Raw genomic sequence first — 121941 nt, 5'->3', positions numbered from 1 at the left:
AAATACCTGGTTCCATCGAATAATCACCCAGAGAGATGTTGTAATACCAGTTCCAGGTATTTTGTTTCATTGCCTAGGGTGGAGTCTTGAAGTTTTGTTTTTTTTTAATTCCATGGGTCCAGTGGCAGTCAAGGTTGAGACACTAATATACATAGAATACTCCTTGTTAAAAATAAGCACTTAACTAAGACAGGTCTATTTTGTTGGTACCAGGGGTCTAGATGGGACAGATAGATGGAATGCATGCTGTTGGGGGTTGACTCAAGTGTCACTTCTTAACCTGGTGCTCTTGCAGGGAGCTCACTCAGTGGGTCTGATGTGGTGGATGCTGGCCAGGGAAGTTCTGCGCATGCGTGGCACCATTTCCCGTGAACACCCATGGGAGGTCATGCCTGATCTCTACTTCTACAGAGATCCTGAAGAGGTAAGCTTCCTCCACAACGAAGCAAATTAGACATCTTGGTCTGCTTCTTTGAAATAAAATTTGTTTCTATAATTTTTTTTTCTTTAATCAGATTGAAAAGGAAGAGCAGGCCGCTGCTGAAAAGGCTGTGACCAAGGAGGAATTTCAGGGTGAATGGACAGCTCCAGCTCCTGAGTTCACTGCTACTCAGCCTGAAGTCGCAGACTGGTCTGAAGGCGTGCAGGTGCCCTCTGTGCCGATTCAGCAGTTCCCGACTGGTATGTGTCGTGATACATCAGTTTGGATTTTTGGTATTCTTAATCTTTTAAAGGATCGCTGTAGCTGTGCTAATGTTTTGATGATTGAATTCAGTGATTTTGAAGTGTCTGGCCTTGGGTGTTTGTCCTTTGAAATGTGTATTTGGTAGAAATCAAGGCATAGTGTTGGTGGGAGTGGGGCTGACTGTTTTTTTGGTGTTTCCTTAACAGAAGACTGGAGCGCCCAGCCGGCCACTGAAGACTGGTCTGCAGCTCCTACTGCTCAGGCCACTGAATGGGTAGGAACAACCACTGAGTGGTCTTAAGCTGCTCTTCCACAAAGGCAAACAAAATGGGAATAAGGTTGATGGAAAATAAACAGTTTGTAAAAGTCGTGTCCATTTCTGTTTATTTTGCATTCCAGATCAAGAAATGCCTGGGATTATTTCATGACCTGACTTCAGTTTTACTTCTAAAGCCCCCTTTAGATAAAAGTGCTTCTGACTTGAGAGTTTCCCTTCACTTCCCTTTTGTGTAAGGAACAGCTATTCTGAAAATAGATTTAGGGACACTTGGGTGGCTCAGTCTGTTGTGTCCCACTCTTGATTTCAGCTCGGGTCATGATGTCAGGGTTATGGCATGAGAGCCCCATGAGTGTGGAGCCTACTTAAGATTCTCCCTCCCCACCCCCCACCCCTACTCGTGTACTCTCTCAAAAAAATAGATTTAAATAATTGTAAATAGGTGGTAACCCTGGGAATAGTTTTTCCGAGGTCAGACCTGTTACTCTCTTATTGCCATCTGCCCTGATAAATTATATAGAGCCAGTTGGAGTAAATTGCTTTTCAGTGACAGCCTTGCTGTATGCCAGTCATGTGACCAATCCTTAAGTAACCTCTGGTATTTGAAAAGCTGCCTAGGGCAAAGGTGGGATGCGGTCTTTTCTACTCTGGAACCACTGGAGGGGACCCAGCTTGTCACCAGCTCAGCTTGCCTGCCGGTTCTGGGAGGGTTGTACAGGTGTATAAAAAGGTCATTATGTTGTGCTCTCCATATCTGCCATTTTCTGTGTATATTCCATTCCATTTAAAATGCAGCACACTCCTTGTCATTTCACAACATTTGACCCATTAAAAATTGGAGAAATAAGGTGGACCCAGGTTTTGAGGAACCTGAATGAGTTACATTGATTCACCCCCCCTCTTGGAAGACCTATAAATATCTGTGTGACCTGATTACTAGGGCCCCTTCCAATAGTGCAAGGGCAGTGAAGGGACCCCATAGCTCAAGCATCATTGGTTTCTTGGGGATTCTGTACTCTGCCAAACAAATTTGGGTGCCTCTACCATAAAACGGCAAAGCTCCAATGTGCTTAGGCCTCGAACTCATAGCACTTTGTAGTGCTGCAAATGGCAACACCAGTTAATTCCTGGAATCAGGATGGCTGGAGGGAGGGCAGGTGCAGAAGGCCCAGAAAGAAAATTGGGAGTAGGGGAGAGGTGTAGAACTATTAGCCTGTTTTGGGGTAGAGGGGGCTGTTCAGGGAACAAGGAATAGGAAAACTGGCGTTTTCGTGGCAACTTAAAATCTATATTCTGGAAAATAATGGTATCAAAGGCTGACTCCCATGTGGCAACTGCTGGCCCAACCCCCACCCCTGCTCCCAATCTGTGTGCTAGTGGCCAGGTCTTCCAACCTAGAGCCCTTGCTGTATTTTGCCCCTTGCTCGGGCACTTGTCTCGTGGTATTCCCACAGTAGTTCCCACAAACAGGCTTTTCCCCCCCTAGACCTAAGTTCCTAAACTTAAGTCCAGAGTTAAAGGACCATGAGCCTGGCCTAACCTGGCACAGTTGGTTTATACCCAGCATGATGCAGCCAAGGGATCTAGGTGGAGTTTCTCAGAGATCTTACCCACCTGGGTTTAGCTTGCCCAGGGCCTCACTCCCTCTGCATCCAGGAGAATTCAGTCCTGTTCTCGTGTCAACAGCTGCTGAGATTTCTGCTCCAACCCAGGACCACAAAGTGGCCCAGACCTAAGTCACCCCACTCTAGGACAACGTAGCTATCCCATGGCTGCAGAGCCAGTGCCTTTAAGCCAGCACAAACTGGAATAGACATTTTAAACCAGTCCAAACTTTTTTTTTTTTTCAGCTCGATGGTGCCTACCTAATGGTTAGTCCTTAAGCGCTGCTGAATCTAAGTGACATTAATCTCTGCCTCCAGGTGTTCACCCTGCAACCTGCCACTGGCAGCTTTACCCCATGGGTGTCAGCGGCCTTGAGTCTTCCTGGGGACTGCTGGAGTGAGGAGGAGCTTCCCTCCCTCCCCTGCCCTGCGTTTGATTTGGCCAAATGGACCTCTTTTTTTGGCACTTCTCCATCTCTTCACACTAGCACAGTCTTCCCGGACATAGTAACTCATTCACTTCTCTTACCCCGCCTGATCTTGGAAACTGCTGTGAATAATACATGGCTTATGACTTTTTCTTTATTGTGGAAACAATACTTAGCGTGAGAAGAAACCTCCAGCTTAAGATTTTTCTTTTTCTTATCGCAGCTTCTAGCTCTTGATGCGCTTGGGTTTTGTCTTACAAACTTACAGAAACTGAATTCCATCCATAGGTTTTGTAGGGTTCCCCCTTTTCTCCTTTGCTTTCCTAAATACTTTGGGGGCTTCCATAGAACACGTTTCTTACTACATCCCAGTACAAAGGCAAATCAGCATCCCCACTGAATTCAGCCTAACACGGAACTTGACACTTGGTAGATACTAGTGAGTGAGTACTCTGAACAGAGAAAGTGGTTAAGAATAAATCCTAGGGGCGCCTGAGTGGCTCAGTCAGTTAAGCACCCAACTCTTGCTTTCGGCTCAGTTCACGATCTCAGGGTTGTGAGATTGAGCCCTGCATTGGGCTGCATGCTGGGCACGGACCAGCTTGAGATTCTNGACCGGCTTGAGATTCTCTCTCCCCCCGCCCCTCCCCCCGCTTGTATGCTCTCTCTCTTTCCCTCTCTCTCTGACAAAATCTTTATTAAAAAGTAGGTTGTATAGGGCACCTGGGTGGCGCAGTCGTTAAGCGTCTGCCTTCGGCTCAGGGCGTGATCCCGGCATTCTGGGATCGANACCAGCTTGAGATTCTCTCTCCCCCCGCCCCTCCCCCCGCTTGTATGCTCTCTTTCCCTCTCTCTCTGACAAAATCTTTATTAAATAATAAAGTAGGTTGTATAGGGCACCTGGGTGGCGCAGTCGTTAAGCGTCTGCCTTTGGCTCAGGGCGTGATCCCGGCGTTTTGGGATCGAGCCGCACATCAGGCTCCTCTGCTATGAGCCTGCTTCTTCCTCTCCCACTCCCTCTGCTTGTGTTCCCTCTCCTGCTGTCTCTGTCAAATAAATACATAAAATCTTTAAAAAATAAAATTAAAAAAAGTAAGTTGTAGAGATTTACAGAGCATTTAAGAAAGCTGGAGGGTTATATTCCATCTGGCAAGCCTCAGGCTCCCAACAAGGCTTGAGGTGCCCACTTTTACACGTTATTTGGCAGCACAGAGCTCATTTCACAGGCAGCTGCATCACCTGCTCTAAAANGTATCTCTGTCAAAAAAATAAATAAAATCTTAAAAAAAAAAAAGTAAGTTGTAGAGATTTACAGAGCATTTAAGAAAGAGCTGGAGGGTTATATTCCATCTGGCAAGCCTCAGGCTCCCAACAAGGCTTGAGGTGCCCACTTTTACACGTTATTTGGCAGCACAGAGCTCATTTCACAGGCAGCTGCATCACCTGCTCTAAAACTTCCCTAGGGTGTTACAGTCTGCTCCCGGACATCAAAGTGGCAGTCTCACAAGGTGTTTCAGGGACATGCTGCACTCTCCGGGGTTGGCTTGGGTTGAGGTCTTCTGGTGAGTGGGTGGGTGAGACTAGGTCTGGTCTGGGCCATGGCCTCGCACCAAGGTGATCTGTGAAGGGCCTCTGGCTGTTGCATTACCCTGGACATCATGTGCTATGAGTGACACAGATAAGCATAGCTGATTCCAAAGCCCGCTCTGCTGAGGTAATGCAAGAAAGCCCTGCCTAGCTCCTTCCTTACGTGTGGCTCTGGGCAAGAGATGTCTCCCAGTGGCCCAAGTGGCCCCAGCATGTGGATAATCATGGGGCTGTGATTCAGAGATTGTTGTGCACAGCAATTAGCCTGGATCCCAACATGTAGCAAACACTCATTCTATGTATCACACTGTCTTTTGTTAGTGCATAATTTAAAAAGAATTTTTAATTGTAAAATGCATCATGCATGCAGATGACTACAAAAGATATATTTGCATATTCTAGAAAAATAAGAATCAAATGAAAGCCTCTGTAATCATTACATGGGTTTTGACATAGAAAGCTGCCAGAATCTGAGAAGGTTGCCATGTGAGCTTCCTGTTCCTTACTTGTCCCCTGAAGTCACAGAGCTCCTCTTCTGCAATCTCTTGGTTCACTTGATTGTTAGATACCTAAGTGTGCCCTTTCAGTCAAGAACTTAGTTTCCCTGATTTGAGTTTCCTATAAATGAAATCAGCATATTTTTTGGTGTCATTTGCTTTTTTTAATTTTAAGTTTTTTGGGGGGAGGGCAGAGGGGGAGGGAGAGAGAGAATCTTTTTTTTTTTTTAAAGATTTTATTTATTTTGAGAGACAGCGAGAGAGGGAACACAAGCAGGGGGAGTGGGAGAGGGAGAAGCAGGCTTCCCGCTGAGCAGGGAGCCTGACGCAGGGCTCGGTCCCAGGACCCTGGGATCATGACCCGAGCCAAAGGCACACACTTAATGACTGAGCCACCCAGGCGCCCTGGGAGAAAGAGAATCTTAAGCAGGCTCCACGACCAGTGTGGAGCCCAGCTTGGTGCTTGATCTCACAACCCTGAGATCATGACCTTAGCCAAAATCAAGAGTCGGATGCTTAACTGACTGAGCCACCCAGGAACCCCTTGTGTGATTTACTTCTTGCCTTCCATGTTGTGCGTTGTGCTTTTCATCCCAGTTGCTATGTTCCTGCAGAATCATCCATGACATCAGTATCCTGCAATGGCCATTTGGGTTGTTTCCATGTTCTGACCATTATCAACAGAACTACTTTGAACATTTTTGATAGATCCTGGTGCACCCAAATTTCCCCACAGTGGCCTTCAATTCTAACTTCACCAGGTAACATCAGATGGGTTCACAATAGTATACAAAATCCTATGAAAACACAACCACAACCCTCAGTACCTTGTAGTGTTCACACCATCCTTTCTTCACTGCTCAGAACAGCTGCGTCTCAAAATCCAGGGACCGTCCATGCAAAATCTGATCCTGGTTTCTCTATTCTACCCCTGCTCTAGGTGTCAGTCCCTGGCCCAATGCCACACTGTTCTTCCTCTTTACTGGAATTTTATAATCTATCATGGCAATAGGTATGGCAATCCTCTTCCCTTCCTCTTCTCTTCAAGAGAGTCCTGGCTATTATTGACCATTTTGCATTGTTAACACACATTTTTTAATCAATTAGTACAGTTCCACTATAAATCCAGTTGGGATTGTTATTGATTCTATAATTTAGAGCAGTTTTGACTGACATTGAGTTTTTCAATCCATGAGCAACCTATATATCTTGCCAGTTTCTCATTTTATGCCCTTCCCTCAATGAAATTTTATAGTTTTTCCTGAAGAGGTTTTGCATGTCTTTTGGTAAATTTATTCCTAGACACTTAAGATATTTTAAATCATACTCCTTAAGAAGCCACTATTAGGAATCCTATTGTAACATCTTAATCCATATTCTAAATAACATAGATACCCAGTGGTAAATGGTAAATGTCACTATTGCCATGGGGCTTCTGACTCTGCCTGAGCAATTCAGACCCTTTGTGCAAGGCAAGAATGACTACTAAATTCCATCCATGAAAAACCTGCTGCAAACCTACATGCCACACATTGTACTCATTCAGTAGAGCAGACCCTGTCATACTTCTGGTGCTAAGTGCAGCAGGTTTCACTTAGTAATAACCCAAGGAGTATCCAGTTTTATCTCTGCAGAGAATCTCAAGTAAAATAAGAATTCAACATTCAACAAATATTTATTAAGGACATACTCTAGGCTAAACATTATTCTAAGCACTGGGGATAGAGCAGTGAATGAAAACAAAGCTTGTAACTTGTGACCCATATTTTGATTAATTAGTTAAGTAAACCATTTTCGATGGGAACATGGAGAAGATATGTCCAAAACAAGAATCGTAGGCATTAACCTATAGAAAGGAAGCAAATGGAAAGAATCATTGGGGAGAATCAAAAGACAGTTAAGAAACCCCTCTGGAAGGAAGAGTCACAGCCCAGTCTCACCAAGTGGAGCAGAGAGAGGTCTACACTCAGGGGGAGCTGGGGGCCTTTACCATAAGCCCTGGAGTCTCTTGGAACCCATGCTGTGTGAAAGGTGTAGACCTCTACTGTCTGTCCCACAGAAAAGTCACCTACATTGTTTTTCTTCCTTTTCCTTTAGATATTTCTGGAAATGAGTTGGGGACCAGGAAAAAATCTCTAACTGCAGAGACATCTACCCCAGTTCTGCCCCTGCTGTACCCTCACTGAAAGACAATGTCCCAAGGAGCACTCTCCCCTTTCCATGGGTGGTTGGCTCAGTTCACACTGGTACAAAGAGCACTCCACATTGCCAGAAGTGCTCATCACCATGTTCCTACCAAAAGGCCCTCCACTACCTCCTCGGCCACTGACCGACCTCTGCATTTCCTTCTGTCCAATACCCTATCCCAACCCAAAGGTGTCTTCCATTTATGATTTGCAAGAGAAAGTTACAGCTTTAAGCATGAGAAAGTAGTCCTCCAGACCATCATGGCCGTCCATACACAGAACTCTGCTCAGGGCCTCAGAGGCTTTCAAGCCTGAAGGAATGAATGGGCTGGTTTGACATTTGTTTCAAAATCCCTTGTAGAGGACTATTTATTTATTTTTTGTATTAGTGTGTATCATTTCATATAGATAGAATTCTGTTAAGTACATTGGTTTTTCAAAAAATGTCTACTAATACTCCGCATTTGCAATTTAGAAATGAAGAAATATGATCATCACAATTTAAAATACGATGGACAGATTTAACAACAAGACACTGTTGGGGAGAAGTTTGGTGAGCTAGAAAAATATATGAAAAATTACAAGGAGAACAGAGAAGAGGGACAGAAAATCAGAAAGAGAAGTTAAGGTACACAAAGGGTAAAATGAGAAAGTCAAACATCTGGTTGGGAATTGTAGCAGGAGAGGAGAGAGAGAATGACAGTCAGTGTCAAAGAGAAAAGGCTGAGAACTTTCTGAAATTCTCATGAATCCACAAATTCAGGAATCCCACTGTGTCCCAAGTAGGATCAATTCTTTTTTAAACATTTATTTATTTGATGGAGAGAGAGAGAGCGCACAAGCAGGAGCAGTGGGAGAGGGAGCGGGGCTCGATCTCAGGACCCTGGGATTGTGACCTGAGCTGAAGGCAGGTGCTTAGCTGTCTGAGCCACCCAGGTGCCCCAGTTAGAATCAATTTTAAAAAACCTATCCTTCACATTCCTGAGGAATCATGGAAACACCAAAAACAAAAGTGTTCTTGAAAGCAGCTGAGGAGAAAAAGAACACCTGAGTATTCCCCATCAAGAGTGACTGAAGACAGTTGAATGAGAAAAATGAATGGTCAACCCAGCTCTCTTACCTAAGAATGAGGACAATATAATGACTTCTCCAGAAAACAAAAATAAAGTTAATAAGGCGGGGGGAGTAACGCCGGTGGAAGCTGTGGCCGAGTGCTGGTGGTCCACCAATGTCCATCCTCCCTTCTTCCATGGTAATAGCTCTCCTGACTTTAATAGCTAGGTATAGGCTGAGAAGCTGGTACCTCAAATTACATGGTGGTAGAATGTTTGGTCAGGTTTTGAGGCCTGCATTACTTTGGACAGTAGAGTACAATTTGACCAAATCTGTAGCATTAGGGAACTGGTAGGAAAGATCCAGAATGATGGCTTATGTTGACAATTTTTTGACTGCTTTGAGCCAAGTCATTGAGCTAAATCTGCCCAGCCTATAAAGCAGCAATGGAAGGACCCAGATTTTTGCTAATACAGTCACATTCTATATCTGGTATCCATACACTCAGCCAAATATTTCTGTACAACCAAGTCAAACAGTTATGAGCTATGCAACAGAAGGGGCAAATTTTGAAGGGGAAAACATTCTTAACTCTTTGTAAAGATGGCATGTAGGAAGGTGAGATTAAGGTAGGATTAAGGTGTGGTTTTTCCATTACAGAGCTACCATAAACAAGAAAAAAATCTGGCAAAATCAGATTATGGTAACAGGGCTTTGGAACAGGAACTCTCCTACTGACTGGTGGGAGTATAAATTGGTAGAGTTTGGCATTATTTAGTAACATAGCATCTGTAATATCCCTGTTAGGAATATACACCAAAGAAACTCATGCGCATTTGCCCTAGGATATGTGGACAGGAATGTCACTCAACAAACCTGGAAACGGTCGATGGTCCACCTACAGCACAGTTGATCAGCGGTCATATATTTACATCACAGAGTGCCAGGCAACAATGAACATGAACAAAGCACAGCTACACACAATGATATGCATCAACTTCGCAAACATAACTTTGGGCAAAGAAAGTGGTAACAGAAATTATTCTTAATATGTGATTCCATTTGTAAGAAGCTCAAATAACAGACAAAGGGAAACTATACTCTTTAGAGATGTATTCCTTGGTGGCATACATTATAGACATCAATAAAGTATCCAATTTAAGCAGTAAAAACCAAAAAAAGAGAAAGGGGCATCTGCGTGGCTCAGTTGGTTGAACATCTGACTTGATTTCAGCTCAGGTTGTGATCTCAGGGTCAAGGGACCGGACCGAGCCAAGCACTGGGCTCCGTACTCAGTAGGGACTGGGCTTCAGATTGTCTCACCCTCTCCTTCCCTCCCTCTCTCTCTCAAATAAATAAAATCTTTTTAGAGAAAAAGAAAAAAGCATTCAATAAAATATATATAAAGAGCAGAGGGGACATGTTGAAGATAAAGTGTTTCAATGTCTCTGTTAATGAGAGAGGTTAAAATATCAACTCTAGAATATAAGAATATCTCTCATCCCGCATGCTCATTGTATAACAGAACCTTGCCACTACCTCATGGATGGAATCTTTGTCCTCCTCCTCTTAACCTGAGTGAAACTTTGGAATTGCCCCAACTCAGGAATAGTGGAAACGACACTGTGCAATTTCCAGGGATACAGCATGAAAATGCCACTGCCATTGGTCTGGATCTCTTGGGACATTTGTTCTGGGAACTCTGCCATCGTCCAGTGAAGAAGCCCAAGAAACTGAGAAGCCCACTTGGAGAAGAAGCAAGGCCCCTTGCTCCCAGACCCCAGACCAGCTGAACTGCCAATGACAGACAGCATTAACTTGCCAGCCACATGTGTGATCCGTACTGACAGTGGATTGTCCAGTCTCAGTTTGAGAGACTGTCCAGTCTCTGTGGACGCCATGTGGAGCAGATGTAAGTCATCCCTGTCAAGCTCTGTTGGGCTTGAGTATCTGTGAGCAAAAGAAATGATTGTTGTTTCAAGCAGCTTCTCTTTAGGAAAGTTTGTTATTCAACAATAGACAGCTGATACAATGGAAAAATTCTAGAGGCATTTCACTACAGAGAGAAGACAACGACGCCCACTATCACCAATCCTTTGTATCATAGCAGTGAACTTATCAGGCAATGCGATTAGGCAAGAGTAACTAATTATAGACACAATAATAGCCAATTGACTTTTCCCTGTAGAATTTACAATAAGCATTCTTCCAGATAGTATAGCTTTTGTACCTATTGTACATGTTAGCTATATAATATAAGCTGTTAAGTGATTACCAAATAGTTTATATGTTTATTTTCCTATTTTTAATATTTTACAAAATTTCTACTTTATAAACATAGCTGTCATGAACATCCTTGTTTGGAGCAAAAGACAGGGACGATTTAAGGATTTAAAAGAAAATCATTCCATTTTCTTAAATCGCATTTTTAGTAGCGTCAAAAGAGAAGGCAGAGTTCAATTTATCATCAGCCACAATAATTGCTGATCTTTGTTATCTGATTAATGAAAAATTTCAGCTCGGTGAAGTTTCTTTGCATTTCAACTAGGTAAAGAGCAGTTGCTGACCTGCTTTGATTTGAAGACCCAGGAAGAGGCTGCAAGGCTTGCCGCTCTAAAAGTGTTCCTCCATGCACGGGGAAGTGGGTTTAGGTGGCATTAGGTCCCCTCTGCCAACAGTAATCTAAGCATAAGATAATCAAATGAAAAAGCCACTGCCTGCCAGATTTGCTGTAAACATAAAGAGAAAAATAACGTAAACTCTTACACCTTGCAATTTTATTATTCAACAATATTTGCTGAAAACCATGTGTTCTTCATTAAGCCAAGAACATGGGATCTGACAAAGAACTAGGAACATTCCCTACCCTCGAGGAATTTAACCTGTAATGTGGAAAGAAGACAAATAAAAAGACACTATGTGAGGGTGNTATTGTGGACAATGCAGCTATGAACATTGGGTGTTTACCCCAAAGATACAGACGTAGTAAAGAGAAGGGCCATATGCACCCCAATGTTCATTCCATTTTCTTAAATCGCATTTTTAGTAGCGTCAAAAGAGAAGGCAGAGTTCAATTTATCATCAGCCACAATAATTGCTGATCTTTGTTATCTGATTAATGAAAAATTTCAGCTCGGTNAACAATAATTGCTGATCTTTGTTATCTGATTAATGAAAAATTTCAGCTCGGTGAAGTTTCTTTGCATTTCAACTAGGTAAAGAGCAGTTGCTGACCTGCTTTGATTTGAAGACCCAGGAAGAGGCTGCAAGGCTTGCCGCTCTAAAAGTGTTCCTCCATGCACGGGGAAGTGGGTTTAGGTGGCATTAGGTCCCCTCTGCCAACAGTAATCTAAGCATAAGATAATCAAATGAAAAAGCCACTGCCTGCCAGATTTGCTGTAAACATAAAGAGAAAAATAACGTAAACTCTTACACCTTGCAATTTTATTATTCAACAATATTTGCTGAAAACCATGTGTTCTTCATTAAGCCAAGAACATGGGATCTGACAAAGAACTAGGAACATTCCCTACCCTCGAGGAATTTAACCTGTAATGTGGAAAGAAGACAAATAAAAAGACACTATGTGAGGGTGCAAAAAGCAGAGATATCTGTACCACTTTTTTTTCCCTGTAAAACAGTAGGTTTATGAATTAAAGATACAGTACTTGAAAAAACCTTCCATTTTATATTTCAAAGAATTTATACCTTTCACCTTACCCATGCCTATAATAGAGACTACCATCTAAATTAAAATGGGAAAACAGAGGAATGTATGGCTTTCATTCATCTAAATCCACAAACGGAAGAAGCGCTCCTGAGCATTACGGTCAGTCATTCTGTTAACCACGGGAGGGCAGCGGCACTCTGCCTGTGAAATGCTTCCTGGCTGGTGCTTTTCCAAACCCTGGTGAAGATCTGTGCCTGTTCCACCATCTGAGAACTGGTGCTCAGGACCAGAACATGACCCAGGTGCTTAAAACACAGCTTCTCTCCTGTCGGTAGGGTTCTCAGCCTCACAAGGGTTCCACCAGGAGACAGCTCGAAGGTCCCCTTTTGTGACAGATTCACAAAGAATTGCTTTGAACCCCCTGCATCTTGCCAGTGATGGGCAGTCCCAGGGGCCCAATATCGCAGAGGACTTCCCCCAACTCAGCTGGGCACTCTCGATGAGAACGCGCGGTGGGAAATGGGCGTCTTTCCCACGGGGCCTTCCTGAGCCCGGGAGGGACATACTGTCATCACCAGCACAGTTCAGGTTGTCTGAGCAGGCCTGGAATGATCCTGTTGCTTTTTCTTGTCTTCGCTCTTAGATGATTTCATTTTATTAGAACCTTCTAGAGCCCAACCTAGTACATTATTTACCATAGCACTTGCTACTGTAGAAAATGCCATCTACCATTGTTCAGGAAACCAGAACCTTAAATATAAGACTGAAAAAATTCAGGACGTAAAGAATATCCAATTTATTTCTGTACAAAGAACCTGGTACATATTGTTCTACCCCAGATAGAAGCCTGCTTTGGTGAAGCAACCCAGATAAATCTAATTGAGTTCTTGTTCTTGCCTTCTAAAGAATCCCCTTGGGCAGTGCTTGGCCACCTCACTTGGGAGGTCCCAGCTTATTACCATTCTGGAACTCCTCTTGGGTGCTCCCCCTCCCCAAAGTCCTTAGCTCGAGGGACTTTGAAATATTTTCCAAGGTGGGAAATCCTTATAAGAGAGTAAACTGAATTTCTGATACAGACTGAAAGAAGTTTGGAATCAGTAAGGCGAATAAAAGGGCATTCAAACTGCATATTACCACTCGGGATGGAAAATGGAAATTGACTCCATAGGAATGAGACCAGGTTCTATGACTTCTAAGCCGGCTCCAAAGGATATTTCCAGCAACAGGTCCTAAACATGTTTTGAACACCTATAGGGCATTTTTTCCTGTGCAAGTCCAGTCTCTAGGTTAAGGGTCAGTCATGAAACTTCACTCATATTTCTTAGAACTTAGCTAGCAGATTGGACCCACTCTCGTAATGGCTAAGCAGCTCCTATCAGACAATCTCCCGTGGATGAACACTAAAAATCAGGAGGAAATATCAAAAACTGTTGCTGGAAGATACAAAAAACGAAACAAAACAAACCCCAAAAGTAGGTATGTTCCAGAAGGGAGTTGACCCCCATAAGAATAAAGTCACTAGATCAGTTTCCCATTTTTTGTAGCTGTTATCTTTTGTCAACCCCAATCTACATAGAGCAGGACAGCTAAAGCTGGAATAGAAGCCAGCATTCTTCTATGATGCATAACCAGAACTAGCTTGAGGCAAGTTAATTAAAATGACCTGTAGCCCCCCCTGGCACTTATTGGCTATCATCTCACACAAAGAAAGAAATTAATTTCCTATCTCAGTTCTCACACATGCAAGGATGGAAAGTGTACCTGAGATTGTTCAAGGACAAAGGGCGTCTTTATGAAAGGACCAACAACAGGGGGTACAGCGCATGGCAGGCATAAAATGAATGTTTCTTTCCTTTCTCCTCTTCGTTCTCAAGAAATAGTTAACACTCTTGAAGTTCAGATTTCACATCCCCAAATTCCTCTTTTGACCCCTTCTCTGAGCTTGGTATTGTTTAATAAAACTTAAAAGAAGGGTGTCTGTCCATGGATGATGGTCTCAAATATTATGGAGCAAAGAAAGAGCCTTCAAACATGGAAGAAATCCCAAGTCCAGGTTCCTGCTGGAAAAAAGAACAGCATGAAGGAGTTTAGCAGGAAAAGTAGCTTTTGGAGGGGATACTTAATATTTGGAGGATAAGAACCTAGTAACCACTTGAAGAAACGGACAGCTAAGTCTTCTCCCTTCATCCAGAAACAGGCACTGGTAGGATACCAGCACTGAGCCTTGGGTCACCTATGGAGGATTTAAGGGTGGTCCCTGTCTCCGCTATCATCACAACCAGGGCTTCATAATTCTATCATCCTTGCTTACCTGTATGCATTTGTCTGTTTCAGTGGTGTGGGTGTAGGAAGGGGACTTGTCCTACCTCCACGGTGCCTAAATCTAGTGGCGAAGCCCACAGCCCAACCGTGTCTGTCAAGCCTTTGTCGACAAGCTCTTGGTAAAAGCAGGCAAATCTGATCTAAGCCTGACACGAAGGAATCTTCGCTCGGGAGTTGTGTCTTGCGGGTCAGGACAGCTCAGGGCTGACACAGGTTCGCATGGTGTAAGTCATCGAGGTCAGCCCCTGGTGCTCAGTGCTCCAGCCACAAGCACACAGCCGGTGAGTGAGCACTTGGGGAGACCTCCCGCGCACTCACCCTTAGCCAGAACTGGCAAGAGCCCTTGGTAGGTAAAGTCCGGTCAGCAGGCCGGGGCTAAGCTCTCTCCTCCACAAGCCTCTAAAATTGGAGCCTGTGCTCAAACAGGTCGGGAAAAAGGCACAGGAAGACGGGAAGTTGAACGCAGTCCCACATCCCTTGCGGCTCCCGCGGGTGCAGCGGGCGGGCGCCGGGCGCCTCCGGGCTCCGGGCACCCGCGGCCCCGGACTTGCGGGAGATTTGAGGCCCGCGCGGACCTGACTCCCCAGACGACCGGCCAGGGGGCTTGGCCTCCCCGCCCCACCAGACCGGCTCCACGCCGCGGGGACGCCCTCCCCCCGCCGCCCGCAGAGGGCCCGACCCAGCAGGCTGCTCCAGGACGCCGCAGCGCTCCCTCATCCGCCCCGGGCCTCGGCGGCTGGAGGCTCCCGACGGATTCCTCCTCACTCCAAGCCCAGAGCGCCGGGGGGGGGGGGGGGGGGGGGCGGAGGTTCCCACGGCGTCTACCCCTCGGTCCCCACCTTACGGCCCTGCTCGTCTCTGGCGACCCACCCTGGGAGCAGAACTGGCCTCCCTCCCTCAACGCTCTCTCAGCAACTGCCCGCGACCCAAGATCCCTCGACAATCCCCAAAGGCCCCCAGTCAGCACCCCAACAGCACCCAGTCGGCCCCCAAGGGAATCCAGCCAATCCCAACACAGTCCCAACACAATCCCTACCGGTTCCCAGCCAGCTCCCAAAAGCCTCTAGCCAGCCTCCAAAGGCTTTCAGCCAATCCCCAACGGCCCTCAGCCAGTCCCAAAGTCCTCCTGCCAATCCCCAACGGGACCCAGTCAGCCCCTAAGAGAATTCAGCCAATTCCCAACGGTCCCCAGCCAGTGCCCAACGGCTCCCAGCCAACCCCCAGTGAACCCTGGTCAGCCTCCAACAGACCTCAACTACCCTACGTTTGGATCTTAACCTACTCTCCAGCCAGGGTGGGGCTGGGAAGGCTCCCTAGAGGACACTGTGTTGGAGGGGCAGGAAGGATGAGGAGAGCTGACAAAGAGGGTCTGCAGGGTATTGTAGGCTGAGAGGAGGAGGGTGCCTGGAGAATTCATAACTTGGGGGGCCTCTCTGGTTATCTAGTGTGCAGCTGGTGCTTAGAACCTGGGGAGAGAGGAGAGGACAATGCTGGGTAGGAGAGTGGAAGCAAGGCCTCCAGCTGGAATGGAGAGGGCTGAACGGTGCAGTCAGATGTGTGGTGTGGGAGGAAGCTCTGGGGGCAGGCAAGTCTGGGGCAGGAAGCTGGCTAGGAGATTGTGTGGGTGACCTAGGTAGGATGGAAGGTGGGTCTGGCTAGAAGATGGCCCTTTGCGTGGAGAACTGTAGACTTGTTTTTAAAGCTACAAGCAAGAACCTAAGTCACACAAAGCAGGAAAGAACATCCAATGGAAAAAAGACAGTCTCTTCAGCAATGGTNCATAACTTGGGGGGCCTCTCTGGTTATCTAGTGTGCAGCTGGTGCTTAGAACCTGGGGAGAGAGGAGAGGACAATGCTGGGTAGGAGAGTGGAAGCAAGGCCTCCAGCTGGAATGGAGAGGGCTGAACGGTGNCTGGAATGGAGAGGGCTGAGCGGTACAGTCAGATGTGTGGTGTGGGAGGAAGCTCTGGGGGCAGGCAAGTCTGGGGCAGGAAGCTGGCTAGGAGATTGTGTGGGTGACCTAGGTAGGATGGAAGGTGGGTCTGGCTAGAAGATGGCCCTTTGCGTGGAGAACTGTAGACTTGTTTTTAAAGCTACAAGCAAGAACCTAAGTCACACAAAGCAGGAAAGAACATCCAATGGAAAAAAGACAGTCTCTTCAGCAATGGTGCTGGGAAAATTGGACAGTCACATGCAGAAGAATGAAACTGGACCATTTCCTTACACCATACACAAAAATAGACTCAAAATGGATGCAAGACTTATATGTGAGACAGGAATCCATCAAAATCCTAGAGGAGAACACAGGCAGCAACCTCTGTGACCTCAGCCACAGCAACTTCTTGCTAGACAGGTCTCCAAAGGCAAGGGAAACAAAGGCAAAAATAACTACTGGGACTTCATCAAGATAAAAAGCTTTTGCACAGCGAAGTAAACAGTTGATAAAACCAAAAGACAACTGACAGAATGGGAGAAGATATTTGCAAATGACATATCAGAAAAAGGCCTAGTATCCAAAATCTATGAAGAACTTATCAAACTCAACACCCAAAGAAGAAATAATCCAATCAAGAAATGGGCAGAAGACATGAACAGACATTTCTCCAAAGAAGACATACAGATGACAAACAGACACATGNGACATACAAATGACAAACAGACACATGAAAAAATGCTCAATATCACTTGGTATCAGGGAAATACAAATCAAAACCACAATGAGATACCACCTCACACCAGTCAGAACGGCTAAAATTAACAAGTCAGGAAACGACAGATGTTGGCGAGGATGTGGAGAAAGGGGAAACCTCCTACACTGTTGGTGGGAATGCAAGCTGGTGCAGCCACTCTGGAAAACAGTATGGAGGTTCCTCAAAAAGCTGAAAATAGAGCTACCCTATGACCCAGCAATTGCACTACTTGGTATTTACTTCAAAGATACAAATGTAGTGATCCAAAGGGGCACCTGCACCCCAATGTTTATAGCAGCAATGTCCACAATAGTCGAACTATGGAAAGAGCCTGATGTCCATGGACTGATGAATGGAAAAAGAAGTTGTGGTATATATATACAATGGAATACTACTCAGCCATCGAAAAAAATGAAATCTTGCCATTTGCAACAACTTGGATGGAACTAGAGGGTGTTATGCTAAATGAAATAAGTCAATCAGATAGACAATTACATCTCATAAATTGAATTTAAGAGACAAAACAGGATTGTGGAGGAAGGGAGGAAGAATAAAAGAAGACAAGTCAGAGAGGGAGACAAAACATAAGAGACGCTTTTTTTTTTTTTTTGAGATTTTATTTATTTGAAAGAGAGTGAGAGAGAGGGAGAAGCAAGTTGCCCGCTAAGTGGGGAGCCTGACACAGGGCTCAGTCTCATGACCCTGGGATCATGACCTGAGCCAAAGGCAGATACTTAAACAACTGAGCCTCCCAGGTGTCCCCTAATCATGAGAAGCACACTCAGGGTTGCTGGAGGGGTTGAGGGTGGAGGGATTGGATAACGGGGTGATGGACAGGAGGGCACATGATGTAATGAGCACTGGGTATTACATAAGACTGATGAATCACTGAACTCTATATGTTAATTANATGGACAGGAGGGCACATGATGTAATGAGCACTGGGTATTACATAAGACTGATGAATCACTGAACTCTATATATTNATATGTTAATTAAATTTAAAATAAAATATAGCTAGGAAGCCATAAAAATTAGAAAAATAAACAATCCTGTCATCTGGAAAAAAAGAAAAAGAAGAATAAAGAACCTAAGTCACGGACCAGGCAGGATGGTGGGGACAGGGCTGTGAAGACAGTGGGCCCAGGGTGAAGACGGCTGAGTTGACCCTGCCCCTACCTGAGGCGGGGAAGCAGCAGTAAAGGGAGGTAGGGCTGTGGTGGGGAAAAGGGGATAACCAGGTTTAATTTGGGAATGTTTTGTTTGTAAGCAGAGATACCCTGGGCCCGTCCAGGATTCACAGGGAGGGGTCCGGGTGTAGTCATGGGGGTCAGATATGGGCTGGATTCACCAACGTACACTGGAGCCACTGGATGATATCAGAGAGAGGGGCTCAGAAATGTATGGACAGTCCCCTCCCAGGGCCAGTTAGAGGGAGAGAAAGTTGGCAGGAGGCTGAGGCGGCCAGGTGGGAGAAAATCAAATGTAAAGGTGCTTTAAAGTCTGATGGAAAAAATCAGCTTCAGGATGGATTTTGGAATAAACATTGGGCAGTGCTCACAAAAATTGAAACATAATTCCACTTTTCAGCATCTACCAGGAAGACAGAGGTGGAAAGAGGGAGCAGTCTGTCCTTGAAGGCAGGAAGGGGTGCATTGGGTGGAATTCAGAAGCAGTTACTGACTAAAAGCATGTCTTCTGTTAATTAGCACCGTCCAAACAGAGGCTTGGATGGACTCCTCCCCACCGTAGCGCCCGCTGCCACATGCCCCTCCACCTGGGCACGGCACTAGGGACTAGCATTATTGCTGCGTTGCTTATAACAGAGGAACGTCAGGCACGTCCTAAATGTCCATCCACAGGGGAAAGGCAAAATCAAAGGTGATTTGTTTAGGTGATGAAAAACGGGACATAAAACAGTTACACGGGATTCACATACTTATATATCTGAATAGATTCTAAAAACACCAGTGAACAAGCAAACATGCCAAACAGGTTCATATTGACACTTCTTATGAAAAAATACCTCTTATAAAGGGATTTATATAGAGAGATGGCTGAAGAGGCCTAAGGCGCCGAGCCGGGTGCTTGCAGCCTGCCAGACCATGGTGACCCGAGCATGCTGTTGGCTTGTCTCGGCCCTGTGGGGTCCACGTGTGCTGCGGTTTGCGGGCGCCCAGACGTGCCTTCACCCGTTGGGGTCACGGCGGGCCACCGACAGGAGCGAGAGGACCGGGGAACCCGCCCTGCACCTTCCACTGGCGCTGCTTGAGTTCCTGGTGTGCCCGCTCTCCCAAGAAGCCTCTCAGATATGTGAAGCACCGGCAAATAAATTGATTAATGAAGAATTGGGAATAGCCTATCCAATTATTCATGGGGTCCCTAACATGACACCGCAGGCAGCTAGGATGACACATCAAAATAAGAAGCAAGAAGAAATGGAGCAGCACCAGATCATAATTAAAAACAACACAACTAAATTTTTTACAAAAGGTTTTATCTATTTGAGAGAGAGAGAGCAAGAGTGGGGTGAGGGGCAGAAGGAGAAGCAGGCTCTCTGCTGAGCAGGGAACCCCACAGGGGACTCGTTCCCAGGACCCTAGGATCATGACCTGAGAGGAAAGCAGACACCCAACCAACTGAGCCACCCAGCTGCCCCACACAACTAACTTTTCTTAATACCACTTACCTTTTTCAAAGTCAGAGTGGCAGGTAATAGGTGGGGGAGAAGAATGTTTCTGTCTCTCCCTACGTTGACTGCCCTTATTCCGTTGGTCTGTCTCGCAGCACTGTTGTGCTCAGCCTCCGTGGGAGGAAACTTCCTGCGGGGCTGCAGTAGCACAACCAGCGTGTGCTTTCACCATCTGCTCCCGCCCCTTACCGTACCAGTTTCTGTGCTCTCCTACCGTTGGGCTTGGACAGGTATTAAAGTCTTCAGACATAATTAATACAACCAGAGCCAAGCTGATATATATATTAATGATGTGTCGTGAGTGTCTATCTCTGAAAGCTCAACTACATGGAAGTACTGGAAACCCACTTAAGCTGCAGGAAAGGTGCTTTGCTTTGCTTCTGTCAGAGGGTTGGGACTACTGGAGGCTTAAGCTTGCAGAAGTTTCTTTTATTGTACTTTCATTCTGCCCTTGTTTTTTGAAAATTCTAATTTATAACTACAGTATCAAAAGAAACATTTCAACACACTTTCTTGTTGGAAATTAACAGTCCCAACCATCACCTGATGACTTTCTTACACCATTCATCTAAAAGTTGATAATTACAATTTTATATGTTTATTTTAGATTCAAAGTATTTGGCAGAGTCAGTTGTTAAGGATGACTGAAATAATTAGAAAGGAGTTATGTTGGAGTAGTTGTAGAGAAATGCATTTGAGCTAGTGTGCTAGCAAACGACAGTAAAATGGAAATTTCATGTACTTGCAAACATTGAGTTTGTAAAATTACCTTCATTTCTTTGGCATCAAATGCTTACATTAGTAATAATAAAATAAGATGACACTTTTCCATTTAAAAAAAAAGGAATTTATATATATAAAGTGTAAGGACAGACCTGGAGAGACACACCCCAGAAGGAGTTACACTGAGTAGGACTTGGGGCACAGGGGTTGGTAGTGATACCAACCAAGAGGATTTGAACTTTGATTTCTAGCAAAGAAAAGAGACAAACGCAAAGTTAGGGTATAATTAAAAGTGGCACAACTGAAAGTAAAGAAGCATTTTTTTTTTTAAGTACCTATGATGAGGGGCGCCTGGGTGGCTCAGTTTGTCGAACATCCGTCTCTTGATTTTGGCTCAGGTCATGATCTCAGGGTTGTGAGATCAGGCCCCCAGTGAGGCTCTGCACTGAGTGTGAAGCCTGCTTAAGATTCTCTCTCTCCCTCTACCCCTACCCCACGCTTCTCTATCTCTAAAAAAATTAAAAAAAAAAAAGTGTTAAAAGTACCTACGATGAAAAAAAGGCATCAGCCTCTTTACTCCATTGTTTAGAAAGGACACTACTATAGCCCTCACCTGCTTTCTCTCTGCCTTGGCCTCGCTTTGGGGACATGAGTGGACATTGGAACATCATGGCCATACCTCACTGACTTATGGTCCCACCTGTACACGGAGCGTCTCCGGTGCCTTTCAGGCCTTTCCACAGCCCTGCTGTTTCTGGGGACCCTAAGCAGGGAGAGTCCCAAGAGTCATCTGGAAACCGTTGCTTGGGGCTGGGCTCTGCTTCAGGCTGCTGTCTCCTGGGAGGGTGGAGGGAAGTCTAACTTGTCAGATGGACCTAGTACGTGGGTCAAAAACTGAGGTAAGACTCAAGGAGTGGCCCAGCCTTCGGGTCGTGTGGCCCACTTTTCCTCCTTTGTCCTGGGTTCTGTAAGAAGGCACTACTTCCTCCAAACACCCCTCCCCAAGTTGCCACCTCTCCAGGCCACCTGTGCAGCCCCCAGACCCAGATTGTTAGGCTGTCAAGCAGGGCTCACAGGGAGGTGGGGAGTTTCAGGGCCTTTCTGATCTCCTTTGATTTGCTTGGCTTGCATAAATTTCGTGCTTTTAAAATTTACTGAAGTTTTCTTTCTGACAATGATTTCCTAGCAATATAGGTCAGCTTCCTTAAGGTCCATTTTTACTTCCTGGAATTTAAACTGAGTCCAAAAGTAGGCACCCATACCATCCTCTGCAGTCCAGTCCCTGCAGTGGGATTTGGGTCTCCTTCAGGACCATTCCTCTGTCTACACTGGAACCCCCACTGAGCATTGCAAAAGGTTGGGAATTTTGTACATTCTGCCCCCAAGAAGAAAAAGAAAATGTCGGGTGGGGGGTGATCTTCTTGATTATGAACTGATCTGTCCTTCCCCAGCCTGGCCTGCATCCCCTGCTCATTCTGTCCTTGGCACAATTCTCCAGTTGCACTCCAGATCAAGGAAGCTGGAAGCCCAGCCTCGAGAGAGGATGCCTCCACTCTGGAAGAGGTGTCTTTTGTCCTCTGGTGGCCATCTGTTCATCTACAGGTCTTGGAGGGAGAGTGAGTGTGTGCATGCATGCGTGCGTGTGTTTTAAGTGTGTGTATGTGTGTGTGTGTTGGTGTGGCTGCCCTGGTGAAGCCAGTATGTTTAGCAGAAGAAAGGGGAGAGGGCCTCAATTTAGCTGAAGGGAGTGAGTATCCCAGAAGTGGGCTTGGCAGGACCCCAGGTGGAGACCTCTGGTGGGAGTGGAGGAGAAAGAGATATCGTTGCCTTCCCCAAGACCAAGCTCGAAGTGCTGTCCAGAGGGCTTCTGGAGAGGGCACATGGGCTGACAGGCCCCAGGATGCTCACTCGGGCCTCAGAAAGGTTTTCCCAGGGAAAAGAGCCCCTTCCTACCACCCACTGCCCTGTGCCCAGGGCAGCTGAGACTTCCTCTTCTCCTCCTTTACTGGGTCCATTGCACAGTGCTGCTCTGAGAGGTCTGGTGGGTGGGGAAGATAGAAAGGAGGTGTTTAGCCCTATGGGGTAGGGGACAGGAGTTCTTACAAAGCCAGCGCCCCACATCCGAGACAGGAAGGGTGGAGTCAGGAGGAGATAGGTGGGCACTGACTTCCTCTCCTGCCCTTTGTCCTGGTGCTCAAGGCCATGGGAAGGGCTCTGACCTTAAGCAAGGGCACCACTAGGCTAAGAGGGGAGCTGGAGCCCTCAGTTTTGGTAGGGAGAGGGCAAATCAAAGCCTTTCTAACCCAACTGTGCCCCACGGGTTGCTCTTGGGGTAAGCACAGCAAGCGAGGTGCTTGTGATGTCCCCCCACCTCCTGTATTTGCCATTCGCTCCCTCGTGAACACTCCCCCGTCACTTCTTTAAACCCCACCCTCCTCCCTAAAACCCCCTGTTTCCTCTGTGACATCCTAGCTTGTTCCCATTCCACCCAAGGACACCTCCTTCTGGCCCTGGCTGGGAAATAAACATATGTGCTTTTGCCCTCAATATCAGAATGTTTGTTGCAGAAGAGTACAATATCAGGGCAGCATGTGAAGTAAAGGAATTCTGAAAAATGTGAAATGTCTAATCATCTTGACAAAATATATTGTTTTGAGAACCTTGAATCATGCAGAAAGCCCAGTGTGCCGCCGTGAGAGGCAGGCGGGAAACCCAAGGGTCTGAGGGGAGAGGCAGGTGCCTGCTCAGGGGTCCCAAAGGACACTGTTATTCTCAGGAAGGTGTTTTTAAACATGGTGGGGAAAACCTCGGTGTAGAGACTGGAGGCTGAGGAGCTGGCCCAATGGCACTGAGGAGTGGTGGTAGGGATTCTGGAAATAGGGTGCTCAGCTCCAGGTCTGGCCAGGCCCTCCATCAGTGCGGAAGGAAGGGAGCAGTGTGCAAGGTGTAGATGTGCGTTCAGCGTGCGGATGCCCTGGGATGAGGAGAGGCTGCCCCTCACTCGACACTGCGCCCCGGGCCTGCTCTGTGATTCTCAGCAGAAGGAAGCTGGAAGGGTGGCAGGTGGCTCTGTCTTCCCGGAAGGCCTGGAGTTATTTCTTTATCTTATTTGCTCTCATCTCACTACATATATAGAGACATTTTCTTTTTTTTTTTTTTAAGTAGGCTCCACACCCAGTGCAGAGCCCAACATGGGGCTCAGACTCCTGACGGTGAGATCAAGACCTGGGCCAAGATCAAGAGTTGGACGCTCAGCCAGCTGAGCCACCCAGGCGCCCCAATAGACGCTTTCCTAAAAGAATACCATGTGAATTGTTCTTTGATATTTCCTTCCTCTTGTGGTCACAGAGCTCCTACTCTTGTGACATCTTGGTTAACTTTATCATTTTACTGTGAAATATGCCCCTTTGATTCATACATTGTTCAGTTTCCATGTTTGTTTTTTTAAAAACAACTTTATTAAGATCTAATTCATATACCGTAACATTTAGCCATTTAGAGTGTACAATTTCCATGGTTTTTAATATGCTCAAGGAGTTGTGCAGCTATCTTCATAATCAATTCTAGAATATTTTCCTTATCCTGAAAAAAAGCCCATCAGCTGTTATTCCCTATTCCACCCCCATCTCTTTTTCCAACTGTAGGCAAGTGTTTATGTGCTTATGGTCTCCATAGATATTTCTGTTCTAGACATTTCATATAAATGGAATCTGACAACATATGGTCCTTTGTGACTGGTTTCTTCCTCACAGCGTAAGGTTTCCAAGGTTTGTCCATGCGGTAGCAAGTATTCATACTTTCTTTTTATTGTTGAATAACATACCACCTTATGGCTATACCACATTTTAAAAATCTGTTGATCAGTGATGGACATTTGGCTTGTTTCCACTTTGGGGCCATTATAAATAGGGCTATTATGACCATTTGTGTACAAGTGTTTATATGGGGATAGGTTTTCCTTTCTCTTGCATATACCCCTAGGTGTGGAATTGCTGGGTCACACCTTAAGGAAATACCTACTGTTTTCCAAAGTGGCTGCACCATCGTATCTTCCCACCAGCAGTGTATGACAGTTCCAATCCCTTTACATCCACACCAAGACTGCTATTGTCTGCCTTTTAAATTGTGGTGTTGATGTGCATTTCCCTGCATGCCTACTGGCCATTTGTATGCCTTCTTTAAGAGAACTGTCTCTTCAATCCTTTACCCATTTTTGAATTGGGCCCATTTGTTTTTGAGCTTCTTGTAGATGGAATCCTAGCATATTTACTATGCCTCGTATGATCTGCTTCATTTCCTAGGTGTTATTTTTGTGCTTCTTGTCAGCAGTTGCCATGCTCCTGTAGTCATTCATCACATGTCCTGCTATAATGAAACACCACAGCCTGGGTCGTTTATGAACAACAGAAATATATTGCTCATAGCTCTGGAGGCTGGATGTTAAGAGATCAGGATGGCAGCATGGCCGGGCGGGGGTCCTTTTCTGGGTCAGGGTAGAAGGGCTAGGGAGCTCTGTGATGTCTATTTTATAAGGGCATTAATTCCATTCATGAGTGCTCCATCCTTACGGCCTAATCACCTCCCATAGGCCCCACCTCCTAATACCATCACGTTTGGGGGGTAGGATTTCAACATCTGAATTCTGGAGGGACACAAAGTGCAGACCACAGCAACTGACCATTTGAGTTGTTTCCATGTTCTGGCCATTACCCATAAGGGTGCTTTGAACATTTTTGATAGATCCTGGTGTGCCATAATTTCTCCACTATGGATTTTAAACTCTAACCTCACCAGATAATGTGAAATGGTTTCATAATCATATAGAAAATCCTATGAATAGAACCACAACCCTCGGCAGTTTTCTGTTGAAAACACCATCCTTTCTTCACTGCTCAGAACTGCTGCCTCTCCAAAACCCAGGGTCCTGTCAATGCAAGGTCTGATCCTGGTTTCTCTATTCTTTCCCAAGCTCTATAAGTCTGTCCCTGAGCCAATGCTATAGTCTCCTAATTACTAAAAGCTTTATAGTTTATCATGACATCTGGTAGGATGGATTTTTCACCTGTAGGTTTTGGTTACAGAAAGATATTTTGCATGTTGTGTGTTGGGATACACCAAAGGCATTGTTTAGAACAAGGGAAGGGTGGTTTGGGGGGACTTCTATGAGCAGAAGCCTTGCAGAATCCATTGTCACCAGGTAAAGTGATAGCTGTGAGTCGAAGGAACACTTAATACAATATTGGTCAGAGGGCTGGTGATACAAAACAAAAGGAGTATGGTCTTGGGGTGGAAACAGGACTGTCCATGATCCTTTGTTCTTCCTTCTCGTGGTCTTTCCCTCTATAGCCTTCCAGAAGTCACAGGATTGTTCCAAATACGTTCCACCGCTCCTTAATCAGTCCCTTCTTCTCATTCCTAGCATCAGAGAGCTGAAAGACTACATTTTGGGAAATAATCATTAAAATAAAAGGAAAGGGCTTTCAGATTTCACCAAGGAGTTTTGGAAAATAATCATTAAAATAAAAGGAAAGGGCTTTCAGATTTCACCAAGGAGGATTATCATTTTGTACTTCATAAAGGAATGGAGTTTAAAAACTCACAGCAAAATTCCCTGATTTTCATTATAGAAACAACAATGGATTTCTCCACTTTCCTATCAATATATATGAGAAAGTGGTGTTCACACCACAAGGAGTACACTCTTAATCCTTCTTTAAATTAAATAGCCCTTCTTTATAAAGAAATAGAAAAGCATTGTGAGCAATATAATAAAATAGAAACCAGAAAAGCATTCCTAATATGATTGAGCAGGGTTTGGTGAAATTGCATTTCAGTTATTTATAGCATGAATGAAAAAATTCAAGATGCCAAATGCATTTTTTTTAAGATTTTATTTTTTTAACAGAGAGAGAGAAAGCACAAACGGGGGGAGTGACAGAGGGAGAAGGAGAAGCAGGCTCCCCACTGAGCAGAGAGCCAGATGCTGCAGGATCCCAGGACCCCAGGATCATGACCTGAGTCGAAGGCAGACGCTTAACTGACTGAGCCACCCAGACCCCCCCCCCCAACCAAATGCATTTTTAAATGTAGGTCTTGTCAAACATAGACTGTTAAATACAGAATTCTCACCATAGATCTAGGTGTCAACTCGAGCTGGAGAAACTTCTGAAGTGTCTGTGTAGGAATCTGTCCCCTGGAGGCCCTTGGCAGGATGCTTTGTCCCTTGGAGCCCTCTCTTGAGTGAGATTTACCTTGGTTTCCTGTCTCTTCTCTCCATTAGATAATGTCTAGAAGTGGACCAGAAAGAGGCATCCATCTATATTTACCTGGGTAAATGAATTTAACAGAATTTTCCTACTCTTCTTCTGTGGTATAATAAAAAATATATTTGGTCTTTAGCCCTAGTTCCTGGCACAGAGCTCCTAAAACCCTTGGAATTTCCTAAGTGAGAAGAAGAGGGCCTTGTGTGCAAACAAGATGACTCAAGGTGGGGACCCCTACATAGCCTCAGGGTGGCAGCTGTTCACCAGAAAACCAACCAGATGATTAGAGGGCCAGAACTTTCAGCCCAACCCCAGCCTCCAGCCCTGTGACCTCCAGGGAGGCGAGAGGCACCAGAGATTGTGTTCAATGACCAATGATGGGCGATTTAATCAATCATGCCTAAGTAATGAAACCTGTATTTGAAAAAAGAAAACAGCCTTTAAAAAGCTTCTGGGTTGGGGCACCTGGCTGGCTCAGTTGGTAGAGCATACGACTCTTGATCTCAGGTTGCAAATTCAAGCCCCACGTTGGGTATAGAGATGACTTAAAAAATAAACAAAGCACTTCTGGGTTGGTGAACACATCGTTGTTCTGGGAGTGTGGCTGTCCCAGAGAGGACACAGAAGCTCTGTGTGAACCCCCCCAATCCCCGAGATATCTCTTCCCTATGTTTTTCTTCCACTTTTTTGTTTCTGAGTTACATCCTTTATAATAAACCTTTATAATATAAGGAAAACTGGGGATCCATTTATGTTTATGTTTAATAATTTCTCAAGTGGGTCACTCCTGCATGTCAAATAAGGCTCATGAAAGAGATTCCTCTCAGGACTAGACCAGCAGTACACAAAGACAAAATTCCAATCCTACACTTACTGTCAAAAAAGGCAGTTTTAGAAAGCTTGCTTTGACCTGCCTTGCAGAGATCAAAGTTGCAAAAATATTAAAATCCCCTTTCTGTCACTGGAGATGGGGTCTTGGGACCCCACAATGACAGAAATGAGGCTGGACCCAAAAGTCAAAGGCACATGCAAGGCTTTCCTGGGGCAACAGCTGGAGCTGAACAGAAACTCAGCACCACCAAAGTGCAGTTAGGCGGGCCTACCCCCAGCAAAGCTGGGGCCCTGGTTCCCGCTCAGGTTCTTACACCGGCCTTAATGCTACAGAGGGCTAGGAAGGGTCTCCTCCTGGCTGGTGGATATTGGGAAGCAACGCAGACAGTTCACTGGTGGTTTTGAAGGTTGTTTTTTAGATTTGTGGAGCCTCTGTGAACCAGCTCTGACTGCAGCTGGGGTACTGGACCACAAGCAGTTTAGTAATAACAGCCAACAGGGAATGCATCATATATTTTTCACTTGGGGCTTGTTCCCATGGTCCCTGACTGTCTCATTTCTACCCAGTTCTTTAACTCTAAGACTATGAAGCTAGGATTACTTTACTGCCTTATTGTATTTAAAAAATTATTCTTTAATCAAGAGGGACACTAAAATAGAAAGAAGAGGAGAAAAGAAGGAAAGAGAGAAGGAAGGAAGGAGAGGAGGAGGGGGAAGGAAGGAGGGAGGGAGGAAAGAAGGAGGGAAGGAAGGGAGGGAGGGAGGGAGGAAGCCATGGTCAGGTTTAATTCCAGACAGTGGTAATGCTGTATTTTATAAATGTTGCATATTTTGTCAGAATTTAAAATAAAACCAATAGACCTCTGAGAATTTCACTTTATTTATAAAATAAGGAATTTGGTTAAGTGATCTCTAAATTCCTTTTTCTCCCAAGTAGTCCGTGATAGAGCTGGCATCGAATTTCCCCAGGTAACCTGATAAAACTTAGCATGGGAATGGAGGAAGAAGTGAGGCTGCCTTCTGGGCTCACTCTGCGGCTTGGTGGAGGGATGGGGACAGGCACCTGACCTCTGCAAAGAAGCGCAAAGCTCCTGTGGCATCACAGCTGCAGGGGTGAGGCACACTGGTGGCATCTGACTTCTCCCTCCCTACGCTGTGGCTTCAGGCAGCAGGCGCCAGAGGATGGCAAGAGACCTCTAAGAGTTTACTTCTCATGGAGTCAGGTCTCAGGGCTGTAGCAGAGGTGGTCGAGGTCTGAAAGACTCCCACCATGCTTGCTTCTTAGCAGGCTCAGATGGGCCCACACATTTGGGAGATCAGGGCTGGTCCTTCGTGTGTCGTTGGAGGAAGCCCGTTCCCCTTTCCTTCCCTTGCTTGCCGGTGGAGTTTGGCTCCTGAAGATAATAACTAAAGAGAGCATGAGTAATGTAGTGATTACAAAAATGTCGGGCCTGTAGCTTATGAATGATACAGTGCACAATGCTTATTGACTCCATCCTTTATTTACGCAAGAACTATGTGCTTGGAAACCATGGCACCCAACCTTTGTGCTGGTTGCAGGGGCACTAATGGCCAGAAATCAGTAATTTCAAAAAACAAACCACAGTTGGTCAGGTTAGGGACTAAACTCTCCTTGTAACCAATAGAAAATGTCACAATTTTTCTCTGCTCTCATTTCCTGGCCCATTTCATTATCCTTTTATAAAAATCTTACCCTCCAGTCATGCTGAGGAGCCCATCTCTCCCTTTCAGGACTTCACAGGAGCTGTTCCTTCTCCCTCTGCAGATTTTGTTTTGTTTTGCATATGGCAGCTTTCACAATTTTCCTTGGAGAAAGGGAAGGAGAATATATTTTTGATTTTTTAATTCAAAATGTGTTTCATATTCTGGGTCCCTGGCTGGCTCAGTCGGTGAAGCATGCAACTCTTGATCTGGGGGTCATGGGTTTGAGCCCCGCATTGGGTGCAGAGATTACTTAAAAAATAAAAAAATTATATAAAAATTAATCCCCCCCAAAAAACCCACCCAAAATATGTTTCAGTAACAATGAAGTATCATATGCCAATAACTCAAGTAAAAAAGGAAAAACTGTAATAGATATTTGGTTTGAAGATGCCCTGTGTCCTGCAATCTCTCAATTATCTGTGCTGAATTATTTGTTGTACGGAATCCTATCTGTGGGAAAACTTCAAATCCTAGGTTGTTCCTGGCTTTCTTTCTAGATACAACCCAGAATTCTTTATTTTTAAGTTAGTATATTCTTAGAGCCTGCAAGCTAATTTGAATGTCTGCCTAAGGAAGGATGAATCCATTCTAAAAATCATGTTTTTCCATAGCTTAAGAGTGCTTTGTAAACATTTTTTTTTTCTCTAATAGTCACAGAAACCTGAGGTAGAAAAATGTTGGGTTTCAGAGCTGACAGCCAAGAAAGAATTCTTGAGACGTGTTTGGTGCAAAAAGGTGGTTTTATTAAAACACAGGAGCAGGACCCATGGGCAGAAAGAGCTGCGGATGTGGGCAGAAAAACCTGGGGTTGTGAGGAATGACTGATTATATACTTTTATTAAAAATTTACGTTCAGTTAGCCACTGTGTAGTACATCACCGGTTTTTGATGGGGTGTGCCCGCGATTCATTAGGTATGTGTAACACCCAGTGCTCACCGCAACGCGTGCCCTCCTTAATACTTTCAAGTTGGGAGGGGGTTAGGAACAGCACAAGCCTCCCAGGTGTTTTGGAAACAAGGTTACCAGGATCCTGAGGGGACTAGTTATTGTTAGGGAAAGGTCATTTATTACTGTTTAGTAAAAACTCAATCATGAGACCCTTCAGATGTCTATCAGTGGGCCATGTGCCTGGAGGATGATTGCTAACATGTATCTTGGGGGGGGTCAAGATAAAGGAAGCTTCCAAAGGAATTTTCATATGATAAAGTAGACTCATAGGATCTTGGGGGGGTCAGGCAAAGATTGCCTCTTGCCCTTAGGAAAGTTTCAACATCGAGGCAGCTGAGTTCCTAGAGGAAGTTCACTGCCTGTTTCAAGGACTTGTCAATGGGCCGTTAGTAATAAGGAAATTTAATTTTTTTTCCTTTTGCTTTTGTTTCCCACATCAAAAACAACTGACCGAATTGAAAATGCTGAGGTTATAAATAGTAAGTTCTATTTGTCCTTCAAAGAGAAAAAAAGCACCCTAACTTCTAAATTTTTTAAAACCCAAACCAGGGGCTCTTGGGTGGCTCAGTCAGTTAAGCATCTGCCTTTGGCTCAGGTCATAATCCCAGGGTCTTGGGATCAAGCCCTGCATCGGGGTTCTTGTTCAGCGGGGAGTCTGCTTCTCCCTCTCCCCGCCCCCCCCGCCCCGCTCATGCTGTCTCTCTCTCCCTCTTTCTCTCTCTCCCAAATAAAATCTTTAAAAAAATAGTCAAGAGAAAGTCTTAAATACCATATAATACTTATAAAGAAAGGCATTATAACTTGCACTATATCTCACAGGAAAAAAAGTGGAAGCAGGGGTTGAATGCCCAGCTTCGAGAACTGTAGCATACCGATGCTGGCAGCCTGGTCCCGGGTCCCAAGGGGGTGTCCAGTGAGACCAGCCAAGAGGGTCCTTGGTTCCATGGGTTCATGTAGGATGGAAATCAAACGTGAGCCAGCAGAAGGTGAAAGCAAAGTTTATTGAAGATATATATATATATATAGAGAGAGAGAGAGAGAGAGAGAGAGAGAGAGATATGAGATAGAGTCCTGTCTTTGTTCAGGGTCTGGGGTTTTTATTGAGGATGGTGTTCTGATGTATGTGTCCTCTCAGGCATCCAGGAACAAATTGGAACAAAGACAACGGCTCAGGTGTTATTCCTTGGAGCCAGGGGGCCTTGGCGTCCAGATGTCTAGCTCTGGTGGTCTGCAAAATATATATTCTCCAAATATATATATATCTCCTTCCTTAGATGTTAATTGTTCTAGAGAATCATTAATTCCTTGTCCCTTACAAGGAAGACGTAGGCTATTTGCATTACAAGGCATGTGTTAAGTGGAGTGGGGGTACAGATCCTAGCAAGAATAGAAACTGGAAAAGCAGCAAAGGAAAGAAACAGATTTTCCTAAGTGTTTCTCAGAATTAACTATGTTTACCTCTACCCTCCTCATGCTCTCTGACCAATATGTTGGACATTCTGTCCATTGATCTGTCTTGTGGATAATTGCAAAGATGCACCAATCAGCTATTGTAAACAGCAAAGAGAAATGGTCAGTTCTGAAATAATTGAAAGCTGGGACTCATTGCACCAAAAAAAAATTTATAAAAGTACTTTTTATGCCTATTAAATGCAACTGGATGTATTTTAGACAGTCTACTAATTTCTGGACTGTTGGATTTTGTAATTATTTATTTTGGTCAACAAAATAAAGACTTTAGTTCTGGTGTAACCAAATGCACCAGTTAGGATCTTGCCCTGAGGTTTGCATGATGGAATATAAATTGTAATTAAAGCCTGGTTTTTATCTGGAAACACTTGAAATGCATTGGCTAAGAAAAATATCCCTCAATATAATGGGTCATGTTTTGTTTATTCTTTAAGTCAGTGTTTTTTACAAGTTTCTCCAGCAAAGAAGCCCCTCCCCTTTAGAGGAAGAGAAAGAGATGAGTCTGAATTCCGATCTAACCAGGTCTAGGAAAATGAACCCAAATAAGGAAGAATGGTGTTTCTTTTCTTTTTTTTTTTTTTTTTAAAGATTTTATTTATTTATTCGACAGAGATAGAGACAGCCAGCGAGAGAGGGAACACAAGCAGGGGGAGTGGGAGAGGAAAGAAGCAGGCTCATAGCGGAGGAGCCTGATGCGGGGCTCGATCCCATAACACCAGGATCACGCCCTGAGCCAAAGGCAGACGCCCAATCGCTGTGCCACCCAGGCGCCCCAGAATGGTGTTTCTTTAAAAGCTCTTGTTTTGGGGCGCCTGGGTGGCTCAGTTGGTTAGGGTCTGCCTTCAGCTCAGGTGATGATCCTGGGGTCCTGGGATGGAGCCCCAAGTTGGGCTCCCTGTTCAGCGGGAATCTGCTTCTCCCTCTCCCTCTGCTGCTCCCCTTGCTTGTGCTCACTCTCTCTTTCTCGCTCAAATAAATAAATAAATACAATCTCAAAAACAAAGCTCTTGTTTTTGTTTAAAAGCTCTTATCTGGGGCACCTGGATGGCTTAGTCTGTTAAGCGGCTGCCTTCAGCTCAGGTCATGATCCCAGCGTCCTGGGATCGAGCCCCACGTCGGGCTCCCTGTCCCGGCTTGTGCTCTCACTCTCTGTCAAATAAATAAGTAAAATATTAAAAAAAAAAAAAGCTCTTATTTTACTCCATAATGCACCTAAGTAAAATGGACGCTGCTTGAAAATCGAATCATTTTATTCCTGAAGCCTCAACTAACCTTGGGGTCCCCTTACTCTCCACCTCGATAAAGTGTAAACACATTCTCCAAACTGCGCAAAATCCTAACACCAGTCAGTATTAACAAAACAGACCATACACATTTTACGTAAGATTGGGGATAAGAGGGGCTAAATTCTTAGGTATAGGAATAGCATTGTGGTCACTTTTAAGAAGTCTTGCTTTGTTAGAGATCCATGCAGTATATAGTGCAGATTTGTGGAAGGAGTAACTTGATGCCTGGGATGTGATTTTCAAACTTCTAATCCTCCCCCACTCCCCCCACCGAAATAATGCGTGTGGGTCTTGGGGGGGGGGAGTGAAAATGGGGGGGGTAAATGAAACAAGAAAGGAAAATGCTATTATTGGAAATAGGTAAAAAAATCAGAAATTCCCCCCTAATTTTGTGTATATTTAAAATTCTTCATAATAAAAACTATCAAGTTACCATGCTGAACATTGTAATTCACTAAAATCTACTGAAAAAAAATCAGATTAATACCCAATATTTAAATGAAAATACCATAAAATACAGCTTCCCCATATGTTTCCTGAAATAAAGATTCTGCGATCAACCAGAGTATTTGTTGAATCTTGGATTTGGCCTTGTTTTTTTGTTTTAAACCAATCACTGCCATTAAGCAATACTCAAAGTGTTAATTATTCGTGAAGAGATCAGAATCCCATGTTATAAAATAACTATGATTGCGACTCACTGTGGTCAAATCTGTACAGAGACTGAGGGCATTTGTCATTGGAATGTAAAATCACACTTTGTGTGACTAACAAAGACACTGCAGATGGTGAGAGATGCCACAAGTTCCTTATTTGCATGCCTGGGTGCCCTGCCTTCCAGTATTTCTTTCTTCCAATCACTGGTTCCATGAGACCAAGTCTATAGCCTCACAAGTGTGGACTTCATGGCTTAATTGCTTTATCACTGCAGTTGGGTTTGTGTCTATTCATAATCTCCGAATGCTCAAGCATGAAGTAGTTTTCCTTCAGTAATCAAAGAGAGTGTTATACATTTATGATTTAACGTATCTGCATAATCTGTTCAGATTATTTTAAATTTTGATTTTTTTTTTAGAGAGGGAGAAGGGGTTGGGGGAGGGGCAGAGAGAAAATCTTAAGCGGGCTCCAAGCCTAGCGCTGAGTCTGATGCAGGGCTCGATCTCATGACGTTGAGATCCTGACCTGAGCCAAAATTGAGAGTCAGATGCTTAACTGACTGAGCCACCCAGGCACCCCTGTTCATATTATTTTAAAAAGAGTATTTCTTGAAGCTAATAACAAAGTAAAAACTGAGTGATGGGTAACACCTCATACGGGGATGTCCCTGGTCTCAGCAACCGTTAACGGACCGTTTAGAGCAGCAACTGGTTTCAGGAACAAGGACTGTGGTAGCACCTGCCTTAGCAGCAAACAGAAGCAAACACTTGGCGAAATCACGCCAAAGTTTTGGCATGGGAGCCTCGACTGGATTAGTTGGTAGAGCACGTGACTCTTGACCTCAGGGTTGTGAGTTTGAGCCCCACCTTGGATGTAAAGATTACTTAAAAATAAAAATAAAATCTTAAAAAAATAATAATGCACACACACAACAAAGGTTCAGGACGACCTAGGGCTCAGTTGGTGTGGGTGGGGAAATCCTTCGCACAGAAGGCAGACAAGTTCCTCCAGGTTTGATGAGGCTCGACATTGTATGAAGGAACAAAGGGCAAGTCTCACAGAAGACCATCCTGTGGTCTGTCCTTAGGTTGGGACGCCCGAGGCAAACCCAGGGACAGGGATTCTAGTACCAGGGAGGAACTGCCAGAAAGCCTGTGCGCTTCGGAGAGTGGGGGAAGGGAGACTGGGCTGGCCCATCACAAAGCAGCAAAGTGCTGTGGCCAAGTGTGGTTGCATCCACTGGGGACTGTGGAGACAGATGAAGCACAGGGGGTCTCAACAGAGGGTGCTAGGGCAGGGTGGGAACTGATGAACAAGTTCCTCGGGTTTAATGATAATTGTGATTAAAAACTGAAGGCGTTTGGTGCTCCGTTTATTGAACTAAAGATTAATTTGGGGCGCCTGGGTGGCGCAGTCGTTAAGCGTCTGCCTTCGGCTCAGGGCGTGATCCTGGCATTCTGGGATGGAGCCCCACATCGGGCTCCTCTGCTGGGAAGCCTGCTTCTTCCTCTCCCACTCCCCCTGCTGTGTTCCCTCTCTCACTGGCTGTCTCTCTGTAGCAAATAAATAAATAAAATCTTAAAAAAAAAGATTAATTTTGAACAAAAACACAACCAAAATTTTAAACAATTCATTTACAAAAGTGAGCAGGGACACTTGGTTTGATTTACAGAGTAGTTTTGCGAAGGCTCAAACACTTCAACGTCTGCCGATCAGCACCAAACTTTAAATGAGAAATGAGCAAATTTAAAAGGACAGTCATTTGGGGGCGCCTGGGTGGCCCAGGTGGTTGAACTTCTGACTCATGGTTTCAGATCAGGTCCTGATGTCAGGGTCAAGGGATCGGGCCCTACGTCGCGCTCTGAGCTCAGTGCAGAGTCTGCTTGAGATGCTCTATCCCTCTCCCTCCTGCCCCTCCCGCTCGTACTCTTTCTCTTTCAAATAAACAAATCTTTAAAAGGACAGTCACTCTATCCAAACGAGAAGTCGCTTTCACGGAGTGATCTGTAAATTGCACATTCTGTAGGTGCCCACGATAAAGGGTCATTTCAGGACCCGGGCTTCTCAAAACACCCCCTTACTTTTGAAGTGCACCTTGCTGCTTTCTCAGCATATTTCTGTCATTTTTGGAGAGGGATGTGGGGGGACCACTGACAGCAACCTGACGTGCCGTGGGCCAGGAGTGAACAGTCAAGAATTCTTGAGATGTTTTTGGTGCAAAAAAGGTGTTTTTCTTAAAGGGGGGAGACAGGAGCTGTGGGCAGAAACACCTGCACCAGGATTGTGAGGAGCTTGATTATGTACTTTTTAGCTGGGGGAGGGGTGGAGAAAAAAGAAGTTTCCCGAAGGATTTTCATATGTTGAGGAAGACTTACAGGACCCTGGAGGCCTGGCTATTGTCCAACGAAGATTGCTCTTTGCCTCTAGCGAAGCATGAACATGAAGGCAGTTGTGAGTTCCTCGAGGATTGTCACACTCTGCCTGTCTCAAGTATTTGAAAATGGGCTGCAAGTTGTAAGGAAATTTAATGTTTTCTGCATTTCTTTTGCCTTTGTTCTCCTCACCAATCTACACTAATATATATGTAACATATACTAATGTGTTATATGTGAAAATCACTTCAGAAACCTATTTAACGTAGTTGTGATTGCTAGCACGCTCATCGTTGACTCTGTCCACTGAAATAGATCACAGCGTTTGGACGAGATACATTGGATTGATAGTTAATATATTCGAGTTTTATGATGTGGATATTTTTTACAAGCAGGAATCAGTTGCAACTGTGTTGCCTCTTTTCCATTCATTCCTCATGGAGGCCAGCTTGAATCACTTTTTTTGTTTTGTTTTGTTTTTTAAGATTTTATTGCTTTATTTGACAGAGAGAGAGAGAGAGCACAAGCAGGGGGAGCAGCAGAGGGAGAGGGAGAAGCAGGTTCCCCGCTGAACAAGAAGCTCCATGGGGCTCCATCCCAGAACCTGGGGATCGTGACCTGAGCCAAGGGCAGACACTTAAACGACTGAGCCACCCAGGGGCCCCTTGAATCACTTAAAAATGGTGTGACTGCTGTTTACAGAGCCTTAAAATAACAGCAGATTAATTAACATGGGGGCAAATTTTTCACTCTTATAGAGTGACTTCCAGAGCCTCCCACCTCAGAGATTGTCAGTGTCCCAGGGTCCTCTTTGTGCTATGCCCTCCTTAGTTTTTATTCTCACGGTTGTCAGATGGCCACCATCCCCTGTTACAGGCAGGAGGTAGGTGGGGGAAGGCGCAGGAGGACAGGGTGCCTCCCAGCCAAAGGGAGCCCCCTTAAAGAACCTCCCAAAGGCCCTCAAGGCTATTGGCCATCACAGCTGGGAAGATTGGGCTGTGCCGGTTCTTTTAAAAGCTAAGCACTGGCGGCTCCAATATGAGAGGGGTGCTGTGACTGGGGAGGAAAGCTGGAAGAGGTATTAGGTAGGCAATCAGTGGTTCCTGAGGCACTGCTCTCCCCAGAGAGCCCAGGATATGGGCCCTCTCTCTTGAATTCTTACTGCTGTCACACCCAGTGCAGAGGGTGTCTGGATCAAGGGTTTAGATAAATTCATGTTGCCAGTTTTTCATACTGTTCTCTGAGGAAACGTAAGTGTCTGCAGAATTGGCTTCAAGGGTTTCACAGACAATAAATTATTTTCTACTGAAAGTGAAGATTAAATATTCTCGTGGAACACTTCTATCATTTTTATAAGTTTTATACCAGAGATTCCAGATTTAAGGAGCCCTTAGTGTTTCTGTGATTTTTTTTTCATAGCACCCACGGGCCAAAAGAAATACCTAGGGGCTCCTTTTACAAAGTAGCCAGGACCAAATAACTTAAAAATTTATGTTCTAACAACTTAGTGGTGATTTGAAAAACATACGTAAACTGAAAGGAACAATATTTTTTATTTTTAGATGGCCACAATTATTTAGTAGTGGAACATGTACACCTGTTGGGCACAACACAACTTCTCAAATTTTGGAATCAGATTTTGACACCACCATTCTCATGATTTTCCTGTGATACTTGCTTTTAACAAGCAAACATCTAAAAAGCCACCTTTATAAAGATAATGACATCATCTAAAGGAACGTAGTAAATCTGCTGTTGAAACGGTGAGCTATCTCAAGCTACTGGCCCATGGGGGATTGGACAAAGGCCTTTTGTTGCGTTCTTCTCGAAGTTTTACATGAGCCATGGCACCCCTAGGGGCTTGCAGTGGCACACCAGGGCTTCTTGCCAAGTTGGAAACCGTGCCTTTTACATACAGAATGCTACCTGAGACCCGCTGGTGTGGCCCATAGCAGCTTTTTAGCTTGGATGGAGGACATGTTGAACAGAGAACACGCAGGAGAGGTTAACATGATGAAACCGTGAATGCATTCATGTGCATAGCCAACCTTTTTTTTTTTTTCTTTCCAAACAAGATTTCCAAAACTTCTAACACAGCCCTGAAGCTGGCTAGTCACTGCCTTTGCCACTGTCACTGCGAAGGTCTGGGCAGCGCTGTGTGAGAGAGGACAAGGCCACAGAATGACATACCTCAACAGATAAAAGAAGGGGACTTACATACACACCGTTGTTTTACTTGGAAGGAATGGAGGATTCTCCTTGTAAGTAGCAGCTGCTATGACACATGTTTAGTGTACTCGCTTGACCAAGGGCAGAATTTCATTCTGGAATTTCTTTTTATAAAGTGGAAAGACATCACTCTTCTCTTTACTTCAAATATCGCGTGAAATTCTCTTTATGGGAAAATGAGCAAGGTGTGGTTTGTCATGCTTCCAGCTCTTCTCTCTCTTCTTGTAATGGGGGGGAGGTTAATGGCTCATGAGATAATTACTGTGGGATATCTGTGAGGAACAACTGAGCATTTCTCCTCACAAAGCCCTTTAGAAGTGACTGTCCATGTAACTCCCTCCTGGAAGTCAGAGCCGACCTGGCCAAGTTTGTTTGAGTGAAGGTTCACTGGTCACTGTCCTCACCGGGCGTTGAACTCAAAACTTTTTTATTTTATTTTATTTTATTTTATTTTATTTTATTTTATTTTATTTTATTTTATTTTATCATCTTTTATTGTATTTTATTTTATTTTTAAAGATTTTATTTTTAAGCAATCTATACCCAACCTGGGGCTCGAACTCACAACAAGAGTTGCCCAGAACTCAGAACAACTTTAATGGGTGGGGATCTTTTTTATGAAAAGAAATCTTGCAACAGTTGTTTTGTACTCTTCGCCCTGAGAAATGTGCCCAAGGCAGTCACTGAGACAGAGTTGCTGAGGCTAGAGAAGCTGAGAGAGAGAGAGAGAGAGAGAGAGAGAGAGAGAGAGAAACAGCAGGTGATTAGTGGTGCTGAGAATGCCCTGGGGCCAGGGACGGTTTTCTTTCCAGACCCTCAGAGGGTGAAGTGGCCGGCTCCATGCTACCATGGAACATGGAAGATGCAGGTCTTCCTCTAACGAGGCTCACCCAGAAGCCAAACGGAGTCGAGGGGCGAGGAAGAGAGCCACTAGGAACTTCAGATAAAAACTGCGGTAAAGAGTGTCTGTTCTCAGTCACATGGGTGCTGTCTACACATACTGTGGAGTTTAGATTTACAGTATCAGAAACCAGATTTTTAGTTTGTCAGGGGGCAAGAACTCATAGAAGACAGCTTCTATTACAGAGGTTTACCGTGTGCCAAGCAGGGCGGTCGGCACTTTTTTTCTTTCTCTTTTCTTTTTCTTTAGCAGATTACATGGGATCTGTGGTTTTCTCGTGGCATTTTCTGAACAAACCACTGGATAACAAAATGGATGCTTGGCTGCTTGAGGAGCCAGAATTAAAATAAAGATAGTAAAAAAAAAGACTGTTTCCTTTAAAATTGGCTCCCACATCACTGTGTGTATTTCTTGTCTCTGGGTAACTGATCTCAGTAACCGATCCTTTTCTGCAGCATGCAGACATGTGAAGCACCCTCCTTAGCCAACTTCAGTCAGGATCCTCTGTACCCATTCCCAACTAGGCCTCAGCTTGGGGACTTCTGGGTCTATCTTTGCATCGACCAATTTTTTTTAATTAAAAAAAAATTTTTAGTGTATTTTTAGTAATCTCTACACTCAATGTGGGACTTGAACTCACAATCCCTAGAGTAGGAGTCACATGGTCCTCTGACTAAGCCAGCCAGACATCCTTGCACTGACCATTTTTAACAAGAAACTTGCTAAGTCAGTTTAGGAAGAATCCCCACTCTATATCTGACCAAATTCCTCACATGACCCCCAGTGATGCCTGATTTCCCTGGCTTGTCTTCAGCAAGAATCCAGTCAAGTTGCTTTAACCAGAAGTATCCTGTCATCCAAAATTACCTCTTGGTAATTTTCCATCCACTGGCTCCTCTAGCCTGCTCCTTGGCTGTAAATCCCCACTGTCCATATTGTATTTGGAATTGAGCTCAGTTTTAAATTGAGGTATCTTTCCCCCTATTGCAATAGTTCCTGAATAAAATCTGTTTTTAACACTACTGTTGGGCTCTGGTTTTAACACATCACGCTGACACATTCTGAGTCTCCCCTTTTGCTAGGATCCTTGCATCTTGCTACCCTGTGTCCACCTTCTCCTTCTCTAGTGGTTATATTACAAGGGGTAAATCCACATACGGGGCCCAGGAAGCTAAGCTGCAAAGACATGTCTTCCACAGAATGAGTTTTAACACAGCAAGTTGGACAAAACCAGACCCTTAATGAAGGAACACAATGTACATTATTACACAGGTCCCCACTAGCCAGAACACAATTGTGACTGGGCCCTAGCGTAGTGCAGAGGGAGCGGGAGAGATTGGGTGTAGAGCTTGGGAACACATAGAGGCTTTGTCTGAGTGGCTGGCAGCTCAGCTGGTATCATAATCCTCTGTTTACCATTGAAAGCTGGACACTGTGTAGTTAAAAATGTTTAAGATCAAGGTCAAAGTCTTGGAGGATACAGATTTGCTCTGAAAGTGAAGATTGAAGGGCAAACGAGAAACCATTTAGGTTTGTTTCTCTCAGGTTTGATCAACCAATCATTAGTAAATACCATCTTACAATAATTAAATGGTCTTACAGCTATTTATAAAACTTTGCCTCCCATATTTCTACAGGAAAAACAACATTGTTGTCATGAATCTGAAAATCTCTGACTTGTCTTTTATCCTTTTAATCAAAAAACAACTTTACAACACATATTTTGATACAAAATTTGTTAGGGAAGCAACAATTGTCTAATTGTGGATATGATTTTATCTACCTTTCAGTTTTTAGGTGAAATATGGGGATGTCCTTATCTCGCCAGTGGCTTTCCTAAGGTAACTTTCTTCCATAGGTAATTTACTCATTTTATAGTAGTTTTCAGTAATCCCCCTAACAAAATGTTTGCCATACCCTCTAACCCATTGTATGCTTGACTCTCTACATGCTGATATAAAATGGTATTATGTCTGATTGCTAAAGAGTCTGGGTTTATTTTTAGAGTGATGAAAATGTTATAGAATTAGGTAGTGGTGATGCCTCCACAACCTTGTGAATATACTAAAAATCTCTGAATTTTACACCACAAAATTGTGAATTTTATGGTATGTAAATTATTATTTCAGTTAAAACAATTATTTTGTTTTTTCTTTAAAAGTGGCAGGTTAGGGGCATCTGGGTGGCTCAGTTGGTTGAGTGTCTGACTCTTGATTTCAGCTCATGTCATGATCTAAGGTCTTGAGATCGAGACCCACGAGTGGCTCTGCACTCAGTGGGGAGTCTGCTTAAGATTCTCTTTCCCTCTCCCTCTGCCCCTTCCCCTGCTTGCATGTGTGCTCTCTCTCTCTTTAAAATGAATACATCTTTATAAAAAAAGTGGCAGGCTAGGGGCTCCTGACTGTCTCAGTTGGTGAAACATGCGACTCTTAATCTTGGGGTTGTGGGTTAGAGCTCCATGTTGGGTGTAGACAGTACTTAAAATCTTTTAAAAAATGTGTTTAAAAAAAGTGGCAGGTTAACTACACATGCTTATTTTATCTAGTCTCCCTTGCAAAAAAATAATTAAAATTAAAGCAGTAAAAAGTATATTTTAAAAAAGTAAAGAATTAAATATTTTATTCCAGAAGGGCAGTAGAGAATTTTTTAAAGGTTCTAGCCCCTCAAGAAAAGGAGACATCAAAAAGTGAGGGATTATAACAGAGAGTGGGTGGAGGGTGGTAAGTGATTTGGGAGAGTTGGGAAAATTCCAATTTAAGTGCTTTCAGGGGAGATGCTCCAAAAAAGCAAGCCAAACCTATGTGCTACTAGGCAGGGCAGGAGGTAGGACAAAGGCCTGGTAAAGCCAACATTCCTAATGGGTTTCAAGCTTCACTTCACCAACTTGGTCTGGTCACTGGAAGTTTATTATGGAGAAATTCCTAGTCTCAGAATCCATAGAGAGCAGAGGAAAAATGGGCAGGGCTTGGAAAGGGGACATATCCATACAGTCATGTGGTCTCTTGCCTCCCCTGATCACAGAATCAGTAGCAAGATGTTCAAACTCCCGTACGTTCCTTGGAAGGAAAGCAGATTACTCTTCCCTGAAGAAACCGAATGACTCTAGGGAAAAATCTTACAGCGACTTAGATTCTGAGGTCTGTTCACATAAAGGCCAGTATGGCTGCCCGTTCCATTACTCATCAACAAGCCCTGTGCTTGTACTTGGAGCATCCAGTCACCTCTTGAATGCCTAACAGACAGAAAGGGACAGTGAAAGATCACCAGACAAAGGAAAAGGCTTTCAGCAAGAAGAGGAGAGATGAAAACAAAAGAAGGATGAAGGAAAATGGGGTAAGCTCACTAACTCGATTCAAGGAACAAAGCTGACAAAGAAGCAAACAAAACAGAAAGTAAGCAAAGAACCCCAACACAGTACAGTTACTATTTTCTTAGAGTTCAGAGAAAAGACTATGTGCTTTGAAAAAGGACAAGTCAGCAAATAAGAATGAGGTCTTAGAATTTAAAAATCTGATTCCAAAAGAAAATATAAAATTCAATAGGAGGTATATAGTGAATAAAATAAGAAAACTTCATAAAGGTAAAACTAAAAATCAAAGAACTAGAAGCTTCCTAGAGAAAAGAATGGGAACGATTTAGAGGATCAATTTAGTTTTCTGTCATTACTTTTCAATAGACAAGTAATTAAAGTTTTCAGACAGAAGCAAGAAAATGAAAGGGAATAAATTAATAAAAACAACAGAAAAATTACAGAATAGAGTGTTATGAATTTCCAAGGGACGATGATCTACCAAATGTGGATGAAAAAAGACTCATATTGAAGGAATGGGGAACTTTTAGCACAACTGGGGTTAAAATAAGATATTGAAAATTTCCTGAGATTTTTAAAAAAATCACAAAAGAATGGGAATCTGAAAGGTCTAGAGCTTATCTCTACAACAGCACTGGAGGAAAAAAGAAATACAGTAAAACAATACAGCTAGAGTTCTGAGGAACTCTAATTTTCAACCCAGAATTCTATACCCAGTCAAACAGGCAACCAAGTGGGAATAGAATAAAGCAGTTTTCAGGCATTCAAGAACTCAAAAAGAATCACTATATATAAATGTGTGTGTGTGTGTGTGTGCGTGTGTGTGTGTCTCCTTTCTAAGGAAGATACTAGAGGATGTGCTTCAGAAAAATGAGGGAGCAAACCAAAAATGAGAATGACACAGAATCAGGGCACAGGTTATCCATTACAGCAAAGCAATGAACAGAAGTCCCCACCCTGCACTGGCTTTGAAAGCATCCAGTCTCAGAACATGAGAACAGCAAATTACAGAAGATAATATATGGAAACGATTATATGATGTATTGGAATGCTTGAGAAAATTATTGGTAGATATTTGAGAGGTCTGCTGGAATATTTAGAAAGAATTGAGTGACACATAAATTAAAAACTAAGGAAATTAAACAAATGAAACCAAAAATGGAACAACTATGAACTCCAGAAAAAAAACAAAGTTGTAAAGAGAAGGGAAATAATCATAGTTGATCAGAAGTTTCTGTAGGAAATATTTACATATTTATAGGAATATAGATACTGAGATAACTACATCCAGTGGGTGAAGGAAACGAGAGAGTAGAGGGTAAGAGTAGAGGGTAAGAAAACCAAACCCTCATTAAGAAGCCAAAAGCCTACAATAAATAAGTACATAAATGGTTGTTTGTGGAATTATTTAGCAATGTGGATATAAATATAGAAAAAATAGCTTAAAAAAAGTTAAGCATGGCTGTCTTTGGTGAGTGGGATTACGGAGTGGGGTGAGGTAGAAAAGGAGTTTTTCAACATACGCCCTTAAAAATAGGGTATAGTTGATACACAATGTAAGTCTTTTAATACCATTATAAATAACTTCATGCATGTATTATTTTGATAAATACAAAAACTAATTAAAATAGTACTTATAGGGACCATGGTGTATTGGTTTGCTAGGGCAGCTATAACAAAGTACCACAAACCAGGTGGCTTAAGTAACAGAAATGTATTTTCTCACAGTTCTTGAGGCTAGAAGTCTGAGATCAAGATGTCAGCAGGGTTGGTTTCTTCTGTGAGAGGAGGTCTGTTCCAAATCCCTCTCTGTGACTTATAGATGACTGTCTTCTCCCCATGTCTTCTCATTGTCTCTCCTCCATGCATGTCTCCATGTCCACACGTGTGGACACTGGGTGAAGGGTGTGTGGTTTGGTTGGGTGATCTGCTGTGTTGGTTTGGTTGGACCTGGCACATGATTTGATGTATGGAGTTGGTGTGGGGTGAGCCTTGGTGAAGGGTTTAACATGGAGTGGATTATGGAGGATGAGGAAGGTAGGGGACTGAAATGTGTGAGCGTGTGCAGAGATATAGTATGGATGTGTGTGTGTGTGTGTGTGTGTGTATGTATAGTATGGCTGTAGCTTAGCTTAGCTTTTGTTTAGATTTTCCTTGGCCCTTTGTTTTAGTCTTTGTTTTTGTCTTTGTTTGGCCTTTGTTTTGTCTGTGTTTCACTCTTTGTTTAAACTTTCTTTGGCTTTTGTTTGGTCTTTCTTTAGCCTTTTGTTTAAACTTTGTGTGGCCTTTTTGTAGTCTTTGTGTAGCTTTTGTTTTTAAGTGGATCTTGGCTGAGAACCCATCAAAAATACCTTGTGTAATGAAAAACCCGGATATATAATCTCTCCCTATATATTCTACATGCATTGAAGTAGGCTCAATCCCCCCAGGGACCTGGCACAGATGTGGAGCCTGTTCCACACAACTGCTACTTGAAGGTAAGGGAATTCCATAGGTTTTCATCTAACTTCAGGTTGCACTTCATCTTCAGGTGGCAACTGCACATTTTCGTATGGGCCATTTCATTATATTCGGGGGGGGGGGGGACTTGCTGTAATAGCAGTCAAGATTGGGGGAACATAAAATGATGCAGAAAGCAAGGGCAGAGGACACCAAGGTTATTCTAATGTGAGCAGAGGGCTCCTCCTGGAATGTTCCCGCTAATGTTTGGAAATTGTTTGAGCCTGGGGAGAAGTTCCAAACCTCCACTCAGATTCTTTTAGGTTTAAAGCCTCATGTTTCTGGAGCTAGATTAATGGAGCTATTGGCTGCTTCTTTTTCTATTTCTTCTTTTATTATTTGTCATGATTTGAAAATGAGTTTTTTCTTCTTATCTAGGAACAATATCTTCCCTCATGCAGTTGGGTTTATGTGTGGGGGATACTAATGGAACAAGAAAGCCCAAATCTTGATAGAATTTTGCTCCCTGTAGATTAGCAACCTTACATGGAAAGATGTTAATGCTCTGTCTTGTGCAGAATCTCTTAGAAACCAGAGTTTTCCAGTGTTGTAGTGGGTGGAACAAGGAAAGAAAAGATTATGTGTCAAGGGAATAAAGCAATGAACTTGGCTAGAATACTAGGAGAAAAATAGGAAAAATAATTTTTACTGCTTTGCCAATGAAACAGGAAGAAAAAACAGATCACTTTTAGTTGTATAGCTATGCTATTTTACATTTATTTAGATTAACAGGAGAATGCCTAAGTGAGTGGATTTTAAAAGTTGTTTCAAGGGCACCTGGCTGGCTTAGTCAGTGGAGCGTGTGACACGTGATCTCGGGGTCATGAGTTCAAGCCACACATTAGGTGTGGAGCCTACTTAAAAAAATTGTTTCACGTTTGCAGAAAAATTGCAAACTGTACAAAAATTCCAGATGTACCCAGATCACCCAAATGTTGACATTTTATCACATTTCCTGTATCATTCTCTCTCTTTCTCTGTATATACATACAAATTTTATTTTTTTCTGAGCCATTTGAGATTAATTTTCAAATATGATCAAAATTAGAAAACCAACACTAAGAAAATACTCTTATCTAATCCACAGACATCTAGGTTTGTCAACGGTTCCAGGTGTCAGTCGCAGATCATGCATCGCTTTGTTTGCCATGTGCTTTTAGTATCATTTATTCTGGAAAACACCTGAGATGGGCATTCTCTTTCATAATCTTGACAGGTTTAAAGAGTATAGGCCTGTTATTTTGTTAAATGTCCCTAAGTTTGGGTTTGGTCTGATGTCTTCTCATGATTAGGTCTAGATTATGCAGTTTTAGAAGGAATATGCTTGCATTTCAGATCATACATCTCCAAATTCATACTTGAATCTGACTGTACAGACTTTTAACTCAAAGTCTGGTTTCTCTAATGGTAGCTAGAATTTTAAATGAGTGCCTGAAATCTTATAAGAAAACACAAAAAATTTAAAATCCAGAGCTTTTACAGATAATTCCCAAGTATTCACCAAAAGTGTGTAAGTGCTGCCCTTTTATTAAAAATGATAATTACAACAATATGTTCGTGAACTTGATAGGCATACAGAGAGGTATTTAACATAGATTCTTTGCTTGTGTTAGGCTCATGTCCACTGCTTTATGAGTGTTCATTTCGCGGATGTGATCATTCCTTTCTAAGCAAAACTGTCTGCTGGAAACAGATACTGTTCACAAAAGGGTGGTCCTGGATAGCCACTCCAGCCTCCCTGGTGACCTTTAGCTTGTTGGCAAGGTGTTGAGAAAAGAAAGCACTTCCATTTTGTTTGTAAGTTGGAAAACTTCTGTTTGGAGGTGGCTGGCAGTTTTATTGTTCTGAGACCAGCTTCCGAGCAGACTTCCTTTGTTTTAGGAAAGTTATTAAAATAGATTCTTAGGATTTCCAAATATAAAGCATCCATTTTTTTCCCTAGAGGAAACACCAAAGTCATCATAAATATAAATGTAGGGCAGTTATATGGTCTTTGTACTCAAGTAAATGTATTATGGCTTTAATTGGACTGCTCCCTGGATGAGGTACATAAATATTTTCTTGTCTAAATATGGAATTAGATTAGAAATTTGGAGTTCTGAACATGCTACTATTTAATGTTGAGAAACTCAGCTTTTGGGAAAATGTAGTGTTAGCTATTTTGATTGGTCCATAGATGTCACCCCGGAGTTTGAGAAAGTGACTTTTACTTAAAGGATTATATGTTCCCATGATGAGCCACCCTAGGTTGGAAAATGAGGGCCTTCTTTTGTGACTCAGCCAAAAGAATTGGGGGCCAGAACGTGGAAGGTTTGGAAGGCCAGAAGAGTCTTATGGATGGGAGTTGAGTTGCTTTCCACATCCTGGAAGTCTGCTGGGCTGGGCTGGGACCCTAGGATTAGGTTCCATTGTATAGGCTCCAAAAGTGACCTCTTTTATTAGCTTTGCAGGCCTCTTTGGTTTCAGTTGCTCTGTCACCCCTAGTGCATTAGGTAAAAACTGGTGGTGTTAGCTGTGCTCTGGGTGGTTAAAAGACCAATCTGTTTGAAAATGTACTCAGGATTTTGTTTTCATTCATGCATGATGGGGGCAGCAGATCAGAAGATGATTGCTGTTGTTACTCACAGTTCCCAAAAGGAGGATGCATGCCTGACCATGCAGGGCCAGGTGAGGAAGCACCGGGGTTGATCAGGAGCCAGAGGGAATGAGGGAAAAGCATGGGCAAAAGCTTTATTGTATTTTTTTGCAGGAAGGACTGGGTGAGGTGAGGTAAACAGACTAGGGCAAGGTAAATGTAGGACGAGCTAGTTTGAATCATTTCAGTGGGTTCTGGGATGTAAGGGGTGTTCTGAGTTGTCTGGTTCCTGGCCTTGGGGTGATTAAGACAGAGGAATGTTGGCTTAATCTGTGGGACCCTGATAAAAAGGGTAATTGGCAGGTGTAGGCTCTGGATTGGTTGGTTTGCATGTGAAAGTCACACTCTTAGGGGAGTCCTTTGCTGCCCCCAGAAATTAGCTAGCCTGGGGAGGGCAATGTCTCCAGGATCAATAGGTGCCAGGGCATCAAGAATATAGAAAAGAAAATATAGTGAATACACAGGAGCCACATTTGGAGTGAATGGGCATGGGGAAAGTAGGGCAGCATTCAGACTCTGAAGCAATAGCATTTAAGACCCAGGACATTTGATGCAGACAGGTTCATGGAATGTGTATCTATTTCTTATGCCAGTTCAAAAGTTAATTATGGAGATAGATGGGTTTTCAATGATGCACAGCAGTGAGAATATTCATTTCATATTGCTGTGTAACAAATTAGTACAAACTGAGTGTGTTAAAACCATGCGCATTTGTTAGCTCACAGTTCTGTAAATCAGTTGTCCAGTAGGCTTGGTACTCTGCTTTGGGTCCCACAAGGCTGTAATGAAGGTGTTGGCTGGCTAGGCTCTTACGTAGGGGTTCTGGTGGAGAATGTACACCCAAGCTCATTCTAGGTGTTGGCAGAATTCACTTCCACATGGCTCAGGTCCCTCACTTTCGGGTCAGCAATGGTGGGTTGAACTCTTCTCGTGCTTCAAATATCTTTGACCTCTTCCCTTGTAATATTTCTCAGATTCCAGCCAGAGAAAATTCTTGGCTTTTAAGGACTCATGTTATTAGATTGGGCCCACCCAAATAATTCAGGATAATCTTATTCTAAGGAATATCTGCAAAGTTTCTTTTGCCATATAAGATTACATAATTCATAGGTGTCATCAACTAAGATTTGGAAATTGCTTGGGAGGGCCATGTTGCCTACCACAGAGGGTTTAAGATTAAATGTTGAGCATTTGGTTAAGGTGGTATTTGCCAGAATTTCCATTATAAAATTACAATTTTTGTTTTTTAAAAGATTTTATTTATTTATTTTAGAGATAGATAGAGAAAGAGAGAGAGGAGGAGCAGAGGGAGAAGAACAAGCAGACTCCACACTGAGTGCAAAGCCCAATGTGAGGCTTGATCCCAGGACTCCAAGATCATGACCCAAGCTGAAATCAAGAGTCAGGTGCTTAACTGGCTGAGCCACGCAGATGCCCTGTTTTTAATTAATAAATATTAATTGGGAGGGGGATATTTTGAGAGTATGCAAGTACCTTGTTTCTCCTTAAACTTTCACCTGCTATATTTAGCAACCACTAGTGAATATTGCTTGCAAAAATTGTTACTGTGGTATTCTAGTGATGATTTTTTATTTCTTTCATTGCTTCTACATTTACTAATTGGAATTATTCCTTTCTTTTTTTTTTAGAAAGAGAGAGAGAGGTGTGGGGAGGGCCAGAGGGAGAAGGAGAGAGAGAATCTTAAGCAGGCTCCATGCCCACCATGGAGCCCACCATGAGGCTTGCTCTCACAACCCTGACATTATGACGTGAGCCAAAATCAGGAGTCGGACGCTTAACTGACTGAGCCAACCCAGTGCCCCGGAATTATCCTTTAAGGAAGAGTTTCTCTTCACCTGCTTTGATTTTTTATTATTCCACATATAAGTGAAATAGTATTTGTCTTTCTCTGTCTGACTCATTTAACTTAGCATAATACCCTCTAGATCTTTCCATGTTGTCACAAATGATAAGATCTCATTCTTTTTTATAGCTGAGTAATAGTTCAAGTTATTATATGGATATGTACATACCACATCTTCTTTATCCATCTATCAAGGGACACTGGGGTTGCTTCCATATCTTGGCTATTGTAAATAATGTGGCAATAAACAGGGGTGCATGTATCTCTTCAAATTAGTGTTTTCATTTTCTTCAGGTAAATACCCAGTAGAGGAATTACTGGATCATACTATATTTCTATTTTTAACTTTTTGAGGAACCTCCATACTGTTTTCCACAATGGCTGCACCAATTTACATTTCCACCAACAGTGAACAAGGGTTCCCTTTTCTCCACATCCTCCCCAATACTTGTTGTTTCTTGTCTTTTTGATACTAAGCACTCTAACTGGTGTAAGGGGATATCTCATTGTGGTTTTGATTTGCATTGCCCTGATGACTAGTGAAGGTGAGCATCTTTTCATGCATTTTGTTGGCCATCTGTATGCTTTCTTTGGAAAAATACCTTTTCAGGTCTTCTGCTCATTTTTTAATTGGGTTATTCATTTTTTTGGTGTTCAGTTGCACAAGTTCTTTATGTAGTTAGGATATTAACCCCTTACGGGTGTTGACCAAGAAAAAATTCACTGAAAATTTAAACAAAGAAGCATATATTTGGGCAATTTGAATTGCAATTCCAGAGACACAGATTCAGGTAGAAACCTGAATTCCATTCACAGGAAGGGAAAGAGAGGGCAGGGTTATAAATGCAAAGGTTATAAGTGCATTTCTTAGTCAAGACTGTTTGGCAAAACAGGGATTGAAACTAGGTCAGCTGGGATTGGTTGTGTTAATACACAAATAAGGGATTGAAACTTGTCAAATCTCATTGGTTCCATCTGAAGTGAAGAATGGGCAGGAGTCAGGGGTCATGGTGAGGAGGGTGTTAACTCCAGTCCCAGGGCTTGTAGCTGGCAAAAAGTTCATAGTTCCTTGAGGAACATGTGCATAAACTCCTTCTCCCATATGGCCTCCTGACCCTATTTTATTCTTCTTTAAAGGTTTTATTTTTAAGTAATCTCTACACCTTACATGGGGCTTGAATTTACAACCCCAAGATCAAGAGTCAAATGTTCTACTGACTGAGCCAGCCAAGGGCCCCCTCTCTATTTTAAAAGAGACTCTCTTAGCTCGGCTGGCTTGCTCTATCTTGAAATCTTGTTTTACACCAGATATATTATTTGCAAATATCTACTCCCCTTTGATTTCATTTTGTTGATGGTTTCCTTTGCTGTACGAAAGCTTTTTATTTTGGTGTAGTCCCAATAGTTTATTTTTGTAATTTATTTTTAAAAATTAATTTAAATTTAAAAGGAACATGCTCATCTGATTTGACAGAGAAATCTTACAATAATTTTTCCGGTTAGCAAGACCTAGTTGTCAATTGCATCATTATTGCTATGATTAGTTATCAACTAAGACAAATTATCAACTAAGACAACTGTGATATTGTGATTTATAAGAAATATATATATTTGGTCATTCACATGACCAAAATATATTTCTGTTGTGTGTTTGGTCTTTGTCTATGGTTTATGGCTCCTAAAACCTTTGAAGTTTCTTACAAGGGCATAAATGTATCTTGTGTTATGTTAATTAGATGAGCTTGGAAAGCCCTTAGGTAACATAAGGATGGGGGCAGGGTGCCAGGAGAACCAAACATGTGGTTAGAGAGATGGAAATCTCAGTCCTACTCCCTGACCTCTGGGGAGGGGAGAGAGGTTGGAGGTTGATTTGACCCTTGGCCAGTGCCTTAGTCAATCATGACTGTGTAATGAAACCTCTATAAAACCCTAAATGTTTGGAGAATTCCTGGGTTGGTGAATGCTTGGAGATGGGGGGACAGCGATGTGCCTGGCAAAGGCATGGAAGCTCCTCATCCTATCCCCAAATCTCCTCCACCGTATCTCTTCACCTGGCTGTTGAGATTTAATAAGTGTTTCCCTCAGTTATGTGAGCCACTCTAGCAAATTAAGGGAACCTAAGGAGGAGGTTGTTAAAACCTCCAAGCTGTAGCCCATCGGTCATAAGCACAGGTAACAGCCTGGGTTTTGCTACTGGTCTGGAGTCTGAAGTCGGGGGGTGGGGGGCGGTGAGAGGTGTCCTGTGGGACGGAACTCTTAACCTGTGGAATCTGATACTATTTCCAGGTAGATAGTGTCAGAACTGAGCTGAATTCCCTGACACCCTGCTGATGTCCCAGAATTGCGTGGTGGTGTGTGCATGATGGGGGGACACGCCCCTCCCCCACGACATTGGAATGAGGTCCACGAACATTAAAAGAACAACCAATCAGAAAGACAGGTTTCTTTTGCAGGTTATTTTTGTATCTAGAAGAGCTCTTTGCTCAAACAACACTTCCAAGATCTGATATATAGTAAGAAAGAAGGGGACAAATGGTTATGGATGGCCACAGATCTCCATATTGTATGCGAAAACAAGATTGATACTACGAAATTCTCAAATTAATGCCTCATCAAATTGGATTCCTTCCTCGAGTTTTTAATGTAAAAAAATGCATCTCTCTTCCAGAGCTGTATGGGAGGAGGACATTCCAACTCCCTTATTGAGATGCTTTACTTAATTGCTATGACTTGGGTTTTTAAAGCCAGACTCTAAAATTTCATTTATTTTAGGACTTTCATTCATTAGTTTTATAAGCAAAAATCAGATTTGTAGAGCTCAGATTTACTAGGAGAAGTGATCGAAGAGTGTTTACTTAATGGCAGTGAATTACCTGGACATATAGCATTTTTCCTTTATAATGATAAGATGGTCTTTAAAAGTTTGCATACAGTTTTGTTATTATATCCTCTCCCTAGCCCCCAAATGACAGATAACATCTAAATCAAATGTCATAAGCCTTCCTAGGATGGTGAGAATGAAGCTCTGTGTATAATACTTTTGGATTAACTACAACTTAAATAACCGAAACACGAAATTAACCAGAACATATTCTACGGCTTCATTTTTAGGAAAAAAAGGAGCAAATGATACCAAGACAAGCTCATAACAGAGATCTAAACACCAGATGTGTACGGACAAGAATACAGGTACAAATGAATTTCTCATCCTCTTTTGGATCTGTATCTAAATTACTGTATAATGATCACTACTATTCAAAATGTCAAAGTAGAATGCAGAATCAGTGAAATACTGAGCAATCAAACTTTCAATAAGAGTTAACACTTTAGAAAAACTTATTCCAGGTGTTTCACAGTATCCTAGGTTTTGGGAGGTAGAAATATGAAAAAAACATTTCTCTGCATCAGAGGGATAATGACCTCAACCAGCATTCATCCACTTTTGGTAAGCTCATGTACGATGCATGGGGGGAGAGCCATTCCATGAAAGAAAGGCTTCCTTCCCCTATATCTTCAAACCCTACACTGGAGATTCCTTCTATTTCTTTCTTCTGAGAACACGGCTTCTTCTGTCAGCCTGTCAAATGGGGGATATTTACACTCCCAGTGGCTCCAGATTTTAGTGGGCCAGTGTCCTCCCCATTGCCACTATCAAGCCACTACTCCTTCCCTCTCTAGCTAGTCTTCCATACTTTGAATCTTGTGCTCCATTTCTTGTTCAGGTCTTCACCTGACCTCCAGTCCTGCCTCCTCCACCGATGCTTCTGTGGTCAGCCTCCCCCCAACCCACTCCAACTCCATCCATCAGTGCACGTGACTTTTATGTCCCTGTGACTGAACTATTCTCCACTCCAGTGAATTACCCACTCTGCCTCATCCATCCATTGCATGTTATGGAACTTGGCAATACTCGAAACTACTCCATTTCTGAATCCAATGGTGCAAACATCTAGCATTCATTCACAACCTTCCTTTCCTTCAACTTGCTTTGTTAAGTACTCCACTACAACTATCCTTCCACTAGGTACTTCGAGTTGACTTTCCCTTCCATTTCTCCAACCTTTTATGAATCTGTTCATCAGTAGCTCCTTTCTACCTATTTTCTTTCTATTCCTGGTAGATTCTAGAATCCATCCTGTCAATTATTTTCCTGCAAATTCTCTCCCAACCCTAGATGAACCATATGTTTTCTCCCTGTCTGCACCCTGGTGGCTGAGAACAACTAGGGAAAAACACAGTGGGGCAGACTGTTACCACTACACATTAATGGTCAGTGATCTGACCCAGGCCATTATTACTACTTGGCAGCCTGGTCTTCAAATATCTACAAAATCTCTTTTAAACCCATTTTATTCTTCTCTAATTTCTAACTCTCTCATTCTCAGGGACATTTGCTTCCCATTTCACAGGAAAAATGGAATCCATTAGATGGGAACTTCATAAAATGAACTGCTTTCCCTCTTCCAACAAAGGCCAACACTTCTGCATGTGCTCTGCACTGCATCTCCTCAGGGTTTCCTCAAGGACACTAATTATTTTTTCTCTTACTTTATTTCAATCTCTTCTTCTCTTAGACCCTTCCCATCCGCACTTATGCTGCTCTTATCTCATTACAACAACAAAAAAAAATCAAGAAACCAACCAACCACCCCCCACCACACCAAAAAAAAAAAAAAAGTCTGGAAACCACATACTCCTCTAGCTACCACCACTCTCCTGCCCTTCATTCTCAAATCTCTGGCCTGAGTTGCCTACAGTGTCTCTCCATATCCTCAGCCCGTATTCTCTTCACAAACACTCTAATTTACCTTCTGTCTCAACCACTCCATGGAAGCAGTTCTTATCAAAGTCACCAGTTTTCTCCATATCACTTAATTCAATGTACTCTCTTTTTTAAAACTTTTATTTATTATGTAATCTTTACCCCCAGTGTGGTACTTGAACTCATGACCCCGAGATCAAGAGTCACATGTTCTACTGGCTGAGCCAGCCAGTTGCCCCTCGATGTACTCTTTGTAGTCCTCATATCACACCACCTCTCAGAATCACTACCAAGTTGACCACTCACTCTTTTGAAACCCTTCTTCCCTTTGGCTCTTATGATACCACACATTCCAGTTTCCCTCCCCTACTCTGACTCTTCTCTTTACCCTTTGCCAAACACTCGTCCTCCACCTGTCCCATAAATGTGAGAGGGCCCCCAGGCACAGTCCTATCCTCTCCTCACTCTGCAAGAGTGGCAGAAGCCACCAGGCAATCCCATCGATGCCCCTGGATTCAATTTCGACCTATACTCCCAACAGCTTAAATTCTGTCTCCTACCCAAGACTTCTCTTTTGAATTGTTCACTTGATATTTTCATCTAGATGCCCCTCAAACACCTCAACTCAACTGCAGCTAAAATTGAACTCATGATTCAGCCTCTTCTCTGAAAGCTTCTCTTCCAGTAGTTGCTTCCACCACTCACCTACTTCCTTGAACTATATACCTTGGACCCATCCTTGACTCTCATTCCTGCCTCTTTGATTAGATGAATGATTCCAATATAATATAATAAATATAAAGATGGAGGCATGTAAATTGCAAAATGGAACAAAGGTAAGTGACATTTCATCCATCTGAGGAAGTCTACCAGTGTAGCTGCTATTGGGTACTCAGATTGTGGCCTTGGACACAAAATTCAGGCAAAGGGGTAGTCAACACTCTGGTGCTTATTTCAGCTTCTCTCTGACTGGTTCTTTTCTTTGTGTCCCTGAGACTGATGCCCTTGGAGAACCCAAGGCAGCTTAGCAGCTCTCACCTTCCCTGAGCTGTCATAGAGCAATAAATCAGCTCATCAGGTAATCTAGGTACCCCCTCTGCCCCCTTGCTGTGACCATAGGCCAAATTAACATTTAACTTTTTCTATAAGACAATGCAAATATGGAAGATTGGTTCCCTGTACAGGGAAAAGGTGGGCAGGCACCCAATCACGAGGAGAAGCAAGGACTTTGCTTGTAACTGGAGGAAGCCTCTGAAATGAGTAGGAAAATGGATACATGAGGAGACAAATTCATGCCTTTTGTTCTTTCTCCTGAACCCTCCTGCCCCATTTATAGAAAATTGTGGAATTATTCATCTGTATAAAATGTTAGTGTAAGTTCATCTATCCATATGCTACAGCAATGTATTGCATAATTTTTAGAAAAAAGAATGTCATGTTCTCAAAATTACATTCAGAAATTACTGTGGTTCTTATATGTTTACCTGGCTCCACTATAATAAGCAAGGTTTTTACTCCCAAAACATTTGCTAAATATATTATCTATGTGCTAAGGACACCAACCCTGGGTCACACTTGTTCCTTTTCCCGTAATAGCTGAACTAGTCTATGAGAGAGTGGACCACTATACCGTGTCCTTGTTGCCTGGCAGAGAAAGTGAAGCAATCAGGGCTTTGTTCTCTCTCCAGGTGGGTTGTCAACCCCTAGACAAATCGAGGCACTATTATGCTGTTATTTTAAAGCCTCAGCAGCTCCCCAACTCAGTACTGGAGTTTGGCAAGATGCTGCTTTCTATGGAAAAGCACCCTGATTCCAAAAAAATATCTGTATGAAATTTTCCATTACTTGGAACTGGTTTCCCAGTTCAAGAACCCACTGTTTAAACTTTCATTCCATTGATTTGTTAACATTTTGGTTTGCTAAGGAGATAGACAAACGGATAAGTGAGGTCAAATGGATTAAGACATCCTTGGAGACAGCATGCAGTAGTCACTACAACCAAAGTTTACTTCCTAGATGTACTTTGTGGCTTCGGAAGATGAACACGGAAGCCGCTGCCTTTTATTGTGTAAATCTACACTCAGAGGAAAGCATTACCCTTGGCCTAGGCAATTAGCGAGGTTTTAGAAACCATTAAGGGTGTCTAAGGAAGGTGGTGAATGTGGAATGAATTTGAGCCGCAGGGATGCCTTTTTCCGTACGGGAGGAGCTGGGGCTGAGCAGCCTTTGGAAGGCTTTGGTAGGTGAGTGAGATCTCTGAACCTCCGGGGTTTTATGCCAGAAACTGCTCTTCCACAAAGCATTCTTCGCCTGCCAGCGGCTTGAGCTCTCACAGCCCGGGGCGGTTCTTCCCGCGGAGCTCCAGCCCAGTGTCTGTCCGCTGAATTCCCGCCCCCTGCGAGTCTCCTAGACCCGCTGGTCCATTGCTTCTGGCTTCCCTTTCCCAAAGCCCTTTTTTTCGCTCTTTTTGGGGGAAGTCCGTCGGAGTGGGCGTCGATTTACATTTCCTTGCGGTCATGTCCTTGAGTCTTCCAGAGTTGAGCGTAGTCGCATAGAATTACTGGCTTTTAAAGATCATTTTTTTTTTTTTTTTTTTTTGGCCTGTTTTCATATTTTCAAAAATTTATCGTTTGTTTTTTCTAATACTCTGATTATGAAAACTTTGTATTTTATGTGTTCCTATATTTTCTTCTATAATGGCACCGGTCTTTCACCTTGTAACTTTGTGGTTACTTTGTTCTAAAAAATCATAATCTTTATGGTTTGTTTTCTTTCCCTTCACGTCTGCTGTGTTAGAAGCCTCACAGACTAGCTTACCTTGGTTGGGATCCTGGGGATCCATTTACTAGTTCTGTGTTCCGGGTAGGTTATCTGACTTCTCTGTATCTTTGCTTTCTCATTTGCACCACGCGGCTCTTAGGAGGTTGTGAGGACTACGTGAGTTGAATACATAAAGCCCTGCTGGTATCTCTGGACAGGTGTTTGCTATATTATTCTTATTGGAGTTATTAGTCTGCTTGCATTTTGTCTCCCTTTTGAGTAGTCCATCCGTTTTCCAGTAAAAAAAAAAAATGCCCCCTCTTATGAACCATACTACTATACCTATATAGGTCTGTTTCTAAGCTTTCTGTTCGGTCCTGTCGATCTATTGGTCTATTTCAAAGGCAATAGTTTTTGTTTGTTTGTTTTTTAAGATTTTATTTATTTATTTATTTATTTATTTATTTATTTGAGAGTGAGAGGAGAGAGAGAGAGAGAGAGAGCGCGAGCATGGGAGCAGAGAGAGGGGCAGAGGGAAAGAGAATCCTCAAGCAGACTCCCCGGTGAGGGCAGAGCCAGAGGTGGTCAATCCCAGGACCTTGAGATCATAACCGGAGCAAAATGAAAAGTCCCACTCTTAACTGATGGAACCACCCAGGCACCCCAATACTCTATTGTTTTAATTAGTGTAGCTTATGATAAGTGTCTCCATCTGGTGGGACAAGGCCTTATGCTTATTCAAAATTGCCTTGGCTCATCTTGGTCTTTTACAGTTCCATAAGAATGATGAAATCATCTTGTCAATGACATGAACATTTGATATTTATTGGAATAGCACCAAGTTTATAGATTTATTGGGAGATATTCAGCATACTTACATTGACTGTTTCTTTTTTCAGCCTTCAAAAAAGATTCGCGAGTTTCTTCATGAAGGTCTTGCATTTCTTTTATCAAATATATTTTTTACCCAAACGTGTCCTGTGGCTTTGTGGTCATTTTGAATGGATTCTTTTATTTTACATTTCTTTCTTTTTTATTTTTTAAGATTTTTAATTTATTTGACAGAGAGAGACACAGCGAGAGAGGGAACACAAGCAGGGGGAGTGGGAGAGGGAGAAGCAGACTTTCCGCTGAGCAGGGAGCCCAATGGCGGGGCTCGATCCCAGGAACCTGGGATCATGACCTGAGCCGAAGGCAGATGCTTAACGACTGAGCCACCCAGGTGCCCCAACATTTCTAGTTGAAACTCCGAATCGATAGAAATTATTTTGATTTTGGAATATTGATCTTGTGTCCCGAAATCTTGTTNATTTGGTTAAGGTGGTATTTGCCAGAATTTCCATTATAAAATTACAATTTTTGTTTTTTAAAAGATTTTATTTATTTATTTTAGAGATAGATAGAGAAAGAGAGAGAGGAGGAGCAGAGGGAGAAGAACAAGCAGACTCCACACTGAGTGCAAAGCCCAATGTGAGGCTTGATCCCAGGACTCCAAGATCATGACCCAAGCTGAAATCAAGAGTCAGGTGCTTAACTGGCTGAGCCACGCAGATGCCCTGTTTTTAATTAATAAATATTAATTGGGAGGGGGATATTTTGAGAGTATGCAAGTACCTTGTTTCTCCTTAAACTTTCACCTGCTATATTTAGCAACCACTAGTGAATATTGCTTGCAAAAATTGTTACTGTGGTATTCTAGTGATGATTTTTTATTTCTTTCATTGCTTCTACATTTACTAATTGGAATTATTCCTTTCTTTTTTTTTTAGAAAGAGAGAGAGAGGTGTGGGGAGGGCCAGAGGGAGAAGGAGAGAGAGAATCTTAAGCAGGCTCCATGCCCACCATGGAGCCCACCATGAGGCTTGCTCTCACAACCCTGACATTATGACGTGAGCCAAAATCAGGAGTCGGACGCTTAACTGACTGAGCCAACCCAGTGCCCCGGAATTATCCTTTAAGGAAGAGTTTCTCTTCACCTGCTTTGATTTTTTATTATTCCACATATAAGTGAAATAGTATTTGTCTTTCTCTGTCTGACTCATTTAACTTAGCATAATACCCTCTAGATCTTTCCATGTTGTCACAAATGATAAGATCTCATTCTTTTTTATAGCTGAGTAATAGTTCAAGTTATTATATGGATATGTACATACCACATCTTCTTTATCCATCTATCAAGGGACACTGGGGTTGCTTCCATATCTTGGCTATTGTAAATAATGTGGCAATAAACAGGGGTGCATATATCTCTTCAAATTAGTGTTTTCATTTTCTTCAGGTAAATACCCAGTAGAGGAATTACTGGATCATACTATATTTCTATTTTTAACTTTTTGGGGAACCTCCATACTGTTTTCCACAATGGCTGCACCAATTTTCATTTCCCCCAACAGTGAACAAGGGCTCCCTTTTCTCCACATCCTCCCCAATACTTGTTGTTTCTTGTCTTTTTGATACTAAGCACTCTAACTGGTGTAAGGGGATATCTCATTGTGGTTTTGATTTGCATTGCCCTGATGACTAGTGAAGGTGAGCATCTTTTCATGCATTTTGTTGGCCATCTGTATGCTTTCTTTGGAAAAATACCTTTTCAGGTCTTCTGCTCATTTTTTAATTGGGTTATTCATTTTTTTGGTGTTCAGTTGCACAAGTTCTTTATGTAGTTAGGATATTAACCCCTTACGGGTGTTGACCAAGAAAAAATTCACTGAAAATTTAAACAAAGAAGCATATATTTGGGCAATTTGAATTGCAATTCCAGAGACACAGATTCAGGTAGAAACCTGAATTCCATTCACAGGAAGGGAAAGAGAGGGCAGGGTTATAAATGCAAAGGTTATAAGTGCATTTCTTAGTCAAGACTGTTTGGCAAAACAGGGATTGAAACTAGGTCAGCTGGGATTGGTTGTGTTAATACACAAATAAGGGATTGAAACTTGTCAAATCTCATTGGTTCCATCTGAAGTGAAGAATGGGCAGGAGTCAGGGGTCATGGTGAGGAGGGTGTTAACTCCAGTCCCAGGGCTTGTAGCTGGCAAAAAGTTCATAGTTCCTTGAGGAACATGTGCATAAACTCCTTCTCCCATATGGCCTCCTGACCCTATTTTATTCTTCTTTAAAGGTTTTATTTTTAAGTAATCTCTACACCTTACATGGGGCTTGAATTTACAACCCCAAGATCAAGAGTCAAATGTTCTACTGACTGAGCCAGCCAAGGGCCCCCTCTCTATTTTAAAAGAGACTCTCTTAGCTCGGCTGGCTTGCTCTATCTTGAAATCTTGTTTTACACCAGATATATTATTTGCAAATATCTACTCCCCTTTGATTTCATTTTGTTGATGGTTTCCTTTGCTGTACGAAAGCTTTTTATTTTGGTGTAGTCCCAATAGTTTATTTTTGTAATTTATTTTTAAAAATTAATTTAAATTTAAAAGGAACATGCTCATCTGATTTGACAGAGAAATCTTACAATAATTTTTCCGGTTAGCAAGACCTAGTTGTCAATTGCATCATTATTGCTATGATTAGTTATCAACTAAGACAAATTATCAACTAAGACAACTGTGATATTGTGATTTATAAGAAATATATATATTTGGTCATTCACATGACCAAAATATATTTCTGTTGTGTGTTTGGTCTTTGTCTATGGTTTATGGCTCCTAAAACCTTTGAAGTTTCTTACAAGGGCATAAATGTATCTTGTGTTATGTTAATTAGATGAGCTTGGAAAGCCCTTAGGTAACATAAGGATGGGGGCAGGGTGCCAGGAGAACCAAACATGTGGTTAGAGAGATGGAAATCTCAGTCCTACTCCCTGACCTCTGGGGAGGGGAGAGAGGTTGGAGGTTGATTTGACCCTTGGCCAGTGCCTTAGTCAATCATGACTGTGTAATGAAACCTCTATAAAACCCTAAATGTTTGGAGAATTCCTGGGTTGGTGAATGCTTGGAGATGGGGGGACAGCGATGTGCCTGGCAAAGGCATGGAAGCTCCTCATCCTATCCCCAAATCTCCTCCACCGTATCTCTTCACCTGGCTGTTGAGATTTAATAAGTGTTTCCCTCAGTTATGTGAGCCACTCTAGCAAATTAAGGGAACCTAAGGAGGAGGTTGTTAAAACCTCCAAGCTGTAGCCCATCGGTCATAAGCACAGGTAACAGCCTGGGTTTTGCTACTGGTCTGGAGTCTGAAGTCGGGGGGTGGGGGGCGGTGAGAGGTGTCCTGTGGGACGGAACTCTTAACCTGTGGAATCTGATACTATTTCCAGGTAGATAGTGTCAGAACTGAGCTGAATTCCCTGACACCCTGCTGATGTCCCAGAATTGCGTGGTGGTGTGTGCATGATGGGGGGACACGCCCCTCCCCCACGACATTGGAATGAGGTCCACGAACATTAAAAGAACAACCAATCAGAAAGACAGGTTTCTTTTGCAGGTTATTTTTGTATCTAGAAGAGCTCTTTGCTCAAACAACACTTCCAAGATCTGATATATAGTAAGAAAGAAGGGGACAAATGGTTATGGATGGCCACAGATCTCCATATTGTATGCGAAAACAAGATTGATACTACGAAATTCTCAAATTAATGCCTCATCAAATTGGATTCCTTCCTCGAGTTTTTAATGTAAAAAAATGCATCTCTCTTCCAGAGCTGTATGGGAGGAGGACATTCCAACTCCCTTATTGAGATGCTTTACTTAATTGCTATGACTTGGGTTTTTAAAGCCAGACTCTAAAATTTCATTTATTTTAGGACTTTCATTCATTAGTTTTATAAGCAAAAATCAGATTTGTAGAGCTCAGATTTACTAGGAGAAGTGATCGAAGAGTGTTTACTTAATGGCAGTGAATTACCTGGACATATAGCATTTTTCCTTTATAATGATAAGATGGTCTTTAAAAGTTTGCATACAGTTTTGTTATTATATCCTCTCCCTAGCCCCCAAATGACAGATAACATCTAAATCAAATGTCATAAGCCTTCCTAGGATGGTGAGAATGAAGCTCTGTGTATAATACTTTTGGATTAACTACAACTTAAATAACCGAAACACGAAATTAACCAGAACATATTCTACGGCTTCATTTTTAGGAAAAAAAGGAGCAAATGATACCAAGACAAGCTCATAACAGAGATCTAAACACCAGATGTGTACGGACAAGAATACAGGTACAAATGAATTTCTCATCCTCTTTTGGATCTGTATCTAAATTACTGTATAATGATCACTACTATTCAAAATGTCAAAGTAGAATGCAGAATCAGTGAAATACTGAGCAATCAAACTTTCAATAAGAGTTAACACTTTAGAAAAACTTATTCCAGGTGTTTCACAGTATCCTAGGTTTTGGGAGGTAGAAATATGAAAAAAACATTTCTCTGCATCAGAGGGATAATGACCTCAACCAGCATTCATCCACTTTTGGTAAGCTCATGTACGATGCATGGGGGGAGAGCCATTCCATGAAAGAAAGGCTTCCTTCCCCTATATCTTCAAACCCTACACTGGAGATTCCTTCTATTTCTTTCTTCTGAGAACACGGCTTCTTCTGTCAGCCTGTCAAATGGGGGATATTTACACTCCCAGTGGCTCCAGATTTTAGTGGGCCAGTGTCCTCCCCATTGCCACTATCAAGCCACTACTCCTTCCCTCTCTAGCTAGTCTTCCATACTTTGAATCTTGTGCTCCATTTCTTGTTCAGGTCTTCACCTGACCTCCAGTCCTGCCTCCTCCACCGATGCTTCTGTGGTCAGCCTCCCCCCAACCCACTCCAACTCCATCCATCAGTGCACGTGACTTTTATGTCCCTGTGACTGAACTATTCTCCACTCCAGTGAATTACCCACTCTGCCTCATCCATCCATTGCATGTTATGGAACTTGGCAATACTCGAAACTACTCCATTTCTGAATCCAATGGTGCAAACATCTAGCATTCATTCACAACCTTCCTTTCCTTCAACTTGCTTTGTTAAGTACTCCACTACAACTATCCTTCCACTAGGTACTTCGAGTTGACTTTCCCTTCCATTTCTCCAACCTTTTATGAATCTGTTCATCAGTAGCTCCTTTCTACCTATTTTCTTTCTATTCCTGGTAGATTCTAGAATCCATCCTGTCAATTATTTTCCTGCAAATTCTCTCCCAACCCTAGATGAACCATATGTTTTCTCCCTGTCTGCACCCTGGTGGCTGAGAACAACTAGGGAAAAACACAGTGGGGCAGACTGTTACCACTACACATTAATGGTCAGTGATCTGACCCAGGCCATTATTACTACTTGGCAGCCTGGTCTTCAAATATCTACAAAATCTCTTTTAAACCCATTTTATTCTTCTCTAATTTCTAACTCTCTCATTCTCAGGGACATTTGCTTCCCATTTCACAGGAAAAATGGAATCCATTAGATGGGAACTTCATAAAATGAACTGCTTTCCCTCTTCCAACAAAGGCCAACACTTCTGCATGTGCTCTGCACTGCATCTCCTCAGGGTTTCCTCAAGGACACTAATTATTTTTTCTCTTACTTTATTTCAATCTCTTCTTCTCTTAGACCCTTCCCATCCGCACTTATGCTGCTCTTATCTCATTACAACAACAAAAAAAAATCAAGAAACCAACCAACCACCCCCCACCACACCAAAAAAAAAAAAAAAGTCTGGAAACCACATACTCCTCTAGCTACCACCACTCTCCTGCCCTTCATTCTCAAATCTCTGGCCTGAGTTGCCTACAGTGTCTCTCCATATCCTCAGCCCGTATTCTCTTCACAAACACTCTAATTTACCTTCTGTCTCAACCACTCCATGGAAGCAGTTCTTATCAAAGTCACCAGTTTTCTCCATATCACTTAATTCAATGTACTCTCTTTTTTAAAACTTTTATTTATTATGTAATCTTTACCCCCAGTGTGGTACTTGAACTCATGACCCCGAGATCAAGAGTCACATGTTCTACTGGCTGAGCCAGCCAGTTGCCCCTCGATGTACTCTTTGTAGTCCTCATATCACACCACCTCTCAGAATCACTACCAAGTTGACCACTCACTCTTTTGAAACCCTTCTTCCCTTTGGCTCTTATGATACCACACATTCCAGTTTCCCTCCCCTACTCTGACTCTTCTCTTTACCCTTTGCCAAACACTCGTCCTCCACCTGTCCCATAAATGTGAGAGGGCCCCCAGGCACAGTCCTATCCTCTCCTCACTCTGCAAGAGTGGCAGAAGCCACCAGGCAATCCCATCGATGCCCCTGGATTCAATTTCGACCTATACTCCCAACAGCTTAAATTCTGTCTCCTACCCAAGACTTCTCTTTTGAATTGTTCACTTGATATTTTCATCTAGATGCCCCTCAAACACCTCAACTCAACTGCAGCTAAAATTGAACTCATGATTCAGCCTCTTCTCTGAAAGCTTCTCTTCCAGTAGTTGCTTCCACCACTCACCTACTTCCTTGAACTATATACCTTGGACCCATCCTTGACTCTCATTCCTGCCTCTTTGATTAGATGAATGATTCCAATATAATATAATAAATATAAAGATGGAGGCATGTAAATTGCAAAATGGAACAAAGGTAAGTGACATTTCATCCATCTGAGGAAGTCTACCAGTGTAGCTGCTATTGGGTACTCAGATTGTGGCCTTGGACACAAAATTCAGGCAAAGGGGTAGTCAACACTCTGGTGCTTATTTCAGCTTCTCTCTGACTGGTTCTTTTCTTTGTGTCCCTGAGACTGATGCCCTTGGAGAACCCAAGGCAGCTTAGCAGCTCTCACCTTCCCTGAGCTGTCATAGAGCAATAAATCAGCTCATCAGGTAATCTAGGTACCCCCTCTGCCCCCTTGCTGTGACCATAGGCCAAATTAACATTTAACTTTTTCTATAAGACAATGCAAATATGGAAGATTGGTTCCCTGTACAGGGAAAAGGTGGGCAGGCACCCAATCACGAGGAGAAGCAAGGACTTTGCTTGTAACTGGAGGAAGCCTCTGAAATGAGTAGGAAAATGGATACATGAGGAGACAAATTCATGCCTTTTGTTCTTTCTCCTGAACCCTCCTGCCCCATTTATAGAAAATTGTGGAATTATTCATCTGTATAAAATGTTAGTGTAAGTTCATCTATCCATATGCTACAGCAATGTATTGCATAATTTTTAGAAAAAAGAATGTCATGTTCTCAAAATTACATTCAGAAATTACTGTGGTTCTTATATGTTTACCTGGCTCCACTATAATAAGCAAGGTTTTTACTCCCAAAACATTTGCTAAATATATTATCTATGTGCTAAGGACACCAACCCTGGGTCACACTTGTTCCTTTTCCCGTAATAGCTGAACTAGTCTATGAGAGAGTGGACCACTATACCGTGTCCTTGTTGCCTGGCAGAGAAAGTGAAGCAATCAGGGCTTTGTTCTCTCTCCAGGTGGGTTGTCAACCCCTAGACAAATCGAGGCACTATTATGCTGTTATTTTAAAGCCTCAGCAGCTCCCCAACTCAGTACTGGAGTTTGGCAAGATGCTGCTTTCTATGGAAAAGCACCCTGATTCCAAAAAAATATCTGTATGAAATTTTCCATTACTTGGAACTGGTTTCCCAGTTCAAGAACCCACTGTTTAAACTTTCATTCCATTGATTTGTTAACATTTTGGTTTGCTAAGGAGATAGACAAACGGATAAGTGAGGTCAAATGGATTAAGACATCCTTGGAGACAGCATGCAGTAGTCACTACAACCAAAGTTTACTTCCTAGATGTACTTTGTGGCTTCGGAAGATGAACACGGAAGCCGCTGCCTTTTATTGTGTAAATCTACACTCAGAGGAAAGCATTACCCTTGGCCTAGGCAATTAGCGAGGTTTTAGAAACCATTAAGGGTGTCTAAGGAAGGTGGTGAATGTGGAATGAATTTGAGCCGCAGGGATGCCTTTTTCCGTACGGGAGGAGCTGGGGCTGAGCAGCCTTTGGAAGGCTTTGGTAGGTGAGTGAGATCTCTGAACCTCCGGGGTTTTATGCCAGAAACTGCTCTTCCACAAAGCATTCTTCGCCTGCCAGCGGCTTGAGCTCTCACAGCCCGGGGCGGTTCTTCCCGCGGAGCTCCAGCCCAGTGTCTGTCCGCTGAATTCCCGCCCCCTGCGAGTCTCCTAGACCCGCTGGTCCATTGCTTCTGGCTTCCCTTTCCCAAAGCCCTTTTTTTCGCTCTTTTTGGGGGAAGTCCGTCGGAGTGGGCGTCGATTTACATTTCCTTGCGGTCATGTCCTTGAGTCTTCCAGAGTTGAGCGTAGTCGCATAGAATTACTGGCTTTTAAAGATCACTCTTTTTTTTTTTTTTTTTGGCCTGTTTTCATATTTTCAAAAATTTATCGTTTGTTTTTTCTAATACTCTGATTATGAAAACTTTGTATTTTATGTGTTCCTATATTTTCTTCTATAATGGCACCGGTCTTTCACCTTGTAACTTTGTGGTTACTTTGTTCTAAAAAATCATAATCTTTATGGTTTGTTTTCTTTCCCTTCACGTCTGCTGTGTTAGAAGCCTCACAGACTAGCTTACCTTGGTTGGGATCCTGGGGATCCATTTACTAGTTCTGTGTTCCGGGTAGGTTATCTGACTTCTCTGTATCTTTGCTTTCTCATTTGCACCACGCGGCTCTTAGGAGGTTGTGAGGACTACGTGAGTTGAATACATAAAGCCCTGCTGGTATCTCTGGACAGGTGTTTGCTATATTATTCTTATTGGAGTTATTAGTCTGCTTGCATTTTGTCTCCCTTTTGAGTAGTCCATCCGTTTTCCAGTAAAAAAAAAAAATGCCCCCTCTTATGAACCATACTACTATACCTATATAGGTCTGTTTCTAAGCTTTCTGTTCGGTCCTGTCGATCTATTGGTCTATTTCAAAGGCAATAGTTTTTGTTTGTTTGTTTTTTAAGATTTTATTTATTTATTTATTTATTTATTTATTTATTTATTTGAGAGTGAGAGGAGAGAGAGAGAGAGAGAGAGAGCGAGCATGGGAGCAGAGAGAGGGGCAGAGGGAAAGAGAATCCTCAAGCAGACTCCCCGGTGAGGGCAGAGCCAGAGGTGGTCAATCCCAGGACCTTGAGATCATAACCGGAGCAAAATGAAAAGTCCCACTCTTAACTGATGGAACCACCCAGGCACCCCAATACTCTATTGTTTTAATTAGTGTAGCTTATGATAAGTGTCTCCATCTGGTGGGACAAGGCCTTATGCTTATTCAAAATTGCCTTGGCTCATCTTGGTCTTTTACAGTTCCATAAGAATGATGAAATCATCTTGTCAATGACATGAACATTTGATATTTATTGGAATAGCACCAAGTTTATAGATTTATTGGGAGATATTCAGCATACTTACATTGACTGTTTCTTTTTTCAGCCTTCAAAAAAGATTCGCGAGTTTCTTCATGAAGGTCTTGCATTTCTTTTATCAAATATATTTTTTACCCAAACGTGTCCTGTGGCTTTGTGGTCATTTTGAATGGATTCTTTTATTTTACATTTCTTTCTTTTTTATTTTTTAAGATTTTTAATTTATTTGACAGAGAGAGACACAGCGAGAGAGGGAACACAAGCAGGGGGAGTGGGAGAGGGAGAAGCAGACTTTCCGCTGAGCAGGGAGCCCAATGGCGGGGCTCGATCCCAGGAACCTGGGATCATGACCTGAGCCGAAGGCAGATGCTTAACGACTGAGCCACCCAGGTGCCCCAACATTTCTAGTTGAAACTCCGAATCGATAGAAATTATTTTGATTTTGGAATATTGATCTTGTGTCCCGAAATCTTGTTGAACTTTCTTTTTAGTTCTAATTAGTTTGTAGAGTTTCAGTGTTTTGTTTTGCATGTTGCACTGGTTAGGATTTCAAGGACACTTTTGAATAGTAGTAGTGATAGCATCCTTTTGGGGGTGTCTGATTTAGATGAAAATGTTTCTCAAATTTCACCCACAGTAAGCTGTTATTATAGATATTTTGGTAGCTAGCTTTTAGTAAGATTAGGAACATTCCCTTCTTCCCTTCCTTCTATGTTAAGAGTATTTATCATGATTGGATATTGAGTTTTAGTGAATGCTTTCTTGGTATTTATTACTGATCTTATTTCCTCCCTTATTCTGTTAATATGGTAAGTCATACTCATAGACTTCCCAAATCTGAAACATTTGAGATGTACCCTGGCTATTTTGCATTATGAAACATTTTACCTATCAGATTGGCAAAAATCTGAGGGTTTAATAACCTACTCTTATATTTGAGGTGATGGGGAAAGGGGCTTTATCACGCATTGTTTGTAGAATAATAATTTGTACAAATTCCTTGGAGAGGAAATTGGAAAACATCTATCAAAATCTGCAGAATTACAAGTGCACAGATTCTTTGACCCAGTGATCCCACTTTTAGAGAGGCATCCTTCAGCTATATGCATGTGTATGAAATGATGGGTGCACAGCTTTATTCACTACACCATCATTTGTAATAATAACAACAGACGGGACACAATCAAACTGTTTACTTGTAGGAAACTAGCTATGCTCTGACCCTTACCAATTTCGAGGCATCTGCCATGCTTCTATTCTGCCATGTGTCATTATCAACACTAGATCCTCATAAGCATCTCAAATTTAACATGTATGGCACACAGTAGGTTCTCAGTTAATATGTTGAATAAATGAATGTTCAAAACCATACCCTTTCTCTCCACCACTGCAGCTTTCCCCACCTCGGTAAATGGCTCCATTGGGCATTTGCTCAAGCTGTAACAATGAACCCCACATCCAACCCATCCTCGAGTCCTATTTGATTTCCAAGACCCACCTCTGCTCCACTGCCCTGGTTGGAGTCCCTGTCCTCTGTCATTGGCCTCCTTGCTTCCACTCTTGCCTGTCTCCAGTCTACGTTGCAAGAAGCCTGGGAAGGCTTACCTCCTCCAGTCTAGATCTTTAAACACCTTCCATTCTTCCTATTCTTTAGCTCACCTTCAAGGCCCTGCCTGGCCTTCCCGCACCTTACCCTGCAGGCTTGCGATGCTCCAGCTCTATCCTTTCTCTGTTTTCTCCAGTACATCAAGTTTCAGTACTTCTATCTGGAACTCTGTCCTCCCCTCTGCATGGCTGACTCCCACTTATTCTTCAGATCTCAGACAGATATCGCTTTTTCAGGAGCCCTGCCTTAGCCCCCCAATCTAAAGTGGCCTTGCCACTATATTCTTAGTACCCCTTCCTCCAGACCCTTTGTTACACTGCAGTCATACATTGGCTATCCTGTTCCTGCGATGGTCTGGTAAGTCTCCTTCCCTGTCCCCTGAACTCCGTGAGTACCCAGGCCTTCTCTGTTTTAGTTCACCCCTGGCACTTTGGCACTCAACAAATGTTCAAATGAATGGCTGAGTGTTAGTATTGTGTTTGGCTACATTTACTTCAGTCTTGTTCTGTGTATCATTTTTATATGTGGAGCCTGATGTCACCTGGCCCCTTCTGTCATTTGTGGTCACAAATGGTTTCCAAAGTTCCTCCTGACACTTCAGAGGATGCTCACCAGCTTGCAAATTTGCCCGAGATTGCTTGAGGTCTCCAGAGGACCAGTATCTCATCTCTTGAAGATGGAGTCTGAGTGTGCTGTCACCTTGCTGAGGGCCCCCTGGCTCCTGTCCCAGCCCCTGCTGAGGCTGCTACCACTGGAGATGTCTGGGGGTGCTTGAGACACTATCACATGGGCGGTGAGCTAGCTTTAGTTGGGATGGCTGGCTTCCTTGAGTCAATGCCATGCAATAATAATCTAGCTTTCAGTGGCTTTCACTTGATATTTCGAATGTATTTTCTATGTTAATACAGCTTCTTCCACCTTTTAAAAGGGCTGCCTACTATTCGGTCAGTCTTTAAATGGCTACTTAATAGTTCCATGATTAATCAATTGCAAGAATATTAATAATTGAACAAAAATCAAAGATTTACTGATCCCATTATATTTGTACAAAAATGTTAAGATTCCCATACCCATCTTCTGTCCTTTCATAAGCCAGCCTGATCTTAAGGAATGTATAGAATAATGAATGCTGTACTTTTCCTGTTCTGACAATTTCTTGAAAGACCATCCCCTGTTGCTGGGGAATATGCAGAAATTAAGTTGGGGATTTTCCTACCATTCTCCCCGGAGAATATCCCTCCCAGTAAGTAAAAACCCATTTACTATTTCCCCTCCATATTCTTACATTAATACTGAAAATGTATTTTACTTCTGTCTCCTCTCATAGAATGAAAGTTTAAAAAATTTTATTGCTCTTAAGGGCTTTGCTTTTCAGAGAATAAAAGTTAAATTGTAAAATGGAGGCAAGACGTGACAGAAATTCACTCAAGATTCATAAGTATTCTAAGCACTTGAAGTTAATTCTCCATGCTTTGAAATAATTTAGTATTTTGTTTTTATTTGTTTATGTATTTATGTATTAATTTTAAGATTTTACATTTGAGTAATATCTACGTGGGGCTCATACTCACACCCTCAAGATCAAGAGTTGCACACTCCACTGACTAAGCCAGACAGGTGCACCTAATTTAGTATTTTAAATATCAGATATTTCATCTTGTTCTTGAAACCAGTCTATGCAATTGTAATTCCTGGTTACTCCCATCTCTTCCTTACTGTTTTCATAATCACTTGAAGGCAGAGAGGGTGGCAGTGGGGGATTTAATGAGAATTTATAGCCTCGTATGGGAAGGAGTTGGGTAAATAAAAGAAAAGGCCTAGGAAGAGCATGTCCTTATTTGCTTAAGCCTTCTCCACTGTACGAATTTATGGAGGAACTCTGCACTCTGTGAAGATTATTCAAGCTAGGGGGAGAGAGGGACAGCTAAGGAGCAAACATTCCTGTTCTCTTTTTTCCTCCAGATGAAGCCTCAGAATCATGGCAGGGGGTGTGTTATGGTGTGGTGGAATCATCCAGATAGGTTTGAAATTGTGTGTATGCATGTGGGGGGGTCCTACTGACACACTTGAGCAGAAACAGTGAGGTTAGGCTGCAAGTCCCTGGGGGACGCCTGTCCTCATGGGTCCCATGACCCATGAGAGTGTGGCCCATGAGTGAGTGCACAGCTTTGGTTGGGGAACTGTTTAGACCTATGGCCCCAAGATAGGGCTTTTGACTCCCCACCTGTAACACAGGACATCCATGGGAACCAGAGGTTGCCTCGAGTAGATGTGGAGGAGCTGAGAGGACAGCTGGACCAGAATAGGGGGCTACTGAGCAGGGACCCTGATGACCAGTGGCTCTGCTGTGGTCAGCAGTAACTTGTGTCATTCATGCCATGGCACTCCGCAGCGAGCAGAGGAGGATACTACCCAGACTAGCCACCCCACCCTTATTGCCATGAAGACTACCAGCTTCCCTATACCCTTATCCACCTTTAGAAGGATCAGAGGGAGGTAGGGAATAGTTCTGTCAAGGACCTGAACTTTGTTTTTATTTTATTTTTTAAAGATTTTATTTATTTATTTGTCAGAGAGAGGGAGAGACACAAGCAGGGGGAGTGGCAGGCAGAGGGAGAAGCAGGCTGTCTGCAGAGCAGGGAGCCTGGTGCAGGACTTGATCCCAGGATGCTGGGATCATGACCTGAGCCGAAGGAGGATGCTTAACTGCCTGAACCACCCAAGTGTCCCAAGGAGCTGAACTGTAACTGACTACTTATTAGGAAGAGATAATTTATGCCAGAAGTGGTCAAGGCAGAATAAATTCAAAAGTTAGTTTTGTCTCTCCTTTCCCAGCCAATATTCAGCATGGTATAGGCTTGTAATACTGTACCAATTATATAATTATAGCAAAATGAAAAAGTTCTTTTTTTGGGGGGTACAACAGAGATGATTTTGAATAAATTTAAATTTTCTTTCTAAAAAATAAATAAAAAATAAAATAAAATTTCTTGCTTTGGTATTTTTTTAAAGATTTTTTTGCTTATTTGAGAGAGAGAGAGAGATTGAGAGTGAGCACAGGGCAAGGTGGGGTGGGGGGGAGAAGCAGAGGGAGAGGGAGAGAGTAACTCAAGCAGATTCTGTGCTGTGTGTGGAATTGAACTGGGGCTTGATCTCATGACCCCTGAGATCAGGACCTGACTGAAACCAAGAGTCAGATGCTTTAGCAACTGTGCCATCCAGGTGCCCTATCTTGCTTTGGTTTCTAATTAAAATTTTTTCCCACATATATATTAAACATCTCATTCCTTAATCCATATAACATATTAAGTCCTTGGGACTGATCATTATCTTCCTTTGGAGTTTTGTTTTCTGAAGCCAGACTATTTTTCTCATGTAGGCTTCAGACCCTGATAGTCAGGGTGAAGGCTTGCCTCCTGTCTCTCCCATGTTGAGCTCCTTAAACGAGACAAGTGTAGGCCCTTGCTCATGGCTCTGACTGACAAGAACTGAAGGACTGTTCTGTTTCCCAAGTACTGACCTGTGTCCACTCTTCACTTCGCAGAGCCTGTACCCATTTCCATGTTTGACTTCCTGTGATGCCATGTGGATGTAAGGAGTACATGGCTGCAACATGTCAGCTCATTATGTGCATTGTGTTTCCTCGCCAGAGGGCTGCCCAGGACAAGGGCCACATGCCACTTCTATTAAATAACTACCCCACATCCCAATTCTCTTTTAAGAAAACATGGTGGAAAGGAAGGGAGGATGGATGAAAGGAAGAAAATCCATTTTAAATTTAGGGTTCTAATATCCACCTGCAGTCTCCTTAGGGAATAGTGAAGCTATGCTTAAACACAGCTGGTGGTTATATAGAGATGCTAATGCCATCTCTAGAATGTGTAATTAAATGTGTGTGTTGACTAAAGCTTCCTAATTAATTTGCATGAATTAAGAAAAAATGTAGTGGGTTCACAGAGTCTTGAAAAAATTTTTTTTCTAAAGAAACCAGTTTCATAACTTTCAAGGTCATTTGGGAAGGTCCTTTCCTGTGTTGCCCTTCTCATTGAACAGATACTGTTGCCTGAGCCAGAGCAGAGGTCCCTGTGGGGACATCTGGAGACAGGCAGCGCTTGTGGGAGACATCGTTGTTCATTTTCTCGTTTTAATCAAGTATCAACTGAACACCTGTTCTGAAACAGGCATTGAACAAGGCTCTAAGGACAGAAAATTTAAGAAGGCAGTGGAACAGTAAGGGTAAAGTAAAGCTTCCAGATGCTTCCCTAGAATTATGTATAGCACACAAGGTCAAGGCATGAAAGGAGTGATCATTTCTCTTTGGGGGAAGGGAAGCTCTGGAAAGGCTCTAAGAAATGACTTCCCTTTCGGCAAAGATGATGGAGGTGTTTGCTACGTAACTGTTGGGTGGGAAGGATGCAGGGGAAGGAGCCCTATGGACCAAGGCCCAAAGGCTTGGAATAATCTACTACCTCCTGGGAGCTGGGGACAGCTGGGTTGGGCAGGATGCACACACCAGGGAAGAGTTTCTTCTTGAATAAAGCCTCGTTATTAAAGAAAGGTCAGCTCCTTATGGACTTTTGCCTACATCTCATTGGCCAGAACATGATCACACGGGAAGCTGTGATATTTACCTGGGCATATCATGGTACCAAACAAAATCCAAATTTGCTATTAAAGGGAAGAGTGGATACTGGGCAAACAACTAGTCATATTGACTTTGAGGAGTTTGCTATTTTATTATTATTATATGATCTTGGAGCATTTACATCTTTAGGCTTCAATTTCCTCATCTCTAAAATGGGGTGAGGAGGGACTACCTAAAAGGGTTATTTTGGGAGCTAGAAATGATGGATATAGAGCATCTGGGACATAGCAGGTATTCAATAAACAGTGGGGGGTAGGAAGTTCTTGTTCCTCTCCTTCAGTCCCTTTTTCTCCTTCTTCAAATACCTGCCCCACTTTCCCTCCTCTTTAGTTTCAGAGTATATGGAAACATCTGGAAAGTGTGGAGACTATATTTTATAGTTTCAAATTAAAATTCTTCATTCTGCCAGTTCATATTACCTTTACTCTGCAATTAGGTGATATCTTTTTTGAAAACATCATGTAGTATTTATAATGATTTGTCTTTAACCACTAATGTAAATAAAGATGTAATTAATGCTTGAATTAAATGTCATCAGAGATACATACTGAAATTCATAGAGAATGTGTCTGAAGAAGACAGTAGAATTAGGTCATTTGAATTCTTGGTGAAAGGGAAACAGAATTTATTAAGTAAGTGATTTACGTAAGGTTCAGTGCTAGGTTCTTTACCAACTTTATTTAATATTTTCAAAGGCCCCCTGAGGTAAGTATTATTATTATTTGTTCTTCCCCTCTGTTATGGACCGAAAGTTTGTGTCCCTAAAATTCGTATGTTGAAACCTAATCTCCAATGTGATTGTGTTAGGAGGTGGACATTTGGGAAGTGATGAGGTCATGAGGGTGAAGCCCTAATGAATGGAGTTAGTGTCCTCATTAAAAGAGACCCCAGAGAGCTTCCTTGTTCATTCCACCATGTGAGGACACAGTAAGAAAAATGTCATCTCTGAACTAAGTCATCTTCTTACCGGACACCAAATCTGCTGGCAGTTTGATCTTGGGCTCCCCAACCTCCGGAACTGTGAGAAATACATTTTTGTTGTTTGTAAGCCACCCAGTTAGGTGAAGAAACTGAGCATATTTATTTGAATTGTATTTGCTTGCTTGTAACTGAAATGATAGTGGTTTAAGTGAGGTGCAAGTTTGACTTGTCTCTCATGTAAAGGATGTCCAGTGTTCATGAAGATGTAGATTTGTTAGAGCTTAGCCAGCCTGGCTGTCGGCTGAGCGACAGAGCCAAGTTGTAACCCAGCTATCCTAAGACCAGAGCTTGGAGTCTTGATCACAATGCAGGCTGCATCCTATAGGTAGATATATAAGAAGATTCAAATGTTTAGGTATTAGGAAGCCCCCACATTTGGTTTATGATGAATTGTGAAGAAGTGTCAGGATTGGACTTGTTTATTAAATGTCATACTATCTTTAAAAAAAATTAAAAAGACATTCAGTGTTCAAGAGTTAGGCCAAGAACAGCAACTCCACAGTCAAGGGACTCAGGCTCCTCTAGTCTTTGTGCTCTTCCAAGGGGCTTCCTTTGCTGAGCCGTGATCCAAGGTGGCTGTTGTGCCCAAGAACAGATTGCTAGATGGTAGTTTGTGCACATTTTTGTCTTCACTAGATAATTTCAAATTGTTCTGGAAATCACAATCTTTTCAATAACAAGTGGAATATTTAAAAATATTGACTATGAACTAGGCCATAAAGCAAAGCTCAGCACATATCAAAGAGTCATTATCATACAGGCCACTTTCTCTAACTAGAATGCATTAAAATTAGAAATCGTGTACACTTGGAAAGTTTGTGACAGGTTTTTATAAATAATGGAGGAATCAAAGAAGAACTCAGCCATATTTAAAATGAAGTAAAAATGACTTACATGAATATTTGTAGTATCCAGCTAAAGTTGCACTTAATGGAAAAGTTATAGCCATAAAAACATATGTGAGAAATGTTTGACTCACTCAGGAATAGAGTGGGGAGCCTGGCTGGCCCAGTCAGAAGAGCGTGTGACTCTTGATCTTGGGGTCGTGAGTTTGAGCCGCATGGTGGGTGCAGACATTACTTAAAAAACAAATAAACTTAAAAAAAAAAGAATAGAGAAAAAAACAAGGACACAAATCTAAAAGATTGAAGAAATAATAAATGCCTACAGAAGCTAATGAACTAGGGGAAAAAAAAGAGCAAAGGTAAGCAAGAAAACCAAGAGCTTGTTTTCAAAAAGAGTAATAAAGTAGGATAACTGCTGGCAAGATGACTCAAGAAAAATGAGACAAGATGCAAATTGATATGAACTATAAAGGGAGCTAGAACTATAAATTTATCACTGATTTTAAAAGCCATAAGAATACTATAAATAATGTGTATATCTATAAAACTGAAAGAAAATGGATAATTTTCCAAGTATATAAACCTGAACAGTATGTAAGATATGGTCCTGCATTTTATTAAATATATATTTATATGTAAATATTATCAAAGAAAAAAATGTTAAATATTTTGTAAGTGGTTAACTATGGGATACAAATTTAGGAATTTTTATTATTTTTATCCATCCAAGCTTTCTAATTCTCAACAGTAAATACAGATTTTAAAACCCACTAAGCGCTGGTTGGGGAGGGATGAAGGAAGCCCCCAGCGGTCACATTGCCTTCAGGACATTTAGAGTTTACATTCTGGTGTCCCATCATGTACCTCTAGCTCTAGCAGGGAGGTCCAGGCTGCCATGCTGTATGACGTTCCCAAACCCATTCTCTACCCTTCCTTCTTCAGTGAGCTGTTTCTCCAACTTACAGGTTTTCTCACCCTAGGACAGAGACCCTTGCATCTATGCAGTCTTATCCTATTCCCCTGGACCATCTCTAGTCCCTCAAAGTCCAGGCTTCTGGGGAGAGGAGGGCTGAGCACAGGGGGCACAAATAGTGTTGGGCTTGGTCAAAGGACACAGGATGTTAGAGTCACACAGACATGGATTCATATCCCTTGTCTGTCTCTTTCCGGATTTATGAAGTTGGTCCTGTTCCTTAGCTTCCCTCATCTTTAGTTTGTTGGTGATAATGCCCATGTTCTAAAGCGAGGTAAAGAGCATAAAGCAACCACCATACAATAGATGTTCAGTAAATGTGAGTTCTTGCCTCTGATGTGAGTTATTTGGCTGTGGTTATAACTAAACTACCAGTAAGCCTGGAGTGTTGGGAAAGGATGATTCACCTGTGTATTGCTATTGCTTAGCATGTGGGGCTGGCTTAACATTACTAAACTGGAGCAAGGTGGGGGCAAAGAGTTGGAGAGGCAGTGCGTATTTGCAATTAATCAGGTACCGCAGCTAAACGGGGTATTTCTGCTAGCAGGAGAAATAGTAGCCAGAACCTTTCCACAGACTATAAACATTTTACTAAGGGAAGGAGAGTATGAATTTTCAGCTGATTGCCCTAGAAGAACGTCCAGGGTCCAGGGAAGAGAACTGCTTTTCCTATAGGGAACCATACACAGAGGACAGCAGCAGGTGAGGCTGCCCCCTGCTGGACATGGTAGGGGAAGGCAGAGGATGAGAAAAGTCATGGAAAGAGAATTTGAGAACTTTCTCCTGACGGTGCTGGGGAAAGAGTTCTCCAGATGAAGGTCTGGACAGGCATGGGGTTGGCCAAGGCATCGCGTCGAGTGGGTGGGAATTGAGAATTCAGGCAGAGCAGGAATTCACAGTCACAGGAGACTTTAAATCTCCCTCTTACCCCATGCTAGTCATTCTTAAAAATTTGGAACACGTGCTAGATTTTCTGCTATTTGTGATGAATGCCTGAACCATTTGGGAGAAGAGGATTCCAGGAAGCTGGAGGAATTGGGGAATGTCCGAGTTGGCTGTGAAAGGTTGAGTAACATTGTCTCCATGTGCTGAGAGTCTAAAGAAATGACTCCTGCAGGTTAGTCCTGGAGTGTTTCATTATTTCCCCTGAGAGCAGATACTTGAGCTGAACTTTGCCACATTGTGCAGGACCTGGGTAAGAATTTGGCAAAGCTTTAAAGGTCTTATGATGAATCAGATCCTAAGAATCAACTTCAGTTTCTCATTGGTCTAAAAATGCCTGTTTGCACTAACTGTTTCTTTGGGTACCGCTGACCATGTCCTTCTCTACAAATTTGGAAATTCCTCTTCTAAGAGGCTTCGGCTCCTCCCACCTCTCTGGCTGCCTCTGCTTCTCCTTCTTCCCTTGTCCCTCTCCTGGCAGCTTGAAGGTAGGCCCACTACTCCCCCTCCCCACAGCCGGGGGAGCCTTCCCTGGCCTGGCTTCTTGCTCAGCTCAGTTTATACTCACCACATCCATTCCCAAGGCTGTGCCTCTTCCATAAGGTGAGGGACTCTCAAGATGAAGGCCATAGTGGCTGTGTTCTGGATGCCCACTTCCCCATGAATGTCCTGAGTGCCTTCAACTCACAGTATCCCAGACAATGAGATGATCTCCCACCATCTCGTCTATTTAGACTACTGATGATCTGATGGCATGACAATCTCCTAGTCACCAGGACTAAATCCTTCATGGTGATAGGTAACTCCTCTCCTGCCTTATCATCTGCATCCGGCCACCCTCTCTTCTCCCACACTGTACTGCAGACAGGGTGGCCTCTCCGAGGGACTGTAGTTGACCCCTCTGTGTCTTTCTTAGGTATCAACCATCCCCATCCCTCCACAAGCTCTTATCTTTGACTGTCCAAACCTTAGGGTGAGATGTAATGTTTGTCCCCATGATGCTTTACCTGCTTCCCAGCCCAGCATATTGCCCTTCTCCTGTGGACCTTCCACACCAATTTACCCACATATTCTCATGTTGCAGAGCATGCTTTCCTTGTATCCTGGTTACTGACATCTATGCAACATTCCTCCATCTACACTGTGAGCTCAGTGTTAGCAGGATGTTTATCTGATCCATCCCTCAGGGGATGGTACATATTTTGGCCCAATAAATGGGTTTTGTGGCTGTCAACACCATATGTGCATCCTTGCCTATCTCCCCAGCTTGTGGATAACTTTCTTGAGGACTGGACTAAGCATGATTCAGCTGTGTGTCCATGACAGCAGCTGAGCATTCTGCTGGCTTGGCCTAAGTATATAAGTGTTGAATTGAATGGTTAAAGGTAACCCCATTAATCACTTAGTGTTTACTGTATCTTGAAGAACTGTAACATTAAAAGTTTTGGATAAAGCAGGTGAGCATTTATACAAGGGGTAAAGAGGGGCTGGAGATGGAGAAGGGACTCTAGGAGAATGTAGTATGACAGGAGAGGAAGCCTTCAGATGGAGAGAGGAATCAAAGAAGATGTAGAAATGGAGAAAAAGAGTATTGATAATTTTTCAAGAACTTTTCCTATAGAGAGGAGGAGTTATAGAGAAGAGAATAGATATGAAAGTGGGATGGAGAGGGACTTTTCTTTTACAATGGGATACACCTGACTATGTATAAAAGGTGATGGAGTGGTTAAAGTACTAAGAAACTTAACTACATAAAAATATTTTTGCATAATAAAAGCAGGCGCAACTCCTGGAAAGAACATTTGCAACACACCTAACAAGTTTAACACATGGTATGGACTATACAAACAGAGATGCAAAAAAGAAATTTATTTTATTTTCTTAACTGCATTCAACTTGCTCCTCAGCCCTCATTTCTATTTACAGAAGATGGCCCCATCAAAAACTAGAATTAGAAAATCCCCTCAGTGTAACTTAGTTGTTTTTAATGTATTCCCTAAAACCCAGATCATCTGTTCTATCTTCAAAGAATCAACCTTTGTACAGACTTCTATTGATCACTGTCACACTGTAATTACATACAGCACCACTGTGTGTCCAACTTGACCTTGGGTTTGTTGAGATCAAGGACATTCTCAGCATCTAATACACACATGTCACCTGTGTATATTTGTTGCCTTTTGTCGATAAATAGTCATTTAAGTCCCCTGTGTGCTACAGTGTCTGTAGTGTTAGGTAGGACCATTTCTGCATTTGTCACATTCCTATAAAGCATGTTGTAGTAATTACATTTTTTATCCCTGTTTGTGAGTTTTTTCAAGTCTCAAATTTCTCTTTGACTCCTCCTCCATCCACTCCTCTTTCTCCTCTTTCTTTTTAACTGAAATAAGCTGAAGTAAACAGAAAGATGCACAAAATTTGTGTGTAGCTCACTGAATATTTTTTGGTGGGTGGGGGGGACAGAGAGAGAGAGAGAATCTTAAGCAGGCTCCACTCCCAGCACAGAGCCAGAGGTGGGTCTTGATCTCACGACTCTGAGATCATGACCTGAGCCAAAACCAAGAGTCGGATGCTGAACCGACTGAGCCACCCAGGTGCTCCACAATGAATTTTGACATGCATGTGCCCCCAAGTGATCCCTCTCAGATCCAGACCCAGAACATTATCTGGCCTCAGTGGGCTCCCTGATGCCCCTTCCTAGCCAGACTTCACCTTCTTCAAACACAGCTACATTCTGATTTCTAGCACCATAGACTAGCTTTGCTAGTCTAGTTTTGAACCTCATGTAGGTTGAGTTATACAGCTTGTATTCCTTTGTGTCGAGCTTTTTTTGTTCAACATTATGTTTGTGAGATGCAAACATGTTGATCGTTCTTTTTCATGGCCATGGAGTAATTTTGTATGAATGGTGATTATGTTTTTAGTACCAGACTATTATTATTATTAATTATTATTATTATTATTTTAGAGAAAAGGCCTTTCCTAAACCTAGACTAGTATTTTGCTACAGATATGTTTGGTTTTGTAATTTTTCTTATCTAAATGGGTCATTAAAACATAAGTGAAAAAGTGTCCATTTTCAGAAAACATGATTAAAACGTATGCAAACAAAAATTAATAAACCCTTAATTTAGTTCCTTTCCATAGAGTTGGGCAAGAAGTTGGTCTTCCAGATTCAGGGTGTAGGACAAGGCTGAATGTTAATATTGGACTATGGGAATAGCAGGGAGTAGCCTTCTTGAGTACAAAGTTCCCTGCCTGATGTGCTGTTTTATGTCTCCCCACCACTCCTTGCTTCAATGATTTCTAGTGAGATGAGTCAGAAAACCACTAAGGAGGGCCCCAGACTCTCCAAGAACCAGAAGTTTTCAGAGCACTTCAGCATACATTGCTGCCCACCATTCACCTTCCTCAACTCCAAGCGTGAGATCGTGGATCGGAAATACAGCATCTGTAAAAGTGGCTGTTTCTACCAGAAGAAAGAAGAGGACTGGATCTGCTGTGCCTGCCAGAAGACCAGGTAAGTGGTCTTCACTGCCCACTCCACACCTGGCCGGGCACTGGCCTGCGGTCTCTCAGCAACATGCCCCCCTCCTGTTACACTCTGTGATTTCTGGGCTGCTCTCCCCGCAGTGCCCTGCAGTCCACTCCCAGTTAGGTTCTGCCACTGGAAGGTACTGGAGGGCTATTGGAAGGTGGGAGGGGGAGAAGGGTCTGCCTCCCTGTTTCCAGCTCGTGTCAGTATCCCTTAAGCAGCAGAAGAGAGCCATGGCTCCAGCCTCCAGCTTCTTTTGGCCCCTTCACCACCAGACGCCGTGCAACATCCCCTCAGAAGCCCAAGCAACAGCCAGCTGCACCCCCCGCGGTGGTCAGAGCACCAGCCAAGCCACGGTCCCCTCCGAGGTCCGAGCGTCAACCACGCCCCCGCCCAGAGGTCCGGCCACCACCAGCCAAGCAGCGCCCCCCTCAGAAGCCCAAGCAGCCGCCGCGCAGCAGCCCCCAGAGAGGGCCAGGCACCAGCCGTGGGGGGTCCCCCATCAAAGCTTCTAGGTTCTGGTAACACCATCTCTTCCCTTTTATTCCCCCAGCCCTAAGGTTAGTAGCTCCCTCTGTGTTTACTAACATCTGGGTTACTACAATGGCCCTCTCTTGGCCTTGCCAAACCTGTGTCAATCCCTGCATTAAATCCCCTCATTTGAAATACCTAGTGTGGCTTGTGTTTTCCTCATAGAGCTGCTGGTACAGTACTTCAGATGGCAGTATCCATTGCTTCTTTTGTCTATGAGGACTGCAATTGATTAATTTATCAACTCACAGTATCCATACCAGTAACAGATTGTGAGACTGAGGCCCTCCGTCACTGTGCCTCAGAGAGAGGAGGAAGGGTGACTCTAGGGATATCTGTGCATCTGTAAAAATGGAGAGGTTCAGCCGGTTCATTCATCCATCCTGACACACTTCATCTGATGTTAATCTCAGTGGCAAGATCATTCATTCATTTATTCAGTCATTCAACAAACTTGATTGAATACCATAGAGTTCCATATATCATGCAGGGGGATGGGAATACAGCAGTGAACAAGCTAGGTCATGACTCAACAGGATGAACAAGAGAATAGTTGGCCAAAGTGTAGGGTATGATTGCCTTAATGTTGTCATAATCAGTAAATACACTGGGCTATGGGACCCTGGAGCAGGCTGCCCATCTGGGGCCTCACAGAGGAGGTTAGGCTAGGGTAAACAGAGAATAAAAGGAGGCCATGCAGAGAGAAAAGGTGAACCAGAGACCTGTTTGTCCCACCTGAGGCAGGTCAGATTTCTTCTTTTTTAATAGACTTCATTTCTAGATCAGTTTTAGGTTCACAGCAAAATTGAGTGGAGGGTACAGAGATTTCCCGTATACTCCTTGCCCAAACATATGGCAGGCCAATCTTTTTGTCCTTTTAATATTTGGAAATGAAGCTGTTTTGTAGGTTAATAGTGGGTGCTAATTGTATTTGAGATTCTCATACCTACTCTGCATAGCATATTATTGTGTGTGCATGTCATGGGCTGTTTACGTTTACCATGCAGAAGAATCAATTCAGGAGCATGTTAAAGATGCCCCCAGAGAATCTAATTCCTTGGGTCACTGATGAGGTCTGGAGATGTGCATTTCCAACAAGCAGCACCTCCACCCCAGCATAGTGACACAAGTGGTACACAGACCACCCTTTGAGAAGCACTGGTCTAACCCATTCATAAATGAATGATCCACATTATCTGTAATGTGCAATAAATACATGTGTAAGGGGCCACAAGTATGACACTAAAAGTGAAAGCATTACAAAGATACAGGATCAGGTAAGGTTAATATGTGAAGAGGTAAGAGGTTGCCAGTCTTTAACCTGGGATTAGGAATTTGTATGCTGGGTTACCTAGTCATTAATCAGGGTCTTCCTGAGTCCAAGGGGGCTGGCCAGGTAAGTCGTGATATATGGAAGTGGTTAGGAAGTGTGAGAAGCGGAGGAAATTACTTGGGTACAAGGCATGTCATCTGTGGGCGTGGCTTCAAGCCACCATTTTCAGTGAGTTGCGTGATGGCTCCTTGGGTGGCTGGGAGTTCAAGCAGAACACAGACAGATGGAAGACCATGAAGGCCAACTTCATCAGTTGGTTTTATTCACTTAAACTCCAGAGACATCCTAATGTTGGTGTAACTTGATTCCCTCAGTTACTGTTCTTATTAGGTATCAGGCTGTCCTTGCCTCCTCAGTCCTTCTTGCTCACCTGGGATGGGGGAGCTGAAAGCTTCTGTTCGTAATGGTCCACAACATTGAGGATGCACCGTTTGAGTCCTTCTCAAGACACTCATTTTTCCTTCTCAGATTCCCAAATGTCCTGAGGAAATGCATTAGAGCCATTGCTTCACCACATTGTTTATTCCCTCTGTTGATACTGGCTGGCTGTTCCCAAATCAAAGAAGTGGGAAGAAAGTTAATGGGGAAAAAAATTCACTTTTAAGCAGAGCTACTAAGTTACACTTGGAGAAAGGATCAAAAAAGAGTTTTCAAAGTAGACTTACTGAAATGGTGCCATTCCTGAGTTTTGACCTTAAAGGTTAAACAAATATTGACAAAGGCCTATTGGATCCTTAGTGGCCCCCTTGGATAGATGTCAAAACCAGAGAATATTTAAATTTTAGGATCCGATTGGTAAAATTCCTTGCAGCCTGATTGAACATGGTAGCATTCTTATATCTGATGGGAGGAAACCCTGGCATCTTCCTCTTGATTTATTCCACTTTCAATTCCTCAAGGTTTTAGGATTTCACAGGTCATCCTTGCCTTTAGGGTTAACACGTGTTTCCTGGGCCAAGCCTCTTTTGGCTCCTTGGTGCTCTGCTTTAGGCGCAGGGGATCTGTGGTTTTGTGATTGGTTTGGGGCCAGTCACACAATTTGAGCAGTGCCGTGTGTGCCTTTGACTCATTCTTTCACAAAAAGTCTTGTACCAAATTGAGCCCTGAACACCAGAAGCTTGGAGGACCAATCTATTTCTACATGTATTTTCAAGCCTATTCATCAAGATCATGTGCACAGCACTGTAGCAAGCTCTGGGCAATCAAAGGAAATGATGTATGCCCCTGGTCCAGCTGCTCATGGTATTTATGAGTGGCCCCTCCCTCGGTGATGCTGCTCTTCCCTCTAGGAACCTCCCCGAGTTTGGCTGCTTCCATCCTGCCTGGTCTCTGCCTAGTCCCTCTCCTCCTCCAGCTGCTTTTTAATCCTCTTGTCTCACTTCAGATGATAAAATCAAAGCCCAGGAAAGTAACTGATTGCTAAAGGGTTAAGGTTTTTTTTTTTTTAAAGATTTTATTTATTTATTTTGACAGAGAGAGACAGCCAGCGAGAGAGGGAACACAAGCAGGGGGAGTGGGAGAGGAAGACGCAGGCTCCTAGTGGAGAAGCCTGATGTGGGGCTCGATCCCAGAACACTGGGATCACGCCCTGAGTGGAAGGCAGACGCTTAACGACTGCACCACCCAGGTGCCCCAAGGGTTAAGGTTTTAAGTGGTTTCAGGTTCTCCACAGAATTTGGTGTTTCAGAGAGAGAGTGCTTTAGCTTTGAGTCTCAAATTGAAGCAAGCAGGGTTTGGTGTTTTATTGACCCTGCATTGTCCTGAGCTAGGAATGGCAGTGCATTGCTTCTAAAGATTAGGACAAGTACACCCACTGAATGATAACTTGCTGGTTACATTGGTAATGGAGTAGAAACCATTCTACTTTCCCTTTGTCACTGTAGTAGAAGAAATATGTGTGTATATATATATATACACGCACACACATTTGAAATGTATACACACACATCCACACACACACACAACAACAATGCAATTATAAACACTTACATACTTGACAAGCTAGAATTTATTTCTGAAGAGCGCTGACCCAGAGCAATTTCTGATGGTCTAATGGTCTGAGAGTGTGCACTGACAGAACCAGGTATTGGGGCTAAACTTCAGCTGTTAGATGGGGGTACCTGTCTCCTTTTCAGGTGTGCAGACCCAAATTTATTCCAGGCACTTTCCATGACATGCCTTGTCCTCACTTTGTCCTTCCTGATGTCAAAAGGTACACTCTGCACTTTGTTCTTCTGGAAAACCGTGGATCATTTTCTCTTTCTTTGCACAGGACTTGCTATACAAGCCCTTCTGGTCCCTTTTCTGAGCCCTCCCTGTATTTACACAAGCAACAACACTGACTTTGTACTCATGTCTTAGAAAGAATTTATTTCTTGCATGCTTGTGGAAAAAACCCCACCCAGGAATATATTATGCTTAATTGCATCCCAGTGTTTACACCCTGGCAATCTATTCTTTTTGGTCTCATCAGCCAAACAGAATCAGAAATTCATCTCTCATTTCCCAGGTAATGGCAGAATTAGGGAAAGGGCCTGAGCACTTTGCTCTTAGATCAGGCTCTGGTGGTTCTGCCTGCTTCTCAGATCACATTATTGCTTTTATGAGTTTGGATGACTGAATCTTGCCCTACCTAAGTCATAAATCCCTTCCGTCCAGGAGCAGGCTTCTACAGATCGTGGTGGTCCCCATAGCATAGTGCCTGTGTAGAGCAGGCACTCACAGAGGCCTGGTTAGCCAGAGAGATCTCTGGTTCGATGAGCTGTGTGTGCTCTTCCATTCTGACAACTCCTGCTTGGTCCCATGTCCTTAGTCAGACCACATGTTTAACCATTCTAACAGCCTTAATACTATTGCTTGCCCACACTCATTCCACAAATCCCTCACCTAGGTCAAGTGATGATCCACAGGCACTACTGCAACTCCCAGCTGCTGAGCCCAGTCATGGATACAGAGAGTTGCTGAGCACAGCTAGGAAAAACCTATAGCCTTAAGGGTTGGTGCTACCATCAATGGATGAGCACCTGCCTCTCTCCAGACTAGTTTTCTTCCACCAGCCCCAACGTGTTTATCAGGACATGCATCTGTCTTTCAGTCCTTCCTGTCAGCCTCAGAGGAGGAAACATTTTTTCCTGATCAGATCAACCCTTCCTTTCCCCTACTCATGCGCGATCTGTGTGATCTTCCTCCCCCCCGCTCATGTTTCCTCCAGGGTCTTGCTGAACCTCCCTGACAACTTCAGCCTTTTTCTATTGTCTAAAGAGAAAGCACTTTAGCTTTTAAATATGTTCAGCTGTCTCTTAATGACTGAGTTCACCTCTGACCCTGTCCTGTCTCTCCTCTTCGCATGCAAATTTTTAAAAATACTGTAAATTCATCACCTTAACTTCTCTACATTGCATTTACTCTTCAACTTACAGTGCACTGATTTTTCCCATAGTACATCCCTGGAANGGGGGTGGGGTGGGGTTAGGGAAATGCTAGAGGGAAGGGGAAGTGAGACTGGAAGGGAAGCAGCTGATAGTGTGTTATTAAATCAGTTCTCACTGTGGGCTCCTGGGGCTTAATCCTGCTAGGGAGTGCTAGGAGCTGGTGTAGGATGTGCACTCAGTTTTCCCATCCAAACAGCAGGTGAAGGAGCTGGGGTATTTACACACCAGGTCCTGTCAGTCATTGGTCAACCAATGATATTGAGGGTGGAGGGGTTAATTCCTTGACCTTCTGGCCTGCCAAGCAGATGGCAAAGTGGGCTTCAGCAGCAGGAAATAGCCCACAGACAGAGAAAGGCATCTGGAAATTTGGCCAGTGTGCACACAGAGGTAAGGACGAGGGTTCATATACAAGGCACCAGTAGCATCTGCTCTAACAGCTTACCTATGGTCTTTGTGTTGCTTTACTTGATGAATGTTGAATCCAGTCTTTATATCAGTTCGGCTGTCTGTTTAATTTGTTGACTACTCACTCACTCAGTCATTAAATTTTCTGTTTTCTTGCCTTTCTGTTCTATATCCTCCTGTTTCCTAGTTCTCTTTGTGGACTTTCCTTCTGTCTCTATTGTGAATCCTTCCTTTTCTGCCAATTGCTAAACCTTGGCATCCCCTGGGATTCTATCCTGAGCCTGCTGCTTGGGCGATTTCTCATTCTCTTTTGACTAGCACACTGATGACTTTCAAACCTTGCCCCAGTCCTGACATTAAACTCACATATGGGCTTGTCTGTCCAGCAGATCAACTTGGATGTTGCCAAACCCAACTGTTTCCACTTGACTTCTTTTCCATGAAGACTTGCTTTTCCTCTTATCTCAGCAAGTAATGTTACTGTCCCTCCCTTCACGCATGTTGAAAACCTAAGCACTATTTTAACTTTCAAACATCCCCCCAACAAATGACTGCTAATTTTACTTCTAGAATTTTTTTTAAAACTAGAACTTAGAGTACACTAAGAGCCGATGGGAAGGCGTATGGACACAAAAGTGAGACTAAAAACAAAAGAGAGGGAATGGGGATTGTTGTTAGAGTAAAGCCCCTTCACAGTATGTGTGGGAGGACTGGCCTTTGATGGGAGCAGGAAAAGTCATTCAGTTTTGCAAAAGTGAGAGAGACCCATTAATGGTCATTACGATGAAGGCAAGTTCTACCCAAGGATGAGAGAGCTGGGGGGTTGAGAAGGTTAGGATAGGTTTTGTGTACCAGAGACCAGGCTGGGGCAAGTACTGAGGACTAGCTGAGCTCTGATCCATGGAGCTGCAGCTAAATCTTTTGTTCTTATGGAGTTTATTCTCCAGGGAGGGAAACAACGATCATCTCCACAATTGCCAGTGGAATCATTCAACTCCACATCAAGTCTGCTTTTCTTCAGCTTGCTTTGTCAAATGTCCCCACAGCAGTTGTTCTTAAACTTCACTAGGCACCTCTAGTGCTCTGACCCTTGTTTTTCTTTCTCCATTCATTAGACTCCTTTTTTCCATCTGGCAGTTTGATTTTTATATTTATTATATTGTGTAGTATTGAATTGTATTTTATTATATATTATTCAATTTATTTATACTAAAAAAAACACAGTTCACTCACCCCCCCCCCAACTCCCCACCCTCCACCTTTGGCAACCATCAACCTATTGTCTTTATCTATGAGTTTGGTATTTTTCTTTCTCTGTCTGGCTTATTTTCCTTAGTGTAATGCCCTAAATATCCATGTTGTTGCAAATGACAGGATCTCATTCTTTTTTTATGGCTGAATGATATTCCATTGTATATATAAACCACAATTTCTTATCCATTCATCCATCGATGACACTTAAGTTGTTTCCATATCTTGGCTATTGTAAGTAATGCTGCAATGAACAGTGAGGTGCATATATCTCTTTGAGTTAGTGTTTTCATTTTCTTTGGCTAAATAATCAGAAATGAAATTGCTGGATCATACAGTTGTTTTATTTTAAGTTTTTTGAGGAACCTCCACACTGTTTTCCATAGTGGTTGCACCAATTTACATTCCTACCAATAGTGCACAAGGGTTGCCTGTTCTCCACATCTTTACCAACACCTGTTATTTCCAGTCTTTTTGGTAATAGCCATTCTAATAGGTGTTGATGATATCGCATGTGTTTTTGATTTGCATTTTTCTGATGACTTGCATTTTTCTAATGATTAGTGATGTTGAACATCTTTTCATGTGCCCGTTGGCCATCTGTCTGTCTTCTCTGAAAAAATGTCTATTCAAACTCTTTTCTTCACTTTCCTCCCTCTCTAAATTAGAAGCCATGGCTCAACATTTTAATCTCTTTCAAAAACACCCTAAAGCCCCCTACCCTCTGAATATCTGTCTCATATCTTCGGAAAAACTCTAACTTTGGATGAATCCAGCCATCTCCACCATGTCTGTTTCCAGGCAGCTGGGTCTCATTGGAAAATAACACACATCAGGGCAGTAGTAGTTGGGTATAACCAGGATTGTGTTCATCATACCACCTAACACTATTAACTTTTGGGCAGTTATAGTTCAGTTACATGCATTCAGATAAAGGAGAAAGCCATGGACCCTGAAAGTGTCATGCATATATATGTAATACAACCCCCCACACACATACCCTACATATATCAGGTTTATTGAGATATAATTTGCATGCAGCAGCATTCGACCTTTCTGGCATACAGTTCTATACAATCATGTAACCATCATCACCATTGAGATGTTGGGTATTTTCATCATCTCCTCCCCCCACCAAATTTCCCTCATACTTCCTCTTTGCAGTCAATCCCCAAGCCCCTGACAACCACCAATCTGTTTTCTGTCCCTACAGTTCTGTCTTAGAAGTCTAAAATGTCATATACATGGAATTGTATAGTATGTACCCTCTTGAGTCTGGCTTCTTTAACTCAGCATAATGCATTTGAGATTGAACCATGTTGTTGCATGAATCAGCAGTTTTTTCATTTTTATTGCTGAGTAGTATTCCATTATATGCATGTACCTATCATAGTTTTTCATTAACCAGTTGAAGGGTATTTAGATTGTTTCCAGTTTTTGGTGATTATGAATAAAGCTGCTGTAAACATTCATGTGAGTGTAAATTTTCTTTTTTCTTGAGTAAATAATTAAAACTGGTATTGCTGGGCCATATGGTAGGTATATGTTTAAACATGTAAGAAACTTCTAAATTGTTTTAGAGAGTAGTTATACTATATTTTGTACTCCCATAAGCAATGTGGGATACTCTGCATTTTGTCAGCTTTTAAAGTTTTATCCATTCCAATAAATGTGTAGTGTTATCTCATTGTAGTTTTTATTTTGTATTTTCTTAATGACTAATGATGTTGAGCATCTTTAAATGAACTTATACATCATCCACCAAAGATGGGTGTGTGCTCAATCTTTTGCCCATTTCAGAAAGTGGGTTGTTATTTTTCTTATTATTGTGTTTTGGGAGTTTAAAAATATATCTGGATATATTTTAAATGTATAATCAAATATAACAAATTTAATATATTTACCAAATATATGTTTTGCAAATATTTTCTCCCAGTCTTGGGCTTGCTTGGCTTGCTTTCTCATTTTCATAACAGTGTCTTTTGAAGAACCAAAGTTTTAAATTTTGATGAAGTCCAATTTATTGATTTTTTCCTTTAAAGATCATGCTTTTTGTATTTTATGTAAGAATTCTTTGCCTAACTCAAGGTCACAAAGATTTTCTCCTATGTTTTCTTCTAGAAATCTAAAGCTTTAGGTTTATATTTACATTATTGTCCATTTTGAATTAATATTTTGTAAACAGAGTGAAGTATGGATTGAGGTTCATTTTTTTTTTCATGTGGATATTCAGTTGTTCCAACACCTTTTGTTGAGAAGATTCTCCACTGAATTACTTTTGCCAACTTTGTCAAAAATTGATTGACTAAGTGTATGTGTTTATTTCTGGACTTTCTATTCTGTTCTGTTAATTTATGTATATTTCCTTTACCAACTTTATTGCTATAGCCTTATAGTAAGTATTGAAATCAGTTAAGTGTGAATACTCCAACATTGTTCTTTATTTTTGAAATTGATTGTGACTATTCTAGTTCCTCTACTTTTCCATACAAAATTTAGGGTCATTGTGTCAATTTATACAATATATTCTGGTAGAATTGAATGGGGTTGTTTAGTTTATAAATCAACTTGATGAGAACTGTGGCAATATTGAATCCATGAACATGGTATATCTGTCCATTCATTTAGGCCTTTTTATTTGTTTTGCATTTTCAGCCTATAGATCTTGTACATATTTTGTTTGCTTTATAATAAACCACTTCATACTTTCAAGTACTATTAAAATAGTACTTTTTAAAATTTCAATTTTCAATTGTTTGCTGCCAATATATAAAATATAATTGATTTTTGTCTACTGATCATGTATCTTGTGATCTTGCCAAACTCAGTCTAGCTTTTTTTTGGGACAGACTCTGGGATTTTCTACATTGACAATCATGTTGTCTGTGAATTTTTTTTCTGCTTTTTTTTTCTTTTTCAATATGCATTCCTAGTTTTTATATGGTTTAAACTATTACTTCACTTAGAACATTTTCTTCTTAGAGAAATATCTTAACAAGATTAAGTCCTTGCAAAATTGGCTTTCTGGAACATTAAAGGAGGTTAAAGCCCAAATTAGATGGCCTGCTATGTGGACAGTCTTTATAATTTTCATCCCTCAAAGTTGTGCTACAATAAGATGACTAGGGCATTATGGTTTGACTTTCGTGTAATAATGACCTGTTATTTTCCTGTTTGGGTTGGTCATTGGGGATGATGTACAGAGTATTTCATGTAGGCATAGAACTCCTTCTCTCCTGTGTCTGCAGAATCATCATATTGTCATTGCTAAGGAGACTTGGCATAGCCCTTTGACTTAAGAGTCTTCACACTTCCTGCTCTCAGATGGCCACCTCTCCCCTGGTCTTGTCTGGTACTTCTGCTACTACATTTCAGATACAATAATGTGCATCTCCCTTGCTGGAGTGTTCATGAGTCAGGACCTGGGACTCTTACACTCATCCAGGGCCTGACTCAGGGCTTGGCAGATGTTATTGACTGAATAAGACCTATAAATACAACCTCATTTTATTCTGGCACAGTGGGAAGGGCAAAGACTCTGACATCAGGTTTGAGTCTGGGCTCTGCTGTCTGTCAAAGTTGTTCTTTTAAAGCTATATTTGTCCCATTTGTAAAATGAGGATATTATCTTCCTCATCAGTTATTAATGTAAAGTGCATAGTTCATCATCTTATACTGTTAGTTAACTGGATGTTATTAGAACTATTATTTGATAGATACATTGTGTCATTTAATCCTGACTACTAGCAGATCCTCCCCAACTCAGTTGCTTTCTTCTGGTTGAATTGAGGTCATGGGCTATTACTGCACAATTTAGCCACCCCTAGTGACACCCATGTGGCTGCCATTGCCAGTGGAGGGCTAATTAGATAATAAGGTGTTCACACCATCTAAGATGCCACAGTGGCTGATTGCAGTCCTACCTGCAAAGGGTGATGCCTGGGATCTGTGGGCTTCTGTGTCAATGCCAGCACCCAGGTTTTCATATCTAGCATGATTTATGGGGAGTTCTATTATGAACAATCTTTCACGTCTGAGTTCATGGAAGCAATCCAGAAAATGTAAGAAGATTCTCTTCTCAAATTTCCGGGGATGTGTTCCAAACTTATCAGGCTACAATTCTATAAGCTTCAAAAAAGTATTTCTTCTTTATTTTTCTTGGTATCCAGCCCTGTTAGCTTGATGTATATTGGGGTTTTGGAAAATGGTATTGCTAACACCTGAATATGAATCTTATTTCAATTTTAAACACCCCTCCCCAAATTATAGGAAAAGCTGTGTTTCTCGTAAGTTTAGTTTTCAGTGTTAAGAGTATGGCGCATTCCTAATGCATGTATCTTGGGGTTTTTTTTCTTGTTTGTTTTTTAAATTAAGAGCTTTGATGATGTTCTGAAACTATTTGACATGGCCTTATTTCCAAGGTGGTCACATAGAGTTCTGCTGTCTAAATAAATTGTGGCTAATATAATACAATCCCTCCAATGGAGAGCAAGCTTGCAAGCAACTGTTGTCTGGGGCCACATATTTATGTTTTTACTGGGTGTTGTTTATCTCCGGAACACAGCCTGTTCCCCATCAAAATAGGAACACATCAATATGGTCACAATTTTATAATGTGATTTCAAATACCCTAAATGTATGTATGTGTACATCATGTCTTTATGTCTATGGGCAGTAAAACTACCTTTTTCTTTTTAAGGAGTGGGGTGGTATCTTTATTTCCTTTGTGTTTTTCTGTGTCTTAAAATAATCTGCAATGATTAAACAGAAAAACAATAATTTTTGTACATAAAAATAGATGAACTTCAAAAGAATATCTTTCCTATGCTTAAGCCAGGAAAAAGTTATTGTATTATTTTGGCCAGATACTACCAGAATTGGGAAGTTAAGAAAAGGAATTCTAAGGCTAGATTTCCCAGAAAAATAATAACCCTGAAGGTAGTCTACAAATTCGCAATAATGTTAACTGAGCACAGAAAGAGTGTTCATCACTTAGAAATGCTGTGGATTTTGTTTCTCTTTGTAAACCAGATTGAAAAGGAAGAGCAAGCCCACCCCACGGAAAAAGTGAGGGAGGAGTTTCAAGCGAATGGACCACCTCAGGACCTGTACTCACTGCTTCTTGACTCACGTGCCCTTGGGCAAGTTATCCAGCTTCAAACATGATGGAGGGGCAGACACCTGCTGATGTGGCAACTGCCAATGCCCACAGTTCCTTTGGTGCCGGGGCTGCTGGGCAGCCTGCCTGGAGGTGAGAGGGGGCATCTCTGTGCGTCATACTCCAGTTGGTGGGTCTCAGCAGTGCCCCTTAGGCTCCAGAGCTCAGTGCATGGCTTCTTTGGTCTCAGCTGCAGTTCTTTCTTTCCCAGAACATGCACAGACCTCCAGGGTCTTTGAATCAGAATGTTCAGGTGCCAGCCCTTGTGTTGTCCTCCAATCTCTGTTCCCCTCTGTCCTTGGCATCCTGTTGCCTAGTTTGACATTTGATCCTTGACCTTCTTCTTTGTAACTAATCCTCTGCCTGGTTCCTCTCTTTCCCTGTGCCATTTGGTTTCCATTTGACATCCTTAATCAGTTCCCTATACTAGCACATAGTCAGACGCACAGTTGGCTCTGGCGAAGATCCAAGTTCTTTTGAGTAAGATATTAGGCTAGCAGATGAACCAGACATGCAAAGAAATTCCCAGGTAGGGTAGGAGTTGTCTAAATCCAAATGTTAGATGCAGCCAATGTGCTGTGTCAGAGCTGAGAATAAAGTCATGAAGAAGTAGCTCCCTCCCACTCCCCAGGCCCCTGTCTCCAACCTCACACAGGGATTTGTGAATGTCTTCTGGTCTCTGCCTGGGTGAGAGCAAATATTCTAAGGCACTGCCTTTGAGCCTTATCCAACCCATCTGGACAGTTCCAACTCCAGAATTAATTGCTTCAATTAGTTGTAACCTTGGGCAAGTTATCTAGGCTTACTCAATGCCTTACTCCTTGCCCTTCTCCTGAAGCCTCCTGGAGACAAGGCTGCTGAGAGGGCCCATCTGTGAGGCAGAGATGCTGCTCTTCCATGTTCCCACCTCAGGACACAGGCAGGTGGCTCCAGGGCCCTTCATAGGACCAGAAGGGGTACTCAGAGAGTTGCTATTTCCAGACCATAGTGCCCCAAATTCCTGAGAGGAGCTGAATCCTGGTTCCTCTATGTTGTCCTTGGTTGGTGCCTCCACAGACTATAGTGGGATCAGGCAAACTAGGAGAGGAGCTTGGCCTTGGGGAAAGGAGAATTAAGGGGAGGATGAGAGTGGGGAAGAGGCAAGTTAGGGTAGATAAGCAGTCCAAGACTTCCCTCCTTGTGTAGGAGGTTAACCCATTATATGTGCAGGTCTGAACCCAATTATAATGGAGTAAGGTTAGGAGTTGACCTCATCTCTGATTTGCTCTCACTATCCATAGCCCTAGACTCTTGGGAAGAACTTTAACCTGAGTATGGGCTCTCAGTCAGGGGAATAGGAACTAATCCCCTGACTCTGCCCTGGTTAGACCACATCCCTACACACACATACACACATTTGGTGGGGGGTTGCCCCTGGGTTAAATGGAGGACTCTCAGATCATCTTGCCCTCCTGTGGATTGTTGTGTGTGTTTGTGTATGTGTTGGGGAACTTTGCTTTGGGGGAATAGTTTTGGGCTCTCATTTTCTTTCCCAGGCACAAATCCTGGAAAGCTCCTCCAAGTCTCACTCAATTCCATTCCCCCACAGAGGACTCTGACCACTGAAACTGATCACATGTGAAGACCACACACCAATAGACTCGATTCAGGGGGCTGACCTTGACTTAGGGTTCCACTGTTTGCCCAGCAGCAGCCTTTCAGAAGCCCCTCTTGGACCACTTTTCCTACTCATCTCAGAGTTGGGGGATGGAAGGAGAGGGGTTGGAGTGGGCTCATCTCTCTTGAAGCTCTAGCGGGGTCCACGCCAGAAGCTATCTCAGCTTGTTGTAAGCCCAAGCTTGGCTGATTTGTTTGTTGGCTTTAAAGTTGGGGCCAAAGGGTGAGAAATAAAGGCAGTACATTCAAGTCCTACTCCTCCTCAACCCCTCCAACACTTTTCTACTTAGGAGGACAGTGGAGGGGAGCTAGAGCCCTGAGGATACAAAGCTTATTGCCCTTCCAGGTTTCATCTACCCCATTCGAGATTCAGAAGCCCTTTCCTTATTCAGCAAGACAACACTTTCCTGTCTTCTTTCTGTTCTCTCCTTTTGTATGTATAAACAATACGTTGTCATAGCTACTCAGTGCTTGTGCTCGTTCAGGGCTCTGTTCTTGCTATTCACTCTGCCTGTGATGCTCTTGTCCAAGATCTTTGCAGTGGTGACTTCAGCTCAAATATCATCTCAGAGATGTTTCCCTTGGAAACTCACTGTGGTTTCCATAGTTACTCTCTATTCCAACACTTTAGATTTGTTAGTTGTGTTTGTCTTCACAGCACTTATAACACTTGGGAACTATCTTGTTCACTTATTTACTTGTTTATTGCTTGGCTCTCCTGCCCTTAATGTAACCTCGATGATCAACACCTGTTTCCTGCTACATCTTCAGTTTCCAACATTAGGAAGAACTCAATAAACACTTGTTGACTGAATAGATGTTTGCTTGTTGTTCTTTAAATAGGAATAATTTTTCAAAAGTTTAGGTACTTTCGAGAAGTCAATGGTATCTATTGTATTTAGCAATAAGGAACTATTGGTGACATTTTAGGGACATTTACTCTTGGAGTAAATAGGAGGTGAGGAACAGGAATTTGACCATGAAGGGAAGCAGAAGATAGTCCAGTAGCTGGGGTGTTCTGTGAACTCAGGAGATGCTTGAGCATAGTGAAGTTTGCTGGAAAGGAAGCAGCAGAGTGGGTGTGAAAAGGAGGAGGAGATGTTGAGGGAGTCAAGAATGGAGGAAGTGGGAGGGGGAATCTGAGGCACAAGTGAGGGGATCAGGCATAGAGTAGGGGTTCCTTTTCGGTGGAAAAGGGGGAAGGAAGAAAGGAGGGTGTAGATTTTGATGGGTTTGCAGGGTCAGTGGCAGTAGCTTGTGGCTTTGGTTTTCTCTTGATGTCGGAGGTGAAGTGACCTGTTCATGATGGGGTAGTTGGTGGTGTTGGGGATCAGAGATATAAGGACAGTGGAGAGGATTATAAAAAAAAAATCACTTCATTTCAGATCTTTGAAATCTTCTTAAAAAAAAAAAAAACCCTTTCTCCAGAGGAATTTAATTAATTAACTAACAATTCAAGGCAACATTTTGCCGCTAATTGGTTGCCTACAATTTCATATTTAGATATAAATCTCAGATCTAAACTTAAGTCCTATATGGTCTCAGATGGAAGATGAAAGAATTAGAGAAAGAAAGGCAGAGTCTAATCTTCTCAAGGAATAAAGAATTACAAGGAAGATTTCACTATGGGAAGCTGCAAAAATTCTGACAAATCACAGTGAGATGGGACTGTGCTCCCAGACAGTAATTTGTTCAATGTCCATCTGGACTATGTTCCAACACCAGAGAAATGTGGAAACTCAGGCCTTCCAGGTCCTGAGAGGGCGTCTGGACTGACTCCATAGCATATGTCTCAAACCCACTAATAACACCATTAACAGGTACTTATTATCTCTGCTTAAACAAAATGAAGTGTTCTTAATGGACAAAGATGATTCTGTTAACCCAACAGTAGAGTGTACAATTATAACTTGGAGAGATTTTGCATACTCACTCTTGTTTGTAACGTAAGCACACACTTACAGGAGTGTTGGTTAAGTATAGTGATAAAAATAACTTCTTTCCATTAAATATCAAGTATACATCCATTCTATACTACATGGTGTTTTGGGTTTGTAAATGGGAGAGGTTGGCCATGGCTGCCATGACCACTAAAAACATGACTTTGGCCTTTTTGCTATCATGCTGCAACCTAGAAGTTTCCAAACTGAGATTGGTGGAGCCCTGGGGCACTTGAGGTACCATATCATAAGATGAGAGGGAGATGGAGCCAACAAGCCTCCAAGCTGCAGCTCCACATTAACTAAGACAGCATTTAGGGTCTATGCTGACTTCTAATTTTATATAGATGAAGGGTTCCACTGAGGTAAAAGAGTCTGACAATCTCCACTGTCATGACTGAGAGCAAATACTGGTATAATACTTATACTAGTGATTTTCTAAATGATTTATTGAATCAACGAGTGTACTATTTGGCATTACATCATAGGTTTGGGTTTACTTAACTGGTGTTTCAGTGACTACTTATTTCCCCCTAGGCAAGAAGTCACTCACCACCAAGTTGAGTGTTTTGACTTATGATCAACTGACTAGGTTTATCCAAAGCATGGATGAGCAAAAGTACATAGATTAGCAAACAGTCCTGATAATTATATCTATACTTTATTTTTTATAATATTTTTATTATATTTTTATTATATTTTGTTAGTCACCATACAGTACATGTAGTACACATACAGTACATTGATGTAAAGTTCCATGATTCATACTTGTGTATAACACCCAGTGCACCATGCAATACATGCCCTCCTTAATACCCATCACCAGCTTATCCTATTCTCCCACCCCCTCCCCTCTGAAGCCCTCAGTTTGTTTCCCAGAGTCCATAGTCTCTCATGGTTCATTCCCCCTTCTGTTTACCCCCCCTTTTCTTCTTAACTTTCCTCTCCTACTGATCTCCCTACTTCTTATGTTCCATAAATGAGTGAAACCATATGATAATTGTCTTTCTCTGCTTGACTTATTTCGTTTAGCATTATATCCTCCAGTCCCGTCCATGTTGCAGCAAATGTTGAGAAATCGTTCTTTTTGATGGCTAATAGTCCATTGTATACTTTATTTTTAAACAAATTTATATAGAAGTATTATATTCAACATGGTACTAAAAATCCATTTCTGTTGCATAAGCTATATTACCTAAATAAGCTATATTAATAATACATAAAATAGGCTTGCAGAAAGTGGAAAAAATGGGAGGCTATAGTTGTAAGTGGTGGTATTCATAGCAAATCAAATATCTATCAGATTTGAGGCATTTGGTTCAAAAAGATCTCAGAACAATAGAACTCAGTTCTAAAAAAGTGTTGGGGCGCCTGGGTGGCACAGCGGTTAAGCGTCTGCCTTCGGCTCAGGGCGTGATCCCGGCGTTATGGGATCAAGCCCCACATCAGGCTCCTCTGCTATGAGCCTGCTTCTTCCTCTCCCACTCCCCCTGCTTGTGTTCCCTCTCTCGCTGGCTGTCTCTATCTCTGTCAAATAAATAAATAAAATCTTAAAAAATAAAAAATAAATAAATAAATAAAAATAAAAATAAAAAAGTGTTAAATTTAAGTACCAAAATAATATTTGTATTGGATTTTGAAGCACATGAACTGTCCTAAAAGTCCATTCATAACCTGAGGCTGGAAGACTGTGCGGCCCAGTGGTGGTATCTGGAGAGGATGGTGCACTCCTCTCTAGAACCCAAGGCTATAAATACTTTGTAGAGAGAAAGGCAGATAATTTCAAGTAATTAGGCCTAGAACGAAGGTATTTTTACAGCAAGAGGGTCTAGGTTTCCAAGATTTCCTTTCGTTAGGAGGTATAGGCTCACCAAGAGGAAAGGTTGGGAGTGTCTGGGTCCATATTTGAGCAGGTGGTGATGGCAGTTGGAAGTCTTTCATCTGTTGAATTAATGACAGATATTCCTGATAAAGATAGGAAGTTATTTGCATCAGCATTACCCAAACTAGTCCTCACTGCAGAAAGTAAGAGATTTTGGGCTCAGTCTTTGTTAATGAAGCCACACTAGGGCCTGTATTAGGGCCAGATATATTATCACATACTGGAAATGGTCCTTTGGCACAGGTGATGGTCCATGCTCAGCCCCCTGTTGACCTCTAGGCAAATCTGATTAATGCTGAAATGGAGATATTCCTGTTGTGCCCACCATTGTAGAGGGTTGGGTAGTCTGTCATTCAGTGGGTGCAAGACTCAGTAGACATTCTGGCAACTTTTCATCAATTAAATTACATGTGCACAAAGATTAGGGGTAAAGTTTTTCCTGACACCTCACAGGTTACCCTACCTGGGTGGCAGCCCATTCACAGCTAATTCGCTTCCAGGCATGCTTCCTCCATAGCAGGAAAAAAGTGAATAGCACAGTGGGGAGCAGACTGCCCCAGTACGCATAGGTAGTGTCCCATGGGAACCAGCCTGGCTTCCCAGACCTCTTAATGGTAGGAGTTGTTTAGTGATCTTCCTGGATTTGGTTTTATGTCTGAAATCTCTGAAGTACACCGCTCTCTGGATTTGCTATTTGCAATTTCTGTCTCAGGAAGGCAACATCTCTTTTCCATCCAGGAATAAATCTTAATGCATCAAAAAGTCTGGTATCTTAGGCTTTCTTTACTCGCACATGGTGATCCAATAGATTTCTACACAATCTATTTTCACTATGTTCACTCCCCATTTCTTGAATTCCCTGTGAACATCCCCTTCTGCAGCTGACAGCCTCTGTTCTTTCTCTGTGGCTTATAAACCTTCTGAGTCAGACCCTTTAACAGAATCTTAGTTTTCTGCTGATGGAGATCATTATGGATTTCTACTGCCAGCTGCAAGATTTTGTCTTTAATTTTCAACTAGCGCTTTGGCTACAAGCAGTTAAAAAAAAAAGAATTATTTTCCAACTTTTGTCTTCCAGCTGATGCCTTGTTGACACCTCATTATTTGGCTTGGAATATAAATGGTGTCTGTTTTCTTCACCTCTTGTTAATGTGGATTTTGGTACCATCTGATTTCCCTGACTCTTTATCTTCTTACTGTGGTAATCTGCCAACTAACTCTTATTTTTAAAATGATCCTGTTAATTTCCTTCCCTATGATTTTTCTCCTCTGATGCAAAGATGAAGAACAGTGGTTTCAGCTGCAGAGCACATTTATTCAGAACTTTGACTCCATTATTTTCCTAAGCCACAGCTATTTTCTGAGACTTGGGATCTCTCCTGATTTTCTTGCTGATCTCAGTAGGTAGAGCTGGGAGGGCAGGGACAGCCAGGGGCACGAGGAGACCACAGCCTTCTCTCCATCCCACCCCCTCCAATGGCTACATCTTCCTGTCCTCCAGCTCTTGTCTTTCTTCCATCCTGCATCTCTTTCTCAGTCATATGTTTTCCTACAACTTAAATTCACAAAAGAACTTGGTTTTTAGATTTCTAGCAGAGCTACCAAAAGCCTTCATACATTTTTATTGCTCTGGGTTTCACACTGTCCTCCCCAGATTTGCTCCCAGCTGCTGAGATTCTGCCCAAACCAGCAGCACTTTGAGTTATGCAGATCCCCACTGTCAGGCGACCAAGAATGATCCAGATGGGGTGGTGACCCAAAGCCAAGTTCATTCTGGCTCCAGTTCCCTCCAATTCCAGTTTTTCTCTCCTTCTCATATGGCTTGGTGCCAAGCTGCCACCATGCCTTGCAAATGTGCTCATCTGAGTTAGGATGGCTATGTCATGGCTGTTTCTACCTCCTTAACTTGCTTTCACCTACAGTTTTAATTTGCTGATACTTGCATTCTCATGTCTCCAAAAGTCCTTAGTCAAATACTTGAACTTAGGTTCTCATATGATACCCACCTCTTTCTTCTGGTGTAAGTTTCACTTCAGTGAACTCTTAGAGTCCTAAGAAGAGAATCTGTGGAGTCCAAAGGAAGATCTGGGAGCATTTGGCACCAAATGTGTATGTGGGTAGCAGAGGGGAGGGAGAGAGAGTCTTTCCTTTTTGTGGCTTCTTTTCTTCTGCTGCTTCATGTGCCCTGGGAGAGGTGGTTTCTTTCCCTTCCACTCCTTGTCTTCCCCTTGCTCAAAATCATATGCAGGTGGAAGGTAAGTAAACCTAATGATGCCTCTTAGCCATACAGAAGGAGATTTGGTTGGCATGCCATTCCAATTTCCTCTCTCTTCTGACTTGCAAAATTCAAGTTGCTGTGAAAATGGAAAAGCATTAGTCTACATATATCACCCAGCAAATCTTCATATAGCTGCTTCTCAAGGCAGCTCTGTGTTCTGAACATTTTTAACCCTCTCTGGGATATAGCTGATTTAGAACAATGTTGTATAGTGACTTTCTCATAAAGGTTGCATTATGCCATCAACCTGTTTATCCCAGGACATTATTTGTTATTTTTTATCTATCTATCTATCTATCTATCTATCTATCTATCATCTATCTATCTATCTATCATCATCATCATCATCATCATCATCATCATCTATCTATCTATTTGAGAGAGTGGGAGAAAGAGAGCACAAGCTGGGGGAGAGGCAGAGGGACAAGGAGAAGCAGACTCCCCACTGAGCAGGGAGCTTGATTCGGGGCTTGATCCCAGGACTGTGGGATCATAACCTGAGCCAAAGGTAGATGCTTAACTGACTGAGCCACCGAGGTGCCTTTATCCCAGGACATTATTTATACAGGGGGAAAAAATCAGGCTTGTGTGTGTTGTTTTCTTCCTAGATATAGAACTCATTTTGTTTTAAAATCTGAGTACCTACTTAAAATTTTTAGGGGACTACCTGAACTTTGTTCTTCATCCATGTTTTTTAGGAGCCCTCCTTCCTTGGGACCCAGGAGCACTAAGCACTTTTGTCCTTGTATCTAAGAGATCAAAACAAAAGTGTCTGCACTCGAGTCCAGGGATAAGTGTGCTCATCACGAGTGTCCCTGGCCAATAGGGTTGATATTTGCTGATTGAATAAACAATGAAAATATATTGGAGAAAAAAAATCACTTAGAGATTTATTGAGTATTAAGTAAAGTCTCAGAGTGAAATTTCCAACCATTGGAGCTTTAGAAAGACCAAGCTCACACAACTATTCCAGAGGATAATGGAGTGTATCCAAGTGTATGCTACCATTTCCTCTACCCATACTGGCCTGGAAGCCAGGGCTCACAGGTGCATTGAACATACCTTGTGTTGGTGAGTGCTTGCTCTATTTTATACTCAATTTCTTGATGTTCCTTATCTTGTTATCTATATCTTGGCTATTTTGCAAAATTTCAATACATTCATGTTGGAGCAAATATAGTAAATTAGTAAGTTTTCCAATTGTTGGTGTTCAAAGTAGTGGCTCAAAGAAAGTTTCAGGAAAATGGAAAGAACACTGGATTCTGGAAAGAGCATTTATGTGCATAACAAAAACTGAGCTGGGACATGGCTTTGTCTTTCACTAGCTGTATGACTTTGGGCAAGTCATTTAAGCCAAGCTTCCCTTCTCAGGGCTGTAATGCAGACCAAAAAAGATATAATTTTTGAGTCTAAAAGATTCAGCACACTTACATGGAAATAAACTTTCAGAAGTAATATTATAAAGAGCACTAGTTGACAGAGGTCAGCTTACCTGTTTTTAGTCATATAGAACTTCAGGAACCTAAGTATTGTGATCAAATAAAGTCTAGGTGGCCTGTTTATTGATACAGGACAATACTTGGAGTCACACTGTACTGAGAAAAGAATGTGTTAGTCCCATACTGTTGGCAGAGAACCTTGCATGCACTATCCATACCCCTGACTGAACAAACTGAGCTCCCTAAGGTGGGGCAGCCTTGAGAAAGATGAGATATTTGGCTAACTAAAACACTTTGTCTTGCCAAGTGGTGTTTACAATCTTGGGGTGGAGGCAAATTGCTCTGGACAAAGGAAGAGGTGTTCAGGACAGAGGAGGCAGGAAAGAAACTCCAAAGGAATAAGGTATATGAAGAGAAAGACTTTGAAAAGAGAATAAAGCAGACTTGATGGCAAAATCTAAGTATTAAGTGGAGGTAGTCTCTGCTCCAGTGCCTCTTGAAGGCTTCACTTTTTTTTTTTAGTAGGATTTTTTCTTTTTGAAATGCCTTAACATGTCGAGCATGAATTTAAGGAGGAGTTGGAGCAGAGTCCACACCAAATTCCTGGGTCACATTTGGTTTTCCCAAATCAGTGTACTATCTGCTCCAAGATACCTTTTCCCACTCCATTTGGCTATTAATGATGGTATGGGCTAAACGCCCTCATACACAAGGGTGGGGTCTTCAGCTTAATGGCAGGGTTGTAGGACGTCAGCTTTAACATTAAACCCAAGAGCTTTCTAGCAGAGGAAAAATGGAGAGACATGGGAAAAGAAAAGAAGGACATAGCGAATAGCCAGCATTTAGAACATGCCTAGTACATACAGAGAATTATACCAGGCACATTAGGAAAGCCACTTCAAAAATTTAGTCCATATGGGTGCAGAGGTGGTGTGACTAGGAGAAGAAGTGACTTGGGGGTTAGGAAATCCAAATTCTGTCTCTATGCCTGTCACTACCCAGCTATGTTACTCTAAGCACCTTAATCTGTGGTTTTTGATTCACCCATCTGTACAAAGAAAGGGTACCTTTAAGAAAATTTCCAGATCTAAAATTTTGTGATTTAAATGGACTATGTTGTCTTTAGTTTGAATAAAAGAACATAGATGTACAATACAAGGATATCAAATTTACAGTTTCTGTGCTTGTGGAGGGAGTATGCACACATTGAGATGCTCTGTTTCCTGGGTTAATTTTTGGTAGGTGGGGCCAATTTAAGTTCATCCATTGATGGTCAGTGCTTTCACCTGGTGCTGTTTTTTGGTTGCCTCTGTCTCCCATCTCTCATACAGGTTGGGTTACATTTTTCCTGTCCATACATCCTACCTGCACTCTACTACTCCTTTACCGCCAGTCAGTTAAAAAATGAACTCTGACTAGAACCTTTTAAATTGCCTCTCTCTTTCTCTCCCTCAAAAACTTCCTCTCAGTACTCTTAGATGGAACAGACCAAAAGGAGGAGGATGCATGGAAAGAGAGCTCTTTCTTTCTTTGTTTATATACCTAGTCTTTGAACCAGTCATGTGACCAGATGGCATGAGGCTCTAAGATTTGCCCAGCTTCAGACAACTACCCAACCTTTCAGTCAAGGGGAGGTATCTGTTTCTGAAGAAGGTGGGGGAGGCCAATTCCGGATGTGCAGATACAAGCCCTGGGAGAATAACATAGAGTTCTAATGTGACAGGTTTTTCTTCCCCCAACAGCCTTGTGAAGATACCACCCTATTGTCTTCTGACCTCTGTCACTGCCAATGAGAAATATGTTGTCAGTTTACTTGTTCTTCCATTGTAAGTAAATTGTTATTTTCCCTTGGATTAAGATTTTTATTTTTGTCTTTCATTTTCTGAATTTTCAGTATGATGTCACTAAGTATAGACTTATTTTTATTTATTTTCTTAGGACTCAAGTTTCTTCAATCTGAAGATATATATTTTTCTTCAGAGATGCACACACAAAAAGATATGGTTGTATAACCATCATAATGGCAAAAATAAAAAATTATCAAGTGTTGGCAAAGATTTGGGGAAAATTCTGATAAACCCCTGCTAAAAATTTAGAAACTATTATAACTCTTCTGGGGTGCAATCTGGAGAGGTTAGCAAAACAGGATATTATATAACTTATGATCAAACAATTATAATTTAGGTACTGATCCTGGAGAAAACTTGAGTTCATAGGAAAAAGAGGCGCACATACATCTATTCAGTGAAGAATTCTTTGCCATTGGAAAAAAAGAGAAAGAGAAAGAATTAATAAAAAATCCACTAATAGAATGAGTAAATCAACAATGGTATATTCATAAATAAAATCCTTAACAGCAGTTAAAACAAATAAATCATATATACCTACACCAGGTAGACAAATTTGTAAGACAAATGAGGAATATAAAAAGCAAATAGTAGATGGTAAATGCAATCTGATGCCCTATGCATACATTTTAATGACCCACAGTACTATAATTGCCCAATAAGCAGAAACCATGACATCTCAAACGCTCTCTATAATGGAATAGAATTAAAAAATGACAACAAAATGAAAGCTTATCCAAGAAATATCTATCCCCCTGGAAGTCAAAAGGAAGATTTGAAATTATTCCTGGTTTGAAGAAATAACAAATTAAAAGCTATATAGAAACGATCAACAATATTAGCCAGACACACATGAGTTTGGAGGGATAAGTGGGAGACTAATGATCAGCCTAGGGTCTCTCCAAGGTTACAAGTCTTAAGAAAACAGAGCACTTGCTCATTTGGGACCTGGGTTGTGGCTTCAGCAGGTTTTTGACATGTGGACAAAGGTGTAGAGTTAGAATACACCATCCCTCCCAACCTTCCTGTAGTAATAGGTAGGAAAGCACAGTAGAAGATAATGGAATGTTGTAGAATGTGGAGGGATGTAAAATGGGCAGTGTTATTAGAGGGAAACTCAGAGTACAGGAGAGCGAGGGCATCCGAAGCAGTCTTGTGCTGGGGTTTGGGTAGCCAAGCACAGGCAGATGCCTGAAGCTCCACCAAGTCTGTGGCTCTGTGTCCTTGAGTGAGCACAGCCAGACCCAGCCAAGTTTAAAAGGCAAGTGGGGATATGGGGCAATGCCAGAGGAAGTCTGCTCGAGGTGTAGGGCTGGGGGAAGAGGGAGACCAGAGAGTAGGGAGGAAAAACATTAGACTCAGGTAAGATCCAGCTCAGAAGGCCATTCCTCTGCAAAGCAGAATCAGGCCAAGTACTCCCAAGGCAGCTGGAAGGAGAAGTCAGAGCATTTGGCTTCCTCACTTGGGGAGGCCACTTCTCTGGGCAAGTGGCAATAAAAAGGCAGGGGAATTGAACTACACAGAGCCCTCAGGTAGAAATGTTTCTCCTGCCTAAACTCAGGTGCTAAGTGAACAACAAAATGAGAACCTCTACTATGAACACTTTTTAACCGTGAGATATGTGAGGTCATTGCATTGTTGGGAATGACCCCAGGGGCACCATGACAGACCACTAGAAAAAACAAATTAGTGGGCCAGCCCCACTCAGACCCAATAAGGAAACTTAAAATTCCTTTAGCCCATTTCAGATTTTGGCAAAGCCAGGCCTCATACTCAGAGCTTCCTTGGCTCTATCTTCCATATCACCCAGAAGGTACAGTTATTATAGAGTGCAAAATTGAGAAGGAAAGAGCATGGTGTATATTGATTCATATAAAAAATTGGATATTACCACAGAAATGTTAATAACTAGAAATTACTGAATTCTCTGTGTTGTCTGAAATAAAACCCCTGGGGATGGATCAAAAATATCTGGAAATTACTTGAAACTGGTGGATAACTAAATGGATATTGTAACTAAAATGTACTATACTCCAATTGTATTATTATTATTATAATTATTTTGTCTTCTTAGAGTTGGTCTTGGGAAACACTATGCCATGAATATTGCAAAAATTACATAAAGCTCCAAATGTTATTCTATGTAAACTTCTCAAGTGGGGATCCTTGACTATAATGTTTGGCATATTAACTCTGATAATTCTGTATGTTAATTGATTTTATGTTCTGACATTTTGACTGGTTTGGGGAAAACTGCGTTGTCCCAAAGCTGAACCCAGAGTTGTCCTGGTAAATGCTTAACAACCAGCTCTTTGGGTGGAAAGTCCTAATTTATAGTATTTGCCAAGTTCCATGGTGTAAACCCTTCCACTATGGCTGATTGCACACTGTGGGCTTGATGTCACTGAGTGCTGAATTGGGAGTGAATGAATGCAGCTGGTTCTTGTAAGTCAGTGTACCCACTTGCACCCACAGCCATGAAATGCAGTTTTTTTCCTAAAAATTCTGCTCTATAGATATACAAAGGCCCTAGTGAAAGAACAAATATAAAGGAAAAATCAAATCAAATCAAATTGGGAGCTCAAACGGAGATAAATGACAGTGGATTTTTTTAAATTTTAAGAGGTATTTGTGTATTATCCATAGTTTATTATCTTTTATTATGCAAACAAAGTATCAGTGTATCACACTGAGTGCTCTGGACTCTAGTTTCTTGGTGTTCCCCTAGACAAAGGCTAGGGCTTCTTCCCTTGCAGATTGGTGTGAAGGAAGTGCTGACCAAAGAATTGATGGGAACTGCACACTGTGGAGCCAGTTTCGGAATGGCTGAGCTGAAGGTCAAGACAGAAGAAAAGATATGAGCTTTCTGAACTTGGGGGAGGCAACACTGATATTTAGACCAATGGTTTGGTATGATAATATAGAGGGTTATTTTTTTTTAATTAACATTAATGGAAACAGGGAAAATGGGTTGTTGAAAAATTGAAATGGATAAATAAACCCTTCTGCAGAGTAAGGCAAGAAGAACTTATTAAAATAGAGGTGAATTGGAAATATCAATACGAATTCTGAACATTTTTTAAAGGATGCTTTATCTGTTCTATCCCTATGGTGATTCATGCTGTTGGACATTTTTGATATCATCCTGCCAAATTCCAGTCAGAATGTGGAACAAGCTTATTTGTAGAACTGCTGCCTGTGGCTTCTAAAACTATTCTCTAGTGAAAAAGACAAATGCCCTTGAGGATATTTGATTTCATATTTCTGGGTAGGTAAAAAAATCAGGATTAGTTTGTAGATCCTGGATGTTGAAAGAAAGCAATTTTCCTTAGGTTATCAGAGAGCCGTAAGGCCATAATGATGTAAAAAAGAAGATAAAACAGATTTGCCTGAAAAATATACCTGGTCTCTGAAATCTTTTACTTAAAATGCTGTGTATTGATTAATACAAACTATGTGAGGCCTACACTTAAGTTTATAACCAACAGTTTGAAAATACCAGATGCTGTTTTTCTCTACAAAGAGAAGGATCTATAGAAGGGGTATCACAGGACATTATCACTACTCCAGAAATCTCTGTGAAATGTGATTTATGTGATTTTCCAAGGATGCCAGTGGATTGGAGAGAACCAGGATTTCTGGTTAGTCCAGGGATGACCTTTAAGAGTTGTTTCTCTTATCTTATCTTACCTAAGTATGGCCAGCAGTGGTTGCACCATAGATAGAGGCATCCCCCCGAAAGCCGCACTGAGTTTTATCAACTAGCCAGCACGTGTGCACTATTGCAAATTATGTCATGTTGCTATGGCCACTTATCCAACAATGATTCACTTTGCACATGCAGGGGCTCTGCATCCTATCTCTTTATTGGTTTTATTACCATGTGGCTGTGTGCCTCAGATGGCCAATCAGACCCAGCTTCTCTATCTGTAGTAGACCTCACTAGGCCTTACCTCCAGGGGAGAAAATCCTACAGATGTCAGAAAAATGTTAAACCGACACTGATGAACAAAAAATTTTAAGTGGGCAATCTCAAGCAAACAAAAAAGCACGTTGGTGAAAAAATATCAAAGATATTTAAAAAATAAAAAGAAAATGATAAAGGGAAAATATGCCATAAAAATGTAAATTTTAATGGAGATTCTAAGGAGATTTTTTTTTTTTATAATTAATTTTATTTTATTATATTATGTTAATCACCATACAGTACATCCCCTGATTCTGATGTAATCTTGGGGTTGTGAGTTTGAGCTCCACACTGGGTATAGAGATTACTTAAATAAATAAAGCCTTAAAAAGTAATTAAAGTTAAAGAAGCAAAAGAAATAAATGAAGGAACAGAAAATAGAATGATAAGGAGTAAGTTTGGTCATAAATATATGAGGAAAAAGATGTTTGTGTTAAAAAAAACAAAAGCACCAAAATCAAGTGGGAAATGGGTCAATATAATGCCAGTTGATGTCTGTAAGAATTAAAGGTATGATAAATCCAGTGAAGAAAAGGTCATTTTAGCACCAGTTGTTGCCTATGATAACATCATATTTTTTGCAAAATTCGTACCTTAGACATATACTGTGGTTTATGCAAAATTGGAATAAAACCAAATAACAACAGATTTATCATCAACAAAGGACAGCACAGTGCCCAACGTATGCAAGTAGGAGGTCAAGCCACTTTCCCCAAAGTAGGTGGAGGTGGAGGTGTGTTTTGGGCAGAAGTCAGCAGCGCTGTGGGACAGTCTGGTGGAGGCATGATGGAGGTACTTGGTGGAAACTCAATAGGACTTAGGGAGTAACAAGGAAAAGAGAGTTTTGGCCTTGTATAACACATAAATCCAAGAATGGGGGCTTCAAGCCTGTGAGCACTACCCACAGTCAGCATCAATTACTTGGGATTGGCAGGTTTGCCCTGCTTAATCTTCTCTGCTCTAGGGTTCACTGTGAGGATTATAAGTCAAATGGGATTTGTAGTAATGGAGAGAGCCTACTGCTATAACCAAACTGTCCTTGTTCCTGCCATCTTAGGTGGGACCCCTGGAGACAGGAAACAAAAGGAGGCTGTCAACATATGAACGTCCCTTCTTTACTGGCTCTTTAAATCACAGAATTTGTGGCTATTTGAGGGATACTGCTTTGGACACCACTGAACACCTGCTGCCTGGATGTACGTAAATCCAGAAGGCTCCATCTCTAGGCCTTTGGTAAGCAGGAAAAACAGGGACCTTTGCAGATGGTGAACACCAGCTTGGAGAGAAGACTGGCTGGCTTTAATGGTAATTGCTGAGGAAGCCGGGGTTGTCAGCCCCGCTGTGAACACTCAGAAAAATTAAGGGTATTACCTTCACAAGGTGGGGACTGGAGTCGTCTTTGGAACAGAAATATAAATGTTGTCTCCTTTCTGTAGTCATAGGCTGGTGAGTCCATAGTCCAAATAATGTTCCACTTACAAATTCACTCACTCCTACCCTCACTCTCCTACTTCTCTTGCTTTTCTTCCTTATTCATACTGAATGGATTTTTATTATGTAGTCTCTGATGATGCTCTGCTTCTTCCTGGTTCTTGCCATTACTATCGACCTTTACGTAGCCCAATACAGTTTTCTCTCTAGGTCCTGGCCAGTGGCTTCTACTTGACACTGAGGACCTGGGCCATCTGTTTCTAGCTTTGCTCCTCTGGCTAAATTCTAATACCCATGGTCCTCCACGCCCCCATCCCAAGACACAAGTGGACCAGATTGATCATCTCTCTCATTGTGGGCCAAACGCTCTCTGTTCTCCTATATCCCAGAAAGAATTTTGCTTGAATTAATTCTTCACTAACATTAGTGTTACGCAGAATGGATCCTACCATTTTTTATAAGAATGAGTAAAGTTTTGGAATCAGAAATGTCCCCATACATAGGCATCATCTGAGTCCGTAAGGCAGCAGAGGTTCTAAAATAACTCCTTAGAATCACAGACCTAGAACAAGTACCGGCATTAGAGTCCATATAGTCCAACAGGCCTAATTTATCTCCCAGAGAGGGTAAGTGAGTTGCCACAAGTCTCTCAGAGAAACGACACTGGAAGCCACACTTCCTGACCCAGTGTTTGAGACACTCTCTATCATTAAGAACTCCTAAGCAAGTTAGATCATTCTGGAGGCTGTGAGGAGGGCTTCGAGTAGGGAGAGACTAGCAGGAGAAACATCTAGGAGGCTGTTGTGAACATACAGGAAGGAGTTGATGGGGGAATTGAGTATAACATTGAAAGAGTAGACAGCAATTCATCTGTTGGACTTAGAGTAGATTTCTCCACCTGTAAATGACACAAAGATCCATCTGCCCCATCCGTATCCTTTCCAGGAACTGGCCATTCCAAGCTGAGGTTATATTGTGTTTGCAGGGGCATTAAGGATCTCCAGGTGATTCGGCATGCGTAGTGTGTAGGAGGCATATAGGAGCAAAGGAGGAGATAATCCACTTCCATGGAATTAGAGTTTCTTTGAAAAGTCTGCAATAGATGTTCATTGTACCCAAGAACTCAGGCATTAGGAAGATTCCAAGGAAGATGCAGCGCAAGAGTGGAGCTGTTGAAAGCTCCATACTAAAGAGAATGCAAACACAGACACCACCCATAACTTCTGTCTGTGAACTGGGAGCCACAAAACAGGGGGCAGTGGAGATTATGAGGGAGCCATGGGGAGGCATCTGGAGCAGGGAGGAGCAAGGTGTCCCAGACCATGGCCAAGAGCAGCCCTGGGAACAAGTGCATACTGCTGAGGAAATAGAAGTTTCTGAGGCTGGCCTGCTGGATGGCACATACACTTGTTCACAGAGTCTTAAATGTATTTATATACCAGAGCCAACTGAGTACATGGTGGACACTGTTATTTACTCACAACCAGTAATCCTTCCAAGTGTGGTTTTTGGAATAAACTGAATTGTTCCCATGAGTGGCCCAGCCACTTACCCATCATCACAGACCCAATTTCCTCCCTTTCACTGACATGTGTTAAAGATTTATTGAGCTATGACCTATTAGGTATTTCATAAGATAATATATTATCTTATTTAGTCATAATGAAGCTCTTTAAATACTATCTTATTTTAGATGAGAAAAAATTAGGCTCAAAGACTCACCCCAAAGTCCTTCAGCTGATATTTAGAGGATCTGAAACTCTGACACCCATGCAAGCTCTACTCTTCAGCCCTCTTTTCCTAGTAAATCTCAATGAACTGATACTGCCTGGTGTCCCCCTCCGAGGCTGACAGACCTTGGAGTTCCTTCCCTCAGGGATGGGTGATTCCTGCTGTTGTTGCCCCCTCCCCCACGTAAATGGCTGGCTTGCTCCTATATGCTTCTCCACACTTTACACCCAAGGCGGGGCAAGATCAAAGGTCAGAGGCAACAGCTTTTGATGGGAATTCGTATTGAGCAAAACCCTGGTTCATGCCAGAACCTAATTCCCCCAGGTGTGCTCCATTATCATCTCTCTCATTCATCTTAATAGAAAATAGTCATCATTTATTGATTGCTTACTATGTGCCAGACACTGAACTTTAGATGTATTTAATTTGCACAACAACCCTTTAAGACACATATATATTATCCAAGTTTTATAGAAGAAGAGATAAATCAGCCCAGAGACCTTAAGGTGCTCAAGACTCCATAATTAGTAAGGAATGAAGCTGGGATTTGAAACCAGCAGCCTGGATCCTGACTTTCTCAACTTCCATATTGATCTGTTATCCCCTGGGGTTCTTGATTTTGCCAGTGCCTGACTCCAGACACTGACCACAGTCTTCTTCCTGGTTGTAACTCAATGACTCACAGATTATGTGGGCTCCTCAATCTCCTGTTACAGTCCTGTATTATTTGAACTGATAATGTCCTTCAACTGAACACCTCCTGCCCCAGAAGCTTCTTGAGGCTCATGGCAACACTGCCCAAGTGTTCTGGGTTTAACCCTTTGGAAAGTCAATTATTCCCCTGTGCCAGCTCAGACCTACTCCAAAGTTGAAAACCAAGACTAACTCATGCCCTGAACATGCTGGGTAAACATTTGTCCAGATTATTTCCTACCTGTTAAAAGACCTGCTGAAATCCAAATCCAAATCCAAATAGAAAATATGGATTTATTGTACTTTGTGTCAATCACATGTATTATTTGTGCTATACTAGGCTGAAGTAACAAACACACCAGGATTAGTGACTCAAAGACAATCAAAATTTGTGCCTTGGCTCAGGTGACAGTCTTGGGAAGTTATGTGGGTTAGCTGGACACCTCTCCTCCACACAGTTATTTAAGACCCTAGCACGACAGATGTTCTGCCATCCTTGGTACAGGGCTTCTGATGTCACTATTGTCATGTCCTTCTCAGTCAAGAAGGAGCAAAGAGTATGGAAGAGGACACAAGGAAGGTTTTCATGGGCCACAGCCCAGAAGTAGCACATATCATGTGTGTTCACATCCTATTGAATGAAATTCAAGCAAAGGTCTCCAGCTGCAGAGGAGGCTACGGAATGCAAGCTAGATGCATGCCCAAGAAGAAAAACTGATTTTGGTGAATCATAAACTATTCTTGCCACTTTCCACTTCTAATAAGTAATAGTCTATATATTCATGTTTTAATTTTCTTCTTCAGTTTGCTTTCCTGAATTTTTCTGGGTCAACTTTTATGTATTTATAGCTTTCTACTTTATTGAGTGTGCTTTCTTTAAGTCTATGGAAGGTGACAAAAGAAATTAAGTAAATGAGCAATAGTACAACGGATGTACAGCAAAGTATAAAATGATGCCTGTCATACACAGAAGGGAAAATGGGAAGGTAGAAGGTTGTTTGGGTTTTGAAGAAAAGGTTACATTTGGATAACATTTGCCAAGATTTTACAGGAGTTAGGTTGCACCCTGGACATTGTTCACGTCTATACTGGTATTTCTATAATTGTAATCTGGGTAACCTGATACCCTTCATGTGACTAGGCACATTATAGATGTAGATGACTGAGGTATGCAGACATCCATGCTTGCCTGGAATTCTAGTTATGGATATTTTCATGAAGACAGAGAAAATAAAAACCACTATATTTATAAACATTTTGTATAATAAAAGGTAGGGTTTTTCTCCTTTACCTTGAAATGTTATTCATCTCTAATTAATGTATGTCATTCTACCTTCAGATTTGAATACAGATTTCTTGACTTGAATTTTTTTAATAAAACTTGTCAGATTAATTATTGGGAATTCATAAATTAGACTAATATATAATATTGAAAAATGAATGAAAGCTTTGTTTGATATTATTGAATAATCTCCAAGACATCTGAAAGAAGAAAGCAAAGTCCTGGTTTATATTCACAGCAATGTCTGCTCATTTTCAGATGAAGGGAAATGGGAAGACTGGGAGACATGCATCACTTTTGTTCTCTGGCAAAGAGAAAGCCAACTTTTTTGTTTTGTTTGTTTTGCTTTTTTGTTTTGTTTTGAGAGAAAGCCAACTCTTCTATGAGAGCCACAGAATTGGGTTTCTACTCAGGAACTGCTGGGAAAAAAAAAGAAATCTCTTTAAAGATGAATATACCTGAAATTCCAGTATGAACTTACTTGTGTGAGACAGTAATCTTCTCTTGTATATTATAAGAAAGCAACAGATGAGGGGGGAAATGTATTAAATACCACTTAAGCAAAAAAAAAAAAAAAGACAGCTAAGATCTAAGTTTCAAGATATTAGGGCTGCAAAGGCACTTGAAATAAGCTCAGAGGCTGCTTAAGGGAAGAGAGTAGAAAGGTGGCTGTATGGTAGTAGATTTCAAAACTGTACTTCCTGTAGGTAAGGATACACACTGAAGTGGTACAAAAGCATTTCCTGCACATGTCAGGAACTGAAGGATCTGGGAACTCAGGGTGAGGATTGAATAGAGACTATGTCGGGGCGGGAGAGGAAATGGATGGTAGAACCTTAAGTAGAGGGTTAAAGTCTTTATTATTAGAAAATACATGATCTTTGATTCTAAACATCAACAAAGAAAATGTATGATAGAAAGCAAGCAAAGGCGAATTGCAGAAAACACCAAAAAAAAAAAAAAACCCTAATCCCTCCCCCAAACCCCCTAAAACTTAAACAACAAAAATACTTGCTGAAAACAGACAGGAAAATCCAACTAATCGATCCTAAGAATAATAAAAAGTAGTTGACCAAGAATCATGGAATGATAAAATTTGAAAAATCAGCAAAATTGATCAGATAAAGAATAACAAAGAAACTTGCAAGGCAATAGATGAACATTTTAACCAAATATTTTGTCTTGAGTTGAAAAAAAAACTCTTAAAAAATAAATTGCCCCTATGAAGGAAGATTACCAAGCAGGAATACAAAAACCTAAGGGAAGACATATGATGTGAGCTGTCAAAAGAAAAAAGAAGAAAATAAAAAGCAATAACTCAGTATAATACAACCTTATAATAGCCTGTTGGTTTGCAAGCCCCTTGGGAGCTTTCCAGGTGTAATCTGAAATCAGCCCCCAAATGTGGAGGCCTGGGAGAGATGAAAGAAAGAGGCTGGCCAGCCACTCCAGGTTGGTAGGTGGCAGGTTTAATAAGGAAGGGAACTTACATATGAGGCTTGTCTTGGTAGGCAACAAGGCATATGGATCTTGGTACCCATTCACCAAACCTTGAAAGTTTATATAGAGACCTTAGTTGAGTTCAGTCACACATACCCTGCAGGTCTTCTCACCACATCACCATCTTGAGGCCATGTCCTTGGAGCAGCCTCTGGGAGCAGGAGAGGAAAGTGAAACCCACATTCCAAAGACAGGGGAGAGGGTAAGGAGCTCTGAGTGCCCAGGCCCAGCTCACAGGTCAGCCAGCAGTTACAACCTCAACCTACCCCAACACACCCTCTTTTTCTTTTAATTAGTAAATTCCATCAGTGAGTATTTGTAAGAAGAGTTCCAACCAGGGTAAAAACTGTCTCATGCATCCTGAAGGAGGAAGGGACAAGTTCAGGCTACTATAACCCCATCTTTTCCACAAACCTTCTGAAGAAGAATACACACACACACACACACACACACACACACACACACACAAATGCGCACTGCAGAACTTAAGAGAAGGGAGAACACATAACATTTAATAATATGACAGACCAAAGGCCAAATATATTTGTTATATTACTAAATGTAAATAGCTTCAAATTACCTATTAAAATATTTTCAGATTAGACCACAAAGCAAATTATATAAGAAAAACTTCTAAAATAGGGTGTTTCAGAAAAGCTAAAAATAGAAGGAAGGGCAAAGGTATACCTGAAACATGCCCCCTTCCTCAACTAAAAAAAGACAAGGAAGATCACAATCTCAATATCAAACAAGAATATCAGTTAATGCCAAAGAGTGTTGAGTGAGACTAGTGCTTTTCATATAATGGTAGTGTGCACTTGATAACAAAAGTAACAGATATCTATCCACAAAATAACACAATGTTAACATTTACTAAACTGAAATTACAGGATAAGAAGGCAAATAAAGATTATAGTAGATGACTTTATCTTATTTCTCTCAGTCCATAACAGAGCAAGTAGGCAAAGAAATAAGCGAGGATACAGAAATCTTAATAACACAGTTAGTGAGATAGATGTAATTGACATGTATGGATCTACTATTCCTGAAAATATAGGTAACTATGGAAGATCAAGAAAATTGGCCATTTTTCAAAGACAAATGGTCAACAGACACATGAAAAGACGCTGACCATCAGTAAACAAGGAAGTGTAAATGAAGACCACAATGAGATACCACATCACACCTATTAGATGTCTATTCTCAAAAAGACAAGAGATAACAAATGTTGGTGAGGACGTAGAGAAAAGGGAACCCTCGTGCACCATTGGTAGAATGTAAACTGGTGCAGCCACTGTGGAAAATTTTATGGAGTTTCCTCAGAAAGTTGAAAATAGAGCTACCCTATGATCTAGCAATTCCACTTCTGAATATATAGCCAAAGGAAACTAAAGCACTATCTCAAAGAGATCTGTACTGCTATGTTTATTGAAACATTATTCACAGTTGCCAAGGTATGGACACAACATAAATATCTGTCCATGGATAAATATATATAAGTGTCACACACAAACACACACACACAGAAGAATATTATTCAGTCATAAAAAGAAGGAAATCCTGCCATTTGTGACAATATGGATGAACCTGGAGGGCATTATGCTAAGAGAAATAAGCCAGACAGAGAAAGACAAAAATACTTTGTGGGATCACCCACATGTGGGGGAAAAAAAACTCAAACTCATAGAAACAGAGAGTGGGATGGTGGTTGGGAGGGGCTGGAGGGTGGGGAAGATGGGGAGATGTTAATACAAACTTCCAGTTATAAGATGAATAAATTCTTGGGATCTAATGTACAGCATAGTGACTATAATTAATAATACTGCTTTATATACTTGATATTTGCTAAGATAGATCTTAAACACCCTCAGGAAAAAAAAAGAGGAAGTAATTAACTACATGAGGTGATAGATGTTAATTAGCTTGATTGTGGGAATCATTTCACAATGCATGTGTGCATCAATCACCACATTGTGAGCTTTAAACATATGGCATTTTATTTGTCAGGTATACCTCATTAAAGTTGGAAAAATCCTTAAGTTCCACAATGCAAAAGAAGAAAAGAAAAAAATTAATAATGATAAAATCCCAAAAGACTTTCCCCCCTCTAATTTAAAATACCACCACAGACTACTAAAAAAAAATAAATTAATTTAAAAAAGTAGAAAGGGGGTTGCCTGGCTGGCTCAGTTGGTAGAGCATGTGACTCTTGATCTCAGGGCTGTGAGTTTGAGCCCCATGTTGGGCATAGAACCTACTAAAAAATAAAGAAAAAGTAAAAAATTTTATTTTTACCACCACCATTTGCCTCTCTCAATTCTTTGGTCAAAGAGGAGATATAGGGGTACCTAAGTGGCTCAGTCAGTTAAATGTCTGACTCTTGACTTTGGCTCAGGTCATGATCTCATTTCAGGGTTTCTTTTCCTTTAGTGCCTACAGTTCTTGGTACACCATTTCAAAGAATGAAGGGGTAGACCAGACGAAGAGTGGTGAGCAGCAAAGCAAAATTAATTGGGTGATAGTACAAAGCTCCTGAAGAGGGAGGGGACCCAAGAGGGTTGCCCTCAGAGTTTCTAAGTCTAGGGGTTTTTTGAGCTGTTTTGTGGAACTATCTTAAGCAACAAGGGTGCATTAAGGTATGCCAATCAGGGCTTTGATCACTCATCCATCTACCTATTAACTTAATGTTCATGTGCTGATGGTCCTGTTGTTTTGTCTTAGCTATCCTGACTCCATGTTTTCTTGTTGGGGACCCTGGCCCTGACTACCTAACTGTCCAACTAACTCCTACCAATTTCAGGGTCATGAGATTGAGCCCTACATTGGAGTCTGCACTGAGTGTGGAGCCTGTTTGGGATTCTTTCACCCTCTTCCTCTGCCCCTGGCCTTTGTCTCTCTCTCTCTCTTAAAAAAAAAAAAGGAGGAAATATAAACCCCAATTTCAATATTTTGAGGAGAAAATACAAATCGTAAGGATACAGTTAAAGCACTGTTGAGATACGAGTTAACAGCGTTATATTTTTATTTCGAAAAAAAAAAGAATGAAAGTAAACGAAACAAGCACTCTACTCAAATGTTAAAAAGTAAAAGGCAAATAATCCAAAGAAATACAGAAGAAAAGAACAATAAATATAAAGGCAGAAATTGATGAAGTTTAAGAAAAGAAAAAACCTAGTGCTTTCCTGAGTGGTCCACAGAAAGTTGAAATAATGATTGGGCCTCAGGCCAAACATGTCTTGCAAACTTTTATCAAACTGAAGAAAAATACCAAGATAATTGATATTGCCACTTGCCAACTGAAATTCATTGCCAGTTGGCAACTTGCTGAATTAGGAAGAGAATGGGTTCAGTCGACATTTACCAAATTTGTTTCAGTGCTTTGCCAGAGTACCAACACAATGCTGATGATGCTGTGGGCTGAGAAGGAATTCATTAAATATCAAGGAAACAAAACACCTTTCATGAATGTATTTTACAAATGCCAGCCCTTTACCTTACTATAAATAGATTGGTTCTGTGATTGAACAATTTGGGGCAAAAAACTATGTGTTAAATTTATGTGTTAACCTGACTGGTCATGGAGTGCCCAGATTAAACATTATTTCTGGGCCTTTCAGTGAGGGTGTTTCTGGATGAGATTAGCATTTGAATTGGTGACTCAGTAAAGCAGATTGCACTTCCCAATGTGGGTAGGCACCATCCATTTTGCTGAAGGTCTAGAAAGAGCTAAAAGTGGGGAAAGAAGGAATCTGTCCTTCTTTTTTTCTACCTCACTATTGAGCTGGGACACCTGTTCTCATCTCAGACCCTCAGACTGAAATTTACATGATCTGCTCCCTTAGTTCTCAGGCCTTTGGACTTGGACTGAATGCTACCACTGGCTTTCTTGGGTTTTCAACCTTTCAGACAGCAGATCCTGGGACTTCTAAGCCTTCACAATCATGTGAACCAATTCTTCATAATTAGTTTCCTTTCATATATATGTACCTCATTGGTTCTGTTTCCTCATTGGTTCTATTCCCCTAATACACTATGTATTGTATTCCATTTATGGGGAGTAATAGTTCCCATTAGCATGTTAGGAAACTCTGGGGAGGATTCTACCTTTTTAAGCAAACAGGTTTCTACAGTACCTCCCAAAATGATTTGACCACATAATCCTTTTTACACATAACATCTCTTAATAGTCCATGGAGCACATGTTGGGATATGCTGTCTTAGAGTTTATTCATTTTACAAGAGTTGATTAGAAAGATGCAAAATATTGTTTTAAAAAATACCAGTGATATGTATTTGCTCAGTGTATTTCTATATGTATCATTAACAATTTACCTTAATATGTTTAACATAACCTTAAAAAGCTACTTTGTGAATTCCTTCCTCCAGGAAGGAAAGGTCCTCCTTCTGCCAAATTCCTTGATGTCATCTGGAATGCAGTGCAAATTTACTGACCCATGCTGATGACTATAACCTTTATAGCTAAAATGTGACTTAGAAGGGAAAGATTAGAATCAAAAGAAGCTCTTAGAAAATAAACATGGATAGGAGTCTTTAAATAAAGCTAGACTTCTTACAGATTTTAAATAAAGTAATAGAAATCAAATATTGGGTCTTACAAAAACTTTCCCTTTTATATTGTAAAATAGTTCTGAGAACAACTACCCAAAGCCATAGGGATCATTTCTAAGAGCACTCAGAGCAGGTGAGCCAGCCTGGGACACACAACTGCAAAGGGGAACGGACCCCTATCCTGCTCCTTGCCACTGGAACATGAGTGTTTTTTTTCTTTTTAAGATTTTATTTTTAAGTAATCTCTACACTCAACATGAGGCTTGAACTTACAACCTGGAGAACAAGAGTTGAATGCTCTACCAACTGAGCAAGCCAGGCGCCCCCATGAGTGATGTTTTCATATTCCAGAGAGGATACTTAACCTTCTCTTTCTTCCAGCTCTATGTGAGGCTCTTACACTCTCCTATTCAAATGGACCAGATGATGGGGCACCTGGGTGGCTCAGTTGGTTAAGCATCTGCCTTCAGTTCAGGTCATGATCCCAGGGTCCTGGGATGGAGTCCCAAGTCGGGCTCCCTGCTCAATGAGGAGTCTGCTTCTCCCTCTCCCTCTGCTTCTACCCCTGCTTGTGATCTGTCTCACTCTCTTTCTCTGTCTCTCTCAAATAAAATATTTAAACCTTAAAAAAAAGACCTGATGAAGGGGAAGGAGGAGCTCTCCAGGTTACTGAGATCAGATAGGTTGGCCCTAGAACTGACCCATGGATTATTCAGTGATTTCTGAAGATTATGTACCAACATGATGTTACTAATATACTTTCTATGCACTTGGAAGTTGCCTTTTTTCTTATCAATGGTAGGCAATTTTCAGGGTGGTGTGGAGACTATATGAGCTTTGGAACTGAGCAGTTGAGGGCTTTGAAACTCAGCAGTTGAGGGATTGAAAGATGACTTTCATCTGTGAGACCTTGAGTACATGGTTTCTCTGAGCCTCAATTTCTTCATCTGTATAATAAAAAATACTATCTTTTCAAGAGGATGGTTGAAAAGATTACAAGTAATGAGTGTAAACTCTTTAGCCAAGGTCCTGACATCTAGTAGATATACAACAAATAATAACCAGATAGTAATATTATTATTATTTAAGCATTCATTTATTTATATAATCAATGTTTGTAGAACACCTGCACTGAACAAGGGCTTTGGAGGACAGAGACGACGAAGATATGCTTCCTGACTTCTAGGAAGTTTCACTTTAGGTGGGAAGATATAATTTAACTGTTTTACCTAGACTCCAAATCACTTTAGAACCAAATCACTTATATGGGATCCTAATCACTTATTTATACGGTGATAAGGTATATTGAATGCCCATTCAATGGAGGAAAGTCACTTTTTCTAAACAGAAATTCTAACCCTAAGTTTGGGATTATTTACGTCGTGCTCTGGGCTAGTGAGCCAAGTCAATCAGAAAACAGCCATTGGATAGCACATTTTGGACTGCAAGCATCAATAGTCTATGTGCTTAGAGAAATAACTGGAGAGGCTATCTTACTGGTTTGTGGTAGGGAATGCCTCAGAGTGATGTGGTTATAATGGAAAAGGCACAATGTTAGAGTCAGTTGCTATCTGCGGGGATCAGGTTATAAATCTGTATATTGAGCTCAGGATATTTGCTCTGTTTCTCAGAATTGCTGTGAGGATCCAATTACATGTGATAGTAAATGTAAGATGTAAAATACAGTATCAATAGAGTTGATATTACTTTTATTGAATATATTTTTATATTTTATATTATTTTTTATGATACTTTGAAAATGAAGTGATCACAGATCTCAGTTTTTTTGTGTTCTTCACTGTCAGCTAATTAGTCAAAATCATGTATGATGGTAGGAAGACAGACGCTTCAAGGAGAGCTACCCTACACTGTTACTGACTGTTTAAGAGAAGGATCCAAACTTTTTTTTATGTTTTAAAAAAATTACCTTGAAATCAAGTGTTTTAGAGCTTCCAAAGAGAAGCAGAACTGATGGATTTTGTGTAATTCTGTGTGTGTGTGTGTGTGTGTGTGTCTGTGTGTGTGTGTATAAATGGGCTCACACAGTTATAGAGATTGCGAAGTTCCAAGACTTGCAGCTGCAAGCTGGAGACTCAGGAGAGCTGATGGTACAGTTCTTGTCGATCCTGAAGGCCTGGGAACTAAGAAAACTGACAGTAGAAGTTTCAATCCAAAAGCTAGCTCAAGATCCAAGAAGAGCCAGTGTTTCAGTTCAACTCTGGGGGCAAATAAAACTGATGTTCTAGCTCACGCATCCAGGCAGAAGTTCTCTCTTATTTGAGAGAAGGTAACCTATTTGTTCTTTTTTTAAATGATTTTTTATTATATTATGTTAGTCACCATACAGTACATCCCCGGATTCCGATGTAAAGTTCGATGCTCCATTAGTTGCGTATAACACCCAGTGCACCATGCAATACGTGCAATACGTGCTCTCCTTACCACCCATCACCAGCCTATCCCATTCCCCCACCCCCCTCCCCTCTGAAGTCCTCAGTTTGTTTCTCATAGTCCATAGTATCTCATGTTTCATTCCCCCTTCTGATTACCCCCCTTTCTTTATCCCTTTCTTCCCCTACCGATCATCCTAGTTCTTATGTTCCATAGGGATGCCGATGATTTTGACATTGGATCATTTCATAGAGTCAGTAATCTCCCGTAATCTACATTCGTGGGTGTGGATTTTTTTAAAACCAGCTTCTATTTTCATTTTTTCTTCTACTAACCCATTCTCCAATTTGCTAATGCGTTCCTCTGCCTCGGTGACCCTGGCCGTCAGAGCCTCTAGTTTTGACTGCATTTGGCTCATAGAATTTTTGATT

At 42.0% G+C, this 121941-nt stretch overlaps 3 protein-coding genes across 4 annotated transcripts in view; all 3 read left to right on the top strand.

Annotated features, from left to right (window-relative positions):
* The window catches only part of RPSA (ribosomal protein SA), a gene marked incomplete in the record, with an annotated part of 5016 nt that extends 4010 nt beyond the window's left edge, over positions 1–1006 (top strand). Inside the window, 3 exon segments of the mRNA NM_001304869.1 lie at positions 296–424; positions 516–681; positions 892–1006. Coding sequence (NP_001291798.1) covers positions 296–424; positions 516–681; positions 892–986 — 390 coding nt within the window.
* An 18707-nt stretch (positions 1007–19713) lies between these two features.
* Positions 19714–19947, top strand: LOC100482133 (phosphatidylinositol N-acetylglucosaminyltransferase subunit Y-like). Its single transcript, XM_002928312.4, has one exon. It carries the CDS (start codon positions 19732–19734, stop codon positions 19945–19947), a length of 216 nt encoding a protein of 71 aa, XP_002928358.1. The 5' UTR covers positions 19714–19731.
* Positions 19948–62001: 42054 nt separating this feature from the next.
* Positions 62002–105957, top strand: MOBP (myelin associated oligodendrocyte basic protein). Of its 2 annotated transcripts, none has more exons than XM_034662199.1 (6): positions 62002–62100; positions 80571–80780; positions 81071–81310; positions 92778–92997; positions 103842–103925; positions 104038–105957. In XM_034662199.1, exons 2-4 carry the CDS (start codon positions 80575–80577, stop codon positions 92815–92817), a joined length of 486 nt encoding a protein of 161 aa, XP_034518090.1. In that variant the 5' UTR covers positions 62002–62100; positions 80571–80574; the 3' UTR covers positions 92818–92997; positions 103842–103925; positions 104038–105957. The 2 variants fall into 2 exon arrangements, with proteins under 2 accessions (XP_034518090.1, XP_034518091.1); XM_034662200.1 differs by having other exon boundaries at positions 62003–62100; positions 81071–81316.
* Positions 105958–121941: the final 15984 nt, after the last annotated feature.

Source organism: Ailuropoda melanoleuca, chromosome 6 (assembly GCF_002007445.2).
Source record: "Ailuropoda melanoleuca isolate Jingjing chromosome 6, ASM200744v2, whole genome shotgun sequence".
NCBI classification, from domain to species: domain Eukaryota; kingdom Metazoa; phylum Chordata; class Mammalia; order Carnivora; family Ursidae; genus Ailuropoda; species Ailuropoda melanoleuca.
Note: the sequence above shows the minus strand (reverse complement) of the source record. Positions and strands in the feature narration are given on the sequence as shown.

Coding starts and splice junctions, on each gene's coding strand:
- LOC100482133 (XM_002928312.4), top strand. CDS start 19,732: ATGTTTCTGTCTCTCCCTACGTTGACTGCCCTTATTCCGTTGGTCTGT.
- MOBP (XM_034662199.1), top strand. CDS start 80,575: ATGAGTCAGAAAACCACTAAGGAGGGCCCCAGACTCTCCAAGAACCAG. Junction 80,781..81,070: donor TGTGCCTGCCAGAAGACCAG/GTAAGTGGTCTT, acceptor CTTCACCACCAG/ACGCCGTGCAACATCCCCTC. Junction 81,311..92,777: donor TCCCCCATCAAAGCTTCTAG/GTTCTGGTAACA, acceptor TTTGTAAACCAG/ATTGAAAAGGAAGAGCAAGC.